Consider the following 144179-nt stretch of genomic DNA (forward strand, 5'->3'; position numbering starts at 1 on the left):
TGTGCTAATGTGCTCACAACCAAAATGCTTACATGCTGATGTTTGGCAGATAATCTCTATCATGATATAAACTCAAGTTACTGCCATTTTTTGAGCAAAACACTAGCTAGATAAGCAACGTAACATTGATTGATACAAAGTGTGTTGCAGGAGCATCACTGAAATCTGCATGCCAGGACTCAATGAATTTTTTTTTTGCATGTTTCAGCGGTTATTTAGCAGTGTTTAGAAAATCCTCATGAGCATTCCCTGCTAATTCAAGTGCAGGGAGACTTGTAGTTGTGTCGTACAATTCCATTATCTTTAACAGCTCCCATAGTCTCAGAAGCAGCAAAACATCTGCACAAGCTTCTCATCTCCTCATTGCCTCATATCCATATATTAGTTGCTCTTTTATGCCCCAGTTTCACACTGCTGCTCACTTATTGACAAGCTCCTACTGTGATATTTATGTCACATATTTAATATGGACATGGGAATGATTATCAAATCCATAGTTGCCAAGAGTGTCCGCTCGGCCTTAAATAATGGATGAGCAAGGATGCGACTCAATTTGTGAGGCCGCACGAAAAGACAGGGCAAGTGCAGCCATCGACCTCCCCGCCCACCCCCATCGCTTTCTCCCCCTCCGGAACGTCATTATTCTGGTCGATCTTTTCTCCCCTCGCTTGACATCATTCAATGTAATCATCCTTCAATAAAAAACCTGCTTGTAATAAAAGGAACAACCCGGGTCAATACACAGAATATGGAGAAGGATGACCCTGTGTGAGGAGACAGCGTATAAATGGGCCTCTTTATCAAAGCGGATAGCCGCCTGGTGCCTTAACAGGAATTCGACCGTGGATGGAGTTATCATTACTGTTACCTTTTGTATCATCGGTGTTTGCGCTCTGTGAATATGAGGAAGAGTGATGGCTACATTAATGAATCAATGGGCTAATGAAGCAGCCATTGTGTTGGTTTATTGAAATACGCTGAGGAAAATTGAAGACTTCTGCAGCGTCTCGGCGCTGAATGCTCTGCTGTCATATTACTGGATTGCCACACTCACCCGTGGCAGAGGAAGAAATCAGAATCGGTATTTTCTAAAACACAGTGACTGGCATCTGTCATGTGCCGGCTGTGCATACTTGCATTATGTGCAGGGAAAGAAGAGCTGGAGTAAAGAAAAGAGCATAAAGGAAACGGAGGTCACACTTTTGTCACATGCTGTTCTTCGAGTACACACAAGCCGGTCTGGACTGAGGATGGTTCGAGGGTCAAATTAGCTGACAGGGTAATTTTGCAAGGACGACATGCAGAGCTGCTGATTATCCCTGAGCTAGCATCATTTTTGTTTATCAAAAAATGTTAATTGCCTGTTTTTACGAGTAGGAAAAGATTAAAAGTTAATAGGAGAGACTAAATAAACACAATGCAATTGCATGAGGCTGTAGAAGATGGTAATTAATTTGTGGCCACCCCTGAGCTAATTAGCTAATATAAAGCAGGAAAAAAGAAGTTAATGAGGCTTAATGCAACTGATACACTGAAAAAGTTCAGACTAATGAATTTATGAATGCGTGAGGAAATCAACTTCATGCACGCTCCAGTTTTCACGTTGCGAGGCACCTCCTGCAGATGGAAAACTTAGTCTGTGTAACTTGATCACCTTCGATGTGCAGTGTAAGAGTTTAGCACTATATAAAATGTCATAGCTCTGTCTGATGCAGTGTGTGAAAACTGAATCAGAAGTGCTGCTTCCATGCCGAGCGAGAGATGGTGGACCATAGGAGGGCCCATACCAGCCCAGCGGTGAGTTTGTTTTGTCAATCCTCAGGGTGTAGCTGGTCTGAGGATACAGAGGCTTGTAGATTGGGAGGTCTGGGGAGGTCAGTTTGCCTGCGGGACAGGGAGGAACGGAAAATAATAATCTGTGGGGCTCACGGTGAAGATGGTCCAGGGGGCTATGTCACAATGTCGGCTGTTACATGCTAATCCTCCCAGCCATCTAAACTACACCGCTCATATCCTCCACTGCATCCTGAGTGATCGGTGTGTCACGTCTTAGCATGTTCATCCCTGTAATATCTGTCGCCCCCCCCTTCACCTCTGATGTTCATTTTAAGAAACAGCTTATTATTTCACTTACTACTGTGCTGACCGCAGAGGACATTACTTACACTCAATAGGGTCACAATGGCATTTAATGTTGACACTATGGACTAAGGTTCATGGGTAATTTGAATGAAATTATAGGGCCATGATGAATCCTGCTAGTGAGTGGGAGCCAGAGCAGCGAGGTAATCAGGTAATTGCACCTTTCATAAATGTAATTTATCACAAAGGCAAAAGCCAGCAGAGGTAGTTGACTGGCTAGCACGCTCGCCATCTCTCTAGACTGACCTGCAAAGCTCTCACATGGTGACATATGTCTTTATGAGCTGTAGGGAAGCATAATGGGTGATAAGACAGAAATACCCCCATCAAAGCATCCCTGTCATATTACATAAATCAGCGCTCTAAATGGACATCTTCCCACACAGTTTGCTTTCTTGTTCATGGTTACAGCAGGCGATTTGTCAATCACACTTTGACGGAGCGGCACAGATGCTGTTAATGACGTTCATATAATAGATTTACAAGTGTCAAAGACTATATTACAGTGTCACAAACGGGAACCTGATGGATGAGCTCTACAGTACATAATCAGCGCAGACAGGGAGCATTTCGCACTTTTTATTTGAAGTTACTCAAAAAGAAATCTGTGCATTTATATAATGCTTCTATCCAAAGCAATTTTCAATTTACCTCTCATTCACCGGCTCACGTACACACACACTGATGGATACCAAAGGACTGTTCAACATGTGGACAGGAGGAGCTGGAGGCTGAACCAGCAACCCTGTGATTAGTGGACAGCCCGCTCACAGACAGCACCTCATAAGTTTATTTTCAGGTTACATGAAAGAACAGTTTGACATTTTGGGAAACGTCAAACTATTGTTGAACTATTCTCTATGCTCTTTCGTGTTGAGGAGACTGATACTATCTACTATCCATCCATTAGAAATGAGGCAAAAACTAGCTCAAAGGTAACAAAAACAGCACCTTGATGTGTACAAAAACAAACATACAAACAAAAAGTTGTGGTTTTATAGTTACTGTAGTGTGTTTTAGAGATCGTTTTTCTACCTTTGGACTGAGTCACTTCCAATCTTTATGCTAAGCTAAGGATTGTTTTTTATTTAGGGTAAAAAGGCCACATGCCAGGACATCAAGGCTATAGGTTTAAAATGTAATTCTAATTTCATGTAACAGTCGAATCCATTTCTAAAAACATTAATGCCTTTTTAATTAACAGTGTAACACAAATAAACCCACATTTTTTTAATCAAAAGAGTCTTTTATTTTAAATTCATATTGGAGAAGGTTTATGGTCATGCACATGTGCAGCTCTCAACAGAGATGAGAGGATAGTGAGATGGCTCACTTGTTTATTACTTCCATCATCAGCTCCAGAAAAAAAACAATATTTTATTCAAAATTAACAACTTTTAATGTTTTCTGGATTGAGTCTGGTGAGGTATAATTTTTGAGTATATATGATGACATATTTATATTACATATATGTGTGAAACAGACATATAGACTGTAGTTTTGTCATATTTTGTCATCTATCAGATTTACATAATGATTTGTTCTCTATGGGAAAACAGTCTACAAAATGGTAGTCCCTGAGTGAAACCCCTGTGGTTAAGAGCGAGGGCTCGGGGGAAAGCTAACGTCCTCTTACTGCCAACACTTGGTGAAAGTGAGTACAAAGATGCTGCTGGATCCCAAGTGAATGTGTGTTTAATTATCCAACTCAAAACTAACTTCGCTGTAGTGAATTTTTGGCTTTCTAAAATGGATCAAGTACAGGCACACAAAAGTAGACTCAGGTGCAATACCCAGTCCAAATCCAACCTTACTTTTGTAACGTAAGCTAACTTAGCTTTCATTACAAAATATAGTGGTTTGGTTACAGTTTAATAAAAGAGGGAAGGCATTTGCAGGTGTAAATGTTCATGCATGTAACATATTACTGTAGATTACATGCACATATACCATCTACCCAATGTAGTCTGTCCCATGTCAGCTGACACATCATAGTGAGAAGTCATGTGTTCACAAAGCACACATTTCCATTTTCAGAAATCAAGCTCATTTCATATAATTACCAGATAACGAGTTCCAAAGCTGCATTGCAAGAACAGTACAGTACGTCAATTTCCGGTGATGAAATTTGGGATTCAGCTGGTATCCTCATATTGTTTATTGTGTTGGCGAGTGGCAATAGCAATCTCAAGCAGAGTGCTTTTGGATGAACAAACATCGCTGTCGACTTAGCTCAGCTCAGATCTATATGAAACACTGGTATCCAGCCTGTTGAGAGGCATGTCGAAAGCTCAGTCACAACAATTTGTTCCCTAATTTGAAACTCTACAGATACATCCAAGGCTGATTCACACATAGCTGGACTGACAAGCAGGTACACATCATCAAAGAAGAAAAGGAGGACAAAGCAAAGCAAAATGAATAGAATCTATACATGTTGGAGAAATGATCCCTGTTTCATCCTCTGTAATAGCCTTTGGTGGACCGTCATGGAAAACACAGGAGGGAGATGACAAAGGCTTTGTTTATGGGTCAGAGACTCATTTCATAAAAGCCTCCTGCAGAAAACTGAAACATGATAGGTCAAATACAGGTCTAAATGCCTTTTCCAGTTTTCCTATTTTCCCATTTCAACATATCCGTCTGGTGTCCGTGCTCTCTCGCCTCTGTAATGGAAAACTATTGCAGAGGCATTTCTCCGTCAGCCGGGGTCAAGAGGTCATCACTGATGTCACTCTCAAAGTAACCAGTGGCAAATAGGTCCTGACATGTGCTCTCCAATGAGAGAATGAGACTGGACAGCTCCCCTGGCTTCCCGACTGATAAGCCATAGAAAAGAATATGTGAGGCTTGGAGCATCACGGCCACTGCTTCTGCCTTCTGACGGACTAATACCAGCTGCAGCATTAAGGCACAAATAACCACAGGGTGATCTGACGGAGAGGCGTGTTTTGTTTTTTTGTTTTTCTTTTTTTATTTCCCACGATGCAATATCGGTGTGATGAAATGAAAACATGGCTGTTTTGGTGTATTTTTTTAGTAACTTCTACATTTTTTTTAGTCAGCTTGTGCATGCATTTAACCGCCAAAGACTTCTGTATTACAAGAGATGTCGTTTCACCTCTCAGATTTGTGTTTGACTACATACAAGTGACACCCTTCCTCTTTCCTCCATCTCCTTCCCATCTTCGTCTCACGTGTTAGACCGAAGCAAATTCCTCTTGTTCGCTGTCAGATGCATGTCGTGTAGAGTGTGATTTGCTATTCACATCCCGGTCTAGTAGGGATTTCTACGGCTGTTTGTTCTATACAGGCGTGCAGTGCGTCGCCATGCAGCGTGACCGCTCACTCCCTGCCCTCGCTCCCCATCTTCAATCTCATCTGTTCTCCCGTCAGTGCAGAATATACTCTTGGAGTAGCATAGATTATGAAAAGGAAACATGGCAAGAGATAAAGTCTAAATCCTAAATCCGCATACATCCACCTGATATTTTAATGAGAGCTTTTTTTTTTTCCCCACCACTCCTTTCCAATCTCTATCTCTTCTCTCTCCACTCCGCTAGTCAAAGAAAGGATGACTGAATGAGCAGGAGACTGGCGTTTTCTGATAGAGTTACACCCCACAAATGGAGTCAATCAAGGGCCTGCTGAAAAAAAAATTCATTTTCTGACAGATGTGTCAGGAAGATTGTCAGGCCTCCATGACAACAAATCCATAGCACTAAAAAGAAAAAAAAAAAAAGGTGCAGGGGGATCGGGGGGTAGAAGAAAAAGAGCGGCGAGTTAAGGAGAAGCGAGAACCCTGACAAAGTGTAAAACAGGACTCCTCGGAGTGGATTCCCAGTCAATCAGAGCACTTACCTTTCAGCTGTCCATAACGCTATTTCATACCAATTATTACCCCCACTGAGCAGGTGACAGGCTTGTGTGGCGATGGCAGCGCCACGCAAACTCCCGGTAATCCCGAAATGACGGATTGGGAGGGAAGCCTTGCAGTGATTTGTGACAAAGTAACTGAACATAGACTTCTGTACTTAGAAACGTGAGAGCAGTTTGTCTTCATGCTTATGGTAACACTCTCCACTTTGATTTGATGCATGGGTTTTAGTCCTCCTCACCAATATACTCCCTCGGCTTACGGGCGCCATCACCATTCAAGTTCTAAATTGAAAAACTGCTGTAGGGTGTCCATTTGGTGTTTACTGTGTATTAATCGATAAAAGTGATGTTTTTGTCTGTGTTCTTTTATATCATCATAATTAACAGTAGCGTCACTGATTTCACTTTGTGGCTTCTTTTAATCCTTTGTTTTGTTGCACTTTTATTTGAATGCATCAAACCTCTCCAGTCTTGTTTCCGTAGAGCTGAAGCAGGCATATTCACAGACAGACCGTAAAGATGGTCGCTTTGTTTGACTGTTACCCATAAAACCCCCCAAACCCCTCTTGCTTGTAATTTTTTTCTGCCAAGCCCTAAAGTCTTAAAGCTTCCCACCTGTTATATTTCCTCCACATCAATATGTCACCTAGTTCCGCCACAGCAGGATGTCAGCTTAATGCAACACCAGGGTTAAGAAAACACCATCTTTGCCTGCTGACTGATCGCCTGTCGCCGCTCACACAAAAAGTTTAGAAATTTGATCCACCTGTCATCTCGCCCGCGATTATGAATCTCTTCCTCTAGCGGCTCCGAGGCCCATTCAGACGCAGTCTAGCTTGGCCTCGCTCAGCATTAGTTACATGGATGAGAGAGCAAACTTCAAATCACTCTGAGAGAGAAAGAACTCAGCTCATCTTAATGTAAACAACTGGGCCCAGTGGTGAGTGCACCGAAATGACACCAGGGTGGGTGGGACTGTCTTTTTAAAGTAAATCTTGTAATGAGATTTGACTTATAGGAGTCATACAGCGCTCTTAAAAAAAATCCCTGCGTTTCCTTGAAATGCGTGACACCAAATATAACAAATTAACACTGAAGCTGACATGGTTTTTTTTTTTTTTTTTGGGCCTGCTTCTGCCTTTGTGTTTGTTCCTTTTCATCCCCAGCAGACGACGGCAAACACGAGAAGAGAATATGTGTTTCTTTATCTCTAACCTCACAGTGAACTGCAGATGACCTTCTGAGTCAACTGCATTAGCTTTGGGGTGGTAGACTAAAGAGTGTGTATGTGTGTGCGTGTGTGCGTGTGTGTGCTTGGGGGGTGCGAGAAGAGAGACAGAGAGAGAGAGAGAGGGGGATTTTTCATGCTCTCCATTACAGTTGTTTAGGTTAGAGGGGTTAACTCAATGAGGCTAAGTAAGTTTGAACTGTGAATCACATCAGCAGACTTGCACATTCACTTATGCACAATTGCAAATGCACTCGGTAATCACATTACCTCTGCTTTGCCCTTATATAAACTGCAGGATTCAGGCAGATATTAAGAGGTCCTAAATTTATCATGCTGCTTCTTAAAAACCCTTATTATTTAGGCTTATTTGCAGGGAGAGGCTTCATTGCGTTAGTTAACTGATGGAAGGGCTCTACTTGCCCCCCAACGTTCTCCAAGCTGGTGTAGGGATTTGAGCTACCAACCTTGCAACCTCAAAGCCATGTGTCTGACATGCTTTCCTCAAACTGCCAAAGAAAATTCATTGTTTTCAGTTTTCAAACAGCTTTTCCTTCCCTTTTTCTCTTTTCCCAGATAGAGCCTGAGACTGATTTATTATAGATTTTCTGTGTTTTGATTGTTTTGCTGAGAAGCAGGATGGTAAGATAGGACTTCCAGCTGCTCTGGATGCTTGGGAGTCCTGGGAGTCCTGGCCCGGCTGCCCTCCCGGCTGGCCCAGCCAAGTGGGCATGCGCTGTTGTGGCCCGCGGCGGGGGGTTGATGAGGCTGCAGAGGCTGGGCCAGAGAGGCCACAGATGCCTTAAATGACTTGGCATGATGGGATAGCGAAGGGGCAGGAGCATGGTTCACGAGTAAATCATAACACTTTTTCAGTGATATGTGTCGTGATTGTTGTCGGAGTATAAAAAGAAACAAAAAAGAAAAACAACCACCAAATACACTCAGATGCGGTGGGAGAGTCACACTTGTGAGTTGCAAAATATTTGGTAGTAAGTGGTCTGTGTCATGTTTATACTTAGATTCAGTTTTCCAAGTAAGTCTTTGTTACATTTCCAGTACCCCTTCACATCTGTCTTCTCATAAAAGTGAGTTGAATTTTAAGCTTTTAAAAACTTTTTTTTTTTTTTTGATCCAATACTGTCAAATCTATCAATTTTAGTCTAAACTAAACAGGTGCTGAAAGGAGACTCATTCCTTTCTCCTGGACTCTTTCCCTTTGAACTAGGATGGTCCCAGTTAGTCTTGGCTGACTGTCTCAAACAAAGACGCCCCAGGAAGGGCTTCCAACCTGCACTTGATGCAAGCACTCATGATACCAGACCACCAGAAGGGCCCCCATTAGATGGTAATTCATGTGGAAGCTGTGGAACCCCAATATCATTATCGAGCAACCAACCTGCCAGCTTTTTGTTGTGCCACAGTCTGGTGTGAAGCACATTCTTTGACTTTGAGGGAAACAAATGTGTATTTTTTTTATTTCAAATTGGAAGTTTTGCATATTTTAAATGTAAAATATAGAGTGAACCTGCACAACAAATAACATGCTATTAATGCAAAACAGATCATTTCAGGAGTAATTTATTTTCCTGATCCTTCATGTCCTAATCATGGCCTTTTTTTTTTTCTTTTTCTTTTTCTTTTTTTTTTTTTTTTGATGTGCAACACTGGTCCATCAAGTTTTGTGGTAATCATTTTAAACCACAATCAATCCCACTTGCTCCCATTTACATAGCTCAGACTGCAGCTCACACATGTGTTATTAATACACGCTTTATAAACAGTGGCTTTGTGTGAGTCTGCACAAGTGAATTGTCTTGAGGGGGTTTTATGCTGTGACATACACTTGAATAGACAGATCATAGTAACCCCTGTGAATGGTAGTGCTTTCACACAGATTTACAACAAATTTTAAATTAGAAGTTCATGAGTGCACACCAGCACAGAACAGCTCACAGATATGCACTGTTCTTTGACTTTCTGCACGCTCCTCCACTTCCAAACACTCTCCTGTGACAGCGCTCAGGCACAGCAGCTCACACTGTGAAATGCAGGAAAAATGTAGGTGATCAGGTGGGGCCCGGGGAGAGAGAGAGACAGAGAGAAAAAAAAAAAAAGCCAAACTAGTCCCTTTAACTTTTTAAAGACTTTTCAGCATTTGTTCTGCACACTTACCTACGCAAACTCCAAGGGGCCACAGTGACTGGGGTCCCATTTCAGGCCCAGCGTGGAGCCGGAGAGCTCCTCAGCTGTAAAATGAGAGCGCCGGAGCGCAGTGTGAAAATGGATTAGCCTCGCTGAGATAAGGGGAGCCCTCAGCGAGCCATGCACGCCTTCAATGGGGAAAAAGAACTGCTGTACAAATTGTTTTTGGTACATTAAGTACCTGTTACTTTATTTCACAGATGGAAAACAATAACACAGGCTCTGGGGTTGGAACCACCGCTGCACTGAGGAATGTGAGAGGTTTAGCCCACCTAGCGCCCTCAGAGTTTGCCCCTTTTTCTTAATATGCAAAGTGATTTTCGTAAGGACTTTTGACTCAAGGAATTCAACGGATTGACAAACATAACATATGATGATAAATGACAAAGTGCTAGGTCGGCAGCCAAGAGCCTACTGAGGGAAATCATACTGAATATCAATGTTAATAAAAAATAAAATAAAAAAAGGCTGAATGTTCCCACTCAGCACACAGGGCAGGGATTTTTCATTAATAGGCCCGCTGCTGCACCAGGGCCCCCCAAATTAAATGAGTGTGTCAGATCCTGGATGATTTATACATTTGGACTGATCTAACAGCTCTGTGGAACAGCTATGACACCCTGACAAGCCAACAATGGATATGAAAAATGAGCCAATACCAAAGCACTAAATCTGAGACTTTCAAAGCCAAACGCACGCATACAATCGAAACCTCTAACATACTCGCAAGCATAATGAAAATAAAGTGAGGAAAAAAATCCCCATAAGATTCTCTGCGCAATTTTACCTAAATCATTCAGTGTTTATATGAATGGAGTGATGGAGACAAATTGGTCCGAGTGGAGAGTGGCAGTACTTTGCTTTTCTGATGTCTTTTTTTTTTTTTGTGGCTGCACGGAGAGCACATCACTTTACAGCTAAATGAGATATCAGGCCTATTGGTGAGCTTTGACTCAATAGGAAAATGTCAAATCAACTTAGCTCTATATAGGTGCTTTTCAAAATGCCTCAATTCTCCTTCTGCTTCTATCAAATTCAAAATACGTATGCAATTTATTGTTTATTTTTCCCTCCTTTTCTCTCTGGTAGGCTTGCTCAAAGAAAATGTTGAATGCTGCTCAGTGGCAGCAGAAACCAACCTTTCTCCAGTGACCAGAGCAGTGGCAAAAGCCCTGTTTATAATTATGTTGTGTGGAAGGCTAGTGGCCTTACTCACTTGTTAGATGAAGTGATAAAAACCAACATGATGGACTAAAGCATTTTTGCTTTTCTTAGTATTGTCCTTTTACCCCCTCATTCTCTGTCTGATGAAAAACTGCACTTGGTGTTCCTCAGAGCTCAGCAGATTTAGAGGAAACAATTACCAGTCCGGTGATCTCTGCTTCTCCAGTCCCGCCGATAAACACCCAGCGCCCTGAGGTATGGTCTGAAAATGATACAGTTTTAAACGGGTTAAATTTCATTGTTTCTCCCGACCTCCCCCTCCCCTCTCACCCCCCCCACCCCACCCTCTCTCCCTCTGAGGTTTTATTTCACAAAAGTGTGACCACATTTTTTTGTTGATGGGGGCAAAAAAGAGAGAAACAATAAAGAATATGAAAGGCCCATCTTCACAGAACATTAGACATCGCAAAACAACCCAAAGCCATGATCGGATATATCAAAACTGACAAGTAAAAGTTGATTGCTGAGTGTCTATTGATTGAGCTATATATCACGGGGAGAGCACAGCCTCGTAGTTGTCTTCACAATGCACCAAACCCTGCTGCAGAGCTTCAGTTAATGGTGATGGTCAGTGTAAAAACACAAAAATAGTCAGTATGTTACAGTTGGTAACTTTTACTGTTATTTACGCATTTAACAAGGAAACGTTGATGTTTTACCACTGAAAATGACCGTATCATAAATGCATACATTTTTTGGCATATGTGAGTCTATGCTGGTCGTGCTGTACAGGTCGAAATACTGTTTAGAATGTGCTGATGGATTTCTGAGTGTATCTATTTATGCAGCATGCAGAAGTATTTTACCAATATTGGGGTTTTAATGGTTGGGGGTTTTGACCTTCTCTTATATGAATCTCTGAAACAGCATCCAGACATTAGGTGTTGAAATTGGACAGTAATGGTTTGGCTTAAAACACGTATGTTAGTTATGTACATTAAGTTAGGTACAAAATAAACCACCCTTCAATTTTGGTTTCACAGGGCACACAAACCCCAAACTTCTGGGTGAAAGTCCTGTGTTTGACCCATACAACCATCCAAGCTTTCTCCATTTATACTATATTTGCTACACTACTATACCATGATTGACGAGTTGGGAGTGAGAAGGGGCTGTCTATAGAAATCTATCAGACTACCTTGCATGTTAAAAAATGGTGCTAAAGGGCTACCCTGTACCTTGAAAAGGAACCAGGCGTACATATGTCGTTGTGAGTTGTGAGTGAGAAGGGGTTTGCATGGCTTCACCTGGGCTAGAAAAAAACATGCTTCCATTTTACAGTCAAATTAGCAAATTAGCACATCCAGTTAGACTTTGGGTTAAAACTAACAACGCTGACTGCTGGCTTCACACAGGAAATGAAGCCTGGTCTTCTGTGTGACAGTCCTGTGTCTGACCCGTGCATCCACCTCCACCTCCTCCCTATGTGGTCACTGTAGCTCTTCGCCCTTCGCTCCTATCGTTATCGCCCCCTGCAGGTACTGCAAATGTGACAATGACACGCTATTCTCTCATGAATCGGCAGGTCTGTTACAAGCATTGGTATGAGACTGGGCTGCTAAAGGAACAAAATTCATCTACCAGCACCTGCACAGCTCACTAATTGACATGTGCTATCTTGTTTGTGTAAGAAGCCTGCTGGTGTTAGCGTATTTAATGCACATATGAGAGTGGTTTCAGTCCTTTCATGTAACTCTTGGTGAGGAAATAAGAATACTGTCAAAAACTATAACATGATCATTTGGAATGGGCCATGGTTAAGGTTGTGTGGTGTTGCTTCTAAAAATATAAACTTGTGTTATCAAAAATAACAAATTGCCAAATGAAGAATAAGAATTAGTAAGAAATCTTAATCAATTTTGACATTCTGACAAACAGACTGATAATGAAGGACAGAGTGAAGCAGCTGTAATGGTGAAGGATTTAAAGGTAAAGCAGCAGTGATTTATGGGTGGAAAAAGCAGTCAGGTCATGAGAAAGGTGAGAGCATTGGACGATGAGAACAGACAGAAGTGCATCTTCTGAATGTTTTCCAGATTCGATTTGACCGCATGACATTTACTTATGACAGGCACGCAGTTCTATGATCTTCTGTAATTTGTGTCTTTATCCCCCCACAAGTAAAACACAGAGACAGGGAAAAGAAGGGGATGAAAAATAGGAGGGATGCTGACAGCGAGTGAAACACTTGAGCTGTAGAGAAGGCCAAGTGTGCCGAACACAGCACAGCCCAGGAGTGATTGAATGATCCCATTCTGGGCTCTTTGTTAGACACTAGGCAGCGATGTATGAAGATTGATACACAAGTGCTAGACTCGGTTTGCTGGATCATCAAACGGATTGATATTATACTCCAGCCAAGGATGAAGACAAAGTAAGTGTTATCATACTCAATACTGGGGCTTGTCAGAGGCGGGAAATCATCCAGTGTCACTGGTTATAGGAGCATTTCGCAGACTGTCATGAGAATTTATCTGGGAGACGCGGCGCTCTATGGCAGCCTGCAGCTGACAGTGGAGGGCCCGGCTGTACCGTAAAGATCTTAGCTAAAGATTGAATTACAACATCGTGCACTGGACTACATTTATTTCACTACTATCATGTTAGTCCCCACAGACACTGTAAATCCCCGCTCTTCTTATCAAGTGGCCATTTATTGTCATTCAAATAACATTATTCATGGTGATATCATTATTTAGATAACATACGCATCACAAGAAATGATTTGTCTATCTGTTGTACAAGGGCTTCCTACATTACCCCTGAGGTTTCTCCAGGCTCCTCATTATTCCTGAGTCCTGGGAGCAGTCAGTGCAAAGTGCAGGTAGCAATAGATGTCTGTTTGGGGGCTCTATTGAGGGTGCTACACGTAGCTATTTAGCAAGATTATCACTGCATTAAACATGAAATAGTAGTATAGTAATTGCCATTTTTATAACATAATGGTCACTTCACTGAATTGAGTACATTTGGATTTGGTTTGGGATTTGGCTTAACTTCTTTACAGCTCAAGACAAGATCTGGGCCACTAGTAACACTGACTTTCTGCTCGCTTTTCTGGAATTCTTGTAATTACAGGTCATGGCATTAGTGACAGAGATGTGTTGGAAGTGAAAAATGACTTCAAACAGGTTCCTTTTTCCAATAAACAAAAGAGAAATCATTGAGCAGAAAAGTGTTGCAAGAGGAAGCAAATGTGGTTTCAATTTGAGAAACAAGTCTAGAGGTACAACACAGAGGTTGCACTGCTTTCATTTGACAGTGTTATGTAACAGATATGCATGCATCATCCTCTGACAGTCTGACATTAGTGGTGTAACGATTCAGATTAAACACTTTAATCATCTCTCACATGTAGAAACCAACCCTTCCTCTGTACAGAGCCATGAAAAGTAGTTTATTAACCTCAAGAATGGTGACTTCCACCAGCGCAAGGCCCGTTTCTCTTCATGTTCTCTAGTTTCTTTTTTGGACTGATTGAATTGAAATGATTAGCTCCGTGAAGAAATGTTCCTTCTATTTATTTGCAGTGATGGAAGAAGTATTCAAAGCACCAATGCCACAAATAATTGTTTGTGTTTTTTGCTGTTTTGTATGTATTGTCTCGTTGAGATTTGTGTATGTTAAAGGCCCATCAAAAAACACGCATTGCAATATAGTTAAGGCTATTTATCTGTGGTCTGTAAAAAAGAAACATTAAATGAATAAAAAGTTTTAAAAATACTCCATTATAATTGAAGTCATATATTCAAAATATGGCTTCAGTAAAAGTAAAGAAGTAAAGAATGTTCTTTATGTAGTATTAAAAGTAGAAGTACTCTTTATGCAGCCGAATGACACCTGTCAGTCATTGAATAACACAAAATGAATGATTATTAAAAGTTATTGTTGATTATCAATATCATTACTGCTACATTAATGTTTCAGAAGCCTTTTACTGTTGCACCTGCTGATATGCAAGAGTTTAGAGACTGTCAGATGGCTTAATCTCAAACAATCTATCATATTTTCTAAGATGCTAAATGTAATGGAGTAAAAAGTATTTTCTACAATGTTCTACAAAATTCTACAATGCACTGCTCACTATTTGAGTAATTAATTCCAGTCGGCCCATGGTGCTGCTACCAGAAGCTTCCTGATGCTGTTCTCTCAAGAGTTGGAGACACGGGGCAATATAAGTATGTGCTTCTCTCTATGGAGTGGTTTTATGCACACTGTAAAGCTGTCATTTATGTCTGTGCATACAGTGCCCTCACCATGTCGCCACGGGCTCTGTAAAAGCCGTGTATGGGAAACAGCAAGCCATGGCACTTATGGATATTTCTCTTTACATTCATCATTTTTACATGGACTCACTGGAAGCCGAGAGCTGTCAAAAAGAATTACTGCTTTTCATCTTCATATTGAAATACCAGAGGAGGTTGTTGTCCCGCTGCTGGTGTTATATCATTTCTGTTGTAATCATATAAAGTTACGCTACAGTTATCCCATCCATGCACAAAGGCAGACACAAACACACACACACACTCACACACACCAAGTCCGAGTGCGATGCTTGAGCCAAGAGGTGCTTGCTATGATTTGGCCTTGTTAAGCTGTTGACCCTGAAGAGAGAGAATTGCCTCTGTTAGGAAGCAGGCGCTCCGTGTGTGTGTGTGTGTGTGTGTGTGTGTGTGTGTGTGTGTGTGTACCATATACGGATGTCTGGTGGTGATGGGAGCAGGAGCAGGGTGCACTAGCTTTGAGTTAAGGGCTCTATCAAGGGACAAACTTCTCTGGCACCACAAAGCCACATGATCCATCTCCCTTTTTAGCTCGTGTCAGGACCATTTTATGTGATGATGATTTGATGCTTGGGCACTGGGCCTCCTTCTCCCCCTCTCAGATTGAGCTATGATAGTCAGAGCTGGGATCGCTGGGATCACTGAGCTGCTGGGCTCCAGCCATCAGAACACAGCAATGTGTCCCTTAGCTGCGGGAGCACACTGACAAATCCCCTTCCTATTGAATTCACCAATCCTACTGGGCTTCACAACTTCTCATGCAGAGATTGATATCTTTAAACGTGGCAAGTAGAATTGATTAATCTGCAGTTGAAAGGTCAAATTTATTATAAAAACTGCATTTTTTGTCTTGGTCTTTACACGAGATATGTTGACAGTTACAAAAAGATGCAGTAATGTTTTTGCCCGGAAGAGTGTGTGAATTCTTCAAATTTTAATCAATGTTATTGTATGATATTAAATTATATATAAAATTTAGAGATAAATATTTAACTTCAAATAAGCAATGAATACAATTATATATGTTAATGTATGAAATATTTTCTTTATTTCCATGAAAATTAAAATGAGCTCATTTTTAAGGTGTACAAGGACAAACAAAACAAACAAACAAACAAACAAAACGGGGACATGTGACATGGGACATGTGAGGCTGCTGTTGATGTGGGGAGAGAAAGCAGGTCTGACTCCACTGACAGGTGGGTCCTTGTCTTGTTTTCATGAATACCAGTGACGAGAGAGCCACATCTCACATGTCTGATGTTCGGAACGTGCAATACAACAATGGATGCACTGTCGGACATTGATGATATCTGTCCTCTACAAGCAACCAAAACCTGTCTGATAAGGTGTTAGCTGAGTAGTGTTAAGTCTGATTTGAGTTTGTCTGTTGGCTCAGTTTCCACAGCACCCACTTCAGGAACCACTGGAGTAAACTCCTAAGTGTGTGTTACATAGGGAATAGTGAATGATGGAGTGCTTCAGACACTGTCAAGGTATTAAAAGAATGATAATGGTGTATGTTATTCTGCCGTAGCAGGTGCAACAAAACCAACTGAGGGGTGAGGGGGATGTCTTATGGAAAGATGTTATGTGACATTAGTGAAAACACCTGTGTTGGTGGAATATGTGTGTGTGTAGAGACTTCAAAAACCCTGCCCTAAATGTCGTCCAGACACAGTTTATTAAGATATCTACAATCTTGTCAAAAATATATTAGACAGAAATCACAGAGATGGATATCTCAAAATAAGAAATAATAATAATAATAAAACGATGATTGTGATGTCGTTTTGGGTGAACTGACCCGTTATGTTCTGCAGTTTTCCCTCAATGTATCCGAGCAGTACAACCCCTACTTTAAGTGCTGGTAATAAACAAAATCCTTTAACGTATTGCTATTATGATCATAAATGTTGTAAATCTACCGTACTGTCCAATTACATGCAGCTTTTAAACAGTGTCAGTGTGTTGTGTTTGTGATAGGCTGTGTAATAGTGTAATAACTCTGTCCTCTGTAAGACGGCCAGGGAGGCTGTGTTTAAATGAGACGGTTCTGCTACATTAGCTTCATAACACCATAATCCTTTCTCCATAAACCATTACATGCGCCGCAACATTTCTGATTTATGGGGGTAGAGAATCAATGGGAAAAAATTAATGCTTGCAAAACGTCCCAGGGACAATATTGAGCAGATTTTAATTGTGATTTCATTCAAGTGGCTGTTAGCCAGATGATGAATGGGAGCTAACCTTCCACTCTGCCGCGTACTGGGGAGAGTCTTTAATATGACAATTAAGTGTCTGTCCTTTACATTTTATTGTATCTCCCTTTCTCTATCCTGTGGTCCACTCTGTCTTCCCTCCTTTTTTTTTTTTTTTAACCTCCCACCCACTTTTCCTCTTTGTATCGCTCTCTTCACATCACTTCATCTGTACAGTGCGGCTTTCGCGCAGATTAAATTGAGACTGGAGTTTTCTCCATCTTGGAGCACTTACTTATGTTTTATGACACGCACTAAGTCAATTTTATGTTGTTATTGATTTTTTCCCCCTCCCTCTTCTTATTACCCTCTTGCTTAAATCGACACAAACCATTTTGCCTTTTGCTCTCTGATTCTTCCCACTCTTGTCTTGCGGTGACCTTAAGTGTATGACCAAGACAGAGAAAACCATCTATGAGGGGGAGGGGTGTGTGTGTTTGTGTTAAAGCTTAAAAAGTGTGGTTTCCTCACAGAAAAATCAGTGCAGAGACTGATGTAAAATGAAAAGGTACAAACAGAAGGTTGGAGGATAAACTTGGAAGTTCCCCTAATCAAAATTTCACTTACATGATTCAAACACGTAGGTAGTAAAAAGAAAAGATTTTGTTCAACTGTGTAATTCTAACACTGCACCTGACAGGATAAGAGTTTTCAATGACATCACCTACCCAGCCCAAACTGTGGCCCCCAGAGGAAAAATAAACCTTTGTCTTCACTCATAAGACACAGTGTTGGCTCCAAATACTTTCATAGAAAATAATTGTCTTCATGAGTTGTTTTCATTAGGTTGTTCAAGTAAAAGAAAACATGGTTTGGAGGGATTTTTAATTTCACCTTCATCATTAAGAGTGACAATGCCTCTGGCACAATTCAAGCGGTCTCTTCTGACTGTGTATTTATTCACAAGTGTCTCTGCAAACTGAGCCAAAAGGACTGAAGGCCAAAATTTTCAATCATTGTATAAAGCATTACAGAATGGAACCGAATAGAAATTAACAAAATTGAGTAAAAAATAAGTGTATATAGGCATCAAAAAATGGTACAAATCATCCACCTGCCCTTCAGACTGCATTCACACTTGTTTTTTGAAAAGCTGTATTTCAAACAGTTGGTCCAGATATTGGAGCCATCATTAACTGCTCTCTGTCTACTGGCTTTCCCCCCTCCGCTTTTAAACATCCCACCGTTCACCTCCTCCTGGATCCTTCAGTTTTGAATAATTTCAGATCAATCTCTCAGGTGACAATTTTGTTGAAGATTTTAGAAAAGAAAAGTCTTGATTCAACTGACATCCTTTATGAACAATTATCATCGCCGTGTGGGCCCACCACCCACAGGGAATAACTTTGTTGTAGGGTGCATTACAAGCTAGGTGGGGACAAAGTGGTGACCCCTGGCACCATAAACTGCTTCTAGGGACAAGGAACATCACCTCTCTGGGGGGTAAGAACCGGAGCTGGTGTGGGAGATGGAGCAGTACCAATTAGATGTAGCTGCACTCAACTCCTCTTATAGCAGTGAGTCTGGAACCAAACTCCTGGAGAAGGGCTGGACTCTCCCTTTTTCCAGATTTGCCCAGGATGAGAGGCGTTGTAGGGACACTCTTGAGCCCCTTGCTGCATTCCGCTGCATTGGAAAATGAGATGGTGGCCTCTATGTGACTGCAAGTTGCTCAGAGGAAGGCTCTTGGTTATTGTTCTCAGTTCACAGGTCGCATGTAGTGAGGGGGAACTGAGAACGTCTGGTGGAGGCCCCTGTCTGCGAGGTCATGGACTCTCACCTCTGTAGATTTTTCTTGTGCATCTTGGGGAGGTTAGGGACATGGAATCAGAGTGGACCACGCTCAAAGTTCTCTTCTGTGGCGGCAACCTTAGAATCTGCTGGTGGACTGGCTTGGTTGGCCCAGGGGTCCCCTAAAGCAGCAGATGGGTACGTGGAGGCCAGAGGAACTGTGGGTATGGGAAAAGGTTCAGGGAGGCCATGGAGAAGACTTTCAGTTGTTCCTGAGGAAGTTCTGACCCAGGAATGCCTCAAAATCCTCCAGGAGGAGCTGGAAAACATTTTTAGGGAGAGGGATATCTGGACTACCTTGCTTAGCCTGCTGCCACAGCAACCCATCCTTGGATAAGCAGAAGAAAATGGATGGACAGCAATCGTATTTTGGAAAAATTTCTATCTAGTTTCTGTTCTTTACGCAGCACTGATCAGTAATGACTTACTGCTTGCCACTGACACAGGGTTGTATTTCATTTGAATTCTTGTTGACCTCAGCTCAGCCTTTGACACAGTGACTCACGATGCACCTGCAGCTGCCTCCCGCCCCCCAGCTCTTATGAGTCAATGGCAGTCTGGCCAACCAATTTAACCAAAAGATATTTGCTTTCTGGTCATTTAAGTTGTGTACACACACTTGCGCACATTTCATGCGTGTGTGTATTATTTAGTTTGACAGTTGGTCAAAACACCTGGAGTCACTTTTTAAAGCACCGGGTGCCCCTTTTCGACATGCAGGGTATTCTGATAGATTTCTATGGAAAAACCCATTTCTCACTCACAACCATGGTATTTGTTGTAACGATCTAAATTTATTTTATCTTGTTTGATATATATTTAGAGCTTATTGACTGTCATTATGTGTTTTTATTATATTTTTATTTGTGCTACATTAATAAAGTTATTATTATCAGCCATTGGACACAAATATTAATAATAACACAAAAAATATTTGAAGTCAATCTTTTTATTGGGGAACTTATAGGTACACTTCCTTTCCAGTTTAATGATGCATTGCTTTAAGCAGAACTAACTGGTAAGAGCAGGGGGTTAAATGTAATAAGAGCTGGCTTGATCTCAATCAATTTGTCCCTGTCTGCTGGCAGGTGCCCAGACTTAGCTGTGCCCCACTCCCCAGTGTTGGCTCCATCAGGACTCCCAGCAAAGAGCTAAGCAGCAGCATCAATGTGACCATTTAGAGTGTGATCTGTGCAGATGCAGTAGGAAGGTCAGGCCATTGTGCTGGCCTCCTCCCCCTTGCCTTTCACTTCACCCTCTAGGACGCCATCCACATCAAAGTTGTTATTGAGGCCCCTCAATCGGAAATCCCGGTTTGGCAGGGAAGCGAGGTCTTAAAGAAAAGAATGAGGGCCTTGACCCAACATGGGTGACTAAATCAGCCCGCTGACAGCCAAGAGGAAGATTAATACTCATAGGAGCTCTTTACACCTGGTGTTAACAAGCATGTCATATCTTGGCTGGACTGTGTTTACACCTGACCTTAAAATACATTTCCAGTAGAATCTTTTTTTTTTTTTTTTTAATCCATAAATGCAATTTTGATGAATAAATATGTTATTATCAATTTTCCCGAACTCTCTGATTTCAGGATCAGATCTGTATATCATAACAATTTATTTTCACAGAATCCTAGATTTTTTTAACCATAATGTTGAAAACAGCGAGTTTAACCTCTCTGGGGTCTATCTGACCCCAAACATAACGAATGTCACCATAATGCAAACAAAAAGCATTAATTTATATACATTGTAGTGTTGAAGTGTTTGAGCTATTAAAGGCAGCAAATCAAAGGCTGCAAATCAAACATCTTGCTGCCATCCAACCTGTTCTCACTCCCAACTCCACATATGAGAAGTAGAGGTTCCAAGGAACCAGGGTTTGTGCTCTGATTTTTGAAATGTACGTAACTTCGTGTAAATAAAGCATAGCTAATGCACTCATTTTTAGCAAAACCATAATCTTTTCTAAAATCTGACCAAAGTGACAATTTCACAAGCAAGCTTTATTTTGAAAGTGTAACCCAAAGTAGCTAACTGGGCATTGCATATTTATTATTGCTGACTGGACTGCAGAAAAGATGACACTAATGGGGTACCCAGTTCCTTAAAAAAGTGATGCCAAGGGGTCCTGACCAAGCATCCATATGTGATGAGTTGGGAGTGAGAATGTGTTTTTTATTTTGTCCTGGGAAGTTTGCTGTCCTGAACTAATGCAAGATGCAACATCTGTTCTATATTTATTCATTCATAACTCATATTATATAAAACATGACACATCATATCTTATTTGGAATAATAACAATGCTTTAAGGTGATTTCTGTTTTGTCACTTTCATCAAATGTGCAAACCCAGTTAGTGGCAAAAGGACTGGTTACCACTTCATTACTTTTTCTACATATTCAACATTAATGTGGTCAGAAGACAAGGAAAAGGTCGATTTTGCAATTATTGTTAATATTGTGATATATACGGCAGTGGGGTCTGTGGGACAAACAGAAATGTTAGAACTTTTATTCTGAGTGTTATTAGCACAAATGAAAAAGCAGAAAAAAAGCCTAAATCTTTCAGGATCTAACATCTTGCTCATGTGATAGTACTCAAAACAGCGGCATCATTAAAAATGAGGAAGACATGTTTCTCAAGCAATAACAATCAAACTTACTTCAAACAAGTTCTTTTATTGAAGCCAAGTTACATTTGTCAAGTAACTAACTAATGCTTTAAAGTGCTGTTACATAATATATCTGAACACATCTATAGGTGGTTTTGTTGATTACATTTTCAAAGTGTCTTGTGTACATTTACAGCTTGATTCGATGCTTTTTGTCTGATGTTGAAGGATGCCAGGGTTTTCTAGTTCATCATCTGAAAGGGAAGAGGACACCGCATCATCTCTTTCCAGCAAAGAAGAATGAGATAGGCGGGAAAAAATGGAGGCAGATTGAGGAGAAGATCAAGCAGATAGTGGCATGTATGACTTCTTTCCTCTTCCTCGCTCCCTCTGTTTCAGCTCATGTGGAAAGGCTTTTCAAATTATGATGTGGATTGACGTGCAGCAGCTGTCCCCTCTCCTGGGTCCTGTCCGTCACCTCACCGGTCACCGCTGACAGCACTATGATGGATTAGGAATTGTCATCCAGGACGCTTGTCACTTGTTTACAAGTCAGCCATCCCTCATCTCTCACCACAGGCCTTATAATCTGGCCGACACTCCTCCAACCCCACCCCCCCGCTGCCAGACACGCTATACAAGACAACACCATACATTACAACAGCTTTTTTTTTTTCTTCCCCCTAACCTTTCTCTCTCTCTCTCTCCTACATCCCTGGGCTGAACACAGTCAACACATTTAATGCATTAATATATGTGTTGTGTTCGCCAATCTCCCAGGGACTGGAGCGATGTCTTCTCCTGTCAACCTCTACCCCTGAGAACTGACTGGGTTTTCTACAAACATCCCAGTGGGAGAGGGAGGGAGGCTCAGATCTAACCTGCATTATGTTATTTGAACAAAGGCGCTTTTAAATCTGTGGCCCAAAACTATGGATGACAAATTCTCTGTTAGTAAAACCTGTATTTTAGTGCTGTGACGGTAAATAAAGCTCTGTGTAATCTGTAACCTCTAGTTGGTTATAATCAGGTAATTATGCATTCAGACTAGCATGAACTCCTGATTTACCCTGTTCTAACTTACGTCTACATTTTTCTACTTCTCTTATATTAGTACTAAAGCGCTATTTCCAGCTGCTCATATGTAAAACTGTCCGCTTGTCTTTGTTTTATATCATTTTAAATGGCATGTGTTTGGATTTTGGACTATATTTGTTGGATCAAACAAGTGAATTTAAGGACATTACCTTTATCGTCTCCTCTGTTTTTCTGATATTCTGCAGATTAAATGGTTCATTAAAATAATTGACAAATTGATTGGTAAAAAAAAATAAAAAATACTAAGAATTAAAAAAAACATCAGCATATTTTTGTGGACAAAGACACTTTTTACTAATTGAACTCTTTGCATGCATTGATTTGAACTGGTTGTCACAGTTTGAAGCAAAGACAGTCAAATCAAGCTCAAGACCATTTTCCTGTGAGCGCCGATGTTGTCGAGTCTGCCTCTCAGAAATATCGAGGAAGGAAGCCCCGCAGAGCGTACTTTGATCTCTCTACAGCATCTCTCAGTCTGTGGCCTGCTGTGGGAATGTGTGAGTTTATGCTCCCTCTGCAGGCGCAGTCCAAACTGGAAGAAGAGCTAACCAGCCTGCCTCTCTAGCTTGGACTCAGCCCTGCCAGCTGTGATCCTGCAGAGAGGATGAGTGGATGCCATCTACCCTGCACTGCTGAGACCCTCCCTGTGCTCCCAGTGTGGCCCTTGAGAGAGGCCATAATCTTCTCCTATCTGCCTTAATGGTTCCCTCTGTGGATGCCGAAATGGCAGGCCTGGGAGTGGGGGCGGCACGCTGAATCCTACCACGAGCATATTGTCATTAAATTAAAAATTTCCAAACACTCCCTTGCTCGTGGCATAACCACCGCCGTGAGAGCGATCATAATTGGCTCTGAAAACATGCATAATTGCCTTCAGCTGGCGTTCTTTTACAGTTGACATTGTTGAGGCAGCGGCGGGGTGATTGGTGAATTGAATATGCAGCTTGTTTCACAATGGCAGTCGTAATTGAAATATGGTACGTGTGAGTGGAAGATTACATTAAAGCTCCTTGATAATCACCTGACAGGGGAGTCATTGAATCGACAATCTGCCGTGGAGTTTCGGGGAGCGGGCCAGAGCGAACAGGCCGAGGGAGGAAGGGAGGGAGGAGGGCGAGTGGGGTGGGGGTAAAGGAAGGCATCAGGCAAAATAGGAAGGAAAAAAAAAAGCTCTTGGCTGGCTCACTTATTCAGAGCAGTCCCGGATTGCCAGCCTGGCATTCCTGGGCTCATTCTATCACCACATTTCTCCCGCTCACTCCCACCCTCCCTATTCCCTCTTAGATGCTCACCCCTCCACGGCTTTGAGTACACCACTTCCCCTTTAAGAGCTAACAGATGGTTATCCATTGCTGTTGCATTTTATCTTCATTTGCATTCATATTTTTATTGTTTTTTTCACAATGGCAAAACAGCTCTTTTCTAGTCAACACTGGCACACAAGACTGTGAGGCATCTCTTTAGTGATCGTAACATGATTCAAACGGCATATTAATGTTTTGATCTGAAACTTCCTCGCGCCTTTTTTTTTTTTTTGTTAGTTGACAATCCTTTCACTTCCTCAGCCTAATAGACAGCAGGAAGGGAAGTGTTATTTCACAACACACACGCTGGGCACATTACTGGGAAACTGACCGAAAATGCACAGAAGAATAGAAAAGATGTTCAGATTCATCCTCTCCTCCTGCGTGCATGCTGACTATCAGTGCTGTTGTTGTAGCTGAGGTAAAAAAAAACCTTGCAGGTGCCTCCTCTCCTTAATCTACTTCTCCCCTCACCATTATCTTATATTTGGGTATAAACACACAGACTGTGCAACCCGATAATATGCAATTAAAAACAAAGATCATTAAAAAGTTATTGGTGTCTGCCTAATTACTATAACTTTACCCCCCTTATAATGAGCGTGCATGGGTATTGATTCGAAGCAAATCTCCCTTTCCTCCTGGAAAAAAGCAGGTAGTTACTTTGTGTTAAATCATTAATATAGTAATGATTTTTCCAGAACACTCTCAATTAAGACCAGAGCAGAAAATGACCCAGGGGAGTTAAAGCTCACGCTCTTAAAAGTGTGATGTTCCAAATATATCCTTGCTTCTCTCACCGGAGAATACGGATAGGGCCGAGCCGTGTCTCTGAATCATTTAAAGCGGAGCTTGTTGATTAGGATGTGTGTAAATGTGTTTCTGTGTTAAAGGTCTGCACCCTTAATGTAATACAGTATGTACTAATACACTGCACTGCATACACTTTGCATGAATACAAAGTGATTGGTGCAGTTTGACCTCCAGTCGGTGATGAAGAAAATGTCGGGATGAAAAATGGATGAGAAACATTCACATTAAAATGAAAGACAAACAATTCCATTAATATAGCTGTAAATAAAAAGAGTGTACGCGACGACCTCGACAAAAGGTGAAACAATCATCACTGTACCACACATCTAAAGAGAAGCATGTCTTTTTATTTCCTTCCTAACCGTGTCTTCCTATTACTTACATTACTTTGATGATGATCACTATAATCTACACTACATACTGAATGTACTGTATATGATAAGGATTGTGTCAATGTGTTCTGTAAATAACAAGATAAAAGGTTTGATCAGGGGGAAGTGAATTTGAGTCCTAGTTTGTTTATTAATCCCAAACTGTCCTGTACCAACCTGTAGGCAGTTTGTTAATTTTTAACAAAGGGGGGGATGCCAAATTCCTGTGAGAGAACATTTCCTCAAGCAAAGGTCCAGAACATCATGACATCTAACCATATAAAGTGTTTTCTTTTCTGTGCCCTTGGTTCGGATGAGAGTGGATATGTTTGCTGAAAAGATGCTCCATGCTTTCATGCGTCTAGCAGTGGCGCTTCACATTGCTGCTTAACGATTGCTACGGTCTTGGATGTGAGACATGCCGATTTTGAACTGCCCCTGGGAAGAATGAACATGTAAGAGTCGGCCCATTCTTGATTAAAAGCTCTGTTTTCGCTGTCTACTTTTCTCTTTTTAGAGCACGCTGTGTGAAATTACTTGTTCTCTGATTCACTTATTTCTCTGACTGCTCTTGTCTCATCTCTCCCCTGTGTATGTGTCTGTCTCACTCGCTGACTCCAGTTGCACTGCTTATCGGGATGCACAGATTTGATTGGCTGAGTAGCATCACGTGAGCTGATTTATAGCACATGCAATTGGTCCGTGAGTTTCCTGGGCCGCTAAGCCGATGCCATAATAGTTAGAAATGCAGCACTGGTTAAAACAGAAACACTTTTAAATTTAATAATTCGAAATAATGAATCAGGTATGGGTCCAAGTCTGGATAGGACTGGTTCTGGGTCTGGATCTGGACCGCCGTCCACCTATTAGTGACCTCTTGGGGGATGGAGAGGGATGGCAGGTTAACAAAGGGGACACATTTTGGTCATTTCTCAATTCGCCTGTTGGTGCCAACAATATGTTAGCTGTAAGCAAATGAAGGTCAGTTCATGCCACCATGGGTGAATCGCGGGTAGAGGACGGTACGTTAAAAGTTGCAGCTATCTTCCTGTGTCTGTCACGGTTTTCAGGTTTGCCTGTGTCGACTTGTTTGCCTTTGAAATTCAAATTCTGCTCCTCTGTGATCCCTGAACCTCCACCCCAACCCATCTGAGCGCCTCCCCCACTCGATTCTCCCCCAAACCCTCGAACAATTAGATCATTTGTCCAGCTATTATCTCAACACCTGCAAGAAAATCTGTCTCAATTTTCCCCTCTGCTTCTGATCTGGTCTCCCTCCCGTCTTCCTCTGTGGCCCCACTGAGATGCTGGTTTGGCCCCAAGCAGCTTCTGTCTCTGTCTGGAGGCTCCAGGGCGCTGCCATCCCACCACGCATTGAGCCATGCCAAGAGTCTGTGCCAGTTCACACCCCTTTAGCACCGAATACTTGTCGTGACCCTGCCTTTTCTTTTCTTTTGTGCTCTTTTGAGGCCCCTGTGCCAAACACACACAGGGCTCAAGTAGGGATATACAAAAAAACATCTCTCTCTCCTTCCTTTCACTCAGACTCATAATATTCACTTAGTGAGGACCAGGAGGGGTTGGAACAAAGAGATCTTTGGGGTTGGGCAGTGATTCGTTATAGTCTCCATAACCACAGTTTACAGCAGCTTTCTTTTGAAACGCTTGACATTTTACTTCCTATTCCTTAGATATAGTCGGTGGGTACAGTGCGTCATCTTTGTTTGACTTTATCACACGTAAAGAGCCGTTTTCACTCGGTTTAATGTCATCCCCTAGGCAACCAGCAGGTTTTTGGCAACAACGCAGAAACGACCAATTTGTCAATGGAATGTGTGAAGTGTCAATATGAATCTATCCAACCGCTCTGGACCCTATTCAGGCCATAATTTTTCATATGCATATGAGAATTTTTTTGGTGTATTACTTTCTCACACTTTTTTTTACCGACAGTGAAAGATTAGAAAGAGGCTCCGGCTCAGGGGTCCAGGGGAGTGGGCGGGGAGGTGACGGCAGAGAGCTGTTTTGTGGGAGGAAGCAGTTGGTTGACCAATAGATGCATGAATAGATTTTAGCTCTGTTTTTACAGTAGGCACTCAAAGCCTCTTGGGCTGTTGCTCGTGGTTATTCCAGGGGTTTCTGAATGGGTCTCCAGCAAAATGAGAGTGTGGTTTGATACTATAGGTCTCCTTGAGCTGTTTAGAAGAGCAACTGGTGTGTCTGTCTACAGTGCAGTCAAACAGGCTAGGAGGAAATGTTCAGTTTGCGTAAGGATTAACTTAATGTAGCTGTGATGTGGTGTTAGGAGAGGCTGACAGAGTCTGATATCAGTGAAATAAAATGACAAACACTGATGTTGAATTACGTGCATTGTTTCCTGTGAATGCCTCATGTGTAGGGAGGCAACCTCAATTCCACATGGGAAAAAATAAATAAAATAAATCGGTTTTATGATGTGATGCTATGGTTAAGGTTTAGTTCTGTATAGGAACAAAAAAGACTTAAATTTAAAGACAGGTCATCTTTTTAAGGAGTTAAAATAAGTACTTTGTTACAATTAACCCTTAAATTCCATTTGGCACATAATGTCTGAGTTCCGTCTGTGACGCGTGCGACCGAGCTGATCGCTGCCATTCTAGTCAATGAGTGCAATTCAACCATTTCAGAAGCTTCCAAGAAGCGTATCTATGATCTGCTCTGCAGAGAATACATGTCGAGTCTATTTGTGATGGACGATGTGTCAATTTGCACAGAGCAGACTGAGCCAGACAGGATGTCAGACACAGAAACGTAGCAGAGAATCCAGTAAATTTTCAAAATAAAACACCTCGTCCAGACTTCTGATCGTACATCAACACTAAACGCAATTAACACAGACAAAAAAAAAGAACCAATGAAAATATGAGACAAATGGTGTCCCATATTGATTCTTTCAAGGGACAGTGCAAACTGCTTCTCATTATGGAACGGTGAGAATGACAGCTTGTCAGACATTTCCTTAATGTTAATGTTCACCAGTCTCAAATCTTGAGTCCACGTCGAATCTCAAGGACGTCAAGTCAGTTTGACATCACTGGGTGTGTGACTTAAGTGTGACTCAAGTCCAAGATGCAAACTCAAGTCATCATCTGTACAGTACGCAGACTTTGTCACTGTTCAACAACGTTCTCTGACTTCCTGTGTTGCACCCAGCATAAGTCCCATAGCGGCTACAGGGCCTTGACATTGGCTTACCAATGACGTGTCATTTTGGGACACTTGCTGAAATAGCTGATGTTGCTGTTCTTCTTGAGAGGACAGTCTCAAATTTAGAGGACATGTCATGGAACACATCGTGGTTTCAGTTCATGAACAGACTTAGGATTTCAGCTTGAAAGAATAAAAAACAAATGACTAAACAGACCTGACGATGGAGTCCAGGCAGTAAAAATCCCAACTAAACCAACAACAGCAGATCTTCACCTGCTGGGGCCCTGGGATCAAGTCAAATGGGGATCAGTGACCTGTAATAATTTTTTACTTGAGGATCCGTGACATGAAATGTTTGAGCTCCCCTGCTGTACATACTCATGATGGCCGAAGAGCAGCATGTCACAGCATGGCATTTATGTTCATGTGACATTATCAAAATGCTCATATGACAGCGCACCAATTATGAATCCTGACGAGATGACACCGGAAAACATTTTGCACTTCCACTCTCACTGACATGACCTTTTACTATGATCCTGCGTTCCTCCGATGACGTTCCCTCCTGTGCTCCCCTCTCATTTTTCTATTCATAGTCTCCATCCCAAGGTAAATCCCATTGGGTGGATGCTTTGTCAGGGAAGCTTGTGAATGTTTTCGCCGCGCTGCTGTTATTTATTGCCCGCTGACAGGGCCATGAATTCCGGGCCAAAGTGAAACTCATATTGTTATCAAAAGCATAAAATTCCTATCACTTTAGGTGTCAGAGCAGAGACAAGAAAATGAAACAGGTACTCATAAAGGCAGCAGGTATCATAAATCAGCCGGAGGGGCCCAAGCAAAGAGACGCTTGATTAAATAAGGGGAATTAGGTATTTTTGCAAAAGCAGGAAATAACATTGATCTATGCCCCTGTCAGTGGCAAGGCTTGACACTATTGTGTATTGTTTATTTTTCTTGCGTATTTATAGTACGTCAGTCTCCCTCTGACTGAATGATATGAGTGAGAGAAAACCCAGCCCCCTTTGCTGTCATGTGCTCTGGTGCTTGAAAACAAGGACAGATGTAGTCAGGATCTGAGTTCACCTTCTCTGGTTTCCTCAGCAATCAAAACACCAACCATATCCTGTAGCTTTGTTTACCAGGACGTATGTGAAATGAACCAATAGGACTGCTGTTCTTCCTGCAGCGCCATAGGCATCAAGAGGCAATCTAAGGTCAGTCAGGGGTGAGACACTTCACTGGTTTATACCAGGGTGCAATCAAATTTCATTGTTTTTTTTTACAGAAAATCACTTTTGGCAAATAATTTCTGTTTTTCTGCTAAGTCTCCACTAATCTTCACACTTTTCCTGAAAATTCTAACACAGCAAACAATCCTTGTGTAGCCTGTTTCATTGCTGCCTCGTATGCTCCCTGCAGAACCTGACCTCATAGAACTAGAATTGCAAAAGTCCAACAGATAAGATTTACTATGTACTTCAAAACCCATAAGTACAATGAAGACTCCCCTGATTTTACACATCAAAGGCTGTTTATCGGTCCAGAGGGAGCTACAAAAGAGAAATGTCACCTGAGGCCTCACCTCTGCTTCAGGAGAGCAGCTCGAGACTACATTAGTACTGTTGTGGTTTAACACACCTGAACTGCTGACTGAACTGTTGGCATCTGAGCTGCATTGTGGGTAATGTAGGCAGCAGGTTTCAGCAAGTATGAAAAAAGCAACAGTATCTGTGGTTCTGCTGCATTGATTTTAATCCATTTTTGAAAAGCTGTCCATTGTGATTCTGATCATGCATCAGAAATATGACTTATTGTCAGTGACATATCTCTCTAAAAGCAAATTTCACAAAGCAGCGCGACGGCACTGTTCCAGGTTGTTCTCCCTAAATGTATAATTTCAGTAACGTCCCCCACAATGATTTGGAGGTGTCTGCATGGTTGATGGGATCAGTGAACTCTGGAGAGTGGGGTGACGACCTTCCACCCCATCCATCACCCAGTGATGGACATGGGAAGCTTGTCCCTGACAGGTTGTGGGGTAGGTGGGGGTGGAGGGTACAAATGGGGTTAAGGATAGGACCAGAGAAGGATCGTGCTTACGGCAGTATGGTAAGAACAAGGGGGGAGGTGGATGGAGAGAAGTGTGGCCAGGATTGAGGTCAGGGATATATGATTGGGGTATTAGATGGACCACAGCTAGCTGGTTAAATGTTTGTGTGTCGGACGAAGATGGATTATCTGACTATTTTTGCAAGTCTCGCGTGTGACAAATACACAAAAGTGCATTTCGTAATTTTACCAGAATCTGTCTTCCTACAGCTTTTTTACGGTACAGGATACAAAGCCACGTCACTAATTTAGGTACAGTTCCCCAACTGACATTTGTGACACAGCAACCCAGACCAATACAAATGATGAATCTGGTAATCAGGAGCAGTGTCACTCCATTCTCCAAATCTTGCTGAGGTGTAATGAGTCTCTGAGGGCCACTTGTTTCTTACTCCCACTGAAACGAGGACCATCGTCATCAATCTTCAGAATGGCTGAAGTGAAGTTGACTTCTGTCTGAAGGTGCTCCTCTTTGTTGATTTCTTCTTGGGTGTTCAGTGGAAAGCCCACGTTCCCATCACACGCTGAGAGAGCGTGCACACGAGAGAGGGCGGGGTGTGGTAGCACGCTGTGTGGACAATGAACAGCAAACCTCTGACTGACACGGCCAGTATTGAGTGAAACCACGCTGGGAAGCGAGGATGCAGTGCACACACACTCACAAATGTCAGTGTAGAATGGGTTCAGTGACATTTGACCCTGCGACCCAAACGCCTGTCAACACCATATACTACCATCATTTTGTGCATGACAGTGTGATCATATGTTTTCCTCTGTCTGACCTAAATGCAGTCATGTCTAGACACTTCTTTCTGCTGCTGCATTGGTTATATTGTGCACCTCATGTCAAAAGTTTGCTTTTTCAGGAAGTTAAACAAGACTCCTTCCCCTCTCCTTTCAGACAGTAGCTTCATGCTTGGCATAGTGAAAACAGGAACAGGCTAGGGCTGAGCTACCCAGTTCACTCTCACTCATAATGCTGAGGTTTCGCTGCTAATTCCTTACACTTTTTTTTTTTTTTTTTAAGTGCAGGTTTTTGTTATTTTTCTGTACATGTTGTTTTGCCAAAGCTGGTGTGTCTTTGCATACCATGACGCAAAGGAGGCGATCATGTCTTAATGCCAAGATGAGACTAAATCTTATTCTGTAAATAAGGATAAGCCTTTGTTACAACCTAAAAAACAACAGGGATTGACACAGATACTGTATATTATAATCTTCTTGAATATTTACTCTGACTGATCCTGTTGTTTCAGACTTTCTTCTGTTCATCAAAACATTTGTGCAATTGAGTACATATGTCTTTATAAAGTATGGGGGCGTGTGATCTGTTGCTGCCAGTTATGGTGTGGATTGGGGGCGGGGTAACAACAAGCTGCCCTTGCTTGTCTTCTGCCGGCCAGGGCCTCAGTGGGATGGGCAGTTTGTGAAATGACAGGACATGCCAACAAATTGCATCACTTCTGCCTCTGTGGCCGAGGACAATGGGCCACCATATGCTGAAGTGGGGAAATGAATGGATCTCATTTGTGCTGGCACCCCGAGCCCCCGCTCCCCCCGACCCTGCTTGGGCCTCCGTGGCACCGAGGCCGACACAGACAGACGAGGCCACCCTCTGCCATGCTGCCATGCTGCTGTCCACCACAGGATCCCATAAGCCAACTCCAAGAAACACTTTTTTAGATTTGTTATGAATTTGTTGGTGTCTGGAAATTCATAACAAAAGATGAATCAGTCATTTTGGGAGCATTTGAGTCAGTCGGGCTGAGGTGGCATTTTTCAAGCAAATTTTTAAACAAACTGTACTTTATAGAAGGTTGTATGATTGGAAGAAAAATATATCGATAACATTTGGTGCATCACTTTCAATTCATGCAAAATTATTATGTTACAGATATTTTCTTCTTAGCTGAACAGACAGGACGTGTCTGTAAAAGTAGCTCATGTGCAAGTTTGTGTTTGTCTGCCTTTATTTGTGTGTGTGTGTGTGTGTGTGCGTGTGTGTGTTTGTGCATCTGTGTGTGCAGGCCTGGGATGATAGCAGATGATTAAGGAGTGGCTGCTCTGTTGACATGAGATACTAATGAGGATGAAATGAGAAGGTCAGGGCTCGTCTCCAGGAGGGGGACACCCCTCCTCCCATCACCACTGCCACCACAACCCCCCACCCCCCACCCCCCTTCTCTCCTTGTACCCCCTGGTTGCCTCCCTCCTCAGGATGGACGGCTAATCCTCCTCTTAATCGGCACACACCAGTACACACACTTGTATACACACACAGACGCAAACACACACGTATACACCGAGGCGCCTCTGATCAGGCACTCTGCATCTTCATAATGGAGGTAATTAGCAGCTAAACAAGGCAAGCTCAGCATTATGATTAGCACCTCTTTTTGAGTGCACTCTAAATCTGACCAGCCTGGCCTCTGCTGTCAATCTGTTCAGCTCTACACATCCAAAATGTATAATAGAGTAGATGAATGCTATGCAGTTTATCAGAATATTCTTAATGAATAATGTTTTATTTGTCATTAATGTTTTTTTTTTTTCTTTAAAAGACGTTAAAGTCCAATCAGCCACAAGACTCTGTCGCTTTTTAAACCCAAACCAACTTTGGCGGTTTGATCCAAGCAAGCAAGGGAGCAACTTATGCTGAAAGCCTAAAAAGACTCAAAATATTCTCTTTTAAAACCCACAACAGTCAAATACAAAGGCACAGGCAATAATGAGTAAAGTCCACGTGTTAATTTTATTCAGAAGACATGAGCATGTTCAACATGAGTTTTGGAATATTGTGCCAGCTTAAATTTAAATGGCTGGTTTAATCATCAGTAACAAATTTAATAAAATGAGAAACAAAACTTCAACATCTATGGAGGGATGTTTTCTAATTTCAGGGTGATAGTCACGTAGCTCATGCAGCTGCCAGTCATCACTAAACTAATCAATGACTTATGCAGTGAAGGAAAAATGGAATGATAGGATATCCAGACAAAGGTAGGAGTGGCGGCTGTCCAGCGCTGCAGTGAAGCGACCTGTGTGAGTGCAGTGGAGCTCTTATTAATGGAGGTGTGAGGGTCTCTATCAGCACAGTGAACTGCTGACCCCGACAAGGGGAAGGAAGTACTCGGCCAGCTGCACGCCATTTTTCATCTCTCTGATGGACCTCAAAAGAGAGACATGGAGGGGGAGAGAGAGAGAGAGAGAGAAGCAGGTCCAATAATAAAAAGAAGTTGGCCCTGTGAAGTGCGGCGAAGTGTTGGATGGAGGCCTCCTAAGCCGTGACCTCTATGATTTTAAAGACCATCAAGCTCACCTCATTAATCAAAGGCTGATTCGTATCATAGTCATCCCCCAAAAAACCCCCACCTCAGCCAGGTCCTTATTGCACTTAGTCATTTTTCACAGGAGGTTCATGGGAAGATAAGGATCCTCAGGTTGCCGCGCAGTTCAAGAGACGAAATGTTGGGGTAGGTGTGTGTTTGATTTTTGCCTGTGTGCTTGTGTGCATGTCCACGTGTGCGTTTGTATCAAAGAAAGCAGGAAGTTAAGATCACGGCCCATGAAAAGATGACACATATGCTTAATGATGCATTATATCAGCACTCATTAAAGAGGAACTCAATTTCACACATCAGAGTCTGTTTACGGGTCTTCAGGAGTCCCACTGCATGTACAGCAATCTTGTAAACAGCCTAAACGAGCAGCAGATATGATTTGTAATAAATAAGGAAACTGTCTGTAATTTTACTCTTGTGTGAATCTGCCATGTTTGTAATTTGTAATGTAAAAATTCCTGTGCAAATGACCTACCGCATTTTGGTGAAACAGAAGTTCTAATTATAGAACTGACGAGCAAATTGGAGTTCAGGAGTAATGTGTTTCTGGCATGCGATTTCCTGTCCTCCTGGGCGTCAGATTTTCCTCTTCCTCCTGCAAAGAAGAATGGAGGCAGTTGCAGAATTTGTTGAGAAATGTTTTGAGGGCAGTTTCAGTGTAATCAGCAAGCTTTGCTTTGTTTAATCAGGAAGTGACAAATTGCAAAATCTTCTCCAAATATATCTATGGATCATAAAAAAAAAAAAGTTACTCATGTTTGGATGCGCACTTTCTGCAACTCAAACTCAACCAGAATATGCTGTAACTTCATAAACATGCACGTATTAAGTGTTGATTCAGTCCAGTGTGATTGCTCTGTTTGATCAAGAGAAGCGAAAGAGAGAGTGCGAGAGAGAGAGAGAGGAAAAATGAGCCTGCCAGTGGTTAATTGAGCATACAGATTCCTAATGTGTCAGGCGGTGGCCTCGCAGATGAGGGATGGCACTTTTTTACGATGCATCTTCCTTTGTTTCCTCTTTAAGGCTAATGAAGTCGGCCTTCCAGTCACCACCTGGGCCAGACACTCAGACACCAGGGACACTCTCACATCCATTCACAAAGTCTAACAGCGAGTCATCATCTTCAACGCCCCCCCGCCAGCCTCCACCTTCCACCCCGAGCCGGCCCAAAGACAAATACACACGCACGCAATGACACACAGCCTCAAACGCAAGCGCAAGCGGGCTCGCACACAGGCTGTATATGAGAATGCATGCACGTACACACAAGTCGGGTTATTAGCTGGACGTTTGTGATAAACTCACACTCTGGGCTGATGTTTACAGCATATTCATTATCAAAGCCGCAGACCTGTTTATTTTTACTGTCTCAAAACAGCAAGCATCCATTATCCAAAGATTTTTTTTTTTGTTTTTTTGTCTCTCCGGCTTGTCTTTTTTTCCTACATGCCTTTAGGTCACCCACTAATGAGCTTAACACTGAGGAAACGTGGAAGCGATTAGACGAGGCTTGGCTGTTTGAGCAACGGGGTGATGATATTGTACCTTATGATTACACGCATTTATATCAAGAGGAACGAGAGGAGAAAGGGGGAAAGCTAGAGGGTCCGCAGCTTTTCACACTCCAGTTCCAGCTGGGTGACTTCACACGGGTTCTCCTGTGTGCGAGCAACTGGTGAGTGACGATCACTGTGGTTGGCAGCCTCGCACTCCCTCCTTATCCTTGTTCTGCTTTATCAAGGTGAGCCTAAACCTCCTTCAGTCTCTTTTGCTGTAGCAGCTCAGGCCAAGCAGCTCTGGTCACCCAAACATGTTCAAGGTGCTCCATGACCATATGTTTGCTCATTGGGGAGCGGAGCAGGGAAGGGCTGGATTCTATGACCTTCACCCAGGTTGAGCAATGAATACTCCAGGCTCCGCTCGCTTGGGTTCATGCCAGGTGAACACAGTAGTCGAGCATCCCAGACATGCAACCGGAGCCCGGCAAGCATTTGACGGCTGCAGGCACACAGAAGGTGGAGAATGACAGTGGGTGGAAACTGGGGAAAACTTAACTAGTTCTCTGCTCTGTGGAGTTCGGGTTTGTCCAAACTAGTGTTTAATGGCTGGTAGAATTTTCCAAACCTGCAGAGGGCCATCAGACAGTCATTCACTTGATGTTAAAATGGGACAAAGTTGGGAATGTCAAGGTTTCCACACACAGAAGCAGCAAAAAGCTCACATATGTGTTTGATCTCAAGAATTAAAATGTTTTGGGCGGATTCTGCTTGAAACGAAAGAAAACTGATTTTAATGCCACTAACATCCACCGCTGAGTCTCTGTCGTGAAACAATACTGCTTCTGCTTCTCACGAGTTGTGACATGATATGCCGTGCATGGCATGCATTGTACATTTCCTTTACTGTAAATCCAAATCCAACTTCCATTTTGACTTGTTTCATTGTTTGATATCAATTCCCTATTTAGCAATATTCAGCACTGTAGCACGGACGCCTCAAACAGTAGTGACACTTCCCTGTTTTAGTTCTTTTGGGTTGCAGGCAAAAGCGTTGTGGTTTTACAAACAATCTGTGCCAGGATTATAATAATTATCAGTGCTTTTCAGTTTCAGTTTGAGCACTTTCATGGTCAGAGTCAGGGCCAAAAATAAAACGATATAAAAGTTTAAAAATGCAATAATTAATTGTGTCTCCTTCAAATTAAATATTGTTATGTTTAATATTTTAAATAGAAATATATTCAGAGAATATTTATAAATCACATTGAATAATAAATATAAAATCATAGATCATTTAGTCACATTGTTGTTCTTCTGTCCTTTTTCTACACTTTAAATTTCAGCTCACTTAAAAGCTTTAAAAGTGCATTAGTTAAATTTCATTGTTCCCCAGTGAACTTCTCCTGACATTATTTGAATTAATTGTTTAGTTTCAGCTCCTTTTAACATATACTGCGTCCTGAATTATAACATCTGCATGGGGGCAAAATAAACAACAGATTAAACTTGTGCTGATAACTCAAAATGTCTGCACAGTCGAGCCAGCGAGGGATCATTGTGGGGAGGGAAAGGGCTGAAGGAAAACGCCATTACTCTCCAGATAATTTAAACATGTGTTGGCATTTATCTTGGTGGTCCATGTCCGAACACTAATGACAAACTCTTGTTATTAGTGGACTGAATCAAAGCCAAAGGCATGCCCACCCAAAACTTAATCCGTTAATGTTCCCCACTCTCTAATTTGGTATTACGAAAAATACACTCCATGCATATGTACAGTAGTTCTTCAAAGTAGTGTAAATACAGAGTAGCACAACACATAGTGGACATGTTTTTTCTTTTTTTTTTTAATCTTCCTCTTTCTCCCCCCTGTCTCTCTCTCTCTCCAGTCTTCTGACATCAAACTTTATTTTCGTGGGAAGATTAAATATTTCTGCTTGAGAACACCCTTTAAACTATGAAATGACTGCTGTCACTGACAGACAGACCCCCCTTGTACACACACACACATACACACACACACCACGCTCCCCTGATTTTGGATGGATAGATGGTTGGGGAGAGGAGGAAGGGGTGGTGGTGGTGGTGGTGGTGGGGGGGGGGGGGGGTTGGGGCTGAAATATATAATCTCCTGAAAAGAATGAGGCCCTCTGGGATTTTCTCAAAGTGGCCCCTCTTTGCGCTGGGGCTGGAGGAGAGTGGGTGAGTGCTGGTGGTGTGGGGTGGACTACAACATGGCCACTCCACACTGTAACCTGAGCCAGAAGGGGGCCAATCTGTCAAATAATTAGCTGTTGCCCAGCACAAAGGTTTTATTTGCAGGAATTTCATCGAGGCAGGATTGAATAATATGTCTGTGTATTGTGCGGGGTCATGGGAACATCATCTCTTACTGGTGGGCCATAAAAGATGGCTAAATGATAATGAGAAAAGGCTCCGGTAATTCAGTTCCTCAAGCGTTGGTTTCCATCCCTCCCCCCTTCTCTCCTCCTTTCTCTCAGTCTTTCTTTCCTTTCTCTCTGCTCAGCTAATTGCGGAACTTCATGTTGATGTTAAAGTGATTTTATTCAGCGTGCAGGAAAACACATGCTGACGTATGATTTAAACAGCAGATTATCACATTTTTCCCCTTATTTATTATCTGGTATAGAATTCATGAATGAGAAGTTGTCTTTTTGCTATGGAAAAGCAATAATAATAATATATTTTTCAAAGCAATAAAAAGTGATACATGAATAAGAGTGTTGAGGGTGTGCTGTCTTCTGTCTTGATTAAATATAAATGAAGACAAAAGACGGCAGAAAGAAAGAAACATTTTTACCAGATCATATCAAAGACTTTCCTCTAATCCCTTTAATATTTATTGATTGCTAAGCCATAAATGAATAGATAATCAGCAGCACGTGCCTCCCACTCCCAAACCCACTGGCTCAGTTGTCTTTTTGGATGTTGACCTCTGACCTCTGAGAGCAGCCAACCAGGAAGTGGATAGTGTTAAAAGGGATTGATTAGTTTGTGGTCTATAGATGATTGTTTATATCATTCCATACTGGAGGTTTGACCTGTAGTGACCCCTCTGTGGACCAATCCGCTGAGAGCCATGACCTGCATCCATTTGCAACAGCGCTAATTAGCTTTGACGGGCCTCGGTTTTGGGTCGGGGTTGTAAAATGAAGCCCTGCAGTGCCCTGATTGAAGAAAGACGCGGCGCGGCTACTCCACTTCATGCCTACCATTTCCTCCTGCCGAATGTCAAACACATTAAACTTAATGTACCAGCAAATCTTACTCAATTATTTGTATGTTGTTGAGGTGTGCGCGCGCGTGTTTATGTGCGTGTCTGGTGGCCCTAAATGGTGTTCATATGTCAGTGTATGTTCAGCTGTCTAAGCACACTCAAGCATGCTGGTGTTTACATGTTCGAGGGGGATGAAGAGGGAGAGACAGAGTTTGCCGTTTCACTGGTATGTCCATGTGGGATGAGGTTACACATCCTGCAACACATTGCAGAGGGATGAGGAAACTTGCTTTTAAGTAAAATAATTGGATTATTGCATCCTGTGATCTCGCTAATTATAATGAAAGCAAGCTTACTATTTTCCAATTATTATTCTATGCCGATTCTGTTCCTCTCTAATAAAGAGGAGCACTGATGCAAAACAAAATGCCAGGACTCCATTTCCTGCCTGTGCCTTAGAGCTATTCAGAGATGAGGGACGTACACACCCTCCAAATATCACCCCAACACCCCACATGAAACATCTGACTACAGAACATACACAGCTTCCAACATGACATGTGATAGTATGCAAATTGTTGCCATGTGCAGCAATCTTGATGATTTTAAGGAAATTATTGATCTGCCTTTAAAATTCACAAGATCCAACATTAAATTCTTGAAGTTCATAACATTTATGTCAGCTTGAAACTGTGCAAGCAATAATGTGTGAAATCACAAGGACCGTACAATATAGTTTATGTGATTTATTCTCCACCGTGTCCTTGGTTACCAGGCATCAAAACGACATGAGTCACTGACTCTGCCTCTGACAAATCATTGTATTCAATCTCCTCCCCTGGCAGTATCTTCCACTCTCTCACGGCTCCTCCTCCTCCACATGCACAAGCACACACGCACGCACTAGCACACGCACACTCGTGCCTCTCGGTATCAGTCACTTATACCTCCCTCTGCCCTGTCTGTCAGTCTTCCACCAAATTCCCTGGATCACAGTACATCTGACAGTATTTCATCTTGGATTTGAGGATAAGTGAGAGGATTTCAGTTCAAGCTCGGAGCTTAGCATGAAAACGCCGCTCAGTGTGAAAAGCTAAGGGTTTACACAATGTGGGATCCCCTCATCCCCACCCTCACCCCCAACCTTTTTTTTTCCCTCCTATGTCGCTCCCTCGCCCTCTCTCTCCTTCCCTTTTTGCAGGCTTTTGTTGATTTAGCTGTGAGTGGCTGCCTGACACAACATTGGCTAACTCCTCAAGGAGCTAAATACAGCTAACCCCGTTGCATAGTTATTCTATCACTGGACTCTAAGGGGAACACAAAAAGGATGTATTTTAATTAAGCAAAACCCAGGGGCTTCAGCATTACTATAACCACATGAAAGTGGAGACAGTGAGATGAGGAAAAACAGCGTGGATAGAGAGAAATTGTAATGTTTGAAGCAGTGCTGCATGATGCACCTGGTTACTGAAAAATAATGCATTCTTGTACTGACCCCCGTGTTTGGACACTTATAGGACTTTGGTGTCTCTGATGTACATCAGTGCTGAACGACACCAAATGCATGTCCCAAATCAATGAAGCCAGTATGTGGTCAGAACTATAGCACTGCAACTCGAATCCCATTTGAAGCAAAATGAGAGGGACTTCATCTGAAGTTGCTCACAAATGCCACGATAAGACCAAAACTAACCATGAACTGATCGCATTAACAGTGTGCAGACAAGGCTTGACATTCCTCTGTGCCACAGAGCTCCACTATTGTCCAAAACCATATCAGTGTCCCACACTGTTGAACTGGGTGACACGTTCCTTAATTACCATGAACAAATGCATTGTAGTAGATATTCAGTCAGTTCCACTCACACCGCCCTGCTACTGTAAATATCAGCAAATGTGTATGGACAAATTCAACAAATTCAATTTTTACTCCTGTTTGAGTAACATTTGCTAAAATCTGCTGCACCCAGCTGTCAGCAAATAAGTTTGCCTACAAAACAAAACAAATCCTCTATATGTTCTATATATGTGACCCATTAAAAACAGTTCCTTCTTCAGCAGGTGGGCTTGGGGCCACAAGTATTAGCAGATGGACTAACACATTGTTGGTTTTAGTCTTCTCTCAGATTTTGTCAACAATAAGAAAAATCAAAAATAACAGCAGATCCTTCAAGTGTGATATTTTGGGACCATTACTGTCAACAAATACATTATGGTGGACAGCATTGATCCTGCCTGGTTGTCTCTACAGAAGAAGATGAATATGTTAGGAGTGATTTTTTTTTCTTCTTTTTTTTACATTCACCACCTTCCATGATAAAACGTAGCTCTAATTTTATGCCGTAAGGACTCAAAGCCTCTAAGACTCAGCTTGAAAACAAGTGTTTAGTCATGTTCCTCTATCTCCATTTGGCTGAGTAAGGTTACTCTGTAGTGTACTGTCTGCAGTAAAACAACCGTTTGCATTAAAAAGTAGCTTTTTTTTTTTCTCGTTTGTTAAATTTTGTGGTCTCTAGTGTAAAACAATGCAGAAGATTTCCAATCAAACAACACACACAGTAAAACACAGTGAAATGGCTTACATAAACTGCCAGTCTTCTTGGTTATAATCTGATTTACATGTAATTATAGTAATTACACTAATGCCTTCATTATTTCTGTTATTATGATTTATTTCCATGCAACAGTGTATTGACTGCGTCTGCTTGTGTGTGCAGCACATTTTCCTGCAGCATACTTGTCTAACAGATTCTAATAACAGGTGAAGGGTTAGAGTGGACCCCCCTACACACGCACACACAAATATCTGCAGCATAGGTTAACCCTGGAAATAAAGAAATAAAGGCATTACATGGAGAACCTGAGGAGAATCTTGAATGCCAGTTGGCTGTAGGAAAGATGGATTGCCTGAATTCTCCACCAATCACCAAACAACACATTGGCTGCAGCATTGATTGATGAAGTATTTAAGTCGTCAATCTCGCATCACCTGCTTTTCTTGTCCACCCCCCGCCCACCCCCACCCACCCCAAAATGGCAGCAGAAAAGCTATGCTGTGTCTGCAGATCAGATGAACCTTGACCGATGGAGAACTTTTCAGCCTTTGGGATCAAAATTGTAAAAAGCTTGTGATGAGCCTGAATACACAGTTATACAAGTAAGACAAAAAAGAACAAATGCTCAGCGCTCATAAGCATAATGTACTGTACAATTTGTTACAACCTGTTCACTGCAGAGAGGTGAGAGGAAGACTTTTATAAGGATGCACAGCTTGGGTCAAACAGAGGCCTGGCATGGAGTCTGTGCTTGTGTGTGTTTCAACCTTCCATCTTAATGCAGCTGTTTTCCAAACTGCACATTATACCTCCACCGCCATCCTTGCACAACTTTGTGATAGGCCTCAGTGTATATAACTCAGCCCAATGCTATTGATTACAAATCATGATTAACAATAATTATATTGACAGAAATGGAACATTAGCCCTCACCTCTGACCTTATTTGCAGCCCTCTTTGTACTCCATGATGTATTCAATATCATAATCATGCTTGAGTACACTTGGTTTGAAAAAAAAAAGGGGGGGGGGGGGATCAATGAAAGTGCATTCATAAGCAGAGAGAAAACATCACACCTGCAGATATTGTGTTGACAGTGCATTGGAGAGCAAACACAGAGCTGCTGTCCTCTTGGACTTATGCTGAAGAGGCCATTGATCCACCGGTTAACCTATTCTCCTGCATCAGTACAGCAGCAAGCCGTCGGAGGAAAGCCACCTCCCCCCACCTCAGCCATTGTTTCCCTCCACTAATATGATACCCCCTGAAGGTTCTCCACAGACCTCATTTCTAATCAATGCATGTGGTTGGTGGGATCATCCTGTCTCTGCAAATTAATGACTTCACTTTTTTCTGTGGTTTCATTCCATTGATTTGTTTTATTAGCCCATTGATCTCCATGCACTCCCCTCCTCAACCCATCCTCTGCCTCACCCAGCCCCAACCCTCTGCTTCCTCTTTGCTTATCAATATGAGAGCTGATGGCATCAGTTCTGCAAAAACTGTGCTTCCTTCGTTAACCGGTGACTTCGGAAAAAGGAAACGCATGTGTGGGAGTGGAGAGCGGTGCATCCTGATGGGACGAGGCTAACTCTTGTTATCAAGCATGATGTAGATTTGAGCTATTTTGTGAGGAAAAAAAAAACCTTTCAAACTACCTGCCTCCCTTTCTTTCTTTCTTTTCTTTCTTCCGTTTTGTTGCTTGTGAAATGCAAGGAAAGCTCAAGATTTTTCAAGTTTTCTGTGGGTTGCAAATATGAATATCCAGACCAAAGTAATCTGGTTTTATTAGTTTAATACAACTGTCATGGTCTAAATCACTTAGACGTTCATCTGGTCAGGGCTCGGCGGTCTTATTAACAGCCATATCTAACTCTCTCCCCTATAATTCCCTTTGAGATCCGAACAAAAGGATAGGAAGTACTTTACTCCGACAAGTCAGACTTCACTTCACAGGAGGAATTACAGCTTTTCATTTTCTGTCACTGGAGCGTTTTAGTGAGGTGCCCCACTAGCATAACGATGTTCTTTCTCTCTTCTTTTATGACTTGAACCATGCACAAAGAGTTGATTCATGGTAATTACATGTGAAAACACAAATGTCGACGTGTATATGTGAAGTTTAGAGTACGCTCGCTGAGAGAGAGTCGCAAAAGTACACACACTGGATATTCTGATGCTGAAAGAAATGTAGAGTCAGAGACAAAGACTTAGACTCTGGAGAGAAACAAAAACACACAAAGATCCTTAAAGGGAGTAAAACTCAAATGTGTTGTTGTTCAGGTTAGCCCCACGTCCATCAGTGCCTCTGTCTGATTCCATTAGGATAAACACTGTTTGCATTCCCTGGATGACCGCAGTTACACATTGTCTTCCCATGGCCACTGCGGTATTATTCCTGTCCTCCGTAAGCCATCAAATAGTGACACATGCCGTCTAAGAAAACAAGCTGAAGTAATACTGGAGGCCGTAAAATGTCTGGCCCCACCCATCCTCCCTCCTCATTCACAGCTCCATCCTCCAATCCTCTCTGTAGCTCTCCTGCTATCCAAGAGCTATAACTCATCAGTTTGTACTGTGTATACATGCAATATAGTGAGATCAAAATAGGCTGTCAAACTGAGGAAGCATCAAAACTTGTAGCAGCGAGTGCAGGAAGCAAAACTATAGCCGAATCAAGCGTGCAACGTGCAATTGCGTGGATGTTTGGTGCCTGAAATGGTGAGTTTCTTTGGTAAGATATGACTGAATCTTGACAGTGTCCATGTTCAAAGATGAGAGAGAGACTATCAAGCACCCCACCCCCCCACCAAACTGCATGTTTATCCAGCTTGTGGGAATTCCTGTTCCTCAGGAGGGATCTGAAGTCGTCACGACTGGCGATGTTCCCGTCCCACCCTGCCGGCCTCTTTCATGGATATCACATCCCACACAGATAGACGATTACTCACTTTCTCTCTACTTAGACATTACACTGCTGTCCTGGCAGCGGGAGAGATGGCTTGTGTGTTTATATTTATAAATAACAGTGAAGTGAACCCTCGCAAAACTATGCAGACCAACACATGCAAACACGTAGGCTAAGTTTATATTTTAGCCGTTCAGGCTAAAGCAACGACACTTACGCACGCACACAATTTCATGTTTTCATTTTAAAGGGGCACTCCGCTGATTTTACGCCTGAAGTTCAGTGTACTCATCATGAGTAGTTCTACTCAGCTTGTAGAAACAGTTGCGAAATGTCTCTTGTGCCTCTGGAAGGGGCTTTCCGAAGTTTGAAAAAACAAGCGACAATTTTATCGAGGTCATCTCCGCACGGGCTTGAGAATTAAACATTTTCTAACAGAGAGACACTTACAAACTGGAGAAGTGGGGTTTGAGTCGGCGGAGTGTGCCTAAAGAAAGGCATATGAGTTGAATTGTGGGAAATGTAGGATGAGGACTCCTTTTTTTTGTGATTCTGCCTTTTTTTGGAAGTGTAACACCAAATTACAGGAGGCGCCCTTTAAAACAAACAAAAAATTATACAAGAACTTGAAAGCACGATTGGAACTGGATTTTTTTTTTTTTTTTTTTTTAGTATGCACATACATATTTACATCAATAAATACACTATGCATGTGCACTTCCTGAAAGCATTCACACATATTTACCTTCACAGACCTCTAACTTCTATCATCTTGATACTATTATCTGTAATTTATACCCCAGATTCCGGTCATAAAGATTTATCTCTGTGATTAAATGTGGTACACTATTCAGCACAGAAACAGGTAGGTAACTCTAGGTGGGTTTAGCCTCCACTTCATCGCTGCATCTCTCTCCTGTCTTTACATAAATCCTTTCAGGGCTTCTGGCAGCAGTTTCCTGCTCTTTCATCTGGCTCCCTTGTGGTAGGACTATTAGCCCGGCCTGTATACCTGCAAGTGTTTGGGAGGCAGCTGGCTCTGGACGCTCGGTGCCTGCACGGGCCCAGGGGCTGCTGGGACCTGGGAACGCTGGCACCAAATACCAATGGGTAATTAGACCTTCATTCAAGAGCAAATGTGGCAAGCATTAGACACAAGGCTCTTTCCGGTTCAATTCATATCTCCCTCCTTCCTTCCTTCCTTCCTTTCCGTCCTAGCAACATTCACATCTTCACTGTTTTCCCTTTTTCTCTTGTTTTTGTTTGTCCACTGTTGGACAGTCCTTAATCTCAGGCCAATATCTTGACTTGTGATTGTCTTAGATGTGGAAATTTGGGGTCTACCAGAGAGACAAAAAGCTGTCAGTCAATGAGAACAAAATTACTCTAATTTCTGTCATTTTGAAAGTCAAAGCCAATTAGTTTGACTAGAAAAGGACATTTTGGAAACCAGGATGATTCAAAACAGCAATCTAACAGCACTTGCCTTTGTAGTTTTAATTTGTTACCCCAAAGATACTTCATTTAACTAGCAAAGCAAATTATTAGAGATATGAAAATATAATCGTCCCTGCTCACTAAATGATTTTCAGGAAAATGGCATTTCAGATTCTGTTTGTGTCAAAATTAAAATAGAAGTCAGCCATGAAAGACATAAGTACTATCTTCTCATTCACAATAGACATGTTCATTAATGAAAGCTGAAGTGCAGCATAATAGCCTCCCCACTTTAAAGCATTTATGAAAAAAAAAAAAAAAAACATAATGCTTTTATAGCTTCTAGTTCTCACCGCAGTCTCAGGTACACGATTGGCTCGACATGATAGGAGCTGAATATATTTATATGACTCAGTCGATATCATGTAATGTGCCACTTTGTCTGTCTCAGTTGTGAGAAACATGACAGCAGTTGTTTCTCATGTGAGAGGAAAACTATGAGAGGCCCCTTCTAGTTTTGTGGTGAAAGGTGACATAACCCATAATTCCACTCAAACCACAATGTCCTTTTATCAGACGTTCCTCTCTGATACTGCAAGGGTGGTTCACATGACACAAAGCAGTCACAAATGACAGAACTGCTGTAGATGTGCAGATGTATGGAACCCCATAGTGGTCAGTATTGAATAACTAAATAAGACACCATTAGATAAATAATTACATCAATTAAAAATGTAATATTGTATACAAAGAAACAGCTGCATTGGAAAATAATTTAAGAAACTCAACTTTTTTTTTCTTTATTTTATTTCTCCAGCTCCTGTTGGCTAGGAAAAAAGTTATCTAGCCTTGTGCGTCTTATCAGCCTGCCAATTCACATGGTGATCAAATATGTGATAAAATAAGCACACGCTTAATTGTGAAATGTTGCGCTAGCAGTAACTTGAAAGGTCACAAACCATGGCAACAAAGTGTGTCCCTGTTGGGTTCATCTCTTTTTTTGTGTCCCCTGGAAAACGATTCATTGTCATCTGTGCTACCTGCACTGTGCTACTGCATTTGTTTGGCTGCACATACTGATTAGGCCAAAATGTACCATGCAGTATGCTAACAAAAACAAAATCTGCACGATGCCAAAAATATCCAGATGTCATATTGATTTTGCAAAAGTCTCCAGCTACAACAGTCACAACAACTGCAAGTTTTTTTTTTCCCAATTTTTGTTTGTTATTTCGTCATTAAATTCACATCTGTGAATGTTCAGACATTAAATCAACGGTGTTGATTCTGTATATTGGCAGTGTTACGAAAATTTATTTACCCCACAGTCACACAGAACACTGACTTCAGCAACAATAGCAGAGGACAGCCAGGCCCACAACTGAAAGATACTTCTCATTTCATACCACTGTTATTCTTTCATTACATTAAATTTTTGATGTATTTGAATTATGCAGCTATTGCCAAAGAGGACAACATGACCAAACCAAGATGGGCATTAACGTGGGCAAAATTCCATCGATTATCAAGTTTTATGAAAAGGCACTGAGCTGGATTGGAGCAAAGACAACAAGGATAATGTTATGCTTCCAGAGCAATGGAAACACACACAACTCCAACTCACGTTACATTCGCAGTGAAGTAATGCTGCTGAATCTGGTTCCTTCAAATCGTCAGATTGGCTTCATCCATCTTTCAGGTGATTGTTCATCTTTTGGAAAATGGTGAAAAAACACATTTATGATTTTTCTTTTTTTTAAGCGTTCGCTACTGTTTACTTTTCAAACCAGAAACCAGCTAAGCCTGGCCGAGCATACTGCAGAAAAAAAAAATCAACTTTACAGTTTCATACTGCATAATGCTTTGAAAAACAGTATGCAGTATGAACTACTACAAAGTGTATAATCTGAAATGAAAATGCCACATAAAATAAAAGTGTTAGTGGGAAAAAGCACATTTAAACAGAGTTTTAAACTGCAGCCATTTCGAAATTGAATTTCTCTAATGGAATAAAAATGAACTCCAGAAAAATACATTAGCTTTAATAATTTATTAAATGATTTCACAATTTATTGGTTCATTGATATAGTTTATTTATCCATGTGCTTATTTATTGCATGATGTCTTGTTCATGTATGTTATATTAAATACTTTGGGGTTCTGTAGAGAAGATATGAAATAGATTTTAATCAAAAATACTGAATTTTCTTATGAAATCATTGTGTCACAGGTGAGGGAGGCTTGAACAGGCTGCCGGGCTGCTCTTTGCTGTGCAGTGAATGGAATCATAACGTTGGGGAGATGCTGCTTTTAGCGGTCAGGGAAAAACACTGGGTCCAAATTAGCATAAACAGAAACACAAAAGAAAAAGGGGAGAGGAACGAAACAGAAAATAGTGTTGTCAACACGACCCCCCGGTGAGGAATTTCAATTTCATATATCTAATTATCCCTGTCAGATGGAAAGAAGTGACAAAAAGCTGTCTTTGTTCTCGCTCTTTATCTCCCGCATCTCTCTCAATTAATTTCAGCATACGAATATGACTAATTGTCTCTGTGCAGCTCTGCAGCCACATAAATAATAATTTCGGTCCATGTTGGGGGGGGTGGTGGGATGTTCATGCATCAATTTATGATATTTGAACACAATGGATTGTGCATAATTCAGGTGATCACGTTAGCAGACCGATGCCACCTCTCTGTAGGCATCACCCTCTGCCCCTCAGTCTTGTGCCCACATAATACCTCTATGCTTCCCCGCTTTTGTAAGCGAGAGCGTCATGTCTCTCATTTCTGTCATTGCAATTGTTTCTTTGTTTAGAGTGATGATATTAGCATCATAATCAGGCAGAAAGAACGAGGCAGCAGTGATGACTGATTTATGCATGGTTTGTGCGGAGAGACCAACAAAACCAGTCACCATCTACTGTGCATTTTAATCAGATATGCGCATGTTTATTATTTCAGGCATTCATGTGCTAACTAACTTGAAAAATCAGATTTCCCCAAATACACTACTTGAGTAGTAACACTTCAATGGATTGGTTGTTAGCTTTTAATAAAAGGCTCTTTTATAACATTGAACAATCAGGTACTGGTGGAAAGTAACCAAGTACATTTACTCAAGTACTGTACTTAAGTACAATTTTGAGGTACTTGTACTTGAGTATTTCCATTTTATGCTACTTATACTTCTGCTCCACCATATCTCACAGGGAGATATTGAACTTCCCACACTCCTACAATTCATTGATTACACTGTTAATTTTAATGTAATATGTAGATAAATGTAAAGTTTTATTAAGTTAATAAAACTTGACTGATCCCTGGGGGGGATATTTACAAGCTGCCCAGCTGATAAAGTATGTAAAGTAGTTCAAATGTGCTCCATCTTTATCAGCTTCAGCATTAAAGTGATGAAAATATGAATGTGCCAATAATCATTCTCCACTAATATTATTGTGAATCTGGCCATGCTGTATATTGAGTACTTTAGCTTTTGGTAGTTTTTTATTTTGATCCTTGTACTTTTGTATTTTTACTTCAGTGAAAAATCTAATGCAGGTCTAATGCAGTAGCACAATATTTCTACAATGCAAGATCTGAGTACTTTCTCCATCTCTGTAACCGAGGAGTTACAAAGGAAAGGCCATAAGTAAGTTTTTAAGCAGTCCCTGAATCACTGGAGGACTTATTGATAATGGTGAGTTACCAGTAAACAGACGGGGAGATACTATTGTAATCAATCATTAGACAGTAATTAGTTCATAAATATCTGTGAATCAACACGCTGACCACTTTCTTCTTGAGTACACTCACATTAACTATGAATCAGCCACTGAGTGACACCAGAGTAGAAGTGACTCATTAGTTACTCATTACTTAATCAGTAGTTACTTCTTGTGCACCCTCAAGTAAAGTGGCTCAGTACACCGAGTACTTCAGTTGTCCCTCATGTTTTCATATTTACTGACGATATTCAGGAACTGCTTATTATTAATACATATCAATAACCAGGTCATTCCTGATCGGTTCCTCTCTCGTTCTTTAGTTACCACTCACAGTTTTGTGTATTGCAAGTTGTTACGGCTCTTTATACCGCTTGAATCTAAATGGCAGTAGCAAAGAAACACTCAAACTAGTCTTAATCAAAACTGAGTGTTTTTACCCTTCTTACAAATTGCTTTGCCATAAGAGTATTGCACTCTGGTTTACATTTAACTCACATCACAAGGTTTGTGACTCTGACAATGATTGTATAATTAATTGGTGTCCTATTCACTCCTAGAGACCTTGTCTTTTCCTGCGTCTCAAAAAAGAAAAGGAGGAAGGCCAAAAATATGCACTCTAGCTGAAAAGATGTTTTATCACTTATTGACACTGGCATAGAAAGCCCTTGAAGGATAGTGCTAAAGTGATGACATTTTTTGATTCAATCAAATCCTTCTAAAAAAAAAAAAAAAAAAAAAACAATCAGAAAAAAAAACCTAAACATTAACGAGACAAACATTCAAAACTTGTCTAAACGAAGCAACAGAGGAGTCGTGGCACTCCGACCATAAAACATACTCACTCATTCACTCACTTGGGGGTGGGGGTGTGAGACTGGGGGCCATGGGGGGGGCTGGTATTGTTACATTTCACTGGACACATTCCTTCTCGGTGGACTCATGACCACTTGCCATGTCATTTTATATCAACCTCTCTCACTGTTTCTCTCTGTCCATCTCTGTTGATGACATCAGTGTGATACATTATTAAATCTATCTATCTATCTCTCTATCTATCTATCTATCTGTCTACACACAAAGACGGGCTAATAGGCCTGTGCTCCTGGTTTATCGTCTTGTTTAAAAATGTTTTAACTTACCTCAAAAACATCACATGGTGCTCCAAGTCTAACTTAAAATGATCTGAGCTCCACACTCAAATGCATTTGATTACATTTTTGATAAGATAAGATAAGTTAGGGGTGAATGACGTTGGCACTGCTGTCACTGCTGTCTCCAATGTCCATGAACATGTTGTCCAACCCTAAATAAATGAATGTCAATATGGGCTGATTCTACAGATTGTTTATATTGGAATGGATTCAGTGAGGTTTCTTTCTTTCTTCTTTCTTTTTTAAACCCATTGTCACACTATTTTAAAATTCTTGTTTATACAATATCTGTCCATGGCAACTGCAGTGTGGTTAAGCTCATGGGAAGATTGTGGCTAAACTTAATAAAAAGGTGGTCATTAATTGCAGGTCTGTGACAGGACACAAACTCCTACAACCTCAGAAGCGTGCTTTCCACCATAAAGGCCATACTATGCCACTGAACACTGCCACTGAGTGTGATTCATGAGGTGCAATCATCCAATATGAGTGTGATTTGTTGGGATACAGTGCTGGATTATTAGCCTAGATGCCAATTAAGGTGCTAACACAATTGAATTGCCTAACATCTCTGGTTATATATTGCACCACAAAGAATATTTGGCTTCAAAGAATACAAGAAGAATGCAGAACAACCACGTAGCACACATACACTGTTAGCTTTGTCTCTTTCCATTCTGAATTGACTAAATGGTCAAAAGGAAACTTGTCAATGACAACTTGGTCGCTGCAGTTATAAATGTTGTTTGAAGTACCTGCAGCTTTTTTTTTTTGTTGTTGTTGTTGTTTGTTTTTTAATCACAATTCAGTCTAATGACGGACTGAAAAGTGGTGCTTTAGCTCCTCCCACTGGGGTTGAAACCAATAAGATTACTTCTACCTCCAGCGTATCTCTTCCCATGAGAAACATTTGTGGAACTTACATCCAGTATGCAAAAGCACTGCTGTGTAGAGGTTATTACTGACGCCTTCTGCAGAGGAGACGGCATTCAGTTGCTCTTGGTGAAACAAACCATCATATCAACAAAATGCAACTGGTCACAGAGTCCAGTTGTGTCATTTTGTCACAAAACTTTCCATACATACATGCATTCATTTGCATTTTTCCATCAACAGTCAAGTGTCTGCAAAAAAGACGATAACAAAAAGGAGAAAAAATTGATTTGCATTCGGTGTATAAATAGTTCCAGGACAAGGGCTGTTAAGTTTGAAATTAACATGTAAACAGTTGGAAAGTCTGCCCTGCTACCCCCCGCCCCCTTCTCCTTAACCCCCACCCCTGGTTCCCTTTTAGCGCCTTGATAAATATACATAAAGCCTCACACAAAGACCGCCTTGTTCCTTTAAATGGGCTACTTTTTAATGGAGACATATATTTCCAGGATTATATCAGCATTCAGTTGCAAATTTTGAGTTTTAATACTCCAGTTGGGGCAGTCTATGAATAAGAGTATCATTTGAATTCAGAGAACACCTGGTGCTGAGGGCTGGGCTGTGAGGGGGCTTCGAGCTGACCTGGTGTCAGTGCCAAGGCTTCACTTGTTCCCAGCATTCCCATTCAGAGTCTCACTGCCTCAGCCTTCACTCTGATACTGTAGACTGCGCTGCACATGTGATTTCATGTTCCTCTCTCTCAACGTGAACAAGACAGCTACATTTGGAGTTCTGAGTCAGACAAGTGCAACATGTATAACATCAATATCATGAAAAAAGTTTTATTCAAACTTTTTTGTATACACATGCACATATTTTTATAAAAACTGTATTCCAGGTTGCAGCGAGGAATAGCTTTTATTTTGACAGTGTTTCAGAAGTGGTGCGTGCTGTCACATCAGCGTCTGTTCAGCATTGCAGTTTTGCTGCATCACTTTTAACCAGATCGGGTTAAAGTAAAGATAAGAGCTCACAATTCACTACTGTACCAAGAAAAACAATCTGACTACAGAGGCTTTTTTTTCACATTACTTACTAGGCTGCATGAGAAAAGACAGGGGTCGGGGGAGGGAATGAGTAGTACTATTTGGAGGAGGAGAGAGGAAGGGGTACAGGGTCTATTCGTATGCACCCCACATCCACTCAACACACAATCAGGCCTGTATTGCATTTTGCAAATTTATACCCAGGATGTTGGTTTAGAGTGTTTCCCTGAAAAAAAAAAAGAGAAGGAGGTTTTTTCTTTTTTCTTTTTTTTTTCAAGTAAGTGTCTGCTTTCATGAGCAAGAGTGATTGAGGCACACAAACAAACCTTTGTTTCCTAGCTCACAGATGCAAGGCCCGAGCTCTGATTTACGCCCCACTCCGAGACACATTTGCACTTTTGTAATACTTTGAGACTCAGACTGTATGAAAAAAAAAGGGTACTATGATGAAAAAAGGGCCAAAAAAAACCCAAAAAAAAACCAGGTTGGATAAAATATTTATCTAATTGAAAGACGAGTGTCTTTTGTGGTTACAGCTACAAAAATGGTCAACATTTCTGGATATATAAAAAATACATAAAAAAGTTCCACCATACTGAGTGATATACATTCTACACTATACATCCACAAGCCTTTCAAACCAGCCTCTTCTCTTCCTCAAAATATTTGCACAGCCTCATGTTTGCAGTGGCTGGAGAGCTGTACTGATGGCAAGCCAATCTATAGCCAGACACAAACAGTCAAAGTCAAAGGCAAGAAACACTGAAGCTAAGAGACACTGAGCTGCCTTTGATCTGGAGTACATAAGAGGGTCTTTTTCATGGTATGCAGGTAGCAGGTAATGTTCACTTCTCGGTCTCATTCTGTGTCAGTGACGCTATACATCAACACAATCGAAAGAGTTTCTTTATGTCAGTAGACTGGCGCAGTATCACAATGGCGCAGTGCCAGTGTGTCAGGCTGACAGCAGGGCAGCACTTTCCATGATACTGGAGTATTCTGATGAGGAAGCAACTGATGACAAGGGTTGTTGTTTTGTGCCGAGTTGGAGCATGGCAGAGGACATGAACTTGACCATAAGACAGTTGACCACTATGGGAGAAAAGTGCACCATAACTGTTATTTCTGTTCTATGAATGCAACTTTTCACACAAAACGCACGCAAGGCTGCTTTCCCGTACTGGATTTGCATTGAAGAAAGTTCCACATTTCGATGAACGGATGATCGGTTTGTAATATGTGCACTCCATCAGGTCAATGTGTTATATCTGCTGAGCGGAGAGCACAGTCAAGTCGACAGGCTGCTGACAACTTGTTTACGTCAGTCCCAATTAATAATTAGTTTAATGATTTGAGCGCTTGACATGTGCCCCGGACAAATGCAGGCAGGAAAATGCACACACAGTGCTGTTTGCATAAATCTGCCATTTCAGCTCGGGTTGAGGGGGAACAGAGGGAGAGAGGTGGGGGAATTATAGGACTCAGATGTGTGTGATTGGCGGTTCCCTTGGCTCTCAGGGTTAGAGAGTTCAGAGAAAAGCCGATTATTGCTCTCCCTCAGGTCAAGCCTTCATAAATAAACAAGGGGAGAGCCTGAGGCACCGTGTTTTAGTATGATTAGCATATCATACAGCCTATCGACAAGGCACTTATCATATTACAGCAGGGCCGTCCTCTGAGCACACGGAGGTTACATGTACAGGGCTGCTGAGCATACATCTCTGTTCATTAGAAGGGTCCTCGGGGGAGAGAATAAATCATATCAGCACGTGGTTATGGCAGCGAAGGCGTTTGACTCCTTTAATAAGCCAGAGAGAAGCTGACAGTTGGCTTTACACTGAGGAACAGGACAGAAGGCGAGTGTAAATGATGGGGAGGATTGATAGCGGGAGAGGAGTATACTAACAGGTAGAGCTGTAGTACTTGAGGCTAATATCTGGACCCCCTCCTGTGTAGGTGGACTCGGACTTGCCTTGGCCTCAGACACTTTTAGATCCTAATGGATCCAATGTCCTCCTGGTCCAATTTGATTTGTGTTATCCTCAGCATTGCAAATGATTCTTTACAGACAATGTCCTATGATTTTATCAGGATTAAGGCCGTGGTTGGTGTTTGGTTAAACTGGTGGAGGTAGGGTCAGGGTTAAGCGTTGAACTGAAATACAAAGCAGATATGTTCTGAATTGTCCATTTTGACTTTGAACGAGGCTCAGTTTCTTTGGTTTTGGCCTCAACTTTTAGTTTCCCTCTTGGACCTGGACTTGCCAATCGTGGTCTTGGCTACCTGCAAGGATGATCCAATGAACAGCGAAATGGAATAAAATAAGAGGAGAGGATGATAGAGTTTGGTACAGCGAACAGACAAAATAATGTTTCTTTGGATGATGAAATTAGCCCAGAAGGAATTATGACTGTGTCTTAAAACTGCATCCATGATGGAGTGGAAGTCGCCCTGACTCTCAGACACGCTGCTCAGATTTCAATTTCGCCAAGTCTTTTCTCCTCAGCTACACAAGCTCAACTCACAGACCAGGGGCCACAATTAGCAGCTAGCCACTCTGACCAGGGAAAAAGAGCAAATGACATCCGCACCTAAGCCCTCCTAAGCCTGGGGAGCCAGAGTACCGAGCTGCCTCTGTGCTCTTCTCCCTCCAGTCAAGCATGGCATCTTTAGGTGGTCACACACTGGTGAGGGATGGTATATTTTAACTGTTATTAGCGCTGTTTAGCCTCCCTGCAGGAGATAGGAGTGGCGGGGATGACCAGCTAGGTGGATATACAGTAGGCTATAAGAGGTTACAATGCAAGAAGTGGAATATTGGATGGCTGTTCTTCATGTCTTAGCTTCATGGTGGTGGCACAAAGCTGGGATCAGTCTTGATGCCATGTCACTTGGATAATCACATCCACCACTGGCATGGATCTTATGCCACAGAGGGACAGCAGACAGCATCAGGAGCTTTTCAAACTTATTGTTTAAAAATGACTTGAAGAAAATGTCTTAAATTTGTGTAGTTTTTTTGTAAAGTAATTCAATGGTAAGGGCTGAATGGGGATATTTCTGTCTGTATACAGTATGGAGTACACATTTTCTCAAACCGTCCCGCTAAATGGTCTATGCACCTTTCTGTGTGTGTGTGTGTCTGTGTGTGAATTCGCATGTGTGTTTCTAAGTGATGCCATCCCCGTGCGCCCACCCCTCAAATCCACCCCCCCCCCCACCCCCCCACCCATGCAAATTAGAACTTCACACACGTCGCGGCAAGCTGCCGGGTGCTCTGTGATTTCACACGACCAATTAAGGCCCTCTTGGCAGTTGTGTGAACAGTTTCATTAGAGGAGATAATATTGCAAAGTGAAATGATAAGCAATCATTATGATTAATTCCCAGACATTACATTGCTCGTTAATGAGGTGTAAATGATCTCATTATTTTTTGAAAGAGTACAGATTAGATTAAAGTGGAGTGGACAGCGCTCCTCGGTGTTCAGACAAGTTAGTGTTAATTAGGCCCAATCTCCAGGAGCAAATGAGCCGCAACCCTTTGGTAAACAATTAGGCTTCCATAGCCCTGGGCTAGATGGACAAGGATAGGCAACTGAAAGGATAGATCGCTGGAGAGATGATGTTAAGGGGGTGTTCAGATCTGAATCCAACTCATCGTTCGACAGCCACGCAAAATTACACAAATCATTTTTCTTCTTTTGCTGAACAGTGGAGCTAGGCAAATATTTGAGGTTGATTTGGGGCTTCTATTAAATCTCAGGCAGTTCGTGTTGTTTACTCCTGAAATGATGTAGTTTCTGTCCTGACAACAGCTACATAATATTTACCATAATACCGAGAATACGACTTGAAATCTAATTGTTCTTCCTTTTTTCTTTTAGCTAATTTTACGACACAACAACAGAAAAGCTTAAAAGGCTAACTATAAAGCTGAACAGTGAGGCTGATATCAGTGAGATACAATTAGCTGCAACCATGCTGGTTTACATGCTGCATCATTTCCTGTGACTCTCTGGTGCATAGGTAGGAAATCTGACTTGTGCGGCAGACTTCACCACTAACAATAAAAGTTAATACAGAGAAAGGTAATGACAGACTGTAAACACTTTGAATGGCTGTTGCTGAAATAATAATGACAACAAGAGGTCTAATTCCTTGAAACTCTTACATCTTTAAAGGATTTTAATCCAGCTGGCTTCAGGTGAGTTTTAGTGTCAGTCAGAAGTCAGAAGCATTAACATAGCAGCCTTGTTATGAAATTACACATTGCTGCAGAACAGCCGTGGACACTGTACATTAATAGCACACATCCATCAACCATCCACACAATTCATGCACAGTGCAATGCCGGCTAACAGGAGGATCATGTCAGGCTGCTACACCGATTCAAGAAGTGATTTCCTGCCTCCAGTCTCTCATTCTCAGCTAAGAAGGCCTTGCAGCTGCTTTCAAGGTAAGAAAACTCACACCCTTCAGGTGCTTTAAATTACTTTTTGAAAACAAAAGTGAAAAAAGAGGGAATATTTTGAGCCGTTTTATCTTCATTTCAAGAAAACCGAGTTCAGCCTATTGATGTCAAATTGTCATTCATTGCGTTTCTTTATTGATGCAAACAACAATTTTGTATTTAAAAAAAAAAAAAGTTTTTTGTGTAATGCACAATTTAGCGAAACAAAAAGGACAAAAAGACTTTTATTTTGCCACTTTTGTTTTTGACTTGAGTAATGAAATTCATTCATTGAACAAGACCCAATTTATTATTCTGCTCTATTGAAATAATTATGCTTCATTGTGGGAGTATAATGTCGGTAAACATGAAGACAAAATTGATTTAAAGGTTAGAGCTGTGGTAAAAGTGAAGTCTGAAGACAATGAAGACAAAAACAACGTTTTTTTTGCTTTATTAATTAAAATCATTTCGAGCAGGAGCCCTTTGATGTCACGAAGGTGAGAACAGTGTCCCTGTATCTCATCTAAAGGCAGACTGGAGCGGCCACAGTGGGAAATGTCTGCTTCTGACAACATTGATTTTACCATCCTCTCCCTTTGTCTGAAAAGATATGCTTAGATTATGACAAGAAAAGCAATGCTGTAATCCCTCTGCCATAGGAGTTATGTTTTAGAGACATCAGGCCCTTATCGGTGATTGATAACGCTTAACTCAAAAACATATAGAAGCATTAGGAACGTCAATATTTTGCCGGCGACTGAAGGTGACCCCTGGTTCCTGTGTTTGCAGTGTGTGCGTGGAGGGCTTTGATGGTAAATTTGTAAGGGTGGTTATGTGGGGAGGCTATTATGGATTTGCTATCTTGGCCTGAAGTGTTTGCGGCTGATTATGTGATTAAATCAATAATAATTTCTGTTTGGGCTCCTTTGCTCCTCTGCTTCATCTTCTTTTTCCTGTGTAGTTGAGTGGAACGGTGGGTGGGGACTGGTGTACACAAATACAAATGCAGACACACACTCACACACACACACACACACACGTATACTACACGCGGCAGAACAACTGTGCAGCAGATGGCATTAAGGGCACAATCCAGGGTCCAGAAAGTTTGCATGAAGGAATTCATCAATAGAGAACACATATGAAATGGAAAAAAGGCTAAAAATCTGTACGTTTCAACAGTTTTAAAACACTTTTGTTAAATAAAGGAATGGCATCAACTCATCTTTAACATAACCGGACCAATCAGCAGCAGGTATTTTCCAGAAAACAACACACTTACCTAACTTTTACCTGAGATTTTCCACCCTCCTCAGTGATGCAGAGCTCAAAAGAAAAAGAAAAAGAAAACTAAAGAAGATGCCCGGCACCTCAGCTGTTCCTTCCTCTATACCTCAGACCCTGGTTTGTTGCCGACTTGTGCCAGCCACTCCTTAGCAACCGCAATCGCTCCCCTCTCTGGTTCTGCCAGGTTTGTTGTTATGTCTAGACTGCAGGAAATGCAACATTACATTTGTTTACAACCAACAGGAACTAGAACCAGAAGCTGTTACGTGATTAAAGAGTGCTACCCAGAGAGAATGTGTGTGTGGCTCAAGCCCCTGGGTTTGGCAACGATCGACTCGATATAGGCGAACCAAAATGGAGAAAGAGAGCAGAACTGCTGTCCGCATCGCTTAGATGAACAGATTACATTCAGCACCGTATTCTCAGATTCCAGATACTGAAAGTAAGTTAGAAAGAGCCAAGTTTGGGTCTTTGTGTCTGTTTTGTATGCACTGTAGTTTTTACGTTGGTGTTTGTTTGAGCATGTGACTATGTAGAATATGCATTTAGTGTGTCTGTGGCTGCGTGTGTTTGATTGTGTGTGGCTGAGTTAACTCACAATCCCTCAGCACCCTCTTAAATCTATACCCAATAAAAATCAGCGCCGTCTCGAAAAACAAAACCCAGGGAAACATCTGTAAAACATCGATTTTGCAGATTGCAAACCAACTGCATGGCTAATGAGAAAAGAAATCATTTTTGATTAATTAACCTAAAAATTGGAGAATCTAAGCTGCCACCAGGGAGATGACAAGTGCTGCGGGCCCGATCGCATGGGAGGAGGACATACTGTAGAGCTGCTTCAGGCTCCAGCTCGCTTGGGGAGGGAAGAAGGAGAGGCTTTTGGAGCGCTGGTATTTGAGGTATGGCACCCATTACTGAGCCAATATCACCAAGAGTCTTTGTGGTGATCACATGTTGGAATAAAGTATTTTCCGCTCAAGAATTGTGCCCATTTATTCACGAGGGGGAAAATGTTGGTTAGCTGTCAACATACTGTAGGTGGAATTTATGGCTTTTACAGTACCATGTCAGTTTCATTTGTGTGTTTTAAAGAGTTGGTTCACCCAAATTACACACACACACCTACACGCACACACACAGTTTGCCACTTACCTCTGGCATAGAGCTGTGCAGACTGTTTTGGTTTTATTTGACGAGGTTATTTTTGCACCACCCCAAATACAATGGAGGTGAATGGAATTCTTTGTGGTCCTCAAGTATTGGAAAAATCTGTAATAAAATAGCAAATATTATCCAACACACTGTCAACAGTTTTCATTGTTTGTGTTACTTTGTTCCTCTTGAACGTTTCCAACGTTGTAATGTTGGAAACGTTCAATGCTGTAAACACCATAAACAGAATTCCATTCACCTTCACTGTATTGGCACAAACTAAGATAATTAAGTAAGGTCGACTCGCAATCCATCTTCAACTCTGCCATGTGTCTGTGGGTTGAACAAGTCGACCAGAAAGTAAAAGTGATTATTTGTGTAAATTTTAGAGGGCCAAAGAGGATGTATTAGTGATTGACAGCATTGCACAAAAACAATGTTTTCTTGTACTGGTGATTGTCTCACATGTCCTTAAATTTATTGCATGAGCCCTTAAGTACCGCTGTGCTAGAGATGTGTGAGAAAATAGGTTCTTTTTTTTTTTTTTTTTTTTACTTTGCGTGAACTGACCTTTTAATATGGTTATTGTGTTTTCTGAATATCAGATTAATGTCAGATTAGAGTTAAAAAAAAAAAGCATGAATGTCTTACTTCCACACACCAACACTCCCATGAACTGATCAATCATACGATCAACTCTTGAAACAACTTTTATATTACAGTGTAATATCAGCATTGCACTGAATACACTTTCATTCTCACATGCAGTTCTTAACAAATTGTATATTGAACATGTACTCTCAATATATGCACGTTTACTCACTTCTGTATATACAGTAAGCTATTATCTATACAGTACTTCTTCTTTACACTGCCATGCACTCTTCTACTGCAGTACTGTACTATACAGTACATGGTAGTAATCTTACTTGTATATACATAGGTTGTATATTATAGATATGTTATATGATATCTTATTGAGCGGTGTGTCTGCATCTGTATTATAAAAGCCACTGAAAACTCAAATGCCTTCCACATTATTATCATTCTTTCCCATCCTGGCTGTACTCGGCCAACACACTTGATTCTGATTAGGAAATTACATAAAAAATAATATCACACTCTGATCCTGCAGCTTGTTTTCCTCAAGTCATCATCACCATCGTAGGCCTGGATGTAAAGCAGCAGATGCTTTTACTTACTAGAAATATCCTGTTTTTAGTCTGAGCAAGTATTGACAGTATTAATCTTAAGTTTAATAGTTTCCTTGTGTCTAAAAAACTTGCTAATTTGATGTCATTTATTTATTTGAACATTTATTATGATGGGACATTGTGACTATTTTTCTACATGTACTCCACAGAGAGAACAGCTAAACAGCTAAACACATTTGACCTCTCAAGCTTGTATCTCAAGACTGCAAATGGCCAGCTGGGACTTATGGGAATTATCAATAAGTATGGAGCTTGTTTTTAACCAATCAAATTACATAGCTGCAGCCATTCATTGTATACACACACACACACACACACACACACACACACACACACACACACACACACACAAACAAACAAAGGCAAACACAAATGCATGGATTTTGAACAAAAACAATCACTTATACTGAAGAGCTCTATTCTGCTCTCTCTCTCAAACACACACACACACACACACACTCACACACACACACACACCAGACTAGAGGGAGGGTATGGACAGCCAAGTTGAGCTGCACTCACAACACAGCTGGTTCTCCAAGGTCAATAAGAAACGTGGAGTGTTTATTTGTTCATGTGTTTTATTTGCTTTCTAATACAGCCGAGGCTCTGATTTGACAGATCTTCTTGAAAAGAATCATAGCGCTTTAATGTCTAAAGAGCGTGGGAAATTTCCACTCACCAAATATGCTTTTCTCCCTCCCCTTCTTCTTTTTAATTCTATTAGATTTTTAGAATTCATTACATCCTGACTATTTTGCCCCGGTGTCTTAATTTTCCCCCTTTTCCCCCCTCATGAAGCCCCTGGTCTCCCTCAGCTCACTAGGGTGATGCAGTAACAACCTCCTACCCTCTGATGGCTAGACAGTAGGCCATTGTAAAGCTGAATTGCCATGGATTTATGGCCATAGTCCTGGGTTCCCAGAATGCAATGTCACTCTGCCACACCATCATCAATCTGCTGTCTCTGACCAAAGACGAAGAGGGAAAAAATCACCACTGGAAAGTATCTCAACACCAAGAGTGATACTTCTTTATGCATGATGTCATTTTTATCAGCTGCCTGTCTGTCATAGGTAAAATGTGTGCGCACAAAGAGCCCCATTTACTCAAGGCAGTCTGGGTGCAGCCACATCAGACATCATCTACTAGTTCCAGATTGCACAATTAACAAGGGGCTGGTTGAGTGCCAAATGTGGCCATTGTAGCAAATTAATACACCTTTTGATGCCAAAGCTTTTCCAAGACATTTAATCTTCATTAAGCTATAAAACCTGCAGTCCTGTAGCCGCTTTTCACACGTTAATATCGGTCTGTGGACCCTCCGTCCAAAGCTGTGTTCAACTTGTTTGATAACAGGATAAACAAGTATACAATGCATTATTTTGTTTTTCCATTTTTTCATGAAGAATGAAAAGAAAATGGAAATCCATGCGCTTTTCCCTTTTTCGTCTTCAAAATGCCAGTTGGAATAGATTTTAAACCAAAACCAGAAAACAACTTGTTTTACACTTTCATTGTTATGTCCATATTATCTGCCCCTGCACATTTCCACAAAAACATTGTCATTGATTATGCTAACTATAGCATATATAGATAAGATAGATAGATTGGCAGCCACCAATACATCTTTCTATGTATTTAATGTTTTTGTAGAGATGCAGCCAGATAATACAAACAGAACAAGAAAGGTGAAAAAGAAGTTGTCTGATTTTGGTTTAACTTCTATTTCAACTTTTTTTTTCTTCACACAAAAATAGAAAAATAAAATAATACATTATATACTTGTTAATCCCAATTTCAGACTAGTTGAGCACAGTTTTGGATGGAATGTAAAAGGACCAATATCCACGCATGTCACAGGATAAACCCTGGAAATGAAAAAAAATATATAGATAATGTACAACAATTCAAACGCTCACAATTAATTGGTATAAATTTCTGATCCTCTGCTGCATATTAAAGCCTTCTTTAGGCTGCTAACTTTACTATTTTCCCCTAAAACACATATTCCACAACAGAAGCAGCCTGCTGACAGAGGCTGCTGAGCTCTGAACTGTTACCTCTCTGAGTCATTTCCCATGAACTACTCACACACACACACAGATATTGAGCATCATAAATCAGCTTCATAAAGGACGTCTGAGCAATTCTGTGTCTTTTTTGGGAGAGAAAAAAAAAGAGAAAGAAACCTAAATCCTCATGATTAATGTGCTCTCAAACTCTCCCATAGCCATGGTAACCAGGGCAGTTTGCCATGCCATTTAGAGGATCCGAGCCCCGGCATTTTCCAAGTCTCTCTCTGATGCTTCTCCTTAGTTTAAAACACATAAAGTTTTACAGTCCGCACTCATTTTAAGCAAAAAATATTCTGCTTAAGCCAAAAAACGTTGCATATCATGATAACATAATAAACAGCAAACATCTTTACAACGATTCCACTCTTCATGTCCATTAACGACTCTGCAGACCACACTCATCTCTGTCCTTTGATACTCTTCAGAAACTTTTGGAAAATGTTGTAGAGCATAGTCCAAATAAAAGGCCTTATGAGAGAAGGACATCAGTGTGTGATTTGATGTTGGTAATTCCTCATAATGATCACACACAGAAACAAACGGGGCTGAAACAAACGTCTTCACGTGGCATTCCTGAGCTGAGGTTTTAGGGGGAAAAATATAAAAGTGGAAAGACTAAGAGGCTTTTCACCGCTGGAAAATACTATTGTAAGACACGGGAGGGTCAAGTGTTGACATGCAGAGGGGCAGAATTTCCCTGCTTTTTTCCTTCATTTTTCCTATAAAGCTCAATAATGTTTCATCTTTTCTCAGAAAACTTATATTGAATTTTAAGGCAATTAGCAAAGAACAAATTTGAGAAAAATACCATTAAAAAAAAAGACCATATTAGATCATGTATACTGGGAATATTCTTGCTTAAAAATATCTTAATGGCTTAAAAGTATGCTTAAAAACATAAAAGCATAAATCAATCAATTGAATACCTCAAGATGAATTCAGAAAATGAAGAGCAGTACTATTTTCCTTTGGTGCACCTAATAAAACTGAATATTTATGCTCAACAGATGCCTGCTTTCAGGTAAAACGAAGGTAATACACATGCAATAAAGTAGGGCATACTTTTTTTTTTTAGATGTACATAAAACAGAATGGAGAGGGAGATTACATTGTAGAGGCAGAAGTAAATGAGAAGTATGGACATAAAAAAATAGAGAGAAACTCACCCACTGTGACAGAGCTGCGATTATAAGTTTGCTGTTGACGCCTCCGATCCGTCAGCTACCTGATGTGTGCCTTCTTTAATTTACTATGTCAATAACGCTGCTGTGGAAAGCCAGACAGCATGATAGATGGAGACGTTTTTGCATGGACATCCCTCCGAAGTGCCAATTCTTGAAAGTAGAACAGAGAACAGAAAATAAAGTTAATAAAAAGTACCTTTTCTGAATCACCTTATGTGTCTTTGCTGCTACATGTAGCAACTGCTTTTTCACTCTTTTGGGAGCTGGTGTTCACTTTGAGCCTTTTCCATTTATGAGCCATCAACATTCTCCTCAAGTAATTAGTCTCCACAGTCACGGGTGGATGTAAATGCTGTTTGTTTTCTGCTATACCGACATAATTCTGTAGTTTGGGCAAAGCACAGTCAAATTGAAGATCAATCTTAAAACTTAAGCATTAAAGTGCTAAATCTACAAGTTTCCTTACTAATAATAAATTAGGCAGGAAGGCTACGAAGTAAAAGCATACATTCATTAGTGAGAAAATGTTCTTTCAGCCTAGACTTACCGAAAATCACGAGTCAAATTTAGTAGATGCAAAAAAAATGTCACAATTAAAGTGAAATTTGCCACGACAGAAAGGAGTTTCAGAAGTTTGAATTAGCTCTATTACAGCAAAGGGCTGTTTTCTTCGACAAAAGGACTTGACAGGAGGCCACAAAGTTCAATTAAAGGAAGAGTGGAGAGGTGAGCATTGATTTAAAAGACAGTATTTCAAACTGCACCCCAGAGTGCAGGGCAGGACTCTCACACTGATGACACTAATTCTTCAGGGAAATTCATGCTAGTTGGTGTCTAGACATTTTATTACTTGTCCAAAGCACCAAAAGAAAGGCTACCTCCCCAGTTAAAAAACTCAGCTGCTTATTTAGAGGCACACGAGTCTGAGCAAATTGACATCTTTCAATCACATCTGGCTTTTTTCTGGATTGGGTGAGTTTGGCTTACCAGCTAATTGGTAATCAGAGGCATCCGTGAACACCTTTTTGATAAAACTGCCACAGTTTGGTTAGCTTTAGGCAACAAAACTACTCAGTTACGTTTAGGAAAAAAAATCACAATTTGGGTTAAAATAACTACGTTACTTAAGTTTTACTTTGTAAGTTAAGTACGTAAGACATAAGTACATTGCGTAACTTAAAATTAGTCAACACTGACTTTTCGTTCGACACGAGTCATAAACAGCTGTCTTCTTGGTGACAGTCTACTCGGACTAGTCTCTGAACAAATCTTTATTCTTTTTTCTACTTCTGCGGACTTCCTCCTTAGCTTCTGTCATAATTATTGTGGCCACCAGAGGTCGCCGTCCTGCGATAAATGTAAACATGAGTCAAATAAAATGCTTGCACAGATGACCTAGACGGTAGTTTTTCGGAGGAGGACGGTCTGGAAATTCCGTAAAAACCGGTGATTTTTCATCCACAGCTGTTCTGAGATTATTAGTCGTTGAGCATATCAAGATGAACAGTCGAAGGCACAAACTCTGCAGTCAGGAAGATTCGCAGAGGACGAGGAAACGAAAGATGACGTAACTAAAAAAGTGTCAGTCAAGCCTCAAACAGCGGAAAACAATATGGAGGATATGATGACATATGGCGTTGGTGTTACGCTCTCCTCATCGCTGCAGTTAGGTTCCCCCTTCACTGGAACTTTGAGTGACACATATACATCATGATTTATACACAATATTTAAGATATTTGGACTTTTTTCAGATTTTTTTTTCTTTTTTCCTTTTTTTTCTTGTTTCACCATTTCCACTCCAAAAGTGAAAGTGCATATAAAAACAGGTGGATGGAAACACACTTACAGCTTGGATTTTCTAAACGTGTTTGAGACTACTTGACCAATCATCTACCGCAGTGGCTTCCTGCCACACTGGCTTGTACAACCTTTTGTGTCTCCTTTGGAGCCCCTATCACAGGGAGCACGACTTGTGACCGCTTCACTCTGAGTGTGACATTTTAGAAAAGGAAAGACAAACTATTTCAAAAGAAAGTGGAAAGATTCCAGAAAAACTGGCAGAACATTTGTGTGGAGAAAATTTGGACTTTGCTTGTTTCCCATCCCAGTAATTTTCTAATGACCTCTTAGTCACATTTTATGAACCGCTGATTTACTGGATGTGAAAGGAAGCTTTTTCAGACACACTGCAGTACAGACGACGTTACGTCCAGACTGAGGCCTGTGCATTTTTCAACATATTTCAGACAAATTCCTGTTGTTGCTTCACAAACATAAAACAAAACACTTGTAAGGGAGTAGAAGATCACCACCCCACACCCCCAGAATTTCACTTGAGACAGGGACACTGCACCTCACTAAACGCCTTTGCTATCATTTAATTTGAATATAGTACAAAGACTTAAAACAGATACACACACTCTGTCTCTCCCTCAGACACACATACACACACAAACACTCAAGTTGATTAGCAGGGCTCCTGTGAGTGCGTGTCACATTTTAGTGGAAAATTACAGCTCTTTCAACAATTCCTCAGTCGGAATCCCATTCTAAAGTGGATTTTATCTGCAAATCACAATTATTTTGTTCATGCTCTGTTTTAATGGGCACACCCGCTGGGCTGAAGAAGACACTTCTCTATTCATAAATGTATTACTGCTGGGGAATCATTAACTTATTGTTAGCGGCGCGACTGATGGCTTATTGACATGACAACATCCAACCAACACTTTTGTCTTTAAGCCGTACATCCATATCAGTGAAACAATGTCATCTACCCCATTTTCACCAATCCCCTTGTGTGTTTGAGCTTAGTGGAAGGCTTTTCAGTGACCGGGTAAGAAAAAAAAACAGTACCCAGTGAGAGATAAGTGTAGGCTGGGTTTCTGGAAAGTCTGAAGAGGTTTTCTTTATGATGAGGAATAAGAAAAACAAAAGCACCAGATGCCACAGTAAATGGGACACAAGGGTGTGAGATGATGTTGGACAGAAATCACTGTTTGCTGAGAACGACACACTACTGTTTGAGTCAACTCAAGAGAACGGCGATAAAAGGCCAAACGGTGGCAAAATAGAGCTGAGACGATAAATTCGGATGTGTGAATTATCTGAGAAGCGAAGCTCCATCTGATATTTATGGCAGGAGATGCAGGAGAGTCATAGTCAGACAGTTTGCACAGATGGTGGCCATCCTTGGTCAACATTCAAATAAAAACGGAATGAGCGTCTCCCTCTGTGTCCAGCTCCTTTCTCTGTGAATGCAGACACAGATAAAAGGAGGGGGTGTTAAAGTGTTTAAGTAGGCAGAAGTCGTAAAGGAGAAAAAAGCAGAATCGCTTTTCACTGCTTGTGCAATCCTTTCTGCCTTGTTGAACTTTATTAAATTCTGTCGTTCTCTCCTTCCCGTCTGGCTCTCTTTGTCAGCTTCTTCTCATGCGTAACTCTGTTTTTTTTTTTACAGAGGTGTTGCGGAGGGCATTCAGTCTGAAAGAATGTGTTGGTGATAATCATCCCACGGTGTACCAATAAGAATCCCACTGAGATGAATCACTGTCAAAAATCTGGGGTGAGTGGGGTAACTGAAACTGACCGCTTCTTGTTCAGAAAATGAGTTAGTGTGGCTTTCTATAAAGTAAAATGTGCTGAGGGCTGCCTTCACACTCCAGTTTCAGGGCAGTTTGTGAAATAATCACAAAATTTCATCTATTAGACTCATGCACATGGACAAGTTCCATTTTTTCGTGACAGCCATCTTCATCTTATCCTCAACCTAACCAAGTAGTTTTGGTGCCTAAGCCTAATCAAAGTGTGACTGTCATCTGAAATGTTTCTCGGCGAGCTTTATTTTGAAAGTCTAACTGGATGTCACATATTTATTACTGCTAACTTGACCGCAAAATGAGAACAACGGACAAGCAGACATCAAAAATCCAATTGAAATATATTAGCTTAAAAGTGTCACAAAAACATTTTTTTAATTTTTTGTCCATGTACACAAATTCTATCAAGTTCGTGACTAAGTCTGTAACTGGGTCTGTATGCTTGACTATGAATATCAAATTTTTAGGAGTGATTGTTCTCAGTGTATCTGACATCAATATAAATTCACAACACTGTTGACAAGGCACAAAGGCAGGAGGATATTTTCTCCTGTCTCAGGTATATAGGACGAAGCTGTGACTGAACTGAGACTTGATCAAAAATAATAAGAAACTTAATGTGACTTCTTCCATGTTCCACATACACACAGCACAAGTCCAGAGACAAGACAACCTCAGATAGACTGTGAACATAACGTCAGTATACTAATGTGAAAGCGAACTAAAGATAGGTAGAAAAATATATCTGGGCATTTTCTGCTTGTAGGAGCAAATGCGACAACAAAATGTCAAGAAGGTCACAATCTGGTAACGAAACATGTACAATTCTACCAACATAAGGAAACATTTTTAAAGACCGTGTCTGCCAAGTCGCCAAGTGTTCATGCCTGAAGTAGTTGCAAAATGTTCACTGACAACACATTTTGTTTATTTACCCTAAACTTTCAGCATCTACACTGTGGTATCAGTTCATAGCAACTTAATTAAGACTTCTTGTGCTTATGTTCTGAGGCACTGAGAGCACTTGGCTACAGTTAGGGAGAAATCATTTGGTTAAATATGAAAAAAGTCACTTGAGATATCACATCGTATCAACATCGTATCTTTTGCTTTTAGCTTTAGCTTTTGTTGCCTAAACTGAAGAACAGAATAGATTAAATTGCCTGACTATTTCACAAACTGCCATGATACTGGGTTGCACAGTGGTAAAACCCTGCACCAGCATCCCCCCCGACACTGTACATCACAAACCATGTGACCGACAAACATGAAGCACTTCTCACTGGAAAAAAAAAAAAAAAAAAAATCCCAGCAGCAATTACATTTCAGTCTCAACATATTTGACAAAACAAACTTTTTTTTAGGCAAATCTTAAGCATTTTGATATTATGGACCCAAAACAGACACATATTACAACACGAATCACAGAGACGTTAAGAGAGAGAGGAATTATTTGTAGTCAATTAAATCACGTCATTAAACAATTCTTCGTGTTGCCTTCGAGGTGTCTTGACTGCACTTTGAGGAGTTCAGATGTCTGTGTAAATTGCAGCTGTTCTGCCTCTTTTTTCTTTTTTTCTTTCTTTCTAAGAGACAAGTTTGGTCTCGAAGTATGTCTGTAGTCTGGCCATTCATTACAGCAGCTATGAAAGCCGGGCTAATGGATATGAAAGCCCAATCAATTGTCCAGGAAAGGGAGATTAGGGAGGGATGAGTCACCATATTCCTCCCTCTTGACAACCATGTCATGCCTTACAGCCTCTCCAGAGACGTGGCTGATTGATGCCTATCTTTCATCAGTCCAGCTTTAATCTGACATTCCACGTGTTTTATAATCATATCAGCATCAGAAAATCTATATCGCGTCAGCCCATCTATCCCTGTTCCCCACCTGTGGAGCAGAATATACTTTTACTTATATAAAAAGAAAAAAAAAACTGACAAAGCTGACAGTCGCGAGAGTCACGTCTTTATCTATTGATCACATTCTAACAGAAAGAAATAAATAAAAAAACAATTGAGGGGAGATGAAGACAAAGCGTAAGAAAAGGCTGCTCCGTAAAACAAACAGTGATTGTGAAGTGACATTCTGGGAAGAAGTGGCAGGCTCTCTCCTGGTGCCGGCCAAACAAACAAACAGAGGAGCGAGACAAAGTGCAATCACTGACCTTTGTTCAAAGAAGCCATCTAATCTGTTTCCACTTTACTTAATTAGAAAAAGCAGAGGGATTTTTAATGTGCACAGTGTTAATGGGAAACAGCTCACAGGTGCTAATTAAAAAGAAAAAAAAAAAAAAAACCCTGATCTCTTTGGTAACTTTGAGTCCATTAATCTATATATTCATCCATCACAAACTTGGCAAACTTATCTCTGATCATGTGTACACTGTTTTTAAAGCCGAAGAACAGCCCAAATAAGAAAAAAAAATATCACATTTGCTAAAGTATTCATGAATAAATGAATGTTTATTCACCAAATGTATACACGCTTATGCACCATGAAATATACAGCGTCTGGCCTTTGTCAAACCTGAGAGCTCTGTAATTTAAAGCCCCCACTGAAGGCTGTACAGCGATTAACCACTGCTTTACAGGTTCGACAGAGGTACCATGTGTGCCCTTGAGGTGGCAAATACATTCATTTCCTCTTTGACTTAGACTGCTACAAGGAGCTGCCAAAACAGTGTTTGATGTCATGTAATCCAGGAAGTGTCTGATGGAAGGCAGGAGGTGGCCAACATGAATATCAACTAAAAATCAAGCAAATGCCACAAAGTTTTATACTAAAAATGATAATAACAACAATGTTGATGTGTGATATGAATTCTAAAACTACTTTGTAAACAGTTCCAGGTGAAAGTTTGGCTGGAAAAGTTTCAATGTGTATGTGCACATGCACACACACACACACACACACACACACACACACACACACACACACACACACACACACACACACATGTATCATTTGAAGGATGTCTGTATAGTACTCAATGTAAAGTATTACCCTGTACTGAGAACATCCCTGTTGATGAATGACTAAAATGACTACCCACAAATCTGTGCTCTCCCCAATCACTTCTACAGATTTAGAGATTAAAAACACATTGTTAACAGTTTTAAATTGTCCTTGGAAAGATGTTTAGATGTCACTTTTACAGTTACCTAAAGGCATCATAACAGTAACATAAATACAGTAGTGTAGCATAACTTGGCATATTTACCAGTACCTTTACTTATATTGTACTCTCATACTCAACTTACTTACTTAAATTTCGTGTTTTCGGGTCAAATATTGCACTTTTTGCACCACTTTATATTTATCTGGCATTGATCTGTAACTAGTTATTTTGCAGACTAAGATTTAAATAACTTAGAGTACCTACAATCATCTTATGTGTTTAAATAGTTAGAAAGAGCTCTGCCTTGAGAGGCAACAGGATTGAAATTCTGCTTACACATTAACACAACAGTAATAATAATCCAATATCATCAGTCCATTGATCTAACAATGACAGGGGTCATCTTGCATGATGAGTACTTTAACTTTTGATACTTCAAGTGCATTTTGAAGATACAACTTCTGTGTGTACTTAAAAACCAAGAGATTTCAATCATTTTACTATGAAGGAATGGATTCTACACGAGAGCATTAGTTTCAGCCAAAGACTTCTGTTATTTTAATTGATCAGTTTCTCCCTTATTTCTTCCCTCTGTGGTGTTCACGCTGTTGGAAAAAGGTGAAAAATGTCATGTACTTCTGTAAACTACATTTAGATCATAGTCTGTGTGTGACTTGTTTGATTGCTGTCAATCAAACCTGGTCAAACTACTTCCACACCATGTTTTTGAGGCTTAAACTCTTAATAATCCTGAATATTTAATGTTGTGGAGAAAAATGGAAGATCTGACACCAAGTTTTCAGATTGCAAGTTCTGATTGTACTTGTAATGGAGTATTTTTACATAGCATAGCATTGTTGCTTTTACTCATCTAAAGCATCTGAGTACATCTTTCACCACAATATATCTTAACATGTTGTTGTTCATGTTCAATGTTCAATGTTCAGTCCAAGAAGATAGTCAGAAACAATAACGCTGAGATCTTTGCTTCCTGTGTGATATAGGACCCAGTAGCTGATGAGCTCGAGCTCATGCAATGCACCCGTAACCACATTAAAGCCCCTCTCGTATGGGCAGTGTGTGGTCTGCCTCTCAGGGACGGCAGGGGATGCAGGAAACAAATTAGCTTTCTTGACCTTGGCCCAAGTTTCCCTTCCACCCTTCACCCCTCCTCCTCCCTGGCCTTCATCTGGCCACTTCAAGGGTCAGCTGGATGACAACACGCCTCTGTTGTCCTCCACAGTGGGGATATATTCAGATGAGAAGCTCATATAGTCCTGACGTGCATCGTGGGAAATGAGGTTTATGAGTTCAGCTTATATATGAGGTCAACTGGAACTGGATGTGGTCAAAATGATTACCAGTCGAACAAATGTCAGGTTTATGATGCGGAGCAAGAAGAGCAATTTGTAAGTTGGAAATACAGGAAGGGTTAAAAAAAAAAGAGGTTTGACTTTTTTTCTCTTTTTTTTTTGAGTTTCTGCAGTTTAAGCAAAATGAAACAAGCTCAAACAAGGGTTAATATGAGGCTAGAGATGAAGACGGATAAATTTCAGCATGGGATTAAACATTAAAATCACTGTTGGAAGGAACATTTCCTGACAACATGAAGCAGTAACTCAGCCTTTTTTAGACCCTCAGTCTCAAGGTCAAGATATGCTGTCGCACACACACACGCACACACAGTTAACCCCGTGAACGAAAAGCAGGTTTTTGTAACATGTTAATGAGTTTAAAATCTTAAAAGAAATGTAATTTTCACTGCCATGGCGGCCTCTGCCCGAAACCTAAAATGAGAGACCTTTGGCTATGGGAGTGAAAAGAATCCTTTCAATGATAGATATTGGATTGTAACACCAACAGGCAAATCTAATTCTCCCAGTTCACGCGAAAGCACGTCTATGTGCATCAGTGTTCAGCCTGAGAGCAAAAATAACCTGGGGTGTCCTGGGGAGGGAAGTAGCAGCACTATATTAATGCTCATGCTCTTCATTGATCTATGAGGACTCCTTAATCTTGCGGGCAGCTTCCTCCTACGTATATTTCATAATGTGATACATTGTGCATCGATATCACTGGTAAGGGCCTATGCTTTCTCATGCTGGCTCACAGCATTTATTGATCCCAGAGTGAAGTAAACATGTCTTTAACACATGGGCCTGTCACTCCTCACAGACATAACAAAATTGTCAAGCCACGGTCCTCACTACTACAAGCTGAAATGATGACAGGAATCAATAGTTAACATGACAAGATATCATCTGCAATGTTGATAACTGTTTAGAGGGAAAGTGGGGAGGTTAAAAAAGGCACCTCGGTGTGGTTAAAGGAAAGCGAACATGTTTGAGACACATGTTTATTGCTCACCACCTTAAACTCTCTGCGCTGGGGATTATTTATTTGCTGTATGATTCAACTGGTGTTCTGGGAATGGATGACAAAAAATACATACAGTAAAATGAGTCAGGAGCATGGCTTTGGCAGTGTACCAAATTGACCATATCCTTATGACTAAACGGTAGCTTAAGCCAGAGTAATTTCCTCTGTATTTTCTGCAGTCAGCCATGTAAAAAAATGATTATAGGTGTGAGCTTTGAGTTCAGCCAATATGGGTTTCTGAGAGACACTGGATCCTGGCTGCCAGCAGCTGTTTCATTTTTGCAGTCTTTGAGCTAATATTCTCTGTTTTTTTCATGACAAAATACAGTATGCACTGAGACCTGGACTGGTTATTGTTAGATCTAGGTCATTTTAATTTCTCTTATTGATAATAAAGACTTACTTTCATCTCAATTACCAGTCTGTTAACTGTCCTGGGTGGTTGATATGATTCGCTGTTGCAGCCGATGACTTTGTTGTCCTTTCATAATATGAATTTGATGCTTGATGAAGGTCCATGACCAAAGCTCTGTATCAGTAATAAACTTAGTGACAGCAATACACAACATGGTCTCTCAAGTGTACGTTAGACAACGCCCAGCGTGTCAAAGTATGAAGAATGCAAGAATATTAAAACTTCTGCCCTCTTGAGTGGGAGAAAAGCCGCATTTAAACCTTGACTTAAAACTCTCAGCTGAAACCAGGAATAAGAAATCAAACCACTAAATGCAACAATGTGCAAGGAATAGTGAGTTTAAGGGAAGCTTGTATGTGGATGGAAAGAGAAGCAGATATCTGTTAGTTTCCAGGCCAATGCAAGAGCCTGAAATAATTCATGTAAACTGGAGGGTAAACCATAAGCCACCAGTTGCCGATGACAATGGTAAGTGTGTGTGTGTGCGTGCATGCGTGTGTGTGTGTGTGTGTGTGTGCGTGTGTGTTTGGATTCCTCTAAAGTGAGATCACATGGCCGACAGTCTGAGACCAGACAGTAGGAAGTGAAAGTGCTACTGCAGCCACAACACAGGTCAGATCTCAAACATGGTTTTCCGCTGTACAGTGCAATCACTCTTCTCGTTTTACTCACAAAACTGCAGGAGATATTTGAAGACCAAGGACAGAGGATGAGCCCCGGCTTTAATGATGTAACAAGAAGACCACGAGGAGGAATTAGAAACTGTGAACATACACTTTTAGTTAAGATCCGGCATGAGGAACGACAAGAGGCAAGAGGAGTTTCCTAGAATGACCACCACTTACGCTGTTATGTGAACAAAAATAGTACAAATTTCCATTGTACATAGAGAGTGTAACAGAGACCGTTTTAAGCACGTATCATTTCAGCGATGAATTATTATTTTCAGCTTTTAAATTGGAAAGAATAACATAACATAATAAAATATTACCAATGTCAGCATTTGTTAAAAAAACTGAACTTGTTTCTTCTCATTTGTTTGTGTTATAAAAATAAAAGCACTTGACGCTGCGCTCACTGTCGCATTAGAAGCCCTTATTTTTTTCTGCAGTTTAATGAGCTGAACCTTGGAAGTGTTTGGGAGATAAAAGGGACACACGACGGGTTACTCAGTTTGATTTTATTTTGACATCAAGGGAGGGAGAGAAGAGCAAACGTGAGGTTTGACAAAGACAGTGGCAGATGTGGAAGTGTGAAAAATAAAGCAAAAGGGGGATAGCTATTTGTGTGCAATGAAGACAGACATAAAAAACAGCCTCGCACTGAGATAGTTGCTCTAAATGAAATACCTGGAGATTGCATGTTGCTTTGCATTTGCAGGGGTATTCAATTTTAATTAGGGTTTTGGAGACATCTTTTATCAGACTGTCACTAGTCTCTCTCTCTGTCTCTCCTCTACCCTCCCAATACCCCCCCCCTCTCAAACACACACACCCACATCCTCTTACCCCAACATTTGAAAATGCAAATACACAGCCACAAGAGAAAAAAAGACCTAAAAATGAAGAAGACAAAAAAGATTTTATGGAATAGTACAACAATTTGTCTGATACACGCATTATCAAAAGCAATGAATTGGGGACAAAACCATCGCCCCATTTCATTTTGGAGAAAAAACCATTACCTCTACTTTTTAATTGCATTTTCTTTGGGGCAAAGGTGATAATTAATTTTGCTCAGGGAGACACACATGAACCAGTAACAATAATATATATAAAAAAAAAAGTTAAATAGTATTCTTGCCTTCAGTCCCAGAGTAACTACTTGAATTCTAACGTGGTAACTCTATGAAAGCATACTGTGGCACAGGATAAAAGCAAGTAATACATCCTAATCTGTCGCATTGTGTACGGACAAATACATGCTTATCCTGACTTTAAATGACATCGTGATTTAAAAGAGAAAAGAGAGGGAAAATACCAAACTCCTCATGGATTTCTTGCAGATTAACAGTTGGACGTCTTACAGTGTTACCTTCAAATCATCGGGAGCACAAACAAACTGAACAGTACGCATCATCATTTCCCTCAGAGGGTCCATTCCTCATGTGAATTCATTTCATATGATGACTAAATTCATGTCAACTTTATCAAACAAATGAAAACATCAGTGGCTCTTACCCCTCAATACATCCCTTGACGTCGTTAGAGCAATTTGAATTGTTATAATTAGAAGCTCTGAAGCTGAACTAAAGCACATACTTAAAAAAAAAAAAAAAAAGTGTCAACATAACCGTAAAACAAAGGCAAGTTCCCGCTATAAAATGCCCCTCCCCACCCCAGCACCCCCCCCACTCTTTATGTGTGTGGTGTGGTGGTTAGCCTGTCTCCCTCTCTTCATTCCCGGCCCTCTTCCATTGTTAGTCACCTTGTTTATTGGCTGGAGCAGCCGTGGCGTACTGGACATCATCTGAAACTACAAACGACAGGATGCAATAAGCTGGAGAATAGCAGCAATCTGAGGAAAGTTCTCCATTCACCAGAGCTCCCTAACTCTCTGTCTTCTTATCCTGGGCAGAAAATAAAAAAATCAATACGGGCTCACAGGGCTTGATAAAAGTGCTGGACAGGGAGAGAAGCAACGCTGGATATAGTAAATTAAAGTGATCAAAATTTTCCAGTCGACTCAGCCCACAGCCTACATAAACTAACAACCCTGTCTCCACAACTGTCCGTCATCCTCTTCCACCCACCGTCTTCATTCTCTCCTTCAACTTTATTTGAGTCTTTCCATTACACTGTTTTTCCATGCCATTCTTTTTTCTTGTTTTTGTTTTTCAGTTGTTTAATACTGATGTAAACATTTAACATTATTAGTTAATGGAGCAAAATAAAGGTTTCATTTTTCATGTTGGACTTGACAGCAGCCGACAACTGCAAAACACCGACTCGACAAATAACTCCATGTGGAGGTGCATTGGGCGCACTTGAGCATTGTGATCAGCTAGATCCAACATGTAAACCATGACATACAAAACAAACAAACAAACAAACAAACTGCAAATCTGCTTTAATACTTTAATTGAATTTTTGGCTGCTTGTGGAAAGCACAAGATGCACACACAACATTAGCATATGATTTCATTCTAAACTTATTATAGTGATAGTGTTAGCAAGCTGTTACCTATTTCCACACCAACAAGATGCAGAGCAACATTTTTTGGGACGTTGCTATTGTCAGCCTCATACATTATCCACTGTCCTTTATCTCTGTTTTGATCACCAAATTCTGAGGGAAAAATGTGGCTCTCTAGCAGCTAAATGCTTCACTATGTTCACCGGCTCGTCGCTAACATTTTCAGGTAGTGCACAGAGGTTTTATATTATATTCGCCTTGTTGCCTGCTGCTGCTGGGAGTGAGGTACAGAAAATCAAAACAATACGCTGAAAAACGCTAAAGCTAAAACACGCTAATGCTCTGTAGAGCTGAGCTAAAGACTCAGGTGATAATTCTAAGTTTGTCACTTTGTGCGCCTTTCACATTACACATAGTCATTTTCACATTGCTGCTTTTAAAATATTGATTAGTGCAGCATCAAATATAAATAATGGAGGCAAATTACGCCCTGGTAGCCAAGACGACTGGTCGCCCCACTCTCACAGCAGAGGTATTGCTAATGCTAGCACTCCTCAAAATTAAGACCATAAATCCTGTTGCTACTCGTGAAAATTAGTGTGTTGCTGCCTTCCTGCCCTCCCATCCCTGAAAGAAATAAAAGTGTGGGATTTTTTTTTTTTAATTCTACCTTTCGCTCCTTTTATCATCTATCATTGCAAGAACACTTGAAGTATTATATACTCTAGCTTCCTCGTTTTCCTTTGTGCCATAAAGCAATACAGTCAGTTTTCCATCAAAAGCTAACTCTGTAGCTCACAATGTAAACTGTGCAGTGGAAATCCTCATTTGTTTATGTGAGCCATGTTAATAATATCTCAAAATAAATGTTTTAATGTAATACTATGCAGCCGGTAATTTGTGAATGGGCCCAGAAGTTGATAGATCCCCACAGCTAATGCACTGCAATACATGCCTTCACCTACACCGTTAGAAGTGTGTCCGACCACACATACACTAATTCAATTACAGTAATGCCGGCAGCAGCTGACTCACTCTGCTAACACACACACCCAATGCCAGCCCTGCACTGGGCCCCTTTGGCACCTAGTCCACCTAACAGTAAGAAGGGATTAATAGGGATTGGCCAATCCAGTCCAGTCTCATGGTGGTGTGTGTTTACCACAGAGCGAAGCTGACGTGCCAGCTCAACGCTGATAAGTGCAATTTGATGGCTGTGCTGTGCTGAGTGGGACAATGTTCTATCCCTTCTTCAATCACTGTCTTATTTTTATATCGAGATTGTGATGTTTTCAGAGGATTTGCGCTGCAGGTTGCGGTCATCTTTAACATGATTTCATGCATTGCCCTGTATCGTTTGTGGCTGAAACATCAACTAAATCTAATAAACTAATCGCTAAAAAGTATTTATATGTGAATAATGTGATAACTTGTAAAAGTCACCAAAACTATTCACTGAGGCTAACGTGTGGCAAACAGAACGCACATACCAACCGCAACTGACACCCAAGCTGCTTAACCTGACCTCCGCTATGTGTGTGTGTGTGTGTGTGTGTGTGTGTGTGTGTGTCTTCCTGTACATGTCAATGTGACTGTGGATGTGTGTGTCTGGGATCAGCTCAAACGAAACACCATCCACTCGGTCGATCATTTGCTGTGGCCCTATATCCTGTTGACCTGTTGACAGCCTTGGGACACTTAAATCCAGCCGTAACCCTGAGCAACACGTGCATGTCCCGTTAGCTCATAGCACAGCTTGACTTTCCAGGGACAAGGGACCCGCCACGGCCTTCGGTCAAAAGCTTGCACAGTCCATTCATTTTTCTCATCAAATAGCCTTTATAATTTTTTTTTTTGGAATGCATTTGTTTATTTAAACAGGACAGGAAGCGTGGAAAGATGCAAGTCAACAGATTACAAGTCAAATGCACTTCAAAGGAGGATTAGCACGGGATCCTGTTTATCTATGCGTCTTATTAATCTTGTGTTAGCCATGCAGATCCTGATGGTCAAACTCTGCCTGTCTGTTTCTATATTTATCTATTTTAATCTCTTTATAAAGCAAAAGGATTCCAATTACAAATGCCACAAGAGTCAATCCAATTGAAAAACAGTTGGCAGTCCAGTGTTTAACACTTAAAACCTTAAGAAAAGATTACAGAGGGGCCATCGCGTGCATATTCGAGATGCAATGACTTAAATGCATCACTCTGAAACTATTTGCCTAAGTGTTTCTGTCAGAGTTGCGCAACAGCCAATTAATGTCAGGTCTTTACTGTATGCTGCAGAGTAGTTCAGACAATCAGCCACAAACCTTCTGAAACCAAGCAACAGTGCACACAGGAAACCTGTATCTGATGACCATTACTACATTTAGGAAAATAGTGTGCGCAGTGAATTGTGTTACACTGTCAACTAAACCTAAAACATTTTAGAAATCATAAGCGTATCCGAGGAGGCTCTTTGAGATCAATATGAGCTTTGTTTGCTGTAATATTCTTTCTTGTGCTCCAACACATGATGTTAGTCTGCGGTCTTGTGGATGCACAGTCCGCAGCAGGTTCCTCTGAAGCTTGGCTCATCCCTACGAGGCGTGATCGATGAGTACATTGCCATGTAAACACACATCCATACCTCCCCTATGCATTGCACACACACCCAAACATGCACGTGCACACACACACACACACACAAGCGCGCCAAGCTTGATTTTGAAGGGTCCTTAATCACAACTAAGCAATTGACTGATCAATGACAGATATGAGGAACAACAGTGGAATGCTAACAGGACCGCATTTGCTTTTATCAGTTTCTTTACTTGAGCCCATTTTTATCACAGATTATATTTCTCTCAGTGTTAACAGGCTCCAAGGCCCGCCGAGGTATTAATTAAAATCTAAATACTAAATATTGATTGATACGTTATCAGGGCATAGCAGTTGGTCCGCAGGCTATTGATCCAGCCTGTGATTTATTATCATATTTAAGAAAAATCATTTTGCGTGATTATACGGGGTAATGGATTTTTAGCGAGGGGTGTAATTCTTTTTTTTGTATCGTGTTTGTTATGTGGAAGGTGGAGCAGATTTCTCAATTGCATTCGGAGATCACTGATATCCTTGGTACTGCACCCCCACGAGTCCCCCCCCACCCCCCCCACCCACCCACCCTTTTCAACCCTGCGTGGCCTGTGAGGGGCTAAAGCTTGTGTAAGAGAACGATCCCCGCTCTTGTCATTGGGAATAATGGGTATTGGGATTACCTCTTTAATCACAACAAAGATTAACAGATGGTATGAGAACAGTTATTAGCAAACATCTTGCACTCATCAAATCAATAAGATGATTTGTAATCAGGCTGTCGGTGCAAGTGAAAAGGGAGCCGGGGCTGTTCCCAGTGAAAGATCCTGGCAATCAGAGGCTAGTGTGTAGCAATTACCTCTCCACAAAATAGGTGCTCTTCCTCCACTGGCTGGCAGTCCTCCAAAACACACGCCAGACTGATAGCAACATAGGGCATTAACACGGCAAAACACAAAACACTGCATGGGTAACCTTGTATTTGATCAGGTGTTAGGTTGCTCCGTGATTTCATTTCACTTTGTGCCTTTTAATTTGGTGGATCTTGCCGTGTACTTGAGGGAAAAAATCTAAATGTTTACACATGCTGTCTCTCACTACAAAAGACCGTGTAGCTCATTAGCGGGTTACCATAAATAAGTCAGTGTAGGGACAAAGAGGGAAGAGCATAGAAACTATACAGAGAAGGGTTCACTGTGCAAATATTTCTCCCTGGAGACGGAGAGAGACAGAGAAAGGCTGAAGGACTGCAGACATGTACCGCTGCATCCAGTACTGTAAATGGAGGAATGCAAAAGCCAACTCGACCCCAAAGCAATCAAGACCTTTTGTTTCTTCACCTTTCAAAGCTTTTCTCATAGGCGCCATATTTTTCTAACGATAACTTTATCCTCCACACACAAGCTCAAAAATTGTGTTTTTTCTTTGTTTTTGAGTCATATTGCACGAAGGTGTCTGTAAAAATCTGTAAAATTGTCCTGTAGTTCATGAATTTTGTATATATTTTAAAATGTGTGTGTTTTCTTTTCTCTGCATCCATTATCATATAATCATGTTTCATATATTATCTCACATCATGCTTGTTTCCTGCCTCACAAACGCATACAGCACATGTTCTTTCATTTTGTTTTGCATGTTAAATGTAAAAAAAAAAAGCAAATTCAGGCGAACAAAACATGATCATGCACAAACCAATCACCTATTTCATTATTGATTCCACAACAAAAGTCGGGATCTGCCTGTTTTTGTTTCAGTTAGGGGCAAAACAATGCGGTTTTTACACCATCTCAGCTTGAGATACCTGACTAAAAGGTATCAGTTTTACTCTAATTGCTGCTCCTAAGCTCGCAGGCCTTTTGCAATCGACCTCACCTCGTTCGCATTGTTGCATCTTTGTAGTTGGAACAGCGAGATCAGACTGATGCTCTAGAAGATAGCGCTGATTGAAAGCAAGCAGTCATTTTAGGAGCAAATGCAGAAAACACACGTCTGACCTTAGCGAGATGTTGCATTTGTTAAAGCCTGGCTGGCTTTAAATATCTGAGGAACCTTGTGAATACTGAACCTTATTCTCTTAATCTTTTGTTTTCTGTCTTTTCTTCCTTTTAGGTGGCGTCAAGCACTCTCACATGCTCGTACAGGCATGCACTTACACCCGCCTGCTCACACACACACTCACACTTTTAACAGCAGTCTAATCACTACAAAGGACAAAGCTACGTAGTGTACATTTACCAGTATGCTAACTTTCACTGGCTTTGAATCATGATGCAACATATACAATCTATCTCTGCCCCCTCTGCTGAGACACACATGTAAACATACACACACCTCTACACTGTCAGTAAGACAGTGTAGAAATGCACTTACCAAGATTAAGGAAGGCAAATGGTGCCAAAACAATGGCAGTATGAAGTAACTGATGCTGTTTAAAAATTCAAAGGCCTCTATTGAACAGACAATGTGGCACACATATCACTGGGCCACAGATCCCTGCAGCCCACTGGGCTGGCTGCTGGTTGCTTTCAGGCACATGCACAGTACAACCATCTCTGCTCCCAGCAACACATTAGGACCACCATGCAAATACAGAGAAGGTTCTCTGACCCCCAGCTGCACTGACAGAAGGAATCTAAAATTGCTCTGAAGCACATTTCACCTGTTTTTAGTCCCAAGACATTTCATAAAACACACACATACACACAGACATACACACTTGCAATCACATAACAGCAGACAGAGACACACAGGCACCTCCTTCCTCCCACACAGACACATACACACACCCACAGTCACTTGTCGAGTGGCTAATATCTTCCCAAGGTCAAACCTGACAAGGAATTCCAATGAGATTAAGTGTCATCAGTGCGACTTTAGCCCCTTTCTGCTCATTGTTCTTGGAAATGGTATTAGAGCCACAGATGACCAAGGCCTTGGAGCAGTAAAACCTCTTACTTTCCTGCGTGGGCCAAGTTGATATGTGAGATATTTGGTACAGGGCCTCCAATTCTAACATCAAAATGTAATAATGTTCTTACAAATATCTATATCTAGGAGAGTTAGGCCAATATGTTGGTCTGCAAGACTAATAAATATCAGATATCAGCAGACAGTGTTATTCACTTCTGACTGTGACAGGATTTTATTTGACTTGCTTTCAATTGTTTAAAATGTCTCTCATCTGTTGATTCTTTATTCATGAGTCACAGGGTTTCTCAGCTATAGATTAATGGATTCATTCTTTGTTTAAGAGCTGCTAACACTGTAACAGTTTCAGTATTTTGGCATTCACTCAGGAGTTTTAAGGTCCCAGGAAAAACTGGTCTGGACTATAGAAGCAGTAGTTGGAATCAAAATGTAAATGCACTGTATATACAGTTAATATTCATATTAGGCAGATCTCCACATATTTCTGTCAATATGAGGCAGCGTTTGAGTCTGGCAGATAATCGGAAGGTGTTTTGTTTGTAGGCTCTTCTAGTGAAGCACCAGCCTCGTCAATGTGTCAGCCAGCATTTGCTGCGCTGCCTTTCACACTGAATTTGACACATAGTCCTTTGGTGGCAGCAATGAGCATTTTGTCATCTCCTCTTGAGTGCCAACTCGATGTCCAATTACACCCCAGCTACTAATTTAATTACAGTAGCAGAAGAAATTGGTTGATTCAATTCATTTCAATTAGGCCTGCTTGGACCAGTCAGATCAAATTTTACTCATCTCAGGTACGAGCTCCCTGTCACATTTTATCTCAGCTTGCCTCATTTGAAGCCAGATAAGCAGGTCATGATATGATAACTGAAAATGTATGGTTGAGTTCCCCGATGTCTGATGGAAAAAAAAAAAACGAGTTCACGCATCACATGGATTCAAATGCCTCCTAATCTCTGACTCTGAGATAAATGTGAGAGTAAAACACTTCACGTTCAGTGCAGGATCACAGCCAGTTGCCACTTAGTAGAGTCCCAGCTACAATAGCAATTACTTATACATGATATCCACAATTATCTATCAAATTGTGCATGCATGTGTGTGCATGTGTTTTACATATCCAGCTAATGGAAGCGTAGCGCAGAGCAAAGCTAGAAAACATGTCACGAAAGAAAAAACACTCTTGTTTCATGTCATTCAGACAAGCAGCTGCTAGAGTTTCGCTCAGAGTCTAATACTACTGCACACACTTAGAGTGGCTCCCTCCTGAATAGTTTCACCAACGCTTTACTAAAAAGACCCTTGATACACGAGCCAACATTAACAAGTAACCCATGCCAACATTAACATCTCTAAAAACACTGGTCATCCTATTTTAAATGATACAATAAAGCTTTCTTGCATTGAGATTCAACCACAGAGTCCGCATAAGAATAGAGAATTATAGGAATATTATTAGAATAGACCAGCACAAGAAAATGAAAATAATTATTACCTTAAATTTACTGTCTGAACTTAGTAAGACTTTACTGAATGGACCCGTAAGACACTATCATAATATGTAGCACATGCCACCATAATCTTTACGATGATAGTTATACTATAGTGATCCTATTATGTATTTAAAATGACGCTAACATAAGACAAAACCCCACGTTTAATGGCAGAATAGAGCAAATAATATAAGAATATTATAATGATAGATTAACATAGAAAAAAATGTATGTGATCATTTCAAACTCTATCCAGTACTGCTGAAATTATCTCTACGTCTTTATAGGAATATAATAGAAGTATTAAGGTGTTAAAACTTATAACTAAGGTCACTAAAAAGAATCAGTTTGACCTATTAATTTGAACCGAAGTGTTAAAGTAATCTTAGAGCACAACCATAGGAAGTTTGAACTTGACTGAATGTAATACTCACAGACACAGTTTGCGAGTGTTATAGTCATAAAAGATAAAGTAATGGCAGTAAATACTAATAAGCTCATTATAAACCAAATCAGGGACTTACAATCTAGCTGGAATGTTTTAGAAATACGTGTAATAGTGACTTGTCTTCAGGGCTAGTGTTGTTATGATCAGCCAATAGCAGAAAAAAGTTACATCTCGTCTCTGATTGGTGCAGATGGAAGCCTCAGCAGTATGCCATAGGCTGCCATAGGCAGCTACAGTAGCCTGCGGTGTGTGTAAGTGCGTCTTGGCACCAGTTGCGGCGGCGCAAAGACGTCTGATTGGATACTGACGCAAGGCACACAGATATTCAGATAGCTCTACTTTAACGGTCTAATCACATGCTTTACAACCTAAACATGAAATATCGCGCTCTTACATCCTCGTATTTAACGGCGTCTAATGGTTAACTTCACTTCTTATTGTACAATGACGCAGAGCGACAGCAAAAGAATACATTCAAACTGCGAGCGTCATTTACCTCTTGGCGTCTCCCTCACGGTCCGGCCTCCCTTCCCGGTATCCGCAGTGAAAGACAGATAACCTGACGGCAGACTGCAGAGTGTGAGAGAGAGGCAGAGGAGTTCTTACACAAGTCAGCCGATGCAGTTTATGATGCAGAGAGGGCCACCGTAGAAGCCAAGTAGCCTTTTTCTTACCTTGCGACACAGATCCAGAGGGGGTGAAATGGGTAAAAATGGTTGTTTGGGTGATTACACGTTTCTTCTCTCCCACCCTCTCTCCATCCCTCGCCCCCACCCCTCCTCCCCTCCCCTCCCTCCCTCCTCCCCTCCACTCTCTCGGTGAATATGGAGAGTGGCCCCCGCTGTAATAGCCGCTACGGGGCTCCAACTATGCAGCAAAACAGCCCGTGCTTTTAGGTTAAAAGACACCTCTGAGGCGCATCCGGTATCTGCTGCATCATAAAACAAGCGTGCCTTTTTATTTTTCCACCGCTGTCAAAATTAAAGAGCTGTCTATTTGGTGTTATGTGGCATTCAGCTCTTCCAATAGTCATTTTAATGGTTCCATAGAGGGGTGGACCTTTTTCTTCCTGTCATATCAGTTAGAGGAAATTATGGGATTGGTATGGAGGCAGAGTGGAACTTTATGTGGAGCCGAAAATCAGACAGGAAACCTTTCTTGTCAATCAAAAAAAATTTCGCATCAAATTAATGACTTTCCCAGAAGTGAAGCTGTTTGGCAATCCTGATCACACTGGATCTCCCATCCTCCCTCCTTCTGTATATGTGTGCGCGTGTGTGTGTGTGTGCGCGCGCGCTCGCGTGTGTGTAGTCTATACCGGATTAAATGGCACGTCGTCTTAAATGGCACCTTGCCTCGTTTCCCCTCTCCTTTCATCATCAGCAAAATAAAGATTAGGCCTACAGAGGAGATTGTAAAAGCTCTCCTTTTGAGGCGCTGGGATCTTCATTCCTCCGCCTTTGTGATGATATTGATGATGATGATGGCCAAGTGGACAGTTTGATTTTTGTGTGGCGAGCTAGTTATAAAGAATCAATATTATATCAAGGGGGTAACTTCGGTGATAAAGGACTTCAGCCACTCTGGCTATTCATCATAAGTCTGTAGCAAGCAGATAGGTCAAAAGAAATTATATTGCTCTAAAGAGTGTGTCTCCTTATCTCTCAGTACCAGGGGAGTGGAGGACACGCCGATCGATACAGTAGCTGCTGTATACTCCTTGCAATTATCAATAGCTGATTTTGTCTTCCTGGGGCTGCATCTATTAATACCAGATAATAACAGCCTTTTGGACATAACTTCTAGGCGGATGATGGAGGGAGAAGGAGAGGAGGAAGAAGGAGAAAATAAAGAAAGTTTGTTCACAGGACGACCTTGTTGTCAACAGATTTGTCTCTCATATGAGGCGGACACAGGGGAATAGACAAGTCAAACCGACAAGAGGGAGAGGGAGGGGGGAGCGCTAACTGAGCCCCCTCCAACTGAAAAAAAGCTCAGGATCTATCAAGTAAAATGCTTTCTAATTTATTTAGAAATATACGTTAACACACACCATATGTTCAGCATTGTTTTTAATAGCTTACTGTATATTGAAGCACGCGATTATTTGTGTTAAAGACACCTATCTTATGCAGTTAATATGAAAAATAACAGCTTTAAGTTGTTCTTAAATCCTGTTTATCAATAAAAATGACGCGCCTTTTCCCCTCTTATTTACATGCCAGCCGGCCTCGCACATCTTAATCCTTTCAATCCTTTCCTCATTAATGTGACCCCATGCATCCAGAGATTTTAATGCAAATGGAAATGTGCGGAAAAAAAGGGTTAATGTGTTTATTCGGTAACACAAGGAGCTGGCATCACTGCGCAGTGTCGTTTCTCTTTTCGCCTCTTTTCATTTTAAGCATGTGTTAGAAGACAGAGGAAAAACAGCAGTGAGAATTATCTTTACATGGCATTTGAAATAGATCATATAGTCTTACAGGGCGCTACAAAATAATCTTTATTTTTTTTATTTTTACAGTAAATCACCTGGGTGTGATTACTGTCAGCAGATGACAAACTATATGTCCAGTGGTTGTCACCGTGCGTAAAATGTCCATAAACTAGAAATAAAGTTAACATAAAGGTAGGAGGTTTTGATGGAGAGCCTACCTTGGAACCACAAAATCGCCGCTCTCATAAAAAAAATAAAAATAAATAATAAATAAATAATCTTCTAGATTAATATGACAGGCTAGCTGTTACTGGCGGCGGGAGAAAGAGCTGTGAGATATTATATGATGGCAGGTCAAATCTGGGTGTTCACACTGGAGTCTGAGGACGATCCATTGAACAGTAACGTGGTGGTACATCCTAGTGGTGGCTGAAAGCAATGGGCTGAACCTCTGCTTGGGGGTTAACTCTCACACACAGCGCAGTCCCCCACATACGGAGCCATGCCCAACGCCGAGAGACCGACAGTGCTAGTGGGCTGCCAGAAGATAACTTCAAAGTTGGCTTCGATATGAGCCCGCAAGCCGACTGAAGGAAAGGCACTGACTGATGCTTTTATTCGGAAAACAAGCGGCGTTTGAGTGTTTTGGCCATCAAATATCCAGAAAAAGCCACTTTTGGAGAGCGCACCGAATCGAGGGCGCAACCGGGAGCTAAAACACGGCGAGAGGAGGAGAACAGGGGGAACTTCATCGCCATCAGAAACACTGAAGCGACTTGTCTTTATGCGGGACAAATGAGGTTTTTGATCACATTGACATTGGTGTTGTAGTTGAGAGGAGGACTGTTGCTAATCGTGGTGCCGCTTTCTCGGAAGACGCGCGTCAAAGTTTGGAGAGCGGAGCTGCGCCATTAGAAAAAAAACCTGGTAACAATTTATCGCTATTGTCAAGAACTTTGCTCGTCCCGTCCACTTTCCGGTTATCGATGTCCGTGTAGCAAGTCAAACGCCAGCTACTTTACCGGGAAGATGTCCACCATGAGAAAACTTTAAAGCTCCGAAACATCTCAGACTGTAAACATCGCTTCATTTGAGTCCAATTCAGAAGGAGGTGCGTGTTCACCCTCGGCACACACACTCACACAAAAAGTTACCGAGAGAGAGAAAGTGCGAGAACTGAGCCAAGCTCTCGAGATAAGACTTTATGAGAAAGACGCGTTCTGAAGTTCTGAGCTAAAAGTGGGATCATGAAGGTCAGACTGATGAAGATGAGAGATACTTCGAGAAGAAACGCGGCGGTGAATCCTCAGCACTTGTGAGTCAGTGCGCTTCGTGCAAGGAGGGGACAAAAAGAGCCTGACGTTTCCCTGTTGAAGACCCCCCCGTGAGCTGGGCATAACAACAGATTTGGTGTGCTGTGTTGTGTTGTTTGGGGAGGCTGGATAGTAAAGAGAAAAGAGACGGATAAAGTCTGAGAGTGAAGCGGCTAATTGCTTAGTCCGTCCCTCATTACCATATCCAATGCGCGTCCGCTGGACTCCAGCCAATCCTCCCCACCTTCACACGGTGCCATTAATCGCGAGGCATTATTCACTATCATAATTATTATACCGACATGCGCAATCCAACGCACAGCAACAGCAGCGACGGCAGCAGCACCGGCTAATTTCAGATTTTTTTTTTCTGTCTCCCCTCTCCGCTACCAGACTATTTGCGAACTTTTTTCTGTGTGTTGATTCATTCGCTCTTCGCTGATGTATCTGCAAAACGCAGAGACATCTCGGAGCGCAAAATCAGAAGCATCGCCAGCACTGACGCCAGCAGCATGTCCCGACGCAAGCAAGCCAAGCCGCAGCACCTCAAGTCGGACGAGGATCCCGCACTAGCCGGGGTGGTTTCCGAGCACGGTGAGTGGACGCGATCAGCTGAGGTCTCTTCTCCAGGTCTTCATTTCAAACAGACAACTTCCTCCTCACAGCTCTGCTCTGCACTGTGTCTGCGCCTCACTCTGCTTTAGGAGCTTTTTTAACTCCTTTCTTTAAGTTTGACCTTTACTGAGAAGACGTTTGGATTTATTTGGATTATTGTTGGGTTTCCGATGAGATTATTTTTTTTCTATATAGATACGATAAATTGTAATAAATCCATTATGATAGAGTTATTAGGTCAAAAGTCGTTCCTAAGTTGACAGGGAAGTGCACGGTTGTCGTTGCAGAAGTTGTGTTTTATTTCAAAACATCAGTTTGACCTGCATCTCGCTCAGGCTGCATGCACTGTTTCGGCTGTTGGCTGAATTTTAAGATGAATATAACTAATGCAGCTATTCATTTGCAACAGTTCACACTTGCAGCATTTATATGACGTGCTGGAGGCCTTTTTGAAAGACCCGTTTGGAAATATTTATTGGAATACCTTCCTGTATATCAAATATCGGAGCTGTTTTCTTAAATACCTCTTTGAAATCTTATACAGTTGACTTTGTATGTGCATGCGCGCACACTAAAATGCACGCGCAAACGTGCATACACACACAATATGAGAAGTTGAAAATTATTTCACATTCTTTCACAGAGGTGTAAAATTCTTTAATCCGCGGATTTAAAAGTAATTCATGTAACTAACGTATATTTCTGACTAGAAAAAAAAAGAGAAAACGTTAAATTTTGTTTTTACTGTTTATTCTGCATTAGTGCCTTTTGTCCCTGAGCGCCTTTCTAGTTCTGCGAGGAGCAAAATGCGGACTCTGTTGCAGGTCGAAGCCTTGTTTTGTTATGGAAATGTTTTTGTTTACCCCCCTCACATAAATTTAGCACACTTGATTTGTTCGCTTGTGCTCACAATGTCGACAAGATCGGTTGACAGAGCTCGTCCTCGCTGTGAAGGAAAAAAAAAAAAAAAAAGGTTCATTGAGGTTTTATTCTGTAGACTCAGGCTTTTGCGCAATAAAACCACCATTGTAGTGCTAAAGTCACATTTTAAGCGAGGCGTAATGCTGGAGGAATTACATTCACAACATGACAACTGTAGGAATATTATTCATCTTGCTTTATCGTGCAAAAATCTGCGTGATTGTTTTTAAATTTACAATCTTTTTGTCGTATTTTTAATGGCTGTATTTTATAAAGACAGTGCATATAGGAAGAAATCATATTTTATCTATTAGGATTAAAATCAACTAATTTAGTAATTTGTATATAACTTATATATACACCCTTTACCAATAACAATGCAGTTTTTAGTATATAATTCATCACATTTCATCATGTTCACTGTAAAAGGTGAATTTCTTTTTGGGTATCCATAAACCTGGCTGCTCCTAACAAATCACTGCTTTTATTTATGCCTCACTGTAGGCTCATGTTAGCCAACACACACACACCCAGTCACATGCACACACACTCTTTGCAGGGCTTCTTTACAATAGAAATGCGTGATGTAATCTCTGGGGAGCAGCTCTCTTTGCATGGGGAAATGCTGGTGCGAGGGGGGGAATCAGGCTGATGACTCTTGGCTCTTTTGTCCGGTTTACGGTGTGTATTTTTCTAATTTCAGGGCGATTCACATTTGAACATAAACATTGTTTCTGATTTAATGTCGAGGTCACCTTTCCCAGATTTTGGTCAGATACGAAATGTCCATCAGGTTGCTGTCCTGTAGGACCATGACAAGAAACCGTCCTTTTCCTGACGTAAAATTTACATGCAGGTAGAATTTCATTTAAAGATTATTTTTGCAATTTATGAGACAGAAAGCAGTCTAAAAGACGGAGCCACCAACCGAGGAAATGCGTGTGGAAGTAGAAAAAATGATGTCCTGGCTTCTGCTCTCCATTTTAACACACACCGTCCTGCATGGATGTGAAGCGTTAAAATAAAAACACACACACAGCATCTACACCATTGTGCTTAAGACTGGAAGTGGCCGTGGAATGTTCTTGCCTGTCCTCGTTGGAGCACTATACTGGCTCGCTTGTTTTCAGGACAGACGTTGCAGTGAAACAGTCCCAAGCCTTTGGCAGAGCACAGTGAGCCCATACACACTTAGATAAACCTAATAATACCATGTCTCATCCAAAGCTACCTTACACACGAGCTACAAATGTCAGACTGTCAGTGCAGCATGATCGGATTCTCTGCTGCCTATTGCCGTGGTGCAGCTCGTGACGACACTATTGATCGCTGGCCTTGACAAATCATTGCATGTAATGTCGAAGGAATTCAAAAGTTCCAATTGTCAGCTGCTGCTTGATTTAGACTTTAAATCCATGTATGTTGGGCTGGTGGCAAACAGAAAGTCAAGCATTCAAATTGTGCTCAAGGACACACACTCTGTCCGCAGCGCATTTCAAGAAAATAGCCATCAAACAAGGAATTAACCAACACATTAAGCAGCTTGACTGTAAACCTCACCTTGTGTGTTCATGTTTTTCCAAGTCTTCAGTTTGATCTGACCTTGTTTTGGTGTGAATTTCTCTCACTGTTGTCCACTGCCGCTCAGTGAGGACCTCTTTAATGTGCTGCATCCCTGGAAAGATGAAAAACTAAAATCAAGTGCCAACAAGCTTGTCTGGCATTTCATCTCCCCTTCAGGCCTTCCGGACACTTGCCCCCTGGGGGCATGGGGGGTTGTGTGTGTGTGTGTGCGCGGGCGCGTGTGTGTGTGTGTGTGTGTGTGTTAGGATGGGGAGAGGAGAGGCGAGGTGGGGGGAGTCTGCTTAGGAGTGCTTTTATAAAGCTTGCTGACTTAACCTTTGTCCAGCCCCGGCCAGCCAGGTCCTCCTGCTTGATGTCAAGCTCCTTGTACAATTAGAGCATGTGTGCCGTTGACCTTGGCAGCACAGCTTACTCGTGTCCTCGAAAGTGTGAACAGCGACGGGCTTTTCATCTTGCCACCGCTTCCTCTGCATCCAGTGCCTCTGAAGGTGTGCATGTGGGAGGCGGTGGCGCACATATTGCATATGAACACACTTGTGCTTTCTCCTATTTAGAGGAACTTCCAATGGTAAATTTTCCCAGCTATGCACGGGGATGTAGAGGATCGATTTCAACCAAGAAAAGGAAATTTTATCAAATGTTATTGGTTGTAAAAATAATGGTTTCTACATCTGAGGGGTCATCTCAGGAAAGGCATGCTGGTCGTGCTTTCAGTGAACAGGTGGACGACTGCAAGTGTGGTTTCAGTTTTCATTTTTGATCCTTTATTCACACACATACTCACATTTATTCAAGGTCAAAATCTTTATTGAAGGCTCAAAAGCACGCACCAACTTTTTTCTCTCCTCTGTAACCTAATGTTTGAGGCAGGAATGTACATAGTTATGAGGTGCAAAAAATATAATATAGTGAGGAAATCCCTGCTGACAGTGACAACATGGTTCCCCTGCAGTGGGGCTTTGTTTGGCTTTTGTTTTAATCCCCTCTCACCATTGGGTGCAGGCCTCTGGACCACCCACATAGTTGTGCCAAAGATGTCTTCAAGAAGGCACTCAAATATGGCAGTGTCTTAATTACTACTCAGCACTGAAAACACACACGAACAAGTAAGATCCTGATTGAGAGGAAGGACTAGTCAGGAGAGAGTAGGACTATTTAACATTTGACTAAACAGCAGATTTGGGGGGATTTGAGAGAAAGCTAACACGCCATCGACTGAAAAGGTACATCATTTTCTGATCTTTTTTTTTTTTCTTTCTTTTTGTAAATGGCTTTGGCTTGTTTTGGTGATTTTTGCACTGATTTATTCACAAAGTAGAGTCATGGATGGAGATTTTGACAGCTGTGGTGTTTCTGTTTGTTATTCATGGTGCTTTGCATTTTGGTTGAACCAGTTCTCTTATTTGGAAATTAGTCATCTCGCCCTCTAAATTTAAAAGGAGCTGAAGTAAAGAGCTCCGTGTAAAAAGACAGAATCTATTAAATATGTTTTTTGGCCTGCTGAGGATGAGCGACCATTAGATCCTAAAGCCACGTCCTCATCTCGAACGGTTTCGTAAATCCGCACCCAGAGACAGAGAGCCGTCCTGACGGGCGACACAGTCATCTGGACAGAGTGCCGTCATTGAATACTGTATTGCAAATGCTTACACAAACAAATCGTTAATGTTTTGGCTGCTCCACATCTGCAGGCAATGACAAAGGCCTCTCTGTTAGTGCAGATATGACTGTACCACTCTGCAGTAGGGCTGACCAGGCCGATGACACACGCACACACACACACACACACACAGCTGTGCTGAGGACGCTCGAGCCTCTGCAGGTCTGAGGACGCATGGGATCATCCGAGGAGACCTTTATGTGCTTATGGACAAGACATTACTGTCCAGGAACTGAGCAATAGCGGAAAAAGATCATTTTGTTTGTCGTTTCTGTTGGTTTAAAAAATATATGCACATAATGAGAGACAGAATTAGCGGAAATAAATCAGCGCTGAAACAATGTGACAACACAGCATTTTTAAAACGCGAATTAACACTTCACGAAAGTGCACGATCAAAGTAAAACGCGATTTTTCTTCTACTGTGTCCTCAACGGTCCTGTGCTGGCAGACAAATTCCCAAATTAAAATGCAGCAACATGCACACGATACATGAGTCAAAACAGTTGTCTGTCAAATTAGTTTAGATAGAAAATAACTCCAAAATTCACGCCTTGGATAATTTGAGAGAATAGAGCGGTGGATGTGTAATCAAAGAACACAATGGAAAAATGTTAAGTGGCGCAAGAATTCCAACATTGTTGAACCCAGCAGGCCTCTTTTTTTTTTTTTTCTCTGCCCTCCCTTCCCAACTTGGGCAGGACCTACAGTGATGTGTCTCTCTTTAAGGGTCCTAAGCTATCCTCAGATGCTTGAGAAGAATGCGTTTTAAGTGTGTGTGTGTGTGGGGGGGGGGGGGGGGGCAGTTCTGGTAAGCCTGCAAGTGCAGACTTTCTCTGCAGAATAATGGAAATGAAATGAAAAAAATCACAGCTTGACAAAGTGTGTGGGTGTAAGCTGAGGATAGTTTAAACGCAGGATGCAGTGTTTGAAATGATGACTTTTACATGAGATACCAGTCAAATGTTACCAGTGTCATTGTCTCTGTGTGTATTCATTAAGTGGATCTGGAAATTGTTAAGAATGGGAGAATTAGTAATTGCTCATTGCTTCGCTCAGTGCTCATCTCTGTGGCTTTCACAGGATCGGTGGAAAGCATGAATACCTCATCTGATATAATATGTCAGATTAGCGGTTTCAGTTAGCATGCCAAAGATTGCTGAGCAAGATAGCGGACACACAGATTCAGTGTCTACAATCCCCCTATTGACTGCGTTCAGCTTAATATTTGCATCTGAGTAAATGAAGACTCTTAAAGGAATGAGAAACGGATTGGATTTTTTTTCATCCTTTCCTTTCTCATGCTATAGGAAAATCAATACCCCCCTTACACACACACACACACACACACACACACACACACACTTTCACTGTCTTGCAAACACAGAACAACCACAAAATGTTGCCTTCACACAGCTGCACAGCACAGTGGCACCTTACTGTTTCAGGGTGATTATCTCAATTATTCTGAGATCACGAGTGCATACAGTGTCGTAATATTTCCAACAAAAACATGAAATTAATTAAGCAGAACACCAGTGTGACCTGTATTGTAAAATTGAGTAATTTCAGCAATGTTCAGATTGTCAGAAACCACAGCAATATCCCACCTGAACGCTTTCTGAAATCTTTTTTAAAGTGGCATGAGTCAGTTATGTTATTAATGGTGTGAAACTGAACAAAAAAAAATCTTCACAATATTCCTCTGATCGTGTGGACATTTTCAGAGAAAAGCAATTTCAAAATTAAATTCACAAAATGTATTTTGAAGTAGGAAAAATAACGTCTCAACTTTTCGGTGAGAAAAAATGCAGCTCTTCATAGGACAAATTTGACAATGAAGGCCTGCCCTACCACACTTACACACACTCCACATAGATATCATTCACTGACAGCAAGAAGCATGCGTGTGTGTGTTTAAGGTGTTTATACATACGCCCGCAATCTGTGTGTATTCTTTGTCTTCATGTGTGTGAAAAAACGTGTCAGAGTGTGTGTGTGTGTGTGTGTGTGTGTGTGTGTGTGTGAGGTCAGAGGCATACAATGCCCCCCACTTGTAATTGTATGAATGAATAAAAGAGATTGACAGTAATACCATTCTAATAACTAATCAGCTCAACACAATGCCTACTCATTTGCGTTGACCTTTCAACCCCCAATTATGGAAATGAGTTCTGCTGTCCGTTGCTTGCCTAAGGAGATTTTCAGCCTGCTGTCACGTGTCGCTGACGTTTCCACTCACTTGCTCCTTTCCACCTCTCGATTTTTGTTTAGGATTCGGGCCTTTTAATGATGGTATATAAGAGAATTTAAGAAAATGATTTTGTTGTTGTTGTTGTTGTTGTTGTTGTGTTTTAATGGATTTTGTCTGGAGTTTGGTGGAAAGGGAAAGGGAGGTGACATTGATATTGCAAAGTGGAAATAATGCACAAACAAAATGAAAATGTGGAGGATTTTACCTTTTTTTTTTTTTTTTTTTTTTCCCTAATTTAACCTGGCAATGTACGTGATTAAGTAAAACAATATCTTGTTTCGTCAGCCCTGCCCCCAGTGAGGATGAGAACACGGAGTCTGTCCAAAGCCTTTCTGCTGATCATTAATTAAGTTACAGACACCAGACCTTGATAGCTCATGCCCCCCTTGGACAGAAATTACAGGAGAAGTGATGAATTTCTTTACTAATGAGTCACTGTAATTGGCATGAATGCTTCATGCCTGCGTCACCATGGCTTACTCCATTTTAACCTTTGAAATGAGCGTATGAATCTCATGATTACTCACTTACAAAGCATAGTAAGACCTTTAATGTTGAGTGAAGGCGCAGTCTGTAATGTGCAGCATTTTTAGAGATAATGTCTTTTATCGCGTACATTCATAGCTCAGGCTTGTTCAGTCGATTGGGCGAGTTGAAGGCCTATTATTAAATGTGCATCAATGTAATCAGTTACTTATTTTATTCAGGACGGTTTGTGTGTGTGTGTTAAGATATATAGTCCCATATGCACCGTGCAAATAATTCTAAACCCATTTTTTTTGCTCTTTCACTAGCTATAAGCCCCTTTTTAACAAATTATTAACTCACCTCAGAACCAACCTAACCTTGTTTTATAGCAGCTTTTTTAAAGTGACCATCTTTTCATGTAATGAATCACTTCCATTTGCAATAATGCCTGTTAAATTGCACTAACATTTTTTATAGTGTAAAGTGTATATAAAATTGTTTCATTTGTATATAAATAATTATATTACCAGGTATATGCTGGGTCTTTTAGTGTAAACTGAAATAAAGTACGTGCAGGATGCTGTGGCGGTGATTGAGCACACTTCCTACTCGTAATGAAAGATAAATATGTATACGGACATGAACACACACGCACACGCACACACACACACACACACACACACAGTGTAACTGCTTGAACACAAAAAATAAACATACAAGGGAGGCCATTTTTACATGGTTTTGATCAGGTGTGAATTAGGTCCATGTTCAGAGCTCACGCTGGCTTGTTTGACTCTTGATGGTTGCATGTGGAAGAGGAAGTGGCTTCCTACAACTGTGATTAAACATGTGTAACTAATCAGAGTCTTTGCTGCCATGGCACTAGCATGTAATTTGTTGAGTCTTATTTCAGAGACCATGGGAGAGAGAGACAGGGAGAGAGAGAAAGTAACACTGGGAATTTCTCAACTGACAGGGAATGTTTTGTATTTCAAAAAACAAGTGGGCACAATTTTGAATTAAAGATATGTATATTTTGCTTGCACATATTTTAAATGCTCCAGTTTAACAGTGAATAGTGCAGTGATGTATATAGTAATGTGTAAGGCCTTGAGATTCAACAGATCTGTGCCCTTACTGTTGGCAACGCAATTTTCCTGACCTCATATCAAAAGAATATATTCCAGTCCTTTGCTTAGATTCAGGGCTAAAGTATTGCCTGTGCAATGCTAACTGAAAAGGCCCAGGCATTTGAAATTCAGGTGGAAATGGCTAGGCTGGATAGCAGAGGGGAATCCTAATGGGGCCATCAAAGTCCTGATTTGTACCCAACTGATGAGGCAGCTGTGAATTGTATGAAATATTGGAAATCAATAGGTTCTATGGAATTTCATTAAGCGGCAGTATCCACAATTGATAGGCCCTCATAATTTGATGGATTGCACAAAGAAAATTATTAGCTGGCTCTATGGAGAGGGTGTGAATGCACAAACCTGGGTCTTGAGAATTGGTGAACTAGGGCAATTTGTTCAGAGTGAAAAAAAGAATATTGATTTTGGTTATGTTAAAAGAGAGGAAAAAATCAAAGGTTAAATCTTTGCAGCACTGCACAGCAAAATATGTGTGGATTCTTTAGTGACTATTTATTCATTAATTCTTCTCTTCTTTTTGCTCCCACCTCCCTCCTTTCCTTTTCCTCTTCACTCCCCTGACCCTTACCCCCCCCCCCCCCCCTTTAGCCCGAGGTGATGTGCTGGATGATGCCGACAGCGGGAATGAGAGCCGCAGTGGCAGTGAGGAGACGCATGTATGTGAGAAGTGTTGCGCTGAATTCTTCAAGTGGTCAGACTTCTGTGAACATTTAAAGAACTGCACCAAAAACCCCCTGGTGCTCATAGTGAATGACAATGAGGACACACCTAACCCCTCCCAAGAGTACCCTACAGAGCCCTCCCCTGTCCCCAGCTGCCCGAGTGAGCAAGCTGACAGCGAGGACCCCAGGGAGGGCAACCATAGTCCTGCTGGTGAGGGGGATGACATCCCAGAGACAGCAACCTTAAACGGGGTCAATGTCCTAGAAAAGGAGGACGAGCAGATGGAGCTAGAGCTCTCTCCTGACAAAAATATGGATCCTGAAGAGAGAGATGTGACATCCCCTGAGCCAGACAGCTCTCTACCTCAGCTCAATGATGTCGTCCCCTCCACTGTCACAAATTACGCCATGCCAAACACCAATGTTACCTTGGAGACATTGCATGGCACCCGGGTTGCAGTTGCCCAGTTTTCACAGAGCGTAAGGGCAGCAGCGGGCAGTGGGGTTTCCACCATGGCTATTCCCATGATCCTGGACCAGCTGATGGCCCTCCAGCAGCAGCAGATACATCAGTTGCAGCTGATAGAACAAATACGCAGTCAGGTGGCTCTGATGAACAGACAGTCTGCCTCACAGCCTGCTCTCAACCACCATCACAGCAATGCTGCTGGAAACCAGGGGCCTGTATCCTCCTGTGTCCCCCCTGTCGCAAGTCAGCTTCAACTACACAGCTTCATCACTCCCCCTGTCCATCAGCTGCCTGTTAGGTTGCCAGCTACTCTCAATGGTCAAGGCCCTTCACCCCTGACCTCAGCAATAGAAGGGCCTCTCTCTCAAACACCACAGAGTGGCAGTCAGCAGTCTAATGCCTCAATCCCCAACACATCCTCAAATAACTCGGCCTTTCCCCCACCCAGTGTTACTGGATTGTCCTCTCTACTTCCCTCCTGCTCATCCTCAGTCACAAACATTAGCACTAGTAGTAGTGTAACAGGAGGCGGTGGCATCAGCAGCAGCTCAGCTCTTCCCAGGAACTCCACCACCCCTCCCTCACTCAGCCACAGCAGCCTCCTGAGCTCTGCCTCCAGTCTACCACTGATACCTCACAGCTCGTCCAGCAGCGTTATCTTCCCCAACCCACTGGCCAGCATAGCAGCCACAGCCAATGCCCTTGATCCCCTCTCGGCTCTGATGAAGCACCGCAAGGGGAAGCCCCCAAATGTGTCTGTGTTTGACACTAAGCCCAGCTCCGAGGACCCCTTCTTCAAACATAAGTGTCGGTTCTGTGCCAAGGTGTTTGGCAGTGACAGCGCCCTACAGATCCACCTGCGTTCCCACACTGGAGAGAGACCCTATAAATGCAACATATGTGGCAACCGTTTCTCCACCAAGGGAAATCTGAAAGTACACTTCCAGAGGCACAAAGAGAAATACCCACATATTCAGATGAACCCGTACCCTGTGCCAGAGTACCTGGACAATGTACCCACAAGCTCAGGCATCCCATATGGAATGTCTTTGCCCCCAGAAAAACCTGTAACCACATGGCTTGACAGCAAACCTGTCCTCCCCACAGTTCCCACCTCAGTTGGGCTCCAGCTGCCTCCCACGCTGCCCAGTATGATGGGAGGGTTTGGTGAGTCTCCAAGCCTCACTCCACTCAACAGGTCCCCTCAGAGACCATCTCCACCATCAAGCGAGTGTGCATCTTTGTCCCCTAATATCATCACTGACTCTGGCATGACCACTACTTCACCCTCCCCAAAACCCATCCTAGGGAGTGATGCACCTCCCCTCTTGAAACCTGAAGGTGTTCTGCTGCCCCCAAGCTGCTCTACTAGGCCAGGAGAGAACACCACCACCACAACCACAGTAACTCAAGTGGTCCTTTCCTCTACTGTTACTTCTACCACATCGTCCAGTAGTGGCCAGGTCACTGAACCCATCACTAGCCCCAACTCTGTTTCTAACCCTGTTTCCCATCCTGTCCTTCCCATGCTCTCAGACCAGTTTAAGGCCAAGTTTCCTTTTGGAGGCCTCCTAGACTCTATGCAAACCTCAGAGACATCAAAGTTGCAGCAGCTTGTTGAGAATATTGACAAGAAGATGACTGACCCAAACCAGTGTGTCATCTGTCATCGTGTTCTGAGCTGCCAGAGTGCTCTCAAGATGCACTACCGCATCCACACTGGCGAGAGGCCTTTCAAATGTAAGATATGTGGTCGAGCATTCACCACTAAGGGAAACCTGAAAACACACTTTGGTGTCCATAGATCCAAACCCCCACTTAGGGTCCAGCACTCCTGCCCTATATGTCAGAAGAAGTTCACCAATGCTGTTGTCTTGCAACAGCATATCCGTATGCACATGGGTGGGCAGATCCCCAACACCCCAGTCCCTGAAAGCCTGCAGGAGATGGACACTGACCTCTCCTATGACGAGAAGAGTTTAGATGCGATGAGTAATTATGATGATGACCTTCTGGATGAAATGGAGCAGGCTATGGAAGATGAAGTTGATTTAAAAGAGGTAGACGATGACCCATCTAAACCATATTCACCCGGGAGCTCCCCACCAACTTCCATCATCTCCAGCATTGCTGCAATGGAGAACCAGATGAAGATGATTGACTCCACTGCCAACATGACCCGTTCATTTGGTCAAAAGCTTGCGCAGAATGGCAGCAGCTTTGGAGGAGAGACCGACTGCTTTGCCACTGATTCCCTGTCTGTAGTAGGAGATGCTGAAGGTCAAAGTTTGGGGAGCCCTGCTTTGTCTGAGTCTTCTGGCTCTATGCAGCATTTGTCCCCAGCTCACAGCCATTCTGAGAGCCAGCTATCCAAGTCCCCAGCTACACTCAACAATAATAACAACAGCAGTGCAATGACAGCAGAGGATGGCCAGGAGAACAATACAGCTGGCTTGGCGACAGTGAAGTCGGAAAAATCAGAGACCCCCTCTCCGCTTTCGGCAACGGAAGGCACTGGGGCCCTTGACCTGACTGCCACTCAACCTGGCAGGCACTTTATCAAGGAGGAGAGCCACTTCAACATGCTATTTATAAATAGAGATCGAGGTGTGTATACGCAAAATCAACAAAAACTGCTTTCCCTAAAGTGAATTAAATATCTATACAGATTTAGTTATTACAAAAAACAATGTACTCACAATGATATCTGCTCTGTGTATGACTCAGTATGTTGTATATTGATATATATGATTAAAAATATGACATGATAAGATATGATATGTAGATAGCCAGAGAAGGAGCATATACAGTTGGAAGTATTCACTAATTTTACTAATTAGTAAATAAACGAATAAAAGTCTTGTTAACTGTTAATGTTAACTGTCTTGTTAATTAATGCAGTGGGGCTTGAACAGGGAAGGATAATTTGTATGTTTTCAAGTCTGACAAATTCAAGCAGCCTCTTTGCAGTCATATGGGCCTCGTAGTTTGCAAAATTACCCAGTAGTTTTAATATCATCATTATAATTTTAATTTCACCTCTTCTTTCTCAGGGCTGAGCACTCCTAATTTGGCTAGCACTGCATCAAACATGATCAAAATGGAAATGAACGGACATGGGAAGTCTCTGAGCGACAACTCTCACCTGCCTGTGGGCATCCAGGTTCCCGCTGCAGCACCCCAGACCACCATGAGTCCCAGCATTAATCCCATGTTGGCTCCCCCGCCTCCACGACGCACTCCTAAGCAGCACAACTGCCACTCATGTGGGAAGAATTTTTCCTCTGCCAGCGCTCTGCAAATCCATGAGCGCACACACACTGGGGAAAAACCTTTTGCCTGCTCTATTTGTGGAAGGGCTTTCACCACAAAGGGCAATCTGAAGGTATGAGTCACTTTAATATAGCATTAATTAAAATTTTACGAAAATTAGGTTATTATGGTTCCAGAGATTCATGTTATGTGAAACACTCTGGGATAAATTCCAGTCAAAGACCTTTGGAGAACTGTGTGTTTCCCCATCGTCCCATCACTTTTCAGATTTATGCATTTTAAGTCAGTCCATTTCATATGTAAAAAGTAGACATATATTCAGAACTAAATGGACTTAAATGAAAAAAAAAAAAGGTTTCTACTAAGATATCCCATTGTATGATTTAAAAAACACAGAGTAAGCTGAAATGTATGGCTTCTACCTCAATGGTTTTGTGATATCTGTTCATTTTATTTCCAACAGTCTCAACATGAACTCTAATATAAAATTTTAGTGTATCACAAAGTGGTTGTTTTTACATCCACTTTTCCCTTACATTTCCATCCATTAAATGTTTGTTTTGTATGTAGTATTTGCCTTGGACGTAGTATTTATAAGTTATAACAGCACACTCATGATGTTTCTTTTCATTGTCTTGCTAATTTTAGGTTCACATGGGAACACACATGTGGAACAACGCTCCAGCCCGAAGGGGTCGGCGACTGTCTGTGGAGAATCCCATGGCCCTGCTGGGCGGGGATGCCATGAAGTTCAGTGAGATGTTCCAGAAGGATCTGGCGGCTCGGGCCATGAACGTCGACCCGGGCTTCTGGAACCAGTACGCAGCCGCCATCACCAACGGGCTTGCCATGAAGAACAATGAGATCTCTGTGATCCAGAATGGAGGCATCACCCAGCTGCCTGTCAGCCTCGGCGGTGCAGGAATCACTTCTTTGGGAGCCATGCCGGGAGGAATGGACCGTGTTCACACTGGCAGCAGCCCTCCCATGACGGGTATGGAGAAGGCTGGTCTGGATGTCGGGGCCAGCCGCCCCTTCTCCAGATTTATGGAGGAGAACAAAGAGATTGGGATCAATTAAAAAGACTTTTCTGTATTATTCCAAGGTAGGCATTTGGCAAAGACTAAGAGTCTAACAACATGGAAAGAAACTGCTGATCCAGTCTGAACTCATGCGTACTATATTATGTACAGATTAAATATTTTTTGTTTGGTTTTGGAAATATAGTATTTAGTATTGATTAGAGGTCTTTGCCTTTCACTCATCCCCTCCTCACTTGATATTTCGCCTATACGAAGAATACTTTGTCTCTTGTTTGAGAATATGTCGTCTTGCAAGATTTGCATGGTACTTATTGGTTTTTATCAGTATGTTTGACTGCTTTTATGAATTCCTTTGAAAACCAGGATCCTGCCTCATTTATGATGGGCAAACATCTTGTCTGGACTGGACTAAAACAGAGAGAAGAGAGATTTGTTAAAAGACAGTCTGGCCTTTGTCTGGCAACCCTGTTTATGATTGCTCTTTTAAATATAAAAGGGCCATAGACAGACTGAAGAAAAGACTGAAGTATAGTGTTTCTGTGCTCGCCTGATTTTTTTTTCTCATGAACTAGAAAACTTGAAAAAAATAATGTTTGAACTATTTTAATCTTTACATTTAGTCTCCCAGCATTGTCTTATAATATTGTCCTGTGTCTTTAGTATTTATGATATTGACAAAAAAGCGGGTATACAAAAATATATTTAATGGCCCAAGCATTTTATTGATCCATTTTTTTTCTAAACTGCAGGCTTCACTGATGAATATCTCTTTCAATAAAGACAATATGTCGTTTGAGTTGAACAACGGAAAAAATGGTAGGTTTTATTTGGATATCTGTTGAAACTATGTGTATCTCGTTACACGGTAAAGAGGCTAGAGATATCCGAAGCTGCTATGACCACAACCCTGCTTTTAACCTTTGTAAAAAGAGAAAAGAAGTGATCCTTTTGAAGAAATATCTATGTATAGAAATACAGACAAATCTAAAACAGGTATGCATATTTTGTATCACATAAAAATAGACATCATGAGTTGAGAGTATTTGTCATGTTTGTGAATGCACTTTTTAAAAACGAGACGTTTTGTCTGTGAGTTACCGTTAACCTTTTGACTGAGCTATCTATCACATGCTGTTTTCATTGTTTTCAGCGTACCACTCCTACAATTTGCAGAGTCGGTTCTCTGTTATTGCATCTGTGCTACTTGTCAGAGTGCAAACTCATCATTCAATCAAAACCTTCTTAAATAAAAAAAAAGAGAACAGGTGTGTGTTTGGATTGTTTCCTTATCTGCATCACGTCTACCCTTTCTCTGTCACCCTTTTATTTCCATAAATTAAAATTGGAATTTGAGATACATACAATCAAATCAATGACAAGTTCTGTTTATTATCATTATGATTGTTATTTAAATTTCTCTGAATCCTTATTTAGAGAATTATTCAATATGGTGGAGCTGAAAAGATTCAGTCAGAAGAAAAAAAAAAAAAAGATAAAGGCAGGATATCTTGTTTCGTCCTGTGGGCCTAACTGAGCACCAAAGCATCAAACTGATTTTGAAAAGTAACATTAAATACAAATATTTAAAAATCATAATGCAAACAGCACAATAAAATATTAATACAATGCAATTAATTAGCAAGAAATTAATAGATACATTTCAAAATCAGCTAGTTTTACTTCATGGGTCCTCGGAAATGATTGCCTGCTTAGAAAAGAAATATGCTTCTCTTTTGCGACACATTTCTTTTTTAACCACAGTTCCCAAATATTTTATGGTGGCTTGGGAAAAAATACCGTCCAAAAATCCTTTGCCTTTGTTAAATCTTTTTTTTTTTTTTTTTAATGTTGTTGCTTTGGGTTGAGCTTTAATGTGTGAAAAAGTAGTTGAATAACTCGTATTTACATTGAATTATTACTCACTCTCTCTCTTTCTCTCTTTCTGTGTGTATGTGTGTGTGTGTGTGTGTGTGTGTGTGTGTGTGTTCTCCTGTATAGATACATATCAGTCTATACATTATTGAAAAAAAAAAATCACACAATTGCATTTGCAGCTGTTGGCGATCCTTTACATCCTGGACATCCACTGATCTGTGCATGTAATGAAACACATCAGAACCATAATAAAATATTAATTAGTCAGATACTAATTACTGCAAGATTGCTAATAGTGTGTACAAAAGTACTTCATTATGAAAATGTATTGCTTTCCTGAAATACACTGAAGAGCTTATTCCAGGTGAAAACTGTTGTCCTTCATGGATTTTTTTTTTTTTTTTTTGAATCTATAACACTGACAAAAACTTAAATTCCCTCCCTTACATTTTGTACATTGGGTGTGTAGAGAATCATGATATTGATCATCATTTTAATTTTCAATATGATAGAAAATGAATAACTACACGGCAGGAATTAATGTTCAGCTAAACTTGTGTAAAATCCATGCTGCAAGAAAACCGTAATACCTTAAACCTGTGCAGCTGTTGTGTAATAGAATAGTAGATTAAGAAATCACATGTTAACGTGTGAGACAATCTGTGTTTGTCCAGCAGTGTGTCAAAGCATTTCACTTCATAACTAAGACGCCTCCCTGTGCTGCTGTGGCCGTGCAGACGTGTGAAACACTGCTGCGTCTGGGTAGTGGTGTATGCCTCGTGGATTCAGTGAAATCGTGTGTGTGTGTGTGTGTGTGTGTGTGTGTGTGTGTGTGTGTGTGTGTATGTGTGTATGTGTGTGTGTGTGAGCGGTAAAGCGATGGCGGCATCCTCCCAACATTCAGCCCCCCCGGTGCAGCGCAGTTGACACATGGTCCACATGTGGCAAACACAGACACACACAATTCACACTCCCACACAAATACCCATGTTCTCACTTTGTTGTACATAAAAAAGACAAAGCAAAATTACGCCAAATATTCTTAGATGAAAAAAAAAATCATGCCTGCTGTGGAGAACATGCAGCCACATCAGGTGCAAGATGAAAGTTAATGTTAACTTTAATCACTGAGAACAAAAGAGTTTTTCAATGCTTATCTGTGGCAACTGGACTGGCAGATGTGATCCACTTGACTAAAGCCCTGATCGAGAATTCCACACTATAGAAAGTAAGATTACTTTAAACTCGTTTTCATGTCAGTCTGTACAACATGGCAATAAATCATGCTCAGAGGCCAAAATGAAACAGTTGAAGCCTCTCCAGGACAACAAACCTGAAGATCTGATTTCAAAATGTCCTCTGCGTTCACCCATCCTGTCAGTTCAAATGAAAGCCTGTAGGGTTTCGGCCAGGAGTTTCACAGTGGCTGACATGTTTGAGCTACAGCTATTAGATATAATTACCTGAACTACTCCGGATACCTTAACACAGCAAAAAATGTAATAATATATATTAGGAGACATCGCATTATCACAGCAACAACGTACTCCTATTGCAAAGGCACTAGGCCAACCGGCAAACTACCCACTGCAGCTTAAGTGATGATTGGTCCGTCAAAGTCTAGCTTACATCAGCTTTCACCACTGAGCCATAAGTATTTATTTTTCTGTTATTTTTCTCCCGACTTTCACGCACACACACATATTAGTTTTCATGTTGGTGAATCAGAGTTAATTCTGCCCTCGGGGGCTCTTGGGGTTGATTCGGTAATGCGCGCTACCGTTTGTGAACCCATTGTTTGACACTGCACTGTCAGCTGATCACGCAGGCTTAGTCAGTGGAATTGTCGAGTAATGAAGAAATTTCACACTGACTGTTTTTCTCTATGAAGGCGCTTATTTTGCTCATATTTGAACGGAAACAAAATACATTCCACTCATTCTCCGACTCATGCGCACGCATTTAGTAAAGGATTTTGCAGACAGCCAGTATACGTGCATGTAAAGACTGTTGTTTGACACTCTAAATGGCAATTCTTCGCAAATTTATAATATAATTCAATAGGTTGTTGCTGTTCATAGAAATCCTCTGTGAAGGAGGGCTGTTTTACCTCAAGTGATTTCAATTATGATGCCTTTCCAGCTCAATGTGGGGTTAAATGAGGTTTTAAATATGACACTGCTGCATTGTTATTCCCATAACAAGTCATCAGCATGTTACCCAGATTTTTTTTTTTTCCACTGAGTAATACATTACAATGGAATGTCTGACATGCAAGTGTAATTTCATTTTACTGTCAAAAACAGAACGTTTATGAGCAACCAGGGGATCGCAGACAGGGAATTATTTGAGGTGTATCCATTTAAGAGAATTTTAACAAGTATAATTTTGGGTTACAATTCTACTGTAATTGTCTAAAAGTAAACGTGCCTTTGCATTTCTCTTGGATATTTTTTTCTTTCCTTGAAATGTGGCAGCTTTCCTCTTTGTTCAGCACACACAGCAAATTGCTTGGCCTTTCTTGTTTTATCTGCACTTCACTTGTGTTTGTGTGCTATCTGTTTGAAGTGAATATGTGTGACATTTGGGCATGGCACAGTGTGAACAGACAGGCCATCATTGGGACGGGGCTGTCGGCTGTTTGTTTAATGCCCTGCCTACTGTGAAAGTCTCCCTGAAACAGGCGCAGTAAATATCCCCATTGATCCAGAGGCAGGGGGCCCTACGATGATGTAGTGGCGAAGAGCCACAGGAGTAAATCTAACCGACAGTAATCCAATCCCATTCTCGAGGCTCTGGGATCTGAGATAGGTGCTTTAAATCCAAAAGTGTGCATTTTTGCACAATTTCTCTGCCTTTGTTGGTGCTGCTTCTCCTGTTTTTCTACTTCCATGTCTCAGCTCTTGATCAATCATTCAATCCATAGCTTGCTGGGGTGATTCGCTAGCTATCCTTTATATTTGTGCAAAATCAAAGTCCCATAATGATGCCACAAACTCAGCCTCCTGCTCATTCCACTGTCAAACTCACTCCCACACTTACTTTTGCTTGTCTAAAGCATGTGCACCCACCTGAAGTACAAACTCCAAAGTTAAGAGAGTGTGAAAGGGATGTGTGTGTGTGTGCATGTGTGTGTGTGCATGTGTGTGTGTGTGTGTGTGTGTGTGTGTGTGTGTGTGTGATAACACTCCTCAGGTAATCACTGTTCTCTGTGGATGGTAGAGGGATACACTGGAAACTCTGAAACCCCATTAGGCTGGAATTTCCCTTTGATGGCCAAAAGCTGCCTACCTAGCGCTTGACTGGTTGCTTGGCTGCTCCAGCAAGTGTTAGTTTTCATGCAGGCTCTCAAGATGACAAAGTTACGCACTCCAGATCCCCTGGAATAGGATTGTGTAGTTTACAAACTCAAATTCTTTCCTGTATGGATTGTTGAGAGTCGCTGAAGCGTGGTGCACTTTAGCCTGGTGAGCATTTTGAAACATTAACAGTTTGGTACTGGGAGGGATCAACAGTTCGATATTGCTAACCAAAGAACATGCCTGTGGTTACTAGTTCACATCAGAATTCTTTTAATGCACTCCCACTGTGTTCATCCAACAGTCAGTGGTTGTTCGACCCTACATTTAACCCCACTCACCACAGAGTGCTAAGAAAACATCACTGCTAATCAAAGTCACAAAACCTGAGTTCTAATTGGCGTGAGTGCTGTGACAGTTTTGACATTCATGTACATCTGACATGAAAATGAAACTGCTTTGTGTGTGTGTGTGTGTGTGTGTGTGTGTGTGTGTATAAATGTGTGTATTTCAGTACAACTGTCAGCTAACTGCTCCATCTCTTCTTTGAGGAATGTCACTTCTGCTCACTTCTCATGATACTTTCAAGCTGATACACCCAGTGGGCCTCTATACTCACAAAGAGCCACTGTATATCCACGTCTGAAAGTCTAACTGGCTGCTCAGGAGCAGCTTGAAGGACACTCCTCTTGCCATGTTGCTGAGGTCTACTCAAGGTGGGGTTGGGTTTATCTTTTGCAGTTCGGTGCTTAAAGAAAGCGGGAGAAAGAAGCTCAGGGAAAGGTGGGGGTGTTTTGGAAAATCAATGAATGCGTGGGACATAGTGGTGGTCCACCTGAAAGGGAACACGTCATCAATTAAACAAACATGGCGAACAGGGCCAATTCATCAGAGAGCGGCGTGGATCAGCTATTGGGTTCAGCTTCGACGTGACAAATGCCGGACCTCCTCTGTGTGCCCAAGGTTGCAGATCGATAGAGATCATCATTGTGATGTGGCCTTTTATCTCACAACCTGCTCCCTTAAGCCTTATATTATTCTATTCCCAACACAGAGATCTCACAGGAGGAGGGGGGTGAGAAGGGCACAGGCCTGATTTTATCTTTTATTCTCAGAACGTATGGGTATCATTTGTTCAGAGTGTTTTCGCAGTTTTTGATGATCACCTTGTCCTGAAGCAGGAAAGTTTTGAGGGTTCTTACGGGGTTTCATAGCTGCTGTTGCAGCTGGTTTCATCCTGGGATTATTCCGCGGCAGATGAATATCATTCTGGTTAACATGTCGTTGCTCACTGTGGGATTGACTCCTCTCAACACAAGCCGGCTCCCCCTCAGCGGCACTTATTCAAATGTGTCAAATCCGGCTGAGAGGAAAGCCTCCTGGGTTGCTATTGATCGGTGCCATTATGGAATTCCATGCCAATAAACTGTCAAGACTTACTGTAACAGTCCAATGATTAGGCTGTGCTTCAGTCACGTGACTGCGGAGAGCTTCCTCATTATCAGAGGCCATTATGAGAAAATGGAGTTTTGCAATTGAGTTATGCAATGATAAATATTGACTTATTTCAGCTTTAATCGTCTGGTTTAACTGTGTTATTGGTGTACGGGCCTATAGAGTTGCCAGTAATTGCAGTGTTGTTATGTGCATCATGATCCACTCTTGACTTTTTTTCAACCCTCCTCTGTCTTACCCGCCATGTCAGGCACACACCAACTTTGATGTTATGTCCAATTTCTGAAATATTTTCCTGAAAGCAGAACATGTTGGGAAAGTTTTTGATGTACCATGTGTCTTCAGTGGATCTGATTTAGGCTGTGTTCGCATATACGTCTAGTGGTTTGTTCAATATTTCCAGTAACTTTTTCCACGTAAGTGAAATGGAAAGTGACTGCAAGGTGCACAACTGAAGGTCCCTCTTGCAAAGAAAAAAAAAAGGGACTGTTTTTTGGCAGAGTGGATCACTTTCGACAGTCGAGAGAGGTTCACCATTTAGAAAAGCACAAACTGAAGTAAATTGCTTTTTTTCTGGCAATTTTCTTAGCCAGAAAGCAACAAAAACATGCAGAAACATGCAGTGTTGGTGGAGAAACTGCTCATTGTAAGTGCAAATGAAACACTTTTATCCCATGCTATACGTATTCTCTGCTGCGCAGAACATGGTGTATTTTGGGATTGGAATAGGACTATAATAAAGAGAAGAACTGGTAAACATGGTGACCTTCATATAATGTGAACTTACCATATCAGGCCACAAACTACTTGCAGTCTCAGTCTTTATATGCTAATTTCCTACGTATCCTCCAGTCTAACTTTGTCAAATCTGTTCAGCTCCTTGCAAGTGCTGAAACTTTACACCTGCACTGTTGTGTAAAATATGCATGCGGACACTATCAGTTACATGCTTCTAGCCTGCTCCAGCTGGGAGAAATTGAGGATATTACAACTCACTCTGTGTTTCACCAGCCAGCCCCAGTTTCCCAACACTGATTTGAACCAGTCTCTGCTATCTGCTCTTCATTAGGTGATTTCAGCCCCGCTAGTAGCTGCAGGAACGAATAAAGGCAGGGCTTGAAAAATCACTCCAGCAGTAGCAATGGACAATTATAGCAGAGTGGGCTCTTGTTCTGTTCCTACTGAAATCAAATGCTAACATGTGTAGCTTAACATATAGCTGTTATCATTCCAATGACTCTGTGTCGACGTAACAGATTTTTTGCACAGTTTTATACCGATTGACCATTATACACTTAACTTATACACTTTTGTTAATGCGCTGTTGCATACTATATTTTTTACTCGTTTTCTGTAATATTTATTATGGAAAATAAGATTCTATTGCCCCTAAAGCGATAGAGAACTATATACAAGAATGAATGATGGCGAGCACTGAAATTGCATTGGACCTTGAAATGTATTACAGTGTGCATTAAAATATAAGAAGCCCAACCTCAGCAGTCCTGCAACAACATCCTCTTGACTGTTTTTGATGCAGCCACATTGTGAGCACCACTTGCTGATGTATGGAATTTGAAGAGTTCAGAGTTGTCACTGTCAGTGATTGACATGATGAGACGATCAATGTAAAAGCCTTCCTGCCAAGCAATAATCCATCCAAACTGATCACGCTTAAAATTGCCCAGGGGTATTGATTACATGTGCAGGTCCAGAAAACACCGTAAGCACTGTGCAATAACAATCACGTTAGCTAAGGAGGCAGATTGTTTTCCCTTTTCCTCTTCTTGTGGAATTGCTCATTCTCTTCATTTCATGTACACTGTGCATTAAAAGCTCTTCACTTAAATAAGTGGGATGAGTTGGTTACTTTGCCCGGTTTGTGAGAGATTGTCTCAGAAACCTTTAGTGTGGCCATGCTAATGCTTTAGTATGCAGCATGCCAAGCAATTGCATGGTTAAAGGTTTAATTGTTTTTGTCAGAATCATTTCAAAAGTAAAATCTGATGTGTTTTTCCTTTGTGACCAAAATTACAAATCAAAGCAACGATGAAAGTCAAGCACTGTTCTACCACAGAGGAATATATTTGAAATGTTAGTTTTGGACGTTTGGAAACATGAAAGGTTATTCACACTAAATTACAATGAAAATGTACAAAACTATACAGTGACGTCTGTTCATTTGATGCACATGTATTATTTGAATTATAAGCACAGCCTGGAACAAGCTGAGTGCCATCCCGAGGGGCAGAGAAGGTTTTAGTACCAATGCTCTTATCTGATACAGGATACGAGAACCAAAAGGCCAAATGTCAAACAGTCATTGTAGTGATTTAAAATTACTTTTCATATATTCCAGATTAGTCAATTAAGTCTACTGGGAAATAACTTATCTCCTACTTTCTCTTTGGCCCACATGCGACAGGTTGAGGACCTGGAAATTATTGTGGCCATTAGGCGCCGTATAACAGACCATGTAATGATTATTCTCACCGTAGTCTAAATAAGCACATAAAAGGTGATAAAAGAGATATGGAGTGGCAGTAGGTTGCCACCTTAGCAGTCTGCAATACAGTATGTAGGACAAAGCTGTCCATGATCACAGTCGACCATTGCATTACACCTTATCATTTCCTCTGGAGCTGAAACTCAAACTGAGACTCATCAATAATGCACCTATGATCTCCCATTCAGAAGATCTCAATGGCAGATCAAGCTACTGTAGTATCTCCTCTCCACTCTCCGCCTCGACTTCTTCCGCATACTTTCTTTAAAGCAATGTCCATACATGGAAATTCACTTTACTGACCGCAATCTCCACGCTAATGACTTCAAATGTCCAGGAGCCTCATTTGGGAGTTTAGTTGTCCACATAGATTTTCCCATTAGTCCAGTCCAAGATTCATTCTGTCTTTTTTATTAAAACCCACACAAATGGATGTCTCCATAATGAGTTTTTTTTTTTTTTTTTTTTCCTTCCGTTGGCCACAGCAATATAATGTCAACCGTTGTATCTGGACAAAATGATATCCCTAACTATATTGGGTGAGAGATGCCCCTCTATTAAGCTGTCTTACTCCCTAACTGAATTATTAAATACACAGAATCTGGTTAAGCAGTGTACATTTTCCTAAAGGTCAGAAAGTTCATTAACTATGGACTGCCATCGATTGCATCCTTGTGTAGATCTCTGCGTGGTGAGGGTTTTCGAACCAGTATAGTGAGTATATACAATAACATGATTGCTGCATGTGTTTATTGATCTTTATTTTTTATTTTTATGTTTATTTTCTATATATGTATATGTTTTAGTCCCATCACATGGTATAACTGTGGCAAATATACTGTTAATAGACTTTTTATCAGTAAAATCTGATGGTATTATTTTATTGCTTATGCGTTGATTTCACATTCTTTTCAAAGACGTATTAAAGGTAACAGTTCAAAAGGTTGTGCTTTTCTCCTCAGTCAGTTTCTGAATCCTTTCCACTTTTGCAAGCTAAAGAACATTTCAGTGTAAAGGCCTCATGCTTTTCCCCCCCCGAGCTGTATCTTTAAACAGAAAAATCCATAACGACTATGACAGCCACAGTATCTGTTTCACAACAGTCCGCTCATGTCAATCAGCATGATGCCGATAAAGATCTGTATTTTGATTGAATGTGTGCAAAACTACTCATACTTTACACAAGCGACTTTGATGTTAAACCATTTGAAATCATATCAGATGCTGCACGACGAAAGAACACCCAATCAGCAGAGATGATTTCATAAAGAGGGCTCTTGGGTTTCAGCGTCATAAATAACTCATGGTAATCCCATATTTCTCTGACTTCTCTCATTTGAGCTTGGGATGGAAAGAGGGCAGTTGTGACAAACATTGTTAGCGTGGCTGCCAAGCCGTTCTGACCTGGCTTTATGTGTCTTGGCCGCTCTAATTTCTCTGCGCAAGGACCTATGAGGTGATGTCCCAAGTTATCCATATCCTTACCTTTTCTAATCCATTACATACTCTTGCATTTAGAAAAAAAAAAAAAGCACTAGGTTGAGCTTCAGGGATGATTTTAAATGCAATCACGAGAATGTGTGTTTCCTTTTTAAGTAAGTGAGGCAGTCCATCCGGGGGGGAAGCATGAATTTTGTATAATCTCCTTGCTCTTTCATACTGTAAGTAATGTTGCTGTTTTTGACTGCTGTTTTACAATGATAATAATGATCATAATGTGTGAGGGCGTGTGCATGTCAGTGTACACGTGCCACTCTGGAAGGATTTTTGAAATGGCTTGATTCATAAGTCATGGGTACCCCTGCTGAGACCTCTTCCTACACGTGCAATTTTCCGAAGCCAGCCACTCACCAAGCAATAATTATGCTGAAGTTTTCAATTACACTCCTTCCATTTCATTAACAAAAAATGTTTGGCTATTGTATAATTAGATATATGAGCTTACCACCTACATTTAACATAGCCACTACACAGCAGCTTGATGGAAAACAGAGAAGGATTTTAACATGTGTGCATTTACGGCGGTTTAGTAGTCTTCTATAAAGTAAAATCAGCTAGACGTTATGCAGCAGGCCTCCCCCTCCTTTTTTCCATCATTTGCTACGGTCCTCTAATCTACAAGACGTATACAGACCTATAATTGAGTATTATGAGATGTTTGATGAAGTATGGGAGGTTTTGTTAACATGCAAGGTACACATGTACACTGGCTGCATGTTAGTTGTTGGTGCCTATAAATTTATATGAGATCAGACATCTGAACCATGTGTGGCCGTGATTATTAGTTACCTTAGCCCCTGGCGTTAAATTAAAGTAGGAAATAAAGTCTAATATCATCCCAAGTGAATATTTATCCTCCATTAAATGATGTTCTAGAATGTTTACACTCAGAAACTTACACTCTGTCTCCCCTCTGTCTCTCTGCTGCAATGTATAACCCGTTGATAATATTATATAAAAAATTAAACTGTCCATCATCGTGGCTATCTTGCCATCTTAAGTGGCTGTACCCTGTTACCACACAGGCTTGAGTTTCAGAGCAATGCAATCCAATACAAGCCACAGAAACTCTCCTCAGTCCTGTCATTTTGTCTGTTCCCTTTCACATCCCTCGCAACAGGTTTCCACTGGATGCCAAGATTGTTCTCACTTCAGAGGTATGTGTTGCCGCTCTACCTACATTAGCAGAAAACCACAGAGCTTATTGTGTCTGAAAGTAACTTAAACCCTCAACTTGATGTCTGCAGCAGGTATTTCAAAGGCTCGCTGGTGCATGATAGGCAGTTCAAACTGATTTAAGAGCTTTCTAAATTGTATATTACCACTAAGTTATTGTTCACTTGAGATGTGCTTGACCTAGTTGCTTGACACCAGTACATCGCTGATGGACAGCAACGCCTCTAGGTGTGTGCGTGATGTCAAAAAGCTGACTGAGACCATGCTGGAGACAAAAAAAGAGAAAGAAATGGAGGAGGGAAGAGCGATCTGATGACGCAGAGATAAAGTCAGCAGGGGACAGAGTTTTAATGAGGCTGGCCTCTCATTGGAGAGATGGCTGGATGTTCAGTTCAGCTGGGCTGTAAAGTGATCCCGGCCTGATATTCCCCGGCCCTGTGACAGAATTATTAAAAGCTCATCCTCTTAATGCAGCATCCACAGTGTCACCTTTCACAGGTCCTCAGAGACACTTGCCCAATAGGACTGCCTTTTTTTTTTTCCACAGGTAAATTGGCAAAGAACAGACAAGCACCGAATGCAACATTACCGACTGTGCGTGGTGACGGTAAATTGAACCCTCACACAACAACTTGGAGCATGACTTGCTTTCAGCCACACTTAATACTCTTTTCTATCTGTCAAAGTTAGACATGAGTATTATGTATATGAGCCCTAATTCCCTGTCATTAGTGATGCTAATTGCATTATGGTGGTCATCAGTTGCAAAAATGATCTCAAAGTGGTGTCCATTTTTAAGGCAATTTTGATACTAAATGGATTTTGCCTCTTTGTGTATAGGAGCAAGCCCCCTCAAGCCTGTACTAATTACATCCATAATCAAATGCGTTCTGTGCCTCCTTGTTAATGACATTGATCTTTTGGAATATCCGAGCCTATATTCTGTGAGATTATTGGATAAAGTGCAGGGCGAAGTCTGCGTGACCCCAGGAGGAAGACGTCGCTGCAGACATAAGTGGGTATTAAATGGATATAATTAACAGTGACCCTTCCTGGCACTCTGCGCTGCCGAGGCCTCTGGTCCATGGATCATACAGCAGAGGGAATGAATTAGCATGGGTTAGGAATGGGAAAACTAAAATTAAGAAAAAGGGAGATGGGCTGAGAGATAGATCTGTGTTGAGCCAGTGGGCTTATCAGCTGATAGGGGCCACAGGTGTAGCGGCCAGGTTTCACTGATGGGGCAAAATCCATCATTTACAAACTTCTGCGCTTAATATCACACCAAAAACCAAACGCTTTATTGGATACTTGGATGGATTTGAACGAATGTTCCTTCTCTTCCTTCGTGTTTGCATTAGCAACCACATATGCGTCCTGAGTGGGCACTGACTATTTTTGCTTATTGACCTTTCAAAGGTCACGACCTTATGGCTCTAAGCCATTGTGATGATGTAGACAGATGATCTGGACTGAGATGAATCTAACCTTGCAACATAATAATTTTCCTCCTCACAATACAAAGGCTAATTGAGTCATGTGCTGTGTTTGTAAATGCATCTCACTGCAGAGCTGAAAACTTCAATTTCTATGACACACTGACTTCTCTTTACAAGTCCGTCTGGCAAACGGTCCACCCCTGCACAGGTGGGTCCCATTGCGGTGTGTGTGTGCTGTTTGGTTTTCTGCTGTACTGTTGGCATGATGAGGGTAATTGGAGTGTTGGTCTGGTGAATCAGTGCCAGCCTGGGTGGGCAGATTGCATATGATGATCATGTTCTGACCAGATGGCAAGCTGGCAGAGGGGCTTGAATTGGCAGGGTGTGTATGTTTGCATGTGTGTGTCTGTGTGTGTGTGTGTGTGCTTGGGAGGGTGGCGATAGTAATTTCTTTTGACAGCTCATTTAGAAACATAAATCATCCCTCAGATACTCATATAACTGACAAAACACGAAAAATAAAGAGAACTTGTGGCTTTTTCCTGTACTTTGAATTTTCTTTTTTTTTTACAATATCAAAGTACAAATGAAATTTACAAACTGTCCAGACCTCTTGCCACAAAGGGAAATGAGAATTACAGTGACTTAATCTGAATGACTTTGGAGTTTAAATATGATGCCAAAATCAACTAAAATAAAATGTACAACCAAATATATGTTAGATATGCTGCTTGCCCACAAATAGAACAGAGCAGAAAGCATCATATAGCAGTCTGTGAGACGGTGATTATGCCAGTGATCAAATCTCAACAATGCCCACCTACGACAAGGTTTTGCAGTTAAGATAATCTGGTGAATCCAACTTTTAACACAAACAAACAAGCCTTGCAGAAAGAAGAGAGGTTTAGGATAAGACTATGAAAATGTTCTTGTGGGACGGCAATTGAGTGCTTTTGAGCTATCGGTAAAAGAGATGATGAGAGGTGGTACCTAAAATCAAGGAACGAATAGCAAATGCGTGCAGGTTTTTCTGCACTTCTTTGGTGTGATTTATATTTCTCCCTCTGCACCAAAACAGTGGACCACTAGCAGACCTCAATGTGGTGGCCAGTCTCATGTTCTTGTCTAAAATCCAAGCCGCTTGGAGATGTATTACTTTCGAAGATGACAAATGGCTCCAGCAAAGTTTTGCACATGCGGCCGGATAAAGTTTATCTTTAGGGCATGTGCAGCTGCCAGCAGTACTTCCAGAAAACTTTAATCTTTCCTTTCAGGGGCTCACTTCCTATTTCTGCGCTGGGGACTTGATGGGAGGCAGACCGGGGGTGTTTTGACACCCGTCTGAGGAAACGATCGCAGTGAGTGGGCCTGCTGCTGCCGCTGCTGTTACAGTGCAGCCTGTCTCCTGTGGTTCCTGCTGGCTGTTTCTCTGTAACTTACTGCCCTGGCTACTTAATTAGAGCTTTAAGTTGCGGGGAAAGAACCCAGTCGGAGCAGGGCGCTTCTCCCAGTCAGCAAGCCATGTGGCTAACCAACGAGAGGAAGGTGGTTTTTATTGAGAATAATCCATCAGTGTGATCTGATGAGGTGTTGATTAAGCTACAGGGTAGATGATAAGCAGCTTATTAAATGTACCAGATATGTGCTCCATGTGCAGGCAGATATTACAAGGGGTCGAGTCACTTGCCCTCACACATCAGCGGGGGCAAACATCATTACAGTGATGCTGTACTGCTGCACACCAAACAAATAAATTAAAAAAGCATGGAGCAAAGCAAACTGGCAACAGTAAACACTATTGATGTGGCCGGCAGATTTCATTACAACACTCTGCTGTTTCAACTAATGACTAACTTCTTCAGCAAAATCTAACATTGTGAGAGCTGCAGCGGTGAGAGAGAGAGGGAAGGAGGGAGGGAGCATTGCTGGCGTTGCTGTCAGTAGGGGGCTCAGGCCAAGTGGGAAAACGTCAGCACTGTCAATGGGAAGGAGGGCTTGATGCTGCAATGATAGGCCTCTGTAATGGGCACTTTGAAAGAACAATCAGGGCCTTCTGTGAATCATATAGCCCGGCATGTAATTCATGTTTGCGTCTCTGAATTTGTGCCAGACCATGAGAACAAAAACTATTTGTAGTCTGTAGAAACTAAGCTAAAGGTTATGCATGTCCTTTTATGAGTCGCAGCATCGTGGCTCATGGTCTGACTCATAGCAGATCCTGATGTGTTTTTCTGCTGTTTATTTCGTGTTTTTTGGTTTCCTTTCTAGAGTCTCTATTTTTATGCAAAGAATTTCCTGTTACATGACTTTGTTGTTTTATTGTCAGATATTTTGTTGCAGCCCACCCCGGGAAGTATCAGTTTCCGAGGCTGTTTATGTGTATTTACAGTATCATAATGTTATACTGGGAACATTTTGAGCTTGTTAGGGTGGATGTCAAAATGAGCCACCACCTGTGTGTCACTGCCAATGCATCAAATGTTGGCTGGCAAAGGTTGCTTCCTGGTGACATCATAGACCACTGTCAGCGCAAAACTGGGATCACCAGGATGTAAGCCAAACTCCATTTTACTCCATTCTCTTGCGTTATGATGTAACTACTTCAGCAGCGGACAGGGAGGATGTGAAAAGATTATAGCTCAATAAATGTGAAAAATAAATAAATAACCTGAACACTGTGTGTTGCAATTGAGTGAAAGCTACTTTAAGCCAAGCTGGTTAAGCTAAATACAGTGGATAAATGGTTAAAATAGTTATCCAAAAGTAACAAATAAATGGTTGAAATAAACATTTCAAAGTGATGTGTGAAGTGAAGGATAAATGGTGAAATCATGAAGCTCAGTGGCCCAAATGGACACATAGTTGAAACCTAAAGGTATCAGATAAATGGTGGAAATTGTTAGATAAAAGTACTAAACACAAATAGCTATCTGAAAGTATTAAACAGTTGCAAGAATTAGCTAAAGGTCATTGATAAATTGTTGAAAAGTACACCTTCAGTCACTCCAAGTGGCAGGCAAAGGCAATAATGATTATTATGCATGATTATCACTTTATATAAATAATACTGTAAAATAACATCCAGTCTAAAATCAGTTCATATGAGCACATTTGCATGAGTGGTGTTGATGAAGGGGTACTCGAGTTAATCTGCATTTAGAACACTGCATGGCATGGTCTGCGCAGCATACGACACGATACGAATGAAAGCAGTTCATGTCACAATATATCTGGCAACAACGCGACAAAAGATGGAGGACGATAATTAATAACAGATCTTTCTTCCCATCCTGTCGTCACTGTGCTTCACCTTAAGGAAAGAAAAAGACAAATCTCTATTGCTTAACCCCCCTGCTCCTCCTACCAGATTAAAAATTCATAAGATATATTGAATCGGTGTGGAAATCCCAAAATATATGCAATTTGATCAAGTGGGGATTAAAAGTGTCATTGTGCTTGTCAATAAGGGTTGGCGGCGACGTGGCAGTATCGCATTGACTCCTGTGTATTAATACTCAGTGTCCTATTGGGCCATCAGGTGATTGTTTGGAATGTAAATGATGCTGCTGATGGCTCTGGTGACTGATGGCTTAAATTCCAATTAATCAATTGCTTCATCAGTTTCCCTAATTCAGATCAAATATCTCCTGAGTGCACACTCTTCTTTCAGTGGTATTAGAAGAAATAAATGCTCTGGAAGTAATTTTCATCAATCTCGTGTACATGCCAATATCCCTCACAAGCCCAGTCCAGGTTGAGGACTTAATGTCTTAAGTGTGTGTATGTGTGACTGTGTGTGTGTGTAGCAGAGGGATTTGCATATTAGAGAGGGATGTAAGGCAGCAAAATAGGACTACATGACTATACGTACTCCTTTAATTATTTTACTTTATAGGTATTAGTTATTTTACGTATCTTTAACTGGCTTCACACACGCAGTGTCTTTAGTTGTATGATGATGATGATGATGATGATGATGATGATTATAAGACAGCCTTTCACGCATATAAGGTATTCCACTGCTCCATAAGGTGGTTATGACAGGTCATAAGATCCCACCCATAAGGAAACCAACCAAGCGTGTTAAATGAACCTGACGTGAGCCGACCTTTTGTCCAACACGCCTACACATATCATCACATCTCAAAACCCAAGCTGCCACGGAAAGCCTCACTGTACGATAAGCCTTGTCAATTATACAAAATAAAATCAACTATTCATAAGTAGGCCGTAATAGGATATTGGCTGACAGATTTAATAATTCAGTTTTGCTGGGGCTTAACTGGTATTAGTTTGTAGCTAATGGTCGCCTTTGTAAAAAATTCATTGAAGACAATGCTGGAGTGAGAAGATACACATAATTATGCCTACTTCATTTACTTTAGCCTCCCTGCAATTTAAAAGCGACTTCTAAAGAGTCCTCGACTGTTTAAGCATGCAGAAGCAAAGGTACTGTAATTTGATTTATGAATTTGATCCCACCACCCCCTAATTTAATTCATCAATGTTTCAGAAGGAGCAATTATGCATTGTGCTACAGCTCTTCATAGCTCCATTATCCAGCCTGAATATCTTTGTCAGAGGGTGTGTAATGGTATTGCTACATATTCCATAATGGCTAGACAGGGCCTTGTCCCTCACACCCATTATTAGCATGTCCTTCTCCTTAAATTGAACTTCTTTTTTTGAATAATAGCTTTTGACAGCAGCAGATAACAAGGACATGACTGAAGTTTAAGCGGCTGTGCAGAGATACGCTACGCACTCAAGGACCTGGACAAGTATGTTTTGTTTTGTTTTTTTTCTGATCTTTTTGTTTGATGTTAAGAACAAATATGCCATTTGCCAAACTAAAAGCCTTGTTTGATGTGGCCTCTGCCTGCTGGCGTATGGTCTGTAGTGAGTATGCATAATGTCAGTGATCCATTTCACATAGGGTTTTAATTTGCTCATAGTGGAATAATGGCAACCAAAGTGTTTTAATCTAATTAAAACTGAATTCCTGCACACATGGGATTAGAGCAAAATTAAAACATTTTCATGAGAATGGCTCCATTCAATCATTTCCATTCATTTGTGAGGCTGTACGAGTGTTTGTGACCTCTTTGCATTGCTTCTCATTCGCATCTGCAACAAGAAAGAGCTTAATGGTGAGGAAAACACGGTTTTGTTTGCACTACATGGTGTGAATTATCTGGGCATGAGCGTGTGGCCAACCAAAAGTAGCTATCAGACCTCTGAGAACATGCAGCAACGCAGCCCCCCCACACACACGCACACACACATACTGCCCCACCACCTCCACCACCCCTCAACAAACGCTCAGCGGTCGTGAACTACATCGATCTGAGGTATAATTCTCTATGAAATTGATGGATGAGGGCAGCCATTGACAGAAAGGGTAAAGACCACTTTGAGATGTCCCCTGTGAATAAGTATGATGGAAAATAGATTGTTGAAGAAGATTTATGTTTGTTCTCCACTGCCACAGGAGAGGGCTACCCTCCTCTCACACCAACCGCCTGCACCCACCCACCCCAGCTCTGACCAATCAAACATGTCATGTGGTCAGATTAAGCTGACTGGCTCTATTCAAACGCCAGCTTCGTGACGATTAGCTCATTCTCAAAGTACAAAAGGACAGGAACCGCTTTTCTCATTGGGGAATGTCATCTCTTTATTACAGGGGTGACGGGACAGTTAATGAGCTACATAATGCTAAAAACAACCATAAGACACATGTAACCATATTTTTATTTTAAATTAACAATATTTTCAGTTCTGTTTCCTTAAAATGTCCCCAAATATGTTCCATCACTGTAGTGAACTACTGAGGTCATGAAATAATTCTGAGGACAACAGTTTTACAGTGAACTAACAAAATTAAGGGGTGAAATATGTAAAGAAAACTTGAAGTCTTAAGTTTTGTTAACTCTGGAAGAAAGTCTGTTCATATTGTTCATGGACTGAGAATGCACCTGCAGAACTGATCATTTTAGTAATTCATACCTATTTCCACACAGGACAGGCTGTTTCAGCTGGTGTGCTGCACATGCTGCATTTCACCGAGAAGAAAGGCATTCACAAGCTGAGCTTAGTGAATGTGTGTACAGTATGTCTAGCTCCTGTCCTGGCTCCTCTGTGGCATAGTATTGTTTGGCTGCCAGCAGTGTAATCAGATAATACCACTGAGAGGTCAAAAGCACTGCAAGCTTTAGCTTCAGATTTCTGTCACCTTTTACAAAAACAACCAAAAGACCTGTTTCAAAAAGTGTCTGCAGCCAGCTGCAGGTACAACTGTAAATCAACTTTGAAAATTGTTTTTCATTGCACGTTTACCACAAGGTGTGACTTAATATGGGAACCAAACAGAACTTGGAACATGCACCTTTTACTTACAAGAGCAAGGCTCTGTGGATGGAAGTGTCGGTGTGTTGGTCAGTTCACCACTGTGGTCCATACTGGAATATCCCAACAACTTAACAACTTTTGGATGGATGACCATCAATTTTTTTTTTTTTTTTTTTTTTCCACGGACCTTCATTGTCTGCCTGCTGACTTGATTTCACCTTGAGTAGGAAGTTCCACTTTGAGGTTGACATTTTTCAAATGTCTTGACAGCTGAGCTTTGTGTTCAGTGCTAATTGTGTAAATAAATAATAGCATCTTTTCAAATGTACTGGTCAGCGCATGCCACTTTCCGAGAGCCTCCATGGAGACGCATCACTGAAGTTGCCCCTGCCAACCAACCTCACCTCAATAGTATGTCAGTATGGCAGTTCAGATGCGCCCATTATCCTCTAAATGTAAGCAACTGTCTTTGTGAGCATGTTAGCATACTGAAGCTAACATTTAGCTAGTACAGCCTCACAGTTGAAAGGTTGTAGACTGTTGGTCTGCTTTAACAGCAGTGTGCAATGCTGTTTTTGATCCATGTAATCAGTTTATCTCAAGGAATTTCAATTGAATCAACATAAGATATATTATTGATAAAACAGGTCATTGATATTATTGTCCACTTCAGCTGCAGTCCTCAACATCTTCTATAAAATAATTGAGTTGTTTGTTGCGCTGTAAGAGAATAAAGTCCTGCATAGAGGACATAAAGTGTGCACTAACAGCCTGGCACACCATGCACTGAAATAGAGGCATCAACCTGGTGGCAGTCAGTTGTGTTGCATTCAATAGTTTGTTGTTGTATTTTGTAGCTGTTCAGCATTTGCAACAACTTTGTGCTACTGCAGCCTTTTTCAAAAACCTCCTCCAACATCCTCATCACATCATCTTTTCCCGAGGAGAGTCATTTTTATGTAATTCTTGAAATCCCCATCACATCATCTGCGCTGTAGATCATTTCACTTATTTCATTTCCCTCAAAGGTTGTGACACTGTTCTTATTTTAAGGAACCAGCAGTGCACGTTTCCAAAGCATCCCTTCTCTGATCAAGCTGTAGTCAGAGGGTCAGAGGGAAATCTAGCACAAGCATGATGTCCATGTTTAACCTTTTGGTGTCATGATCAGCGTCTTGTGTGGGCTCTGCCTGTAGCCCCTTCCCATGATGCTCTGCTGGTAGGGGTCCTCTCCTTGTGTAGCCTTTATTTACATGATCCTCTTATGAAAACATCACCTTTGGCTTCCCTGAGGGTTGAAACAGGATAAAACTAGTATCAATTAGGCCAAGAAAAAACTCTTCCTACAAACGAAGTATCCAAAACTTCAGACCTCAGTGGGTCTCGCTTTCATCGGGTTCCCAGAGGGCAAAGAGGTCTCTCCTTTGTTTATGTTTGATTTGGCAGCCGTTGCCAAGCATCATTTGTTGTCAGCAGTATATGGGGACAAAGAGGGGTTTACCTTCATTTTTTCTGAAACTAGTTTGCAGCAGTGAGTTCAGCTTCCTCTCATGATATGCAGAAGTACAGCAAGACCTTGAATGATAAAACATCAAAAATATTGACAGAAAATTGACCCTGTCAAGCACACACAGGACCAATTTCCATAATGCGTGACCTGTAATCACTGATGAGGTCAGAGTGGACGCTAAAAGGGCTGTGTGTCTGCATGACCCGGACTAGTAATCCAATGTATTGAAAAGCAGAGTGTGAATAAGAAGAGGTGTTTGATCTCTTGTATGAATATGCTGTTTGATCAGCACAGTCACTTTGTCACAGATGTATTCAGAACAGGCACGAAATATTTCTAAAATATTTCCTAATATATCTCTATGGCTCTGACTATGATTCATGCTATATTACAAATGCGCGTGTTCTTGAATGCCATATTTAGCATGACCACGTGGCATTAGAGGGATAGAAATATGAGGAAACTATTTTTAACTGTCAGTGTTTCTTTGTTTGTAATCCTTTAGAGGACCTTTCTTAGCTTTGGAACATTGATGTCATTTTAAGGCTACAGTAAGGATTGATATTAATAATCCTAACCCTAACCCTTATTTGACGAGTTAAAGCAGTGTGTTAGCAAACAGTTACCTATTATGCATACAACATGTTGAATATTAGAATTCATTCAGAGTTGTGTTTATGGCCACCTGGTGAACGTAAGGCCAATATTCACTCTCCTTTTAGCTCTGTTTTAGTCTACACCAACTCCTGAGGGATACATCTGTCTCTGCAGCAGCTACATGCTCCATTATCCTCACCAGCTGGTCAAATCAAAATCATATCAGATTCATACAAAACAGGCTCAATGTCATAAAAATGATTCATCAATGCCCACCCACACATATCCAGACAGAGAGACAGACAGATGGACAGACGGAGAGATGGAGACACTGGCTGGCCTGAGAGAGACAGGTAGGTTTCAAGCTTGCTTTTGAAAGATGGCACAGTTATTATACCTCTTATATGATCTGGCAGTTTGTTCTAGTGGGCCCATAGTAACTGAAAGCATCTCCACCAGATTTACTTCTGATCGTGGGCACAGTTAGGAGACAGTTAGTTACAGTTAGTTAAGTCTTCTGCTTTTGTTTTTATTTTTCTTACTGCAAAGCAATACAACGGCAAGATGTTGCACCATGTCAGTCTCAGTTTTGTGTACATCTGTTTCCCCACGAGATCACATGAGAGGGATCACGTGAGGTGATGCATTGCTCCCTCTAGCACAACAATCTTAATATGTAGTATGTGATGCACCATTACTTTCAATTCTTGTAGAGTGTGCATGTTTGAAATTAGAGAGAAGAACATCTGTGAAGTTTCTCTTTATGTGTGTGATGCAAACCGATTTGAGAATTGCTTCAGATTTTTAAACCCCTCTAGTCTGAGCCATGCTTTGACTAATATATGAGAAGAGTGACTCCAAAATCTACTCCTGTCTCTGTCACATGTCTGTCTCAGGTGTGCATGGTGCTTGTCCAGGATGCAGCATAAATTGTAGTATTCTAAAAGTGAAAAAGGTTGGTCCAAGGTCTGATTGTTGATCAATCCGTCTTCTGGGAGAGTAGCTTATTGTGACCAATATTTACTTTTATTGTTAGGCAGCGACAATATTAGCGATAATATTATGATGGCAGCAAAGAAGGTAGGCAGGTGATGTAGTATAGAGAGTAAGAAAGTAACAAACACAGGATTTTCACCCAGAAGGCCGCTGTTCTTATTCCATGAGAAACCGAAACTCAGACTTATTTTATCTTATGAGACATACACTATGTATAGTGTATGTAACAGTAATCTTTGTAACCCAAACTGTGATCTTTTCTTAATCTTAAATAAGGGCTTTTGGTGCCTAAGTTTTCGAGAGTTTGGTTCAGGGCTCAGGTTAGAGAACAGCTGTGGTGACAGTCCTCAGAAGTATAGTGATACACTTGTGTGTGCAGCTCCCCGTGGTGACCTGTCACCTGTTTGATTTCATGCTGCTAAGAGATGAACGGGACAGTGAGGATGTCCGCGCGGTGAAACGAGCTGTCACACGCACCCGTCATCTTATGCAAAGGCGTAACCTGAGCCTTCATAAGACACCAGCACTGAAAAAAAGAACGAGCATCCTTATACCGAAGGACCTTTATATCCCTCTTCACGAAGAGATGACACCGCCAAGATCTGCGCCGCAGAGTTTGTTGTCTTCCCGAAGCACTTAATGTGATCAGAGAATTAAAATTTCAGCGAGTCATTTAATGATAGCACGGGCCAAAGGGCCTGCAACTCCAAGCTAGGGTTTCCCGCAGTTCTGCAGTCATATCTCTGGCATCCCAAGCCCTCTCATTTTGTTTGTGCTGAGTACATTACAGCCCTCACTCGCTCCCTGTCCCCGTTTAATGTGATCAGATAGATTTATTATGGGCCATGAGGTCATTGGGATTTTCTGTAATTGGACTCAGGCTGAATTGCATTAACAGGTCCACAACACTGTAAAGAAGAAGCATTTATATTTAATTACTTTTATTGAGCCCCTGCTCATTTTATTTGTAATGAAACACATGTTGTGATTGAGGGCAGAATGGAATTATATTTAAATAAGAAGAGCAAATGTTGCCCTTGAACTGACAGGGTGGGTTCATGATATCTCTTTTTATGTCTTTCCTTTTTTAATACAGATACAGAGAGCGCTCTGGGACTCTTGTAAATATGTAAATACAGACATTACAAGGACATTTTTCGAGGATATTTTAACAGCTTAAATCCAAGGATTAGCTGGCATCTCTTGCTCGCTTTTTTTTCCTTTTTCTTTTCTTTTTTGTTCTTTGAAAATTTATCTGCTGCTCAAGTGAGCGAAGGACTTCTCAGTTACACTTGAATGAATGGAGCATATCAGAGTAGCAACACTTTGATGAGCGTTTTATGTATTTCAAGGGATTAGTGTTGAGAGACTTGGAATGCTCAAAAACAACCGAAAATGGGATAAATTAGCAGTTTCACTCTTGTTCATTTTTTTTTTTTTTTTTTTTAATCCTCTGCAGTGGGTCTGTATGCTTTGGAAGCCGGCCAGTGTATGTGTACAGCTATGAGACATCAATGTCAGCAGCACTTTTGGCATGCGTGTCTGAGTGTGTGTGTGTGTGTGTGTGTGTGTGTGTGAGAGAGAGAGAGAGAGAGAGAGAGAGAGAGAGAGAGAGAATTTCTCTGTGTGTATGTGTGTTAGTGTGTCTGTATCTGTGTGTCTGGGCTGTAGATGCTTTGTCTCGTTAATGAGAGGCGTTCAGGGCCTCCACGGGGGCCTGTGGAAGATAATCTTCTCCTGTTTTGCTATGAAAGCTCTTCTCAACGTAACCGAAGAAACTAACTCAAATGGCGGAGGGCTCGGTTGAATAATTCAGCATTTACAATCAATTTTGGTCCCCACCTCATCTCGACACCTCTTTGGACCACAGGGCCTGCAGGCTCATCATGGGAATGTTGACAATTCCCCGTACAATGCACTCTGTGGCCCTGTGGCAACATGAGAGGCTATGGGAGCATGGATTTTTCTGTGAGTTTGCAACTTAGTATGCTGAATTATTAAACCCCCCCAGATGCTGTTTTATTGTAGAGTAAGAGCATGTGATTTTTTTTTCTCCAGGCTCCAAAGAAATTTACAGGGCTTTTTTTTTTCCTGAAGCTCACCGTATTGTGTTGGTGTCAGGTGAAAACTGGATACACGGCAAAGATATGTTTGATTCAAAGATAGATTGCCTGTGCACTTGCAGATTCGGTCTGTCCATAAATATAGTTATCTGACTCTATATTGTAGAAAATAACTAAGTATATTACTCAAGCACTATATACTTAAGAAAAAATGGAGGTACCTGTACTTTAATTGAATATTGTTTATCAATATTTTATACCACTCTATACATCTACTATACATCTATATATCGTACTGTTTAATCAACCACATTTATTTTACAACTATTGTTCATTTTCAGATCAATATTTTAAACACAACACAAATCATCATATAACACATGATTTATTGTCACAGATCAAACCACTAAACACAAGCAGAAGCAATGAACACCCGATTTGACTGATGCCTGATGAGCACATTTCCTACTTTAAGTACATTCTGCTGATAATAACGTATGCAATGAGAAGAGTAATAATCGTATCGATAGACAGATCTGTAAAGTCTACAATTTTGAGGTACTTGTACTCAACTTTTACTCTTTTACTCCACTACATTTTTATTGTAGACCTACTGTTTGCTCCACTACATATATACACAACAGCTTTATTTACCAGATATCATGATACTACATACTTTGCAAAACAAATGATCAGCATCGAAAATATGATGCATAGATTACACCTCAACCAGCTGCAACAATAAAATTCTGCTTACACAGTTATCCACCAAGAATAAACAATTTGCTTCCTGATGATTACACTTTTGATACTTGTGTACATTTTACTGCTGATACTTTTACACTTGTACTGTTTTTGAAGGCAGGGATTTCACTTGCAAGCGTATAATGTTTTTATAATGTAGTTTGCTGCTTTTATATACACAAAACATCTCAAAGCTTCTTCCACCGTTGTCATGTAATACTTTAAACAGAACAGGTTTTTGGGTGATACAATCTTAAGAGTACATGGTTATGTAACACAAATGTAACACACCTCTTTGTTCAGCTATAAACACATATGTTATATACAGAGGCTAACATATATGTCCAATGTGTGCTGAGAGTTTGTTGGTCTGGAGGCCTCAGCTTTCCAGAAGTATGTATTGGCTGTGATGAAGAGAGGAGGTGGGGGTGTTGTGGTGCAGCAGGCAGCTATATTCTCTTGTACAATAAGATGCAGTATAATAGTCTCGTGGATTACCTCAATTGCAGGTGATAACAGACAGGCAGCGGAGCGCACAGGCTGATACAGGACACCCACTCCTGTGTGGGAAGCCGTATGAATTATTTCTTGTTTCCCTGCAGACTGTCTATGGGGGCTGGGGGCCAGTGATGGGTGGGAGGAGGTATGTGTGTGTGTGTGTGTGTGTGTGTGTGTGTGGGGGGGGGGGGGGGGGGGGGGGGGGGGGGTGACAATGCTATGACTCAGTTTGACATTACAGGTATGGTGGGTGGAGCACATCCAGGATTACGTCTGTGAGTCATAGTTGTTACTTTACACTTTGCATTGACTTCCTAGAATGTTTGATCCCCAAATGTTTTTCTTGTGATAAATCTTGAGTCTTTCTAATGAATAAAATATGATAAAAATGTTCTTTGTTTTGTTTTTCGTCTCCTTTAATCTGCTGGTTGAGGGTGAGGTAGAGCTTGGCCTGTTCCTGCATGTCACCATCCGTCAAATGCTTGCTGGGAAGTGTTATGTGTGAGTACGTGTGTGTGTCAGTGAGCGTGTCAGTCACAGATACCGTATCAAGCAGGAGGCCGTAGCTCCGCTCAGTGCAACGCAGTATGCAGGATTCTTTGTCAATGGTGGAATCATGGAGGAAGGTGATACCTGGCTTAAGCATGATTAAATTGACACCCCATAGAGTGTCTCAGATACGTTTTTGTGCCCTTGATACTGTGGCGGCAGCTTATTCAACGCTGTCTCGCGTTCAGTCTCACCTGTCATGCTGACATCATTGCATTGCAATTACAGTGAGTGAGAGGGAGAATGCATTAGGCCAGCGTGGTGGGAAGAGGATCAAGGCAATGTTATCTCTTTTGTCTCCCCGCCGATCTGTCTTTCTACTGCCTTTGATTTTCAGGAGTGCTAACATCATCCCAGGACTCCCTTTTTTGTGTACGAATTATAACGGAGAAACTTCCAGCCACCACTAAAAGCTGAATCAAAAAGGTGACAGAAGAACACTTGGATTAGACAGTTGGAGACAGAACTAGCTCATCTTCCCCTAAAATGAATTAAAATCTCTTTCCATACAGTAAACACACGCCTACTGTGTGCATGGCAGCCTTCCAAAAAGGATTCATCGTCACAGTCATCTGTGGAAGTCCAAAAGACAAAAAGAGTAACTTCCTGAACATCTGCTCCCAAGATCAGAGCTCCCTGAGACTATTTTGGTGTTTGCAGTTGCTCAGAGGTCTGGAGTTCATGCTCCGTGGCATATTTATTATTTACATATTCAGATGCAGACAGTATTTATTTTCTCTTTGTTCCAGCAAATGTCCCACATTTCTGTCCAGGCACGTGTTTCCCCCTCAGTGGAACTGCTTGATGACATCGACTTTCAATGTGACTTTTTTTTAGAAATCGTTATACGTTGTAGTTTTGTGAGGCTTTTAAGATAAGTGGGTGACTTCTTAAAATCAGACCAAGTGAGAGAGAGAGAGAGAGAGAGAGAGAGAGAGAGAGAGAGAGAGAGAGCACTAGAGAGTGAAGAGGAGTCACAAAGAGACGCTTTGTTTATGGCCGTCTCTCTTGGCCACACGCAGGGCTTAGCAAGAGAGCATTTCCTGTACTGATTCATCCTCCACTCCATCATTTGTGTCTGTTAACAAAGGGAATCAAACACGTCTGTGGTTGCATGCATGCGTTATTTTTCACTGACATTCTCATGTTGCAGCATTAGTGTGGTCTGTTCTTTTTAATGTCACCAGTTACTGTATGAATCACCCAGTTCCATACAGAGTGAAGTTAAAGGAGAAGGAGGCATGCTGCAACCACATAGTAAAAATAATAGTCGTCAAGGTTGATCAGCAAACCTGCTCTATACCTGTCCAAAAAACATTCAAAGCAACTGCACATAGTGTTTTCCATGCAGTACAATGTTTGAATGAATGATGAGTGTGGGGATGTATGTATTTACTGAAAACTAAACCTGGGCCAGTCCCAGGTAGTTAAGTGAGTGCCTCAAACTCACAACAATATAAAACTCAAGTCAATTCACAGAATGAACACTTATCTAATATAAACAGTGACAAATATGGCATTTATTGTATTTTAAGATCTGTGTTATCTTTTCTTAGTTTACATAGAGCTCACATATTTCTAAATCTAGCTGTGTGTAATCAAACAACCACACATGACACAGAAAACCTGAGTAGTATTATTATTATTGAAATAGAAGTTGTGTATGCGTCTGTCTTAATGTGGAGTTTGCTGTTTGCACTCTATTTAATGGGAACATGGAGGTGACTATGCACCTAGTGTGGCAGGAGGGGGGTCATTAGTGGCCTCTGCAGCATATTTTGCCCTGAGGCTCCTAACTGCTTAATTTGCTCATGTTGAGTGTTGAAATGTTTTGATAAACAGTTTTAAAAACAAATTAAATTGAAAGCAAATGCAGTGAAAATACATCCAAATAAACTATAAGGGAAAGTTTGGAGGAAATTGGTCAATTCAGTAACTATATAAGTTGATTTTGAGTTGAAGTGATTTAGAAGATGATCCTGATTCAGCATCTTGACATCCTCAGAAAGGCCGATCCTGAGAACCAGCAGATTGTAATGTAGAGTAAATGAGGCTTTTTGACCCCCTTCCGTTAACTTTTTTCAGTTTTAAAAGCATTATTTAGACTCATTTTGATAGTATCCTCAGCTCAAGATCTTCTATTTTCATTAAGATAGACAGCTTTTACTGTTGTTGACAGATTATATTGCTAGTTACAAATCCCCTGCTTGACGCAGTATTGGTGAGTATGTTATAATCAGGGGATGCCAGAGAGTTTGATGGACACTGTGGGCAGGATATCCCAGCCCTGAAGCTCATTTTGAGGACATGTAAATATGCTCATTTGCAGAGGGTGGAAGAGTAATAAAACATGTGGGCCATCCTTTCACCAGAGCCTAGTTACGCTTGGCTCTGCCTCTGTGTTTGGGCCCAGCAGGCAGTGTGTCACAGCAGCCTCTCTGTGTGTGGCCTCGTTGTTTTGTCATCATTTCTTATGTGTTTAGGAATCGTCGGCAACAATTTGACCGCAGCGTGTCGTCTTGTGAGTTGAATGTGGAGAAAGCGCACACGTGGCCTGGGTGTCCCCTGCTCCGTTTAGCTGTAAACAAATGCGAACGCACAAATACAAAGATACACACGAATGTAAACACACACACATACGCACATGCACTCTGGGTTGCCGTTTCCTCGGCTGATTTATGAAGGTCATAAAGATATAATTGCTTTGGTTGCATATGGAGGATCAGAAGTGCCACATGCAGAGAGTTGTAGCTGTCCCAGTGTCAGCTGCTGCCCTCTGTGCTGCAGTTGTCCTCGAGCAAATTGAGGGGTACACCTGAGCCGTTTTCCATATGATGCCAGCATCGGCAAGGAGGGGGGAGAGGAAAGCACCAGGACATGGGCGGCTGTCTTGCTAATGGGACACTTAGACGTCTGGGCTTATGTCATTCAGTCCCAGCGCGCTGCATCCAATCGCCCCCCTATCGCTGGGATCCAGCTCCGCGGCGATCGATCTGCGGCTAGCCTCCTCCACCCCGGCGGTCATGGCTCAGGCAACCGGAGCTGTCAGGGTCCTGAGGCATCCCTCTCACCGTCTACCTCCCCCAGCCCCAACACACACACGCACACACACATACATGCAGTACTGTCCCACTGCCCCTGCAACTCCTGGCCTGACCTTGATCTGCCTCTGGAGAGCCCAGCAGGAGCACTTTGTAGTTGCATTCTGAGTACACAGACAGAAGTGTAACAACTCTGATGAAAGAAGAGAGAGAAGTGGGCCAAATGAATTCCAAAGTCATGCTGAAGATCAGCTCTGCTCAACTGCAACTGGCAACGTAATGATGAAACAAAACAGCAGTTATGCTCTGACCACCAGCTGATGGACATTAAATGGCAAACAACCACAAAAATTCAGAAAAAGTTGGTGGAGTATACGCAGAAACACCCAGGAAGCATTACTCAATGATTACCTATTGTACTGACTCTAAACTCTAGTTTCAAGATCTGATGCAGCTGCCAAAAGTAAATGACATTGACACTAAGACTCACCACCTGTCAATCAAGTCTGGACAGCATTTTAACATCTTCTTTTTTAGTTATGCAAACTGCATTGAGTGTAGGAATGACAATGTCAGTCACTCCACCACTCTGCTCCAGAGTGAAATATCTCGAAAAACTGGCAAGTGGATGCCATGAAATTTGGAACAGATATTCATGGTGCTGAGAGAAAGAATCCTAATGACTTTAGTGGTCCCCTGACTTTTCCTCCAGCGCGCCATAAGGTTCACATTTGTGGTTTTGAGTGAAATATCTTGACAACTATCAGATTTGCCACTCGTGCCCCACTCAGGGTGAATTGCAATGACTTTGGTGACACCTTAACTTTGCCGTTAACACCATCATCTGATCAGAAACTAGATTTGTGTAATGCTGCATACTGTGGTGCAAAACTCTCAGCCTCAGCTGTGCTTTGTGTTTAGTTGCTAGTAAGAAGATGATAGAATACTAACAGGCTAAACATGATGTATATGGTAAAATTATACCTGCTATTGACATGTTAGCATTGTCACTGTGAGCATGTTGCCATGCTTGCATTAGCATTCAGCTCAAACTACAGCTGTGCCTATACACCCTCAGCGAGCTGCCAACATGGCTGTAGACTCTCAGTCTTGTCATACTGCCTGTCTATGAAATTTTAAGGCTCCAATTGTTTTTATCAGCAAACGCTCAACATGCAAACAGCATCAACTTCAAGTTATTCCAAACAACTTGGAGAAAACTATCAGAGTCCAGTGCTAAGAATAAGACCGAAAAATAGAACGAAAGTCCAGCCCTATATCCAACTAAATGTAGCTCATTCATCTACTACTAATTTGCTTCGCCTGATATGTTTGGAGGAAGCGTACCGTTATTGCCAGCCTGTTCAATGGTGACTTTTTTTTTTCTATATCAATTATGGCAAGTGTGGCAGAAAGTGAAAGAGATACATGGACAGTAAGGTGTAAACAATAAACAGGTATAAACACATGATGTTGTTTAGCTGCCAGGAGTGCGTCAGGAAAACAAAATCATAGACAGTGGATGTTTGTAGATATTATCATTATGAATGGTTTGTGAATATCTTTCAGATGCAGTCATTATAAACATTTCCTCATTGGGTTGTTAGGAGACTAAGGGTGCAAAAATCACGAGCATGGCTACAGGCTGAATCACAGGTGTTATACACATGCCTGTATATGAAAATGCAGGTGATTAACGTATCTATCTATGCTGCCTGTACTGCTGGGAAAATTGTACAGATCATCTGTCGTGACTCACCGTCTCCTGTTGCCTGGATCTCTTCGCCCTGCTGTGAGGAGGGTGCGGGCCTATAAGTTTATGAGTGGCTCTCCACCACTTCCCATCATTGTCATCTAATATTGATGCTGTGTCTTCTTAGCTAAGCTCCGGCAATCAGGGGCTGATTTGAGATCAGGACGCTGATAGAGATGATAATCTGCATATGCTCTCTCATGAAAATGGACAAGGGCCCTCTTAAAATAACCCCGTCTGTCTGGCTGCATAATCCTTTAGCATAAACAGTCAAGAGGCAGATACCTGAAGTGTGACTGGAACAGTGAGGTGATTCCTCAATGCAAACCTGACTCGGGGGTCATTTGCCAGTGCGGGAAATATGAAGAGGAAACGACACCAGAAATTTTGTTCTCACGAATTCAAAACTGAAGCATCAGAGTAGACCTATTACATTATTTATCAGTGAAAAATATTTTAAATGGGTCTCTCTAAATATTTATATGAAATTGAAACCTTTTCTGTCTCTGCTTCACTTTTCCCTTTTTTCTCCCTCTCACACACAAACACGGGCAGCATTCACAAAACACACTTTGAAATACAGGATGTGAATATCCTGACGTCCTGCAAAACAGTTTGTTTTTGTCTACATGCAATACCAAAAAGCCTATATTCAAAAGAAGCGTTTGCAATCACACTATTGCAAGGACGGCGCTGTTTATAAAAACCGAAACACGCACAGAAAGCATGCTGAGTGGCTGGAGGGGGCTTGTTTGCAGTTTGCTTGTATTCTAATATCTCCTTTATGCAAAGCTTTACTGAAACGCTGTGTGTGGTCCACTTCGGTCCGGTCTGCAGAGCGGATGGCCGCGGTGGCCGCGTTGTTGTCTTTTTGACTTCATTTTTCAACATTGGCCAGTGTTGCTTATAATAAAACCAGATTATGAAAACATTTTGGAGTCCCGACATGCACTGACAAATTCAAATATCAACAAGGAGATATGACAAAAAGGGCACCCAAAGCGCTCTGCCAATGCTGGTGTAAACAGCATTAGCAAATGAATTGAAGGTTATTGTGACATTATTTGTCTATATTTCATCATTCTATTTTCAGGTTTGTTCTATAAACAGCTGGAATTCCACAGAGTGAACCAAGGTGGGGGTTTCCACGTTATTCTAGTCTCTTCATGTTCCTGCACAGTACATCAGCAGCTCTGGCTATTTTAACATTTCACAACTGAGTTTGATTTACTGATCAAATCAGTTCACTGCTGAACTGGATACTTAACTGTTTTGGGGTCAGCTTTAGGGATGCTTTCTTGATTGTGGACTAAAAATGACAAAATTAAAAAGCTTCTTACATCCAGGGTTTGGCCACCTGTTGGAGGTTGCATCACAGTGTATCATTCTACACATTGTCCCCCCCTTCTGATGATGCAGTCTGGGCCTCCCCCCTGCCCTCGACCACCTCTCTGGAGAAGTATCACACTGTTGTGGGTGCTAATCATGTCAAGCGGTTTAGTCTTTCATAAACAATGTGTAAAAAATTAGGCCGCACTAACAATCTGGTAATTCAGTAGCGGTTGGCGGACGTTGCTGCTATTCCATTTCAGGCTGGATTATGAATCCGTGTGCAAAGCCGTTGCCCTCTTAATGACGGGCCTGTGATATTACAGCTGCTCACAATTAGCCAGGACTCCCCCCGGCCGCCAGAGCTCCCCTACGTAAATAAACGACGGGACGGGGGAGGCTGGGCACAGTAAGCGCTGAAACAACACGGCTGATTTGGACATCTGGTCTGGTAATAGAAACGTCTCTTCCACACTTTGACGTAATGAAACAGGGATCAGAGTCCTGCTTTAGAAGCGACTCGTATGGATGATGGAGACATGGCGAGCTTCATACATCACTGTTTGTTCTCATGTTGAGCATGTGGATGGGAGGGCTATTCCAGGTCAGAGAGAGAGAGAGAGAGAGAGAGAGATGGAGGGGGCTCCAAAGCTGTGATGCTGCCTGAGAAGCATGTGTGGGCTGAACAAAATAATAGAAACACCACATGATAAGGAGATCAGTTTAAAATAAAAACATGACGTCACCATAACAGCTGGGCAAAATCATTCTACTGATGAAGATCATGCAATGTGGTTGAAAGAAGAAGCTAGTTAGTATACTTACTGTATCTACACTATAGACTGTCTCTGCTATAGACTTTGAGTTACATTAGACCTAAACCACAGCCACAAGAACCATCACATGCTGAGCCTAATGAAGCCAAATGTTAATAAAAGTGTGTCTATTACCTTTAATAGATGAATACATTTTGTAATGTAAGTTTTTGAAACATTAAAGGTGTGGCTGTAGCTCAGGAGGTAGAGCGGTCATCTGCCAATCAGGAGATTGGTGGCTCGTTCCCTGGCCTCGGCAGTCCACATGCTAAAGTATCCTTGGGCAAGACACTGAACCCCCAAAAACTGCCCCTGATGCTGCACCATCGGTATGAGAATTCATATGTACGTCGCTTTGGATAAAAGCGTCTGCCAAATGACTGTAATTGTAATTGTATTAAGTCATTGTTGCACGTCTTTAAAGTAGAGGTATTTACAGAAGAAAAAATGAAATGGATAAAAATCAGTGCAACAAAGGCTGAGAGATCCTGACTATAATGTATGAATCAAGTCCCAAAAGCAGTAGATCCTACATCTTCCATAATGCTTGACATATTATGACATGCATCATGTCATATAGCTTAGACTGGAACTACATCTGATGAAGTCAGAAAAAACATTTATGTGGCAAATACCACATCCTTCAAACTCCACATCCTCAGTTTGTGACTCGCATTTATTTTCAAATATTTCAAGTCTCAAGCCCAGTGCGAGATAACACTAATGACATCATTGGGGTTATATTCTCAGACATGACAAAGCTTCTTCTGAGCCACAGAAGATGATATACTTAGTTTCCACCAGCTGAATAACATGTCTTGTGACAAGTCTGCTGAAAAAATCAGTGCACTGCCCCTTTAAGCAACTAACAGCGCCACAGCAAAGCCAAAGTGTTGGTCATTGCACGTGCGCTGGCCAGGAAAACTCCAAAATCTTAAAGGCCAGCACAGCCTCACTGGATATAAAGCTCTCAACCTTTCCGTCTCTAACTGTTCAGCATGGAAGTGGATATATAATCTAATGAACTACTGGTGTTCATTAGGTCTGATGAGTGCTCCTCTGCATCATAATGGCTGTATAATGGCAGAGGAGTACAAGTCCATTCCACAGGACCAAGAGCACCCTAGGGTACAACCAGTGTTCCCCCATGATATGTGCATTTTTCTTGATGGCAATGCCCTTATATACTGTAACCTACACTGCAAAAGGACTCAGATGCGATAGTTACACAGATATTTGCAATCGTGAAGCACTGAATTCAAATATTTTGGTAAATAAGGAGCAAAAAAAGGAGTGTGATAGGAATAAAATACATTTCTGTAATTATATACTTAATAGGGTTTGTGTTCAGTGAATGAAGTTGCGCCATCAAGACTTAACCGAAATTATAGCCAAATGTTGAAAAAAGACCTCAGTAGAATATTTGTTTCAAGTATTTAGTTCAACTCCTTTCTGACCATCAAAGCCTCTCCAGTATTTGCTTTTTTATTTTTCATCAAATTTTTTCTCATATTCCACTGACTGGGTGACTGGAGTCAGAGCAGTTAACCAGAGCTTCTCCTTCAATCCAGTGATCAGTAATCAATCTGCTTTGATACATAGTTTCGTAACCTTGACTTTCAAGATAAAGATGCCCCTATGCATTGGAAAGGTCAGGGGCAGCTGTTAATTAACCAAGAGGGAAATGAACTAATGGGGCTCTTCGAGTGGCATTTAACGAGACACCCAGTCCCATGGAAAGAACCATCACAGCATCACCTTTTTCATTCGGTGTACAGTTCCGTGCATGGCGATGGCAGACATGCAATTTTGGTCATAATATCATCATTTTATACAGCATTAGTATTTTTGTGTTATTTTATTCAGCTGTATTGTGTTTGCTTATGCTTCATCTTTGCTTTTTATCACATCTCAGGTGCCAGTATATTATATCTTGATCATTTGTGCCTCCTGCTGTGAAGAATGACCAGTTTGGTTGGTGTTGAACTGAAACCTTTCGGCCACAAGTGGCTTGTGAAGCTCAGCTAGGGTGTTGCTCTACTATCAGAGATTATAATCCCTGGTATATTGACCCTCAGAAGTAGAAAATAGCATTTTGTGTTGTGAAGTTCTGTCACTCATCCTGATAAAACAACAACAGTGGCTCAAGTTCTGTCTTTAAAAACTTTAAAAACCTTCACTTTGCCTATCTTTGCATCTTCCTGGGGTGGCAGTTGGCTTGCATCTATCCAAGCACGCATTAGGTGGAAACTCACTGAGGCACCCTGTCTGTGACAAGGCTAACAAACGTAGACCAAACACTTAAGTTCAAATTTATGGAAATTTGGAGTCAACTTGGCTGTAAAGGAAGTCCTGGAGAGCTCAAGGCAAACACACAGACTCCACACAGAAAGCAAATCCACATCCTGTTATCTGTGACTTCAGCATAATATCAGCAACTGTTAATGTTCCTTACACTGACGTGCATCCCCCATTGACTTGAAATAGCAATTGCTACTTTGCACAGTTTTGATCACATGTCCGCCTGAGTGGCTGTGACTGTCACTGTTGCGCTTTGCATAAGCCATTGTATATGGAAGCGTTTACCCCCAGAATAGAGTTTACACACTGTGTGTACAGGCTTTGGGAGCTAACGTGGCATGCAAGGTACATGTCCTCAACAGGGCATGCAGGATGCACAGGATGCTGGCAATTTTACCACAACAAACTCTCTCAGAGCAACCACTTTGATCTGCATCACGCTACTCCATGCATCACCTGTAATTTCTCTTTCTTTTGACTTCTCACAGTTTCAAAGTGAGGCTTCCATTTGGTGGTTTTATGCTGCGACACAGGGAGCATGCTCTGTCCCTAATGTGTCTTTACTTTCTCCTTCCCTCGCCTTTGTCTTGGTCTTCTCTACCCTCCTCCTCGCCCCCCCCTCAAGCAGCTGTACATGCATGACGCCTTGCATTGCCATCTGGTCCACATTGGGGACTGCCACTGTCATCTGCTGATAATTACTGTCACCTGCACATTGTGCACTGCGATAAACACTTGGCGTTACCAGTGGCAAGCCACGGCACCGCAACGCTTGTTTAGGCCGCCTAAGAGCTGGTGGGAGAGGGAGCTGGCAGCACAGGGAGGAGAGAGACTCATTGCAACATACAAGGGATTAATGGCAGCATGATGTGCCTTTTCACAAACCTCCAACGACACCAGGTGAAAAGAATAAACATGTATGAGATTTCAGACCAACTATATCTAACAGGATTGATTGCCACACTAACTTTGCCACATCCCCTGTTTGTCGTTACTGCCATGATTTTCAGGTCGAGGCACCAAGGGTTTCCCGCTCACATGTTTATACATCTAAATCACTGACCTTTGCTTGCACAGGAAATCCATCTGTGCTGATATACAGTATCTCAGTGATAAATACTTCCCCTCAAATATTTATAATGGGATCAGGAAACCACAAGAACATAATAGTTTAAATTAGACCCATCATACGCAAGTGGCTTGTTAGACAACATCCAATTTTTGAAGTTCAGGATTCTTTTTTCACACGATGTGGTGGGTAAAAAAAAAAAAAGAAAAAAGAAATGAAAAAAGAAAAACCTCAGGAGTCAAGGGTTGCAATCATAATGATTTAATGATGGGCTTATCCTCGCTGCAGTACAGTGTAAATCCTACCAGCCAGAGAATATAGCGTTGTCCCCTCCAGTGGTTTATCCTCCGGTGCCTTCGTCTCTAAATCTGCCGGTGACACTGACAATTATTTGACCCTTGTGAGGAAGTTGAACTCTCAACCGCTAAAAACACAAAGGTTCAGAGGTTTGGAAGCAAAGCAATTATGTTTTTATGTTGTAAATACATGTGCAGACTTCCTTTAGGTCTTAAAAAAGATTCTGTGTGTAAAGGCGTTCTCATTTGGAGGACTTGAATTGTCTGTTATGCTTCACAAAACATTGTTGTTAATTTTGCAATCGTTTTTCATTTGGCAGGTCTCTTGTTTAGAACAAACATTCTGTCTTTCTCTGACTTTATTGCAAGATGTTTTTCAAATGTTCTTTTCTTACAATTCATCTCACTATTCTTTTTTTTTTTTAAACTGTGATGTGTCATTCTTTTGCAATCCCATTTAGCTTTGATGTACATGTTAATATTTTTAGCTGATTGAAATAAGAAGACATTGAGGAGAGCAGGTCTGCAAACGGCTAACATCAGTCCCAAGCTGTTTTTATTTCCCACTCACACAAATCAAAAATGAATATAGTTTCCTCTCATTGCAATGTTGACCAAACACATTGAGTAAACACAGAACAAATGCCAAAGATATGTACTGATTTCTAAGCAATTTCAAGTGTTTGGAAGTCCATGCTCTCACATTTTTGTCTCATTTGAAGCACATTATTACCTGAATGTTTCCAATGTTTCATCATATTTCACACCCCTCGTCGCTTCCAGGGGTGACGTCTTGGACAATACTTGTCTAAATCTTCCAAAGGAGCGCTGGGTGCAGCTCAACCTGTCTGCTCTTCCTGACTTATATTAATGCCTTTTCCTTGACAATTGAAGAGTGGGGAGAAAACGTCCCTGATTGGAGTTCCTAAACTGTCCCCAGTGTCCTAAAAGCAGCTGATAATTGTGAGCGGGATAGATGTGTATATCAAATAGTTTACAAAATGAAGCCAGCTGTGTTTCCCCTGCACACTGTGGCTTCCTGACACGGCCCATTAAACCTTATTAGCTACTTCCTTTAACTGAGATCCTCCTCACCCCATCTTCCACCCCTCATATTAACGTTTTTTTCTGTTCCTCCAACTGGAAATTATTTGCTTTATTGTAGAGTGTCAACCTCTTTCTGTAGTTTTCTGACGCGACATAATTGGCACTTTAGAATATAATCATGGATGAGAGCTGTGTGATTGTGGTCTTTTATGCACAAATTTCAGCAGATTGTTGATCACTTCGTTCTGCTTTCGCCCCCTTGGTCTCGCTGTGCATACGACTCATCTCTGATGCCTCTGTCAGTCTGGGTACCTTCTCCCAAAGGTCCTCTCTTCGCCGCGCCGCTCACGAGCCATTAGCTTTGAAATGACTCATAAAGAATCAATTGAAAATGATCACAATAGGAAGAGAATATCGGAGGGGACGCTGCGTGGTTCATGAACAGATGTTGGCATACATGCTGCATGTCAGACACATTATTGCTTTATACAGACATTACCAGCGCAGCCAAATGGGAGAGATAATCGCAGCGACGTTTAGATATGACAATAACTTCTTGGAAGGCGACAGAGGGAAAAAAAAGCAAGCTTCAATGACTCCAAGTATGTACACAGGTTAGTTCTTGAGTACAGCTCGCGGAAGGACTCGCTAACACACAAGTCAGCCAATCGTAAATCAGCACATGCAGAAAAGAGGATGACATACTTGCTGGAGGTTACCATATGAAGCTCAGGCTTTAATAAGCCAAGCTATGAAGGTGATGTATTGCTGGAGGTTGAGAATGTTGATGTAACCCAAAGATGTTGAAGTAATTGCTTCTTGTACCTGGGTGGTCCCAATGAGAATAGAGTGCATGTGTGTGTGCCTATGTGTGTGTATGTGCTTGTATTGGTGGGTGTCGGGTTAGTGCCGGCCGTTTAAAATTGATAGCTTCCTATGTGGACAGATATAGCAACAGCAAAAACACTGCTGCTGTCTGATAATATAAAATTAGAGCAGTTAACCCCTGCAGCGCTGGGTGGATTGATGGAAGCCTGTTACAATGGGGCCCTTATGGAGGGCAGGAAGTTATGCAGGTGATTGTGAGAACCACTGACAGAAAGTGACAACACATCAAGCAATTAGTTATTTAAGCTTAATAAAATGATTTAATTTATGTTCAGGTTATTATTTTTTATTGCAATTATGATATTAGTTGCCTTTTTGGAGTGATTTGTTGTCAACACTTTCAGAATAAGTTTATTGCTCTGAAGGAATTTACATTTTTTCCATTATCGTACACAAATGTTGAAGAGTGCTAATCTGTAGAATAGCGTGTGCTTGTTATCATGTTTCCATTAAACAGAGGTTCAGGCAATATTTAAGAGCATGCAAGGAACAGGAGAACAAGCTTGGTCAGAAACAGGCAGGTTCAGCAACGAGAGATCAGTCCATATGAAATTGCTGGAGATTCTTGCATGGGAATAATGACAGTCTGGCAAAGAGTGAGTGCGGCAGCAGCTTAAATACTGCACTGGTTGCTAAGAGCTCAGGTGTGTGATCAGGTGAGCGGGCAGGTAGGCGTGGCTGAGTGTGGGAAGGTACTAATGGCACAGGTGAGCAGATGAGGAGACAATGGCAGCAGGTAAGAGAAATGAATCGACTGTGACAGACTGTCAACATTACCATAAAAAAATGAGTAATGCTGTAGTCACTACTGCAGAGTGCTTTGTAAAATTGCCTATTCTGGCAGAAAACAAATAAAATCCATTGTCAGTGAACATACATACAATTAGCTGTATGGAGATGGAATTTCTAGGAGACAGGGTTCCTACTTGCCATCAACCAAGTTGTGTTCCACATCAAAAGACTCCACGTTTGATTTGAAGAAGCACTTTGAGGTAACCTATGAGGGTTTTTTTTGGATTGCTAATGTGTGTGCTGATGAGGGTCTAAGGACAGAGGGTGTTGTGCAATGTAGAGATGGTAAAGCCTACTGCTTACTAATTACTTCCACCAAAAAGTAATGCATTACTAACATAACATTTTAGCTATGTTAGATAGATAATTGTCATTTTGTGCTGGTTTACAGGTTTAAACTGACTTTGCTCTTAAGTAACAAGTAACAAGTCCATTTAAATTATAGTAAGTGTCATTGCACTGTTAAATTTAAGTAATTTGAGTTAAGTAAGTTGTGTTTCCCATGTCAAATGTAGTGGAATTACAGTAACTCAGTTATTTCCAACACTGGTTGAAAATTACGTGACATTACATGGTGATGTCATGAAGTAGTTCGGGACCACAGGAGTTGTTGTCTTCAATGTTAAACAACCACCACTGCTGATGAAAATGAAGAATCGTGCTCCATGGAGAGTGAGCAATACAAACAGTCGTAAACAATAGAGTGAGTAGCCGCAAGTTTGCCGACTTCCTTCCTCACTCTGTCAGCTGGAGGGGGTAAAGGGGATTTGACTGCATTGACACGCAATGAAAGGCACCATTATCTTGAATAAAATTATGTATTTTTCTAGGTTTGAACGTTGTTGGAAACATCTGGGATAATGTGAGTACACCTCAATGAAATATATAACAGTGTAGGTCTTATCGTTTTGAAACATTTTGATGCCGAAATGTTACACGTTACGCCTTTGAATCAGGGCGATGCTGCAGTTAAGTTTTGATCATCTGCTTTTTGGGGCTTCATAGCAGAGTGGAGGCATGTAGCAGTGACATGAGTGCTCTGTCTGCTGCAGATGAAGCAGAGGTAAACACCACAACATCAAGATCTGTTTGCCTTTATCACATTGTTTTCCTCTTTGTTATGCCGATTCGTCATGCTGGCCAAATGGGGGAAAAAAAAAAAAAAAAAAATTGTTTTGCTTTTTTTTTTTTCTATTTCTGCAATTTACACCCGTTTTTTTTTTTGTTTTTTTTTTTTTTTTTTTTTAAACAGGAAAATGTAATTATGAAAATGTATTTATTTGGATCCTATTTTACAGTTTGGTTCAGATTTTACGTCCAGTAAATGCAGAACATGCGGTTAGCTCCCTTCACTAAATTGCAAGACAGTTTTTAACATTTTTATGGCCTCCACTCTGCACTCTTTTGGAGCATTGGAGGAGAGCCTTATGAATCACAGGAAAGCAACATGAGTTATACGACTGAGGCGCATGAAAACAAATTCACTTATCTCTGTATGGAAAATTGCATGAGAAGAGGCCTCTGTTTATTTTAATTTAATTATTTCACAGTGAAAGTAAAAGTAAACGACACATGGCACACATGTTCAGGAAGCATATTTAATATAATCATGCAATAAGCTAACATCCACTCTGATGCCACATTGATATTTTCATTAAACAAACATCAGACTTTTATCCTCTTAATGTATCCCTCTGCTTTACGCAGGACAGCCAGATTAATGTGCAACTTGACAATATTGAGGGTTAGAAACAGATATTTCTTCCCTTTCTCTCTTAGAGGAGCCCCACATGTCCTTGAAGCTTTGCAAAGTGTGATTTGTAAATGAGATAGGCGAGTATTACAGACCCTTGGTATTTCTCTTGGCGCCCTGCGATCAATTAAAGCGCGACAATAATAAATGTATACATTTAGAGGGATTTCGCTGCGGTGACAAATGATTTTACCCTTGAGCTATTGACATTGTCTGGGAATAAGCTGTGTCTGTCCCTGTTGTGTATTCTGTCTGAGGGTCCCTTCCTCTGCTCGGGGAGTCTGAGGACATGGCAGACGCATATTCATCATTAACATGTGAGCATGGATGCGCACAGGCTCACACACACACGCACACACGAGCATACACATGCATTTTCCCATGCATGCAAGTATCCTCTGCTTAATGGGTGTAAAGCCTCGGCATTGTCGCATATCTCACAGGTCTCACAGGTCAAAAGAAAAGTTAGATTTAATCATTGTTCTTACTTATAATGGGATTTAGAAAGAAATATTTGTGTGCCTCTGTTGCTCGCTGATACCATCTTTAGATTGAGGTAATTGGATCCCCTGTAGTCAACTGAATGATGATTGTGAGCTCTTTTATTAAGTGGGACGAGAAAATTGAAGATTCAATGCGGTTACATGCTCTTTGTTGTACGGGTGACATTTTCTTTGCTCATTAATTTCACAACTCTCTTTTCAAATGTTTGCTCCATTTCTCTTTCCCCATGGCGAGCAGATTTACTCTCGAGTGCTCCATCTCACCTACTTTTCATACTTTTTCTTTTTGTATCTGACATGAAAATTGGAAAATATATCTTCTAATCCCCTTTTGATTTTATTCATGGCTTTGATATGTTACCTAGTTCATATGATTGATTGGTTGAGGGGGTGATGGAATTGTAGTAATAGAAGTCA

At 41.3% G+C, this 144179-nt stretch overlaps 1 protein-coding gene and 1 long non-coding RNA gene across 3 annotated transcripts; one reads left to right on the forward strand and one right to left on the reverse strand.

Moving 5' to 3' along the window:
- Nucleotides 1-33251: 33251 nt before the first annotated feature.
- Nucleotides 33252-84553, reverse strand: LOC143324828 (uncharacterized). 2 transcript variants are annotated; one of them, XR_013077487.1, is made up of 5 exons: nt 84442-84523; nt 84264-84337; nt 63651-63818; nt 58033-58240; nt 33263-34453 (listed from the first exon to the last, which is right to left on the reverse strand). It is a non-coding gene; the product is annotated as an uncharacterized LOC143324828 (long non-coding RNA). The 2 variants fall into 2 exon arrangements; XR_013077486.1 differs by lacking the exon at nt 58033-58240 and having other exon boundaries at nt 33252-34453; nt 84442-84553.
- A 2141-nt stretch (nt 84554-86694) lies between these two features.
- Nucleotides 86695-102879, forward strand: sall3a (spalt-like transcription factor 3a). Its single transcript, XM_076737568.1, has 4 exons — nt 86695-88111; nt 96759-99908; nt 100355-100686; nt 101223-102879. The coding sequence occupies exons 1-4, from the start codon at nt 88030-88032 to the stop codon at nt 101652-101654; spliced, it is 3996 nt and encodes a 1331-aa protein (XP_076593683.1). The 5' UTR covers nt 86695-88029; the 3' UTR covers nt 101655-102879.
- The last annotated feature ends 41300 nt before the right edge of the window (nt 102880-144179 follow it).

This window comes from Chaetodon auriga, chromosome 8 (assembly GCF_051107435.1).
Source record: "Chaetodon auriga isolate fChaAug3 chromosome 8, fChaAug3.hap1, whole genome shotgun sequence".
NCBI classification, from domain to species: Eukaryota; Metazoa; Chordata; class Actinopteri; order Chaetodontiformes; family Chaetodontidae; genus Chaetodon; species Chaetodon auriga.

Excerpts from the sequence above, each read along its gene's own strand:
- sall3a (XM_076737568.1), top strand. The coding sequence starts at position 88,030 with ATGTCCCGACGCAAGCAAGCCAAGCCGCAGCACCTCAAGTCGGACGAG. Across the intron at positions 99,909-100,354 it reads ATTTATAAATAGAGATCGAG|GGCTGAGCACTCCTAATTTG; the intron begins GTGTGTATACGC and ends CTTCTTTCTCAG. Across the intron at positions 100,687-101,222 it reads CCACAAAGGGCAATCTGAAG|GTTCACATGGGAACACACAT; the intron begins GTATGAGTCACT and ends TGCTAATTTTAG.